Below are 121,896 nucleotides of genomic sequence, written 5' to 3'. Positions count from 1 at the left end.
CGAAATCACACATCATAAGGGAGGGAGGAAGAAATCAGGATTATATACAACACTGCTTTTGTCAACATTAGAAACATGTGGCTATTATGGTCAGAATACTGGACAAAGGTGCTCACAACAGTGTCCTAGAGAAGCAAAAACAAACAATGTGTCATTCTGACTCAGTTTTTTTGTTTGTTTGTTTTCATGTATCTGTCCCAGCTACCCCCATCCACTGTGGGATTTACAATTATGGAGCATTGTCATAATTAGATTTAGCATGTCACACTTCCTTGTAACACAGAAATCTAGATTTGCAAGTTGAATTTTGGTAAAGACTGCTTGGCCTGAACATAGAGCAAATTATGTGAGAGGCAAAAGTAACATGAAAGACTTCGCATGAAGGGAGTGCCTCCAAAGGTGCCACAAGAACCTGACTAATTTAGAAAACTGGATTGTTTTGATTAACTAAAGAAAACAATACATTTTTGTCCATTCAATCAATTTTTTGCACTTATTTGCATTAAATGAATGTATCCCTTATCATCACAGTATTTATAGCACACATGTAATGTTTTCAATATTTTCAAACTTGCCATTTTTTATGTTGCAATGTGGGCACATGCTGGCAATGTTGAAAGGAGTCAGACAAGACTGTAGATGAAAGAACCAATTTACATGAAAAGGTCAACAGCCTTGGAAACGCATTTCACTTTAATGAGGTAAACCTGACTGATATAAGACAAAACATTTTCGAATGCGATCGTGAGTGTATTGAAATGTTTTAACCTTTACATAACAAATAATTCCCAACATTTAAAAACCTCACTAATGGATTTAATTTGAGCAGGGTGGAGTTTATTGGATGTGATTGCTCCACAGCTCTCGCAACGGAGCCCGAAACGGATATTTTGATTGGTTGGTAGATATCTCGGAGTTCTCGTCCCGTCTCGCGATACTGAAAATCCTTCCCGGTGAGAAGCGGCTCCGGAGCTGCAGTCAGTCGCTGCTGAGGCTGAGACGGAACACGGTCAGCCGGTCTCTGTGGCTGAGCCGCGATTTAATCGGAGGCAGCAGAAGTCGTATTGTTTGAAACTAACCAACCAACCGAAGACAGTAACCACCGACGGCCCCGAGCAGACAGCCGCTCTGCCCGACACCTTTTCCGCCCAGGTAAGGCTGCTGATATTGCGTCTTGTTGGCACCCTCTCTGTCCAGACACTCATATGCGGTGCTAGCTGGCATTTACACACTTCACTCTCACAGCGGCAGACACATTTAAATCCCAGCAGTGCTCGTCTCCTCCTCTGCTACACCTTACCCCGGAGAAACTCTTCACCGCCGAGTCTAAACAATCCGACCTCCGGCTCGTCGGCTGCTGTGAGCTGCACCGGAGACGGAGTGCAGCAACTTCAGACCTGATTGTTGACTGTCTCCAAGCAGACCCCCGTTAGCTTGTATGCTAACGACATATCTGCTCAGGATAAAGTGGCAGCTCGCTGGCTCTCTAGCTAGGTCGCTCTGTCCCCACATGAATATCAGCCGTTTAGATCAAATCCCCGTCGGAGAGTTTAAGATGGAGAGACACAAACACGACAGGATGTGTTGTGTTGTTGTTTTAGGTTAGAGACCCAGGAAACTTGTTCCACGGGTCGTTTGTTAGTTTTAACACCAGTTTAGCCGCTGGTTTCCTCCTAAGTTGTGTCTTTACCCGAGTGTTAACAGCACTTTGAAAAAGTTGTTAGCAAAAATGTTAAAATGAAGATGACCTCAAGTATAATGCCAGAAATAGTTTTTACATTACACCGTGTAGTCATCAGGAACAGATTTGATGTGGCCACTCTTTCATCACCACTCCTCCATGGTGCACTTATCACTTATCAGTCATATTATTTGCAGTATATTAGGCAACTTACCATGATGATGCCGGACGTCATCTTGTTGCTCAAGATATTTGTTTTTTGTTTTGTTTTTTTTTTATCTGGCTGTATGTTTAGGGGTCGTTGTCATGCTGCAGAACAAATTTAGGACTGATAAGAAGCCTCCCTGATGGAAAAGAATCTAAAGGGCCTAAAACCTTTACACGGTTTAGTCCTGTTTATTCTGGGACTCCTGTGTGTCTAACAGCTAGTGTTTTGGCTTTAATGTCGCTATCCTCAACCCCCCCCCCCCCACACACACACACACCCATAATTTCTCAGCCCACACGTGACACACATTTTTGCAGCTGTCCTATTATTATAGACCAAAGGGAAATCGCTGCTTTTGTCCAAGTGTGCTCCTGGGACTACTGTAATCAGAGGCACAATAGCACTAACTTTACTTCTTTGTAGCCAACACTGTCCTTGACTACACAGCTCCAACCGTCAAATCCCTATTTATCTTAGTAACTACACAGCTGTTAACAGCATGGATTGTTAAAGATCTTCTTTTGTTGGTATTTGGCTATTTTGAGGCCACTGTAATGCCCATATCCTTCTAAATATAAAGAGAAGATGCTTAATGTTTTATTGTCCTTTTCTTGAGCCAGGTCTTTCTTCTGCAATGATCTGCTCTTTTGGGAACCTTAGCTTGGTCAACAAAAACAAGATAGGGGGTTATCATAAACATATACAAGAAGGTCATGACAGTTGTTGACCATGACCAGGCAAGAGCCACTTGCACTTACATTACTGCTGAAAACCAAACGGCCCCTCAGGGGCAATAAATACTTTCTTATCTTTAAGGTTTTGGGTCACAGGCTCAGTATTTATTCCAAAAGCTATACACTGCGTAAAAATGAGATGAAGTGGTGCTTTTTACCACAATATGAATATTTATTACTATGAAGTAAAAATGCATATCGCTATATATATATATATATATATATATATATATATATATATATAGTTCTATTTTTCAACCCAAATTTAAAATTGGGTTAAAAAGTGTCCATCACACTTCACATCCTATGATTTCATAGAAAAGATGTGTTAAGTAATAAATGCAAAAAGAAGACTAACAAAATTATTTTATATGTAAATTTCGACAGATAGGCATTATATACACAATTTTAATACTGAACTCTCTTTCCATGGTTTCAATTAGCTCAGCTCAAGTTATGCTTTTATGTACCATAATTTCTTGTTATATATCAACCCATTTATATTCTTTAACCAACGTATATGCAGTGCAAATACTGGCCGATTTGCTTTATTGATCTAGCTGGCGATCATACTTAATTAATCCATTCATTTGGATGAAAATGAGGATTTCCCCAAAGGAAATTAAAATCCACTAATATAAATGTAAAATAGGGCATAGGCCATGGAATGATTTCCCTGTATACTACATGTAGTTCCATACAAGTTTTTTGTAATTAAAAACAGTTAAACTGAAAAAAATCTGTCGGCAATAGATAGCAAATGAGAAGATAGTTGTTGTTGCTTTTTCTGGAGGTCTTATATCATTTATTTCTCTGCTGGTCTGTGCTTTGTATGATCTTTGAGCCTGTCAATTCCCTAAGAATGTCATACTGTAGGTTCCAGTTGGTGTTGGAACATAATGGATAACCTCATGTCAATGCTACCAAATAATTAGTGATTTAAAGGAAGTCATTTATATCGACTTGTTTGGAGGGTCATAATTCAAATAGTGATGATGTGTGTTGCAGACTTTCTGCAATTTGAATGTCGTATGTAAAAGCTGCAACACAATGTTTGTTTGTTGTTGTTGTTTTTTTTTATTTGATAGCTGACTCACATTTACCTCAAAAACTGTCATGAGTATGTCATAGTGTTTCTAAAATGTATGTCCTATTCTTTAGGCTTTAAAATAAAGCTGCAACTTGCAATCCTTAATGGTGTAAAAACAATCTGATTAACCCAGCTGGATTTTTGGTCAGTCACAGAGTTATACATTTTTTGTTCATCGAGGGGTCAAGAAAAACAGTTGAAGCTTCAGTTTACTGAAAATCAAAATGTGTTAAAACATTGGGGAACAAATTTCGGTACCCATGTCCAGCAGCATACAGAATGAAACAATGAATGAATTCCAATGATTAGTCCAAAGCCCTATAATAAATTAATGAAACACATCGTAAAGAGAAACCATGCTAAGAGAATAGTGCTTCATTAATCACAAGCATTCACAGCAGTAACTGATTTAAGTCAGGGAGTTCTTAACCCTCACACCACCTTCAAAAAACTTGTACTTTAGCCTCTTTTAATAAAAATTTTTTATGTAAAGAAAAATACTTAAACACACACAAATTAAAGTCTTCATGTTTAACTTGATATAATACTTGACAAGCAGAGCTAATAAAACACTAGGCAGCTGAAAAATCAAAAGTGGAAATTTCTACATCTAAGTAGGCACTAGACTGCACAACTAAAGTCTTCTTTAAAAACTTTCAGGGCATTTATTTAATCTTTCCTTTATTCATTCATCTTCTACCACTTATCCGTCACAGGGCCAACACAGGGCCAACACAGGGCCAACACAGGGCCAACACAGGGCCAACACAGGGCCAACACAGGGCCAACACAGGGCCAACACACAGAGACCAACAACCACTCACACTCGCAGTCAGACCTACAGACAATTTAGGGACACCAAATAACCCAAACATGATGTCTTTGGACGATGGGAGGAAACCCATGCAGGCACAGGGAGAACATGCAAACGCTATACAGAAAAAATCGAGTCATATAAGAAACGTGATTCTCATTTAATACGATTCAGAATTGATTTAAAGTGCCCCGAAATTGATTTCAAATAAATAATTAAATAAATAAAACAAATCCGCTGGCTGTCCCTCTCCATTTTGTATCCTGACATCCTGATGTGACCACAGAGCCGGCTCTGGAACATACACATTTGCAGCACCAAAACAAGGAGGAAACTACAATAATGGAGGAAAGAGAGCTTCAACCAGCCCCATCCTCGTTGAAGGCAAATATTTGGACTAATTTTGGTTTTTACCTGGAGTCCTATAAAATCTGTTTTATTTTTTCCCAAAATTCCTTTAAAAATTTTCCCATATCTGGTCTGATCTGGTCTGGTCTAGTCTCTGGTTTCTGGAAGGGTCCGGCCTTTGGTCTGGTCACTGAGACATGTTCATGCCCCCACTGGGAATCGAACCGCACTGGCGCATTGGCGGCAATTAATAGGAGTGAGTGTGTAGAGGAATGTGCTAACAGCAACTTTTTGAGTCTTTTTTTTTTTTTGGAATACATATACTGAGAGCTGTTGCCAGGCAGCTAATTAGGTACGCACCATCTGAGAAGACAGAATATGCTATATTTGACAAGAAAATACTATGTGTGTTGGTGAACAGTGTGAAGCAGAGAATCTTATAATGCTTCATTAGGAAGACAATTTCTTCTCAGTGATACTTAAAATACCAACAAGCAATTTAGACTCTAAGAAAGAGCTTTAAAAATCATAAATCTTAGAAACTGCCAAAATAATCCTTTCGTCACTGGTATTGATCCACAGCTTTATCCACCCCTCTTAGATGTGTTAAGGCCATTATCTGCCCTCTTGGGAAAAAAAGGCAGTATGAAGTGAATATCTGCTATCATACTACAGTTCTGTTACATATCCTTGTTATATTTTAGATTGCCTGTTTGAAAATGTATTTATTGTAACTCCAGGTTAGGTGGGAGACCTGAGGAGTAAATGGTATTCCTCTGAAATCATGACTTTGTGAGGAATTTTTTTTTACATACAAGTCTAATCTGCACTAATGGACACAGACATGGTCATGAAGACCTTTGCTGTTTTGTTCACAGCTTCTGGTGTCTTGGCAGGGTTTAGGGCTTATACAATTTTTACCAAATCCTCTTAACTCAATAGTGTTAAACGTGTCACAGTTGTAGTCTCCATCTCCCCAAATTCAGTTTGTCAGCTCCACTCAAAACATGTAAAAAACAGGACCTTATCTTGTGCTATCTGCTGTGCAGTTTTGTTTTACTGTTGATGTATACCCTTCCAAAACCATTTCAGTCTCTTCTTTGATGACTGCCCTTAATCAGTACATTTCACTAGACTTCGTGAACAATCGAGTGTCCTTGTGGCTGAAGTTCTTGTTTCAAATGGTAATATGTATTAAACTTTACTTCTTTATGCCCTTATTTGAGGTATCTGTGCTCCAGAGTGGGAGCAATGTAAAAACCAGATATGCAGCTTGTAACATGTCAAGGCCTCCACTCAGTTCATTGCAGTAATGGCATCATCAAATCCAAGAGCTTTGCTTGTTGCCTTTCATTTACCTACCTTGGGTTCTACACTTACCTATTAAGGAAAGTCATTACCTGTTATTACATTGTTATACCCAAGGTTTTTAACCAAGTCTAAACATGCCTGTCTCAAAAAGAATCTAAAATAGCCAAGTTTAGACCTGATTACAGTCTCATGTGCAGGACAGTCATCTGCCTGTGGCTTGACTTTCTTAAACAATAATCAATATGCGAACAGTGTTTAAAATCTTTGTCATCTAAGAAACACCTGGCGTTAGCCGATGGTACTAATTTAGTCAACCTTATCACATTTTGTTCTTGGCTTCAGCAACCATTCGTGTGATGAAGTGTCAACTGATATATTTGCCCAACTTATTTTCTACTGTCTTTATTTCAAATTGTGCCACAAACATATTAATATGAAAGTTTTCTGTTTGTTCATCTTACGTGATTCCAAATTTTGGATGATGCATTTTCATTTTCTCATTTGAAGATAGAAACAAGCATAACATTTATTTTCATCTGTTTACAAGTCCTGTTTTGAATGTCTATCATTGTAATTAAGCTTTAAAGGAAAGGGCTGTGTGAGCCAGAGTCTTTCCCCACACTCATGAGTCTTTCCCCACACTCATGAGTCTTTCCCCATCTGTCTCTCCACTGGCAGCCCAAAAAGCAATAATGTTGCCAAATTCTTGGCAGAGGGCATTCAAATACCAATATTCCTTATTTTATCAGTCTGTGGTGTCCTTGTCACTTAGTTTTAAGTCCATGAACTTTGGAATATGCTCATATATGTGACTGGCTAAATAATCATAATTTAACTAAGTAGCATCTTACTAGCTTTTTCTTTGATCCAGCATGCTGGGAGGGATTTAGTCAAGTAATGTGCAGGAAATGTGGTCTCATAGTAGGGGATCCTCATGATGAACTAACTTCATTTGTCAGGTACATCTTTTCACATGATTAGCCCAAAATGACCATCCTGCTAGTTTTTTTTTTTAAGTTTTTTTTTTCTGTTGAATTTTAAGAAAGCTGGCTTTAAATGAGCTGTTTTTTTTTCCATAATCCTCAAAATCCTCCAGCGGCATGGAATCAGTCAGACTGGCTGCCTTGTGCTAGCTCGGCTTTTGGGACTGGTTACAGTCCTGTCTCACTCATGCTCTTGTCTGCTCAGTGAATGTCAAATATTAGTAAAACTGAGCAGTTCTATTTCCATTTTACAGCTAGGATTTATGTGTTACCACTTTACCTCAGCGGGTGTCACTGACTCATCTGGGACTCTTTAGTCCTCCTGGTGACCTCCATTTTTGAGTTCCTAGTTGAGTGATTTTGAGGAGAGCTCAAAAATGCAGTAATAAAATGGGACAGTTTTTACTGTCCTTCAGAGTCCACCCATGTCATTTTCTGCAGCATCCCAATCCCCATAATTAGAAGTGCCGAATGTTTTCTCTCTGGGCACTTAAACACTCCCACTTTGGACTTTGTGTGTGAATGTCCACTTGCTCTCTTAACGTTGGGAAAGAAAGTGCTTTAAGTTAGTTTCGCCACATATACTATTTAATTCTGCATAAAAAAACTTTGGAAGACAACAGAGCCGCTGCTGTCAAAAGAAAAGAAGTATGTGGCTGAGTGTTGAGTTGCTTTCTATTAGAATAATACCTTGTCAAAAGAATAGCCATTAAGAGCTATTAAGAGCTGCTGGGAATGGCTTATGGTTGAAACCAAGCTATTGTATGATCTTCCTTCAGCTTCCCCAAATGATGTTGATTTGTGATAGTCGCTTTGTATCTGTCCCACTGCTGTAGCTGCTTGAGCTTGCTCATGCTGGGATTTGTCTTTAATACAGACAAAGCCAGGTTGCATCATAGTGTCTAATAATAGGCTTTTGGAAAAATGTCTGCATGCTTGACACTTCCCAAAGTCTTAACCCCTGTGGCCAAAATTTACCCCACTAACTATGATTAGCACAGTGCACCTCATAACCAGATAACTAAGCTTAGAGCTTGAAAGGTGGAAGAACAACATGAACTTTAAGATTGAACTAAATTGTTTGAGGACATTGTATTACACAGAGGACAGCCTTTCCAGATCCTCATCGTGTCACTATAAAATGGGCAAAAGGGGCTACAACTACAATTAGCATGCTGTACTTGCTTGATAGCAAAACCTGCTTAAATTTCTGACGACTCAAAGGTTCATTCACCTGGCCATTTTCTTGTTTGTCTAGCCTACATTATTTATTCATTTCTGGCAGTGGGTTGAGGGGGTGGATGAGTCCAGACCCTCTGTGGGATACCCTGCTCTTAACCCGAGCCCCGTGACCCTTCCCCCATCACCCCACAATGCTAAGCATCAACCAATCAGAACAACAGGCTTTCCAGCGAATTATAACACTGTCCAGGGAGCAACCTACTCTGGCTGGCTGGTTTATGATCACATCAGGACAACATGTGTCTTTTACCCACATGTGTGAGCCAACAATGTAGTCCTGGCCGCCTCAGCTAGAGCTGACTCTTGTAGCATTCTGACTTCCAAGCGTCTATTCCAAGGCAGTAAATAGATAGGCCACCATGTTGCCCCTCAGCTTACTGAAGGCAGAACCCCTCTCCAGTATTTTCTGACGCACTACATACTTGTCATCAGTCACTTGTCAGACAGTTGTTGTCCATTATACAGAGGTTATAACACGTTATAACAGAGGTTAAAAAAACTTGGCACAGGCTGAACCAACATGTTTGTCTATCCTGTCTTTGGCTGTCAGTGTTTGTGCCAAAGGGGTGTGTGTTTATTGGCTTTTGATTTTTTTTCTTTGTAGTTTTATGTTCAGAATCCTTTAAAATTATACATAATTGAACTTTATCAAATGAAATGCAAATAAATTCTGGTAGTTAATAATATTTTGACCAATTTTTAAAGCAATAATGCCAAACATCTAAATATGGCTTCTTAATCATTTATGTCATATTAAACAAATTTTTTTAGCAAAGTAACACACTATTTTGGACTGTGCTACACAAACTCTAAAATCAGAAGTAAAACGTTAGAGCAGTCAACCATGATCTCAATGCAGCACAGTGAAAGTGTCTTCACTGTACTTTGAATTATTAATATCATTTTAGTTTAACCCTTCTAAACTGAAGATGCCTACTGTCCGTCTGGACTTTTTGCTTAATTTAACTATTAACGGGCCAGAAAGCGTCCTGTCAGTAAGTGCTTTTTCCCATTTTTCCAGAACACTAAAACGTTCGCTATCGGGCGGATTCGAGTAGAATAACCATAATGACCCTATATTAGCAATGAAATGCAACTTCTCAGTTTTCAGAAACTGCTGGAATTTCTCCAACAGAGCAAACATTTGCAAATTTACGGTAATTGGAAGTGCAGTGGGTGCCGGTGACAGACTCGGCTTAGAAGGGTTAATCTGAGTCAAAAGCTGGAAAATGGCAGCTCTGAGAACTAAATTCAGTCCAAAAGTAATATGGTATTTATGAATGAGGTTTTGTTTTGTTTTGTTTTGTTTTTTAATTCAGCTTGCCAACTGAACTGCTCAGCACATGAAGCTTGTGTAGGAAAATGTCCCTGGACTGTAATTTTGCATTCACTCTCTTGAATGCCATTTGCTCTTGCTCTTGGCTAAAGTATGTCTTTGTTCATTGTTAGTAGCGATCTTTACAACTTGACAAACTCCAATGTTACAAATGTTGGGAGATTCAACTTCTATGAGCAAAATTAGCCTTCCTCAACCCTGCTTGGACAATGTCTCTGTGACATTCACACTTGACATTCAACTTCCAAATGAAGTTTTCCTTCTTTTGAGGTAGGAGGCGCAACCTTGGCTTTGGAGACCTGTTAAGGCTTTATTAGACTGACTGGCTGGACAAACTAAGCTCAGAAGATGTCCCATTAGAGTTTTGCTACAGTCAGTGCACCTGCTCCATCAGCACTTTGAGTTTTTCTTTGTGGATCCGTTGAACTATTATGTCTAGACACTTGGTCATATCTAAATACTTAAGATAAACTACCTGGGGTCAACAGAGCCTCCATTTTCAGTTGATTTATACTGAAGGTACCCAGTTTCTCAACCATTTATTATTAATGTACAATACCTTCACAAAGTACTTAGGCCCATCCCCCTTTTTTCCCCCATGTTTTCACTGCTGTCTAATGCACAATCACGTCACTTTGTTTTTCCTATCACACCCCATCCCCCAACAAAGGGAAAGCACAATTTTAGGCCTTCTTGCAGATTTATCCAAACAATGGCAGGGACAAAGACACTGGTCAGGATTTAAGGTTAGTAAAATGGAGCAAACAACAGAGATGCCTTTTAAATAAAACTTGTTTCAGAGTTGTCTGGACCTTAGACTGAGCAAACGGTTCAACTCCCCACAGAACAAGGACCCAGAGCATGCAGCCAAGCCAGATCACAGGAGTGGCTTAGGGAGAACCCTGTGAATGTCCTTGACTGGATCAGCCAGAGCGCTGACTTGAACCCAATCCAACATCTTTAGTGAGTCTTAAAAATGGCTGACCACTGAGCGTTCCCATCCAACCTGACAGACCTTGAGAGAATCTGTAGACAAGAATGGGAGAGAAAAAAAACCCACATTCAGCCAAGCGAAAGTTTTTTTGCTTTGTCATTGTGATGCAGTGAGCGTAGATTGTCGGGGGTTGGGATACTTTCCCAAAGCACTGTAGGTTACTGTAATTAAATGTAACAGAGCCATCATTAAAGATATGAAATTCAACACTGCCTGTGCTGGTATGATAAGTGTGCACAGCAAGAAAGGTCTATTTTTACACACTTAAACTAAGAGTTACAAAAAGACAGATATTGATCTAGTCGCCAGGGTGACTAACAGAATTTTGCATGATCTTTGATAATATACAGTGCCCAGTGCCATTTGTAATCACCGCAAAAAAAGTGTGCTCTTTTCATATGAACAATATGGAGTCATTTGAATGTGAGCAAGAAGTTGCCTCTTCCAGACGTTTTTTACAGTAATAATCTTCACTTGTCACAGTAGGAAAAGTGCAAGTGTTACTAATAACTTTAACAATGGATTTGGTGTCTGCCATTATAGTGCATCAGTGAGGACATGTATTACAGAGCCCAGGAACTGTCAGATTTACTTATTTACATTTTTCTTCTGAGACCAAAACATCTCATGGGGAAAAGGCCTGTTAGGCTTTGATTGTAATAATGCTCAGCTCAATATTTGACTTTTCCAGTGTTAAACTGATTATGTGCATGTTAACGAAGTTGTTGTGACGTTTTTAAAGGTCTCCAATTGTTTGGACAATGTTTATGATTTCTGCTAATGAACTTCCGCTTAAACTGGCAGGCCAAGGAGGATTTAAGTTGTTGACAGGTCAATTTCAGACAATGTTGCTCAAATATTACCTCATAATTAGAGCAACATTTTTAACATGACAGACAGTACAATAGCTCACTGGTGTACACTGTTGCGTCATACCAAGATGATTTAAATCTTCTGGCCTTTATGAATGGAGTTTGATCTTTCCTCATGGATGGGTTTTCCTCATCAGGTCTACAGACATGTAGCCTTTTGATGACCTCAACAAAAATTAAATATACAATGAATTATTAATGTGCAATTCTAATTGTAAGCTTTTAAACTTGTGAAAAGATTTTCTCAAATTTGAAGTTTAGTTCCGTTAAATGTTTGTTAAAAATCACTAAACTTTATTTATTAGTAATCTTTTGCCTGATCCTTTAAATAGAACAAGAGTTTAGTGTGTAAAATTTCTCATAAACACCCTGACCACTCGTGCTTGTCATGTCTGGAGACCGTATTAGCTATTTTACGTGTATTTATAATGTTTTGCAGGATTTACAGATTTACTTATTTATTTATTTATTTATTTTTAAATATGCCATATAATTATGTATCCTGCTGAAGGCAGCAAGCTTCTGCTGCTGCCTCAGAAACAGAACTGAATTTACCTTTTTATCTCCATTTTGCAGCTGAATAAATCGGCTTTGCTGTACCATCTAGGTACAGGCGTGTCTGCTCTGCTTCTTCACTGCCCATTACCTACTACATAACTGCACCAATGTCTGAGCAGCACATTTGCCATTCAGCTCAGCTCAGACACCAATGACAAAATTGATGGACTATGGCTATCTCAATGTCATATCTTCAACCCACTCTATTCATCTCCTTATAAAAGAGACCCTTTAATTGGTCAGTTAAAAGAAAAGCATGGTAGGGATGACAAATACTGCTTTTTTTTAGGGTTTTGTTTATTGAACCTTTTGACTCATTGTTTCTGTTTAGCATTGGTCCAGATTTTTGTCTTTAGATTGTGAAGTAGCAGTTATAAATGCTGTTACATTAAATGTTTGATTTATCTTCATCAATGTTTGTGTAACTAACTGAATTTGAGCTTCCATGACATGTTTTATCAGTGAGACCAAGAGCATGATATTCCTGAATCTCCAAACCTACAAGCAAATGCTCATGTAATAGCCTTAATACCCTTAACATATTTATCTTTGGCTACACACTTATTACATGCGGATAAAGTAGAAGGAAGGAAGTGGCCGAAGAGCTACAGAGAGAGGATGGAGATATTTATCAAAGAACAATTACAGGGAAGAGAGAAATCTCGAGATTGACAGGGCTCAGGCGGCGCAATAATTTGCTTGGAAAGGCATCTTTTTGGTTACTTTGCAGAATGTAGCAAAGACATGGTCTTCTTGAAAGAGCCATTTTTACATCACCTCAAGGCTTTTACCTTTCCCTCTGAACAAGCACATCTCTTGATTGCTAGACGTGTTCAGCCTTGTTGCTGGATGGCCTGCACACTCCTGACATTTCTGGCTAATTCTTAAGCTCAGTGAGACTTGATGCTTTGATGGAAAGTTTGAGATATTTTTTTTTTTATTTATTTACTGGTTGTCAACAGAAGCAAATTTTTCACTTCACCAATTCGTATATAGCCGTTGAAACATCACTATAACAACATCTTTCCTTTGCCAAATGAGTGACTCCTGATCAGACTTGAGCAGAGCTTGATTATGAGCTGATCATTTGAATCAGGTGTGTTGGAGCAGGAAACCTCTAAAACATGCAGGACAGTGGCCCTCCAGGACCGGAGCTGGAGACCTCTGCTGTAGGCTATATGTTGTATAGCGCAACACGCCCTCTGTAAAAGTCAACAAATGGTCATGCTCCATCAGACCATCCATAATGCCTCAGTGCCGGACAAAGAGGAAGTTGATCTTCTGCATGAACGCAAAGAATGGACCCCAGGTTTTCCAAAATGTATTATCTGAGCCACTAAGAGAGAGTCAGATTTTTTTCTAAAACAAGAAAATTAAGGACATCTCTCACCCAGTGTGTCTGAGATGGCGGGGCGGTTGACTTTCAGTTGACCAAAATCAGTCTTCTAGCCAGAAGGGTGACAAAGGCCAACCACTTTTTTTACTTTCAGGCATGTATTAAAGGCAAAATCCCAAACAACATTCTGAGGGCACACAATTCTTCATTGACCCCTGTTATCTCTGACAAAGATCCAGAAATTCCGGTATTCCTGAGTATTTAAGTTTTGACATATTTTAATCAAATATTTGATTAAAATGTCCATGAGGAAATTAGTGTTTTGTATTTTTTCCTGCAGATGAAAGGACAAACAGCAAAACTCACTATCAGGCTAACTCTAATCTCTTTGCAAAGTGGTTCTTAATTTTTTCACTGCAACAAAAGTGCCATTATTAAATCAACATGTTTGTCTCAGAGCCACTTTCACAACTTGAAAAGCTTTTCAGTGGGACCTTGTTTTTGTAATTACTTGTACAAAGACCTCTGGCAAGTCGAAACGTACATTTGGAACCTGACCCTAGATTTTCCAAGGAAAAATTTAATAAACACTTCCTTTTTCACAAAGAAATTCTCATTACTTCATACCCTCCTCCACCTCAAAACACAACAGTACCTTTCCATTGTCATACCCTCATTACAGTTCCCCACCCAGCAGAGCAAAGGGAGGAATTCGAGAATGAATCTCGAGTCTTCCAAAATCTCAGTACATTTTTACACAGAATAAAGAAGCATAACACCTTATGCATAGAACATGACACACGTAACTTATTAATGCAGTAGATGTAGTCTGCATTTGGCTATTACTGGAAGTGAGACAACTGAGTTTGGTTTACTTGAATGTGTCTGTTATGATCAATGACCTGAAACATTTTAGTGTCCTACTTTTGTGTCTTTGTTTTTTGTTTTTTCTATTTCTGCCTCTCTTGCACTCTGTTTTCTCTGCCAGGAGTTTTGTTATTTTATGAGCAAGACTCTCAGATTGAGGAATATTTATATATGCATATGCAGAATCCAGAGAGGAGTAGAAGCCCTCTCTCAGGAGCCCTTTGTTCCCCTTGCCTTTATTTTCTCATTCCATCATATCTGCTGGAGATCGGGCGATATATACCATCAAAGCCTTTTTGAAGCCTCCCACCCTCTTCCAAAATCCTTTTGATTTCCGATAGCATGATCTGTTTAATATTCCAAACTAGTCGGTGGCCTTTTCAGAGAACTAACAAGGTTCTGAAGATGCAAGTCTTGTCTTCATGTGAAAGGCAGCTGGGACACAGCCCTCATCTTTTTCAGAGCTCCCTGCAAGTTCAGAGCTGTTCATCAGATACACATGCCGATAAGACACGCTCTCGAGTCATTCGTCTTTCTGTGCTCGGTTGGCCCATCCCCTTTCCTGTCAAAGACGCCCTGTTTCCTTCATTCTGGGTGTGGTTCTCTTATTATTATTTCTGCCATTAAATATTAGTTTGTTATCACTGTGTGAAGGTTAAAATGTATTACAGTGAGTTTATATGGATCTGCCTCATTTTAGAGCTGAAATGATTGGTTGATGAAATGATCAACAGAAAATGAATTGGCAACCATTTTGGTGATTGATTAATATTTCATGAGAGAAGATGTGTCACATTCACTGGTTCCAGTTTCTGTTCTTTGGCTGTTTTCCCTCTGTTTTGTATTGTAAGTGATCCCTAGGTGCAGACTTGGCTCATTATAGAGAAATGAGATAAATCTGAACACAATGTGCTGACCTTCACCTTTGGGTTTTCAGCATATGGTGCTTTGCTACAGTGGTTGATGCTGCTTTGGTGGCTTTAAGTTTACTATTTCCTTTTTTTGCATACTTTGTGAAAAGCTGAATAATTCCTATGTACACAGCTTTGGTGCTGGTGTGTGTGTGTGTGCATTTATTTACGCAGTCTGTGGCTTATTACTAGAGTCTGATAGTATAGTCTTTCCATCAGCAGCGTTTGCTCACAAGCATGAAAGGGGAGTTCACTGCAGAGAGCACCACAGAGGCTTGACAGGCACCAGGGGTATTTACACAGCTTCCAAAAACTTCCAATCTCTTATTTACTTTTATCTTGGCTTCCTTTCACAAGCTTGCCTTTACTGCCTCCCACTCCAAGCCTTATTCTCTCATCCTGTATTCTTCACTTTAGAGTTGGAGTGCAGAGCAGGAATGGTTCTCAGACACACTTCAGATTTCAAGTGTCTCTGTTTTGCACTGCATTTGTGCACTGACTCCATCTGCCTCCCTAGACCCTGTTTGTTTTTAATGCCTCTGCCGTTAACTGTGTCAGTCTAGCACTGATCTAATAACTGCTTGGAAAAAGTAGATTGAAGTATATGTTTCTTGAAAAAAAAAAAAAAAAAAAAAAAAAAGCTTGACTAATTCCTAATGCCAGAGGTGGAGTGTGGAAGTATATCGTTTTTAGGGCATTCACAAAAGAATATTTTCTGCATTGGAAAGAAGAGAGCAAACAGTGGGTGAACAGCTGTGCACAATCTGGGTGTCGGTAGCTTCAACAGATCTGTTTTTTTTTTCACATGCACAAAAGGGAGCTACAGAGCCCCTAAATGGTATGCAAAGTACCACCAAATAGCATCAGAATTTACTGTCTATACACCTGAATGCTTGTGACAGCCACAACACGTCTCTGGTCATGTGACGCAGGCCCACTGAAACCCTCTTTGTTCCCTAAATCTAGTGTGAAAATTAGCCCAATGTTTTGAGTGTTGGGAGAGGTTGGCATGGGGCCAGTGCTTGGGAAGAATATTCTTAGGATTGTCAACTGGCTTGGGCGTGTGCATGAATTTAATTCTGCTAGAAGAATCTCATTGAAAGGTGCATAAAGCAATTATTGGGGTTTGGGTTTTTTGAACGAAAAGTGTTGTATTGTCAGTGTTTCGTTTGCTGGCCAATGCATATTCTTTTGATTTAATTAGCATTGACGTAGAGGAATTATATTATCTGGTTTGAGTCTATATTAAGTACCCCATGCCCAGACTAATTTTTTTATTGGTTTTGACAAGTCATTATCAATATGAGAATTAGCTAGAATTAAAAAAGTTTTCTGGAGTGCATTTTCTTTGTTTAACCTTTGGTGTAAAACATGCATAATGCAAATTAGTTATCAAGGAGACACCCTCTCTTTTTTTCTGAATCCTCTAAATTTAGCCTGTTTCTCTTCTTTACAGATACATAACAAAAGGGGGCCACATGAATATTGGTTCTGACTTGACAAACAGCTGTGTGCTGTCAAAGACACATCACTAACTCCTACAAACTTCAGCTCTATTTGAATTTGGACCACAAAACGGTCGAAGTTGATGAAATGTGTGACAGGAAGTTGTATGTGACATTTAAGCAGCTTGCTCCAACTCTGGTAGCAGAAATCTCAATCTACTCAAGCTCTTCACTTTGTAGAATTCTTGGACATTGCTCTAGGCATCAGATGGTCAGTAATAGCTGGCACCATGGTGGCATTAGTGGTGCAATCATTCAATGTTTGGCCAGACTGACTGCAGAGAAGATATATGTATTACGAATGTCCAACAGATGGGTCTCCATCCATTTTTTTTTTCACCCGTGTCCGCTTGTGTCAGGATGGCAGCAAATGCAGTATGAATAAAATAATTAATGACCTAATATCATTATATATATATCAAAGAAATCTCCTCAAGCTAATGTTCCAAATGTATTCACAGGAGTGGTCCATAAAGTTGATGTTCTTGATTCATATTCAAGGCGTCAGCCCCTTGCTTAAGAAAGGTCGATTGAATAGGACAGTATGTGAAGGCTTTGAGAATGGTGTCATTGCAGTGCTAAGCTTAGAGAGCTACATGCTAAGCCATCTTGAAGAGGTGCAGCAGAGTGCGGCTTGGCTTTCACCAGCCTTGATTACCCTCCTCTAGAGATTGTTTGCGTAACTCACACTTTGCCCTGCTGCAACCTCAGCTTTAGAAAAGCAACTTCTTTTAAAGCTTAAATGTAAACATTTGTCTGAAAAAAGTCACACTTCATCTTGCAGTTGGAAGCCAGTGCATTGTATTTTGTTGTATCTCAAATAAAACACCATGACTAGGGTGCTCATTTAAAATTAAACATTGAAATATAAAAAAAATTGTCATAATTTCTGGTACATAACAAAACACCACAAAAAGTCTCAGCTATTTTTTAAAGGTGTATTTTTTATTTATTTATTTATTTATTTTTTGGTTGTACTGCATTTCTCTGATAAACACATACAACAAGCTGACGAAAAATCCACAAGTGAGCTAATTAGTAAAATCTGTCATTTTCATTTTGTTTTAAAGACCTGTGACAATATTGTTTTGCACAGTTGGTCATCATTGCTCCACCAAACTAAATCAGAGAGTTCAGTCACTGCAGTTATCAGAATTTGGTCTTAGCATGTACAGTCACCTCACTGCTTATGTGACTTTGACTGTGTTTTGTTGTGCCAGTGCTCATTTCTCCCAAAGCTTAATGAGGTTAATGTTATATAATACAAAACTGCCACAATTTAATTTAATGAAAGGCATGGCTGAATTTTATTCAGACAAAATTGGGTGCATCAACTCTAAAACGCACAGAGAGCCAAATATATGTATTGTCCTGGAAACAAAACTGTGTTAAAAATCATACCAGGCTACCATCATTTTGAGACATTTTCAGATTATGCCAGAAGTTGATATTCTTCTTAATGATACTTTTTCATGAAGAGATTCATAATGGACAAGGCTAATGGCAAATCCACTCTCATGCCCTTTTCAGTATGTCGTGAAGAGGACCCAACTGCCTGTCCAATGCACCCTTTGATTCAACACACAAAAGTGCGAATTACCTCAAAATAAATAAATAAATAAAATAAAATAAAATAAAGCATCAGTCTGCCCACACAGTAGCCAGGGAATATTGATTAAGACTGCTGACATATCTACCTTTTACTTTAGCTGGGTACAACATGTGCCATATTTCAGGTAACACTAACACCTACATACTGCCTTTGCATTATCATAACAACATTAGAGACCTTATACCGTATGGATCATACATGAAGGCTATGGCTACATGTTTTGGACATAAATAAAATGTTTCTCTAATGTTTTTGTTTTGTTTTGTGGGTAGGGGGTACAGTAAATCTGCTAGAAGTCAGGCAGACTGGAAAGCTGGTGTCTGTCATCTTCGATAGCTATTTATTTGTTCTAGACAAGCTGTTGTATGCTAATGAGATACTTTCAGCTTAGCTGCGCATCGGAACTCTGTTCTTTTACTGTTATGATCTTTAGATCTATACTTTCACTGCATTTGATAGAGAGGACACTAAAAAGCATTACATTAGATGTACTTGGACTCATTTAACGTAACCCTGATTAGATTGATTGTCATTTAACATACCAATGTTGTTTTGGATTCCTTTTATTCCTGGGCTTTTCTTACAATTTGCTATTCCAGCAGTGTAAAACAGAAGTGAGCCCTGCAATGACAAACAGGAGCCAAGATGGATTCATTTTCAACAATATTTAATTTAAGTGCTTTGTCAATAAGCACAATTAATTTCAAGATCAATATGTTCTCTTTGATGTGGCGATTTAGCACCTTCTTTAGTTTAATAGGTTGTTTCAACAGAAGCTAGAAACACACTGGTGAGATTAATTGCAGAGAAAAGTATTCATGTCACTCTGCATATTTGTGCTGATAGATTGGTTGCACATTAATGACCCTGCTGTCAGAAAAGCCTCTAAATTCATTATAGATGCAATTACAAATATGAATTTCTTTCCTCATCTTCGATTATTGTGCATCAGTGTCAAAATCTATGGGCCATTGATTCAAGGTTATAATTAACCTCAGTGGTGGAAAAAAAAAAAAGTATTATTCTGCCCCTCAGAAAAAGTTTGTGTTGAACTGCTGCTTAGCATACAGGAGCAATCAGTCATGTGTCACCACCAGAAACATTTTGCCTGCCAAAAGATTTCACATGAAGGATGTAGAGCTTGTTCAAAACAAGATGCACATAGTACTGAGGTATTCATTCCTCAGTCTGATTATCAACTGCTCAGCAACTGTGACTGCTGCTTTAAACCAAGCCAGATATGCGAATACTTCCCTTGATTTAACTGTTGTGCGTGCTGCCTGTACAGCGTTTTTCAGTCAGTGCATTCTGAGATAGGCTCAACCCAAACCTCCACATGACTCTGAGTGAAACTCTGTGGGTATTAAGACATTTCAGCATCAGAGGAAGGGTGGAGTAATTTATGGCATCAACTCAGGCTCTTTCATGTAAGATGCTTGCCCTTGCATGTACCCTCATACATCAGTTTGGGCTGCTATAGTGAAAATCTCCTTTTTCCTCTTCCTCTTCCTCTTGCAGGTGCTGAAGAACCTCGAAGCAGAAAGAACCAGAAGGCTCAGCAGTGTCAAGGCATGGTGGTGAACATTGAGAGAATGTTGGGCATTTGGACTTTGTGAATGGATTAAAGGTCTGTATCAATGTTTTTTTTTTAAATCTTCTCTGTCGAGTTCCAATAAACCCACAAAGAGGAGGTTACTCCTCAAATGTCTTTTATTGCAGATTGTTTGTTCATGCACTCTTTGACTGTGACATAGTTGTGACATTGGCCAATTTATGAAATTTTATTAAATTAAAAAACAAACTGCAAGCGCTCCAATGCATGCAGATTTGCTCTTGACTTCATTACATGGACAAATTAAATCTTCTGTGTACTCATATCTACTGTGAAAAATGTCCTGGTCTTGCCTGCATGATGAAATGAATAACCATAGCTGTAACAAGTTCCCCTAAGCCCTGCATTCCTCCTCTTGTCATCAATGAATCATCTTTGATTGCATAAGGAACGGCAGAGCTTTTTGAACTAGCTCTGGATGCATTAGCTTGTACAACTGGAGTAATTGTGTCTGCATGAAGATACGCAGTTGGACTTGAGGCACTGACAACATGCTCCAATACAGCTCCATTATCATCACACACATTTTTAATGATATTTCAGACTATTATTCTTCAGAGTCATAGTGCTATGCTTTGTAATTAATTCTAAGGGAATTTCCCCAGTGGTGCTTTAATGTCGTCCAACAACACAATGTGCATTTATGTTTTGTTTTCCTGAAAATTACTAAATTTATTCCATTTTCTGTGCTCTATGAATAGGCTTTGTTATTGGGCTTGGTATTTTCCTCCTTTTAAAGATGACAGTTTTAAAACAAACGGAATCCTTGTTTGCTGCCCCCTGTTGACATATTATACTGTTTCCCCACAATCTGTCAGACGTTACACAATCCAGATTCTTTTTTCAGAACAGTGCAGCTTGTGCAGCAAATACTACTTTAGTTTGCTTTTTCAGCTTTTACATCGTCCTTCTTTACTTCGCTGTGCTTCACTGTATGCAACTTCACATTACTTAGGTCCAAGTTTGAGTCTGAGATGTTGTGAGGGACGCAGCTAGCATGACCTGCCTCTGAAATGATGCATACATTTTACTCTTATGCCTCCTCCATTTGATTAAGAGTTGGCTTAATCCCTCAGTGGACCACAGTTATAAGCTTTTTGGTAATGACCTGCTTAATCCTCCAACTAGAGATAAACCTCACAGGCACATTAACTTCAAAACAGTTTACTTACTTCTCATCTGTCTCTAAAACAAGTTGTATTTCTGAATAATGATGGCAAGTTATGCATTGGTCTGTTGGGTGTTGGGTTGCTGTTCCTTTGAGTAATGAAGGAACAAATGTAGAGGAGTCTCACCAAGGTTTTTTTTTTTTTTCTTTTTTTTTTTCTTTCCTCTCTCAAACTACTTTATGGTTTACTGATGATCACTTTTGAAATCAGTTTTATAAAAATATGAAACTGGGACACATTGAGTTGATCTGTCAGTTGAGAGAAAATTAATTTTAATCTATTTTCATAATTGGTTAATCATTTGAGGCAATTTTTCGAATTGCGGTTCGGTCAGCTTTCTTTAACTTGTGTTATTATAAACTGACTATTTTTGGAGAGGGGATTGTTGAGCGGCAAAACAATAATGTAATTATGTTTTCCTTTTTGCATTTCATACACAAGATTAATGAAGGTGTTGAGACCATATTTTAAACATTTTTTTATAATATAAGTAATTATCAGTTTAGCCTTGTCACTACATTTAATTACTTTTTTTTTTTTTTACCCTTTTGCAACTTTATTAAAAAAAATTGCTGAAATCGAGTGTTATTTGTTACAGGAGAGTGGGCAGACCTGATGAATATGCACACCTATCTGCTTAGTGCTTAGAGACTGCAGCTCTGGGGTGTCAGCTGCAGTCCATGAGAAGGAGAGCCTACAGACACACTGGTGAGGCTGAAACAGGTGACTGCAAATTCATAGCATTTTAGTGATAAAGTTGATCTGGTTCCTAACTTGCCTTTACAGACCGGACCAAAATAAACTGCCCTTTTTCTCACAACCATTGCGGATTGCCGTTTAAAAACATCAAAAGTGCAATCCACGTTCAAGTGGTTCACATGAATTCAGTGGGTTTTGATTTCTATGCATAGCTTTTCATTTATAGACCTAGATTCAGATCTTGTAGTCATGAGTGAAATGTCTCCTGCTGTTATCACCTCTGCAAAAGAAGACCTATGTGTTGAACATGATCAGGCTGTATCACACTTTACATTCTCTGCAGTAACTGTGTGGTTACATTCTTTTTTTCACTTTGTAATCCAGAGCAAAGGTGAGCTATACACACGCCACACAGGCACATACAGTGGAATGAAAAATCTGTAAGTACCAATGAAAAGGTTAAGACTCATCTTGAATGTGAAAGTTAGCAGCTCCATAACAGACATGCGATTAGTGTCAACTTTGATATCTTTGACATGAGTCTGTAATTTGCAGACCCTATGAAAGGTCTAAGGAATTTTACTTCCTTGTCATCTTAAAATTTAGTAATCACAAGGATTGCTAACAAATTTTGATTTGTGGTAATTGCAGACACTTTGACCAGTTCCTTTCACTAACTTGATATATCATTTTACTGGTGGTAAGTGGAGTAGGGACTAGGCTTGGCCTACACAGATGACCCCCACCCCAGTGATTTTTAATCCAACCTAGTATAACTCTAAATTGCATGCAAATATGGAGGCTTCAAGTTTGGATAATATGATTGGATTACACAATTTTCTTGGTTTTGGGACAGCAACCTTTCACGAGGCTAAAATAAGAATGAAGACAAATAAAATGTAAGTGAGTGAAGCTATATATATTTGACCACAAGGGTGTGAGGGTTCTCTACTGGATTTGAACAACATTTGAGTATTGCAACAGGTAGCAAGAGATTCATAGCAATTTAATTACAATTACATGACTGCGGGATTAAGAGATTTTTTCCCCTAGTCAGTTTGTTGCCTTGAATTCATCCTGATGCCTCTCCACTATCTGGATCAGAACAACATCAGGCATACAAAATATGTATGCACACACAACCCACACACCATCTCCACAGGAGTAAACATACTTTAGCATAAATTGATCATTTCCAGAAAACTCCGAGGTACTACATGTGTGGAGAGCAGTGAAAATTTCATGAGTTTAGTTAGGGCCACAACAGCACCTCACGCACACACCAGGTTTTTGCTCCAATGGCTCCCCAAGTGTGGCACACAAGCACTCAGCTTTCATTGCTGTGATGATGGCTTGACATTTCTACATTCAAGGACAGCAATAGAGGAAAAACTCCATTCACAAAACCCATGACAAGTGCTGCAGCTATTTTGCCAATGTTGTAGATGTTTTACGTTGTTTACTTTCCATGTACATCTACACCTGATAGTATTGGGTAGCTTGGATAAATTTTCTCTGCCTTATTATCAGGGATATAAAGATATCCAAGTGTTTGCATGCTTTATTAGTTCTTATCTATGTTCGGCGGAATTAATACTCCCAGTTTTAAGCCACGGGATCACTTTCTGCATTTGATGAAACAAGTGCCAAGGTGTCCACAATTGCAGCTCCACACGTTACTGTTTATGACATCTCAAAGGCATGCACTCACAATCAAAGCCTTAGCCTTTGATCTGAACAAGCAGCAACAACAACAAAAAAAAGCTGTTATTGGATATGCTAGCAGTAGGGGACCTCAGATTGTCAGGACTGTGAAGTTATTCTTCTTGTCTATTTGTCCACTCGTGCTATCTTGGTGTAGAGCTGTCAACAATATCATGTAGGATGTATCAGCCAGAGATCATAGCTTTAGTCGGATATGATTAATCAGCAATTTCATGAACACGTTATAGGTAAGACCATTTTTATATTTTGTTATCAGTAAATGTAATGTTTTTGGTCACAATAATGCTGATTAGTGCACTAAGACTGCAATTAGTTTTCATTATTATTTAACCCAATCAAAATAGCAATTCAGTGACACAGGTTTACCACATAAAGATGCATATTTTTTGCTTTCATTGCTCTCTTCCCCCTAGAGTTATCCATACGCAAGGTGTAGATTGGATCGTTCAGGTGTGCACAAAGAATAAGACCATCATATAAAAATCTGTACCTTTCTCCAAGTGACAACCTGCAATTTCTGGCACTTTTCAATTTCCTCAGGAAGGACACTGGGAGTGTGGGAGCTGAAAGGCTACTTTTGTTTCTGAGTGTCTTTTGCCTTTGTCTGTCAAGCATGGAGGATTTTTTTTATCCGTCGACAGGATTGCCTTTCACCTCCTGTCTAGTTGAATCTCTCTTTCTTTTCTCTTGGTATTCCCTCCAGATCAAAACAGTGTTATTACCAGTGGGATTCTAACTACGCAAACCTTCCTGAGAGCTGATACCCAGTGGATTACAGGCCTGTCCATATTATATAAACAAGTCTTCAAATGTAATGACAAAATAAAAAATAGTGCATGTGGCTCAAAAGATTGAAAGGAAAAGTTTTATAAGTGCTCTTCCACATTTTATGTCGGAGTAAATATATCTAAATCTTGTTTATTAATGGGTAGATAAAAATGGATTAAAGGTTAGGTAAAGATAGCCTTTATGGTAAAATAACCAATAAGAAAGAAGAATGACATCTGTAGGTGTTCATATGATTTATTTAACTGCTTTTAAGCGAGTGAGGAGTGTCTCAATTACATGACTTGAAAAGATGCTTGTCAGGAAAACCAAAATATGCAATTCCAAGCTTTTAAACAAACAAAAGATGCTGTTGTATTTCTACAGAGAGCTACAGGCTGCTAATAGATGTAAGTGAATCTGGGTCAAAATACACCAGAGACAATGCAGTTACTGTCTGCATAGCTAAGTGTTGTTTGTTTGCCATGTAATTAACTTGTGCAATAGCAAGTTATGTGATTAACATCACCAAGAACAGTGTTAAACTGAATTGTGCATATCAATTTAGATTACTGTCAGTGTGGATATTCTTCAGCTGAATTTACAGAAACTGGATGAGTACTAAACAGGGATTCAGTCTAATACCACCCCATGAATTGAAACAGCACATGGTCGTTAGTGGGGGGCTGTTCATGAAGTACAGGTCCAAACAAATGTGGTAAAAATTTATTTTTGCTCAGTACCCTTTCATTCATCCATGATCTGTATCAGTTATCCGTGGAGGAGGTGGAGCACATCCCTGCTTACATTGGGCCAAGATGGGATGCACCCTGGACAGGTAACTAAGCTCTTGTAGGGCTGATATCTAGGGATCAGAGAGAGATTAACAACTTTCTATGCTCACATTTAGGCCTAGGGAGTTGCTGATTAACCAAATGTGCATGTCTTCAGACTGTGTAAGGAAGCTGGAGTATCCCAAGGGAACTCATGAAGTTGCTGTTCACATTACAAAGAAGTTCAGCAGATTTGTATTTTGGTCCCTAGGAAATTGTGAAAAATGCATCGTACAGCTGTACAAAAATTCAACACAAATGAAATTAAAGTGTACTCTTGCCCCAAGCAGTAGGCTCCATGTGCTTAACAGACTCCTGTTCAAATTCAAAATGGCCTGAAAACAGGTGTCCATTATGTGGGAAGACAATCTTTAACTTTATCATCTTAAGTTTCAACTCAATCAGCACTGTGCCAACAAAATCAAAAAAGTGCTAAAAGTTGTTTTCAAGGAATCTGACTGAGCAGTTTTTAAAGTCAATGAGCTCTTATGACAGGTTTTCAATAGCGCTGTGTACAAACCCTAGTGTTAATAAAACACTTAGTATTTGAGTATTACAGAGTTTTATCTGCTGCAAAGTTTTATTTATTCCAGTGAAATATGTAACAAAAATTTGGTTCCTACTTCTTTGTTAATCTTTCTTGCACAGTTAGTATTTCTCTCTGTCTCTTTTTTAAGCTCTTGCTTGGACTTTGGCCTTTTTTTTTTTTTAATGACTAATTTCTATGTCTCCAGTTAGTTCTCAGTGTGTTTTAGCCCCAAAGCACGTGGGCAGATGCTTATTTGCGTGTGTCAAATGTGGTTAAAACAGATAAATCACCTGGATCAGAGCATTTGTGATTTTTGAGCCATAAACAAATTGCCTCTGTAATTTGCTTATTTTAACTCTGCTTCCATTGCCTACTGTTCTGTCGTCAGGGGTAGACTGTCTTTGTGAAATGGGACATGGTTTAAGGCAAATTGTCCTCTAGTCATTGGTGGTATTAGGAGCTTCTCCACCATGTAATGCCTAAGCCTATGTCTACCAGCCTTGAGCACAACACAGGCAACGAATCACTATAAAAAGAGCCAATTATTTATAGTTGGTTCTTTAACAGGGCTGGTCCTACTTATCTTTCAGGGTGCAGTCTCTAGGCTTTCGCCTCACATTTTTTAGCTTTGACAGAGCTCCTGTCAGCCAAATCTTTCATTACTGCACCAGGCTGAAATTTCTCGAGGTATCAGTGATAGTTTTTATATGTGGCAATCGTTTATCAGGCACTGAGATCCAACACAGCCTTTTTCCCAACCTCTGACTAGAAAACAACAGCAAAAAGTTTTAAACAAGATCTTATGAGAGAAAAATGTTATACTTTTCTTGTGGAGCAAAATAAATCTCTTATACAAAGGAAAGAAATATTTTATGTGCCTATTTTAGTAGGCACACATGAATCCTTTTATTACACATTTTACACTTATACTTAATATTCTGTACTTGCACTGCCTCAACATTTGCTTGTTAAGCACTCTGAATGTCCACTTTCCTGTGAAAGAGTCATCTATTAACTTAATTCAAGAGGCAGCTAGCACTATAATTTGTCTCTGCAATTCCATAGTGATTACCATTGTCCAATTAATGCACAATAATTGAGCTGACCTTTAGCAGTGGTTCCCTTGGTCCACTGTCATCAGAGGATTTGGCACCATCATCATTGCCAGAGTAAACTCTATGAGGTATAATTAGTGTGGATGAGACTTCAATATGTGTATTGATTTCTTGCTGGCTTGATGAAAACACTGGGGGCACGCAGAGGGCATGAATATGTGAACACACACTGAGTGAATGGACCATCAACCTGTCTGGAGCACTTTGTGTGTCATATGAGATCCAGTTGGACCAGAAAAAGGACTTTTAAAATGTTATTCAACCCAGTTATCCATACGATACAAAAGAAGCTGAAAGTATTTTTTTGCATTTGTCAAGTAGAAATTGATGGGAGGCCAGCATCAAACAGATATGGTTTGTCTAGCCTCCTCATCTTCAGGATTAAGTACTTAAAGAAATACTAATAATGGGATTTGGATTCTTGGCAAAAGCTAGATGGGAAGATCAATACCACAAGCAAACAAAATCTAAAATGTCAATTCTTGAGCTTTAGAGGTTCTGATTGGTAGATTTTGTTACGCTTGGATAGTAATGGACCAGCTGTTTTTCCACGTTTCCAGTCTTGATGCTATGCTAACCTGCTATAGGCACCAGCGCTATATGTAAATTGTATATGTTTTTTAACCCCTTATCAATAAAGCATACAAACCTCTTCCCAAATGTTTATCTGAAATAGAGGTTTGTGAGTTTCAGTAAGGAGCAAAGGTAAACCGAACCCACATAATTTGAGGTAATTATACCCAAAAACAAGACTAGACTATACCTGTAGACCCAGTTGAGTGATTGTTGTTTTTGTTGGGAAGTTAATAAGACGTATGCTCATGGTGGCAATCAAACCACGGTACAAAGCATCTAACATGCAGTTTTGTATACACAGCCAAACTCAGTTTAATTTTGTTAGGCGTTTAGACCTAGTCAAGGCCTTGACTACCAATAGACTTGACATTCACCAACTCTCTGCCACTTCGGTATTTATGATTCATCCCCAGCTGGGCAGTCAGCTCATGAAACAACAGTGAGCATAATGTGATGGATATAAATTACAAATCATCACCTATTTTGGGAAAAAGATGATTTTCACTGATCTAGGAAACTGATCCTAGCGTAAAAGAGCAGAATTTGCATCTACAGAGGGCAGTCACCATCGGTTTTTACTTGAAATGCCGTGTATACCATAATTTGAGTTACAATAATCGGGTTAGATAATTGGAGATTTCCCCTGGCGAAAGCTGGTGTTTTGGATGTGTGTAACAATAAGTAAACAAGGACATTAAAAAGTTTCGAGATAGGACTGATGTACCAGATGTGCTGCAGGACTTGTGGAATGGAAAATGGAAAAGAACATTGACAGAGCAATGCATCCTCCTGTTGAAAGTTAAAAACTGGAACTGTAAGCAGTAAGCAGCCCCAAGACATCTAGATAAATCATGTCTCCTGCTAAATGGGACTTCTGTTAAACATTTAACTATTTGTAAAATTCAGACATGTTCTTGGTGAGAGGACAAGCGGCACGCACACAGCCCATATCCTCCCTTTCTTGTTGTCTTGTCTTCTTGGTTTCTTAAAGACATGTAAATATACTTATCACTGTCAATGTTGTGCCATTTGTTACAGATTGTATTAAGGTGATTCTGTTTAGGTATGCTCTTTACGCTTCATTGTTGTCTAAAAATAGTAATAATTCAGTAATGACTGAAATCAAGTGATCAATTCTACAGGCCTGTATCCCTTGTGTTTGTGTCTTGTAGGTGAGTTGTCACCATGCGTTGCCTGGCCGCTCGTGTGAACTACAAGACCCTCATTGTTATCTGTGTCGTCTTCACACTCATCACCGTGCTGCTGTGGAACCGATGCTCTAGTGACACAACTGTACGCTTCCTGCCTCGTGCCGCTTTGGTGGCCCCAAGTCCCAAGGTGGGGGGTGTAAGCATCAGCAGCCAACAACACCCACCACAACCACCGGAGCCCCCACCTGTTGTTGGTGTTGTTGGTGGGATCAAGTATGAAGAAATTGACTGCCTGATCAATGATGAAGCAACCATAAAAGGGCGGCGAGAGGGCAGCGAGATCTACCTGCCGTTCACTTGGCTGGAGAAGTACTTTGAGGTGTACGGCAAAGTAGTCCAGTACGATGGCTATGATCGCTTTGAGTTCCAGCACAGCTATTCAAAGGTTTACACCCAGCGAGAGCCCTACCATCCTGATGGAGTCTTCATGTCGTTTGAGGGATACAATGTGGAGGTCCGCGATCGCGTCAAATGTATAAGTGGAGTGGAAGGTAAGACTTTGATGAACGATGTTAACAGATGAGTACTTGGCCCTGTGCTCATGTGTGGCCAAGATCAATTTGTTCATTTCATAGGGAAAAATGCTCACAGACAGTCTGCAGGCATCTGTTCATGTGATACAAGATAGAAGAGCATAAAATATCAAACATACATACATAAACATGGAAACATTTTAAACAAACCACATCTTCTACCGCTTTTCCGTTTTTGGATGCTGGAGCCAATCCCAGCTCACTCTGGGTGAGGGCGGGGTACACCCTGTACCCCCTCGCACTCAGACCTACAGACAACCAGAGTACCCAGAGGAAATGGACACGCAATGAGAACATGCAATCTCTGCACAGAAAGGTCCCAGGCGAGGAACCAAACCCACGACCTTCTTATTGTGGGGCACCAGCGCTAACCACTAAACCGCCTCCATATTGATTCAGTAACATACGCATTCAACATAACTGAAATTTTCTTCATGGTGACCAATTTTATTATTTTATTTAATGATGAAATTTGATATGTTTTTAACAAACCCCATGTTACTCTATATATATTATTGAGGTCTAGTTGTGTTGTGTCTAGTGATGCATCATATCAAGGCAATGATTTTATTTTAAATGGGACATTTCAGATGTACAGTCTTTGCCACTCTTTTTTTTAATCTTGCCAAATTAAATTTTTTTTTTTTTTATTATAATTTTTTTTTTTTATCTCCACTAAATGAACGTGTCCTTCCCCTCTCCCATCATGCCTCCTGTCCATCTTCCAAGCTATTTTCTTTCCTTTTAAGGTTCCTTTTAAAATAATTGCCAGGGAGGATTAATAGCTCATTTTAAAAGGCTATTAGTTTAAACCACATTATCAGCAATATTTCCTCTGCCCTACTGGCTTGATGTAGTGTTCCGTCATACTTTCATGAAATTACAAAACAGATATTCATTTTCATTCCTTTGCTGTCAAATAGTTAAAACCACTACTAAAATAAAAAGAATATTATCACACAAGCTGTCTAGTGGTGAAACTGTACCTTAAAAATTCAAATATATTAGTGCCGTGAATGACAGTAGATGGTATGCAATATGCATTTCTTCGGCCAGAGTATTGAGTCTTTCTCCAGTCACTTGATGAGTAATGATAGCCAGAGTCTGTAAGAGCAATTTGCCAGCAGTGAATTGGTAGTTTTGCACAGATGGATGGTGCAATTTCCGACATGGGCATTTTCTTTTCAAATTATTGACAGGAATATTAATTTTTGTTTATCACATAAAAAGAACCACACACTATACTGTACATTAAAATGCAAAAATCCTGTACAGCATTATGTTATGTATGCAAAGTGTAACAATGAAATCGTCACACAGATACACAGAAAATTGTGACTGAGGTCAAATGACATTTTTATTAGTTAAATGGACTTTGTGTTCTTACTGAACCTCTCCTTTAATTAAGTTGTACCCAGCATATCTATGTTAGGGAACATATAGGGAGTGGAAAATGGGTCAGATAGGAAGAAAGCCAAACATTTTAGTACCTCTGGGCTGAGGAGCAAGAACCCAAGTTATTATTACCCTGTGGTTGCCTTTAGACAGTAGACACACACACACACACCTATCAAGGTCCATTAATTAAGCCTTAGGCTTTTTGTTCCTTAGTGCTAAAGACCCACAAGCATATACACCTCTCTTCAATTTAGCATATTTTTATCGGTGAAAATAGCAGTTCATTAATTAGCTTGTCACAGTCAGAGGCACCTGAGGCTTTAATCAAGGTCATGGGAACATTTTTCTTCCCATGCTACTCAACCGAAACTTCTTTTAGTACCCTAAGCAATATGCCAACACTCTAATAACATCACATCTGCATCGCTGTGACATTCTTGCATTGAATCCTAAATTGTATTGATATCTCAAGCTCCAGCAGTAAATAGTTTTTTTTTTATTGTAATGATACCTATGGGATGATACACTTTTTAACACTTTTATGTCTCTATACTTCACATTTCCTGGAGGACCTGCTGTTTTTATAGGAGCTGCGTACCTCACTCGAGCTTCCTTGAGACAAAGCGCACAAGCTGAGAAAAATTAAGCTCCAGCAGCCAGGGCACTGTCATTAGCGGAGGGAGATAATACTCTCTTACAACACTCTCTTAAATCACTATCTATCACCTACTTTCATCACCACTCACCATTCTATTGCAGACAACCAGAACCAGTGCCACAACAATGCAAAGGTGTGGCATATTTTCTGCTATAAGAACTTGAGTGTGTTTAGAACCAGCTTTAATTGGCAGAAGAAGACCTAGTTTTTTCAGACTTCAAGCTGATAATATGTGGAGGCTTAACAGCAAATTCCACATTGATTACAATGTGTTATTAAGTGAGTGGCACAGTGTTGCAGTGTGAGGATTTTGACAGTCATTGGACTTGAATTGTCAAGGGAGATGTGGGTAACAAGACGAGCCTGGAGAAAAGCTTGGCAGGGGATTTGAAGTATTGGATGTAAATGTTTTTTGTGGAGATGTATGGATGTGTGCATGTTTCTTCCCACTCTTTTAAAGTCAATCTTTTAATCAAATGTATTCAGAGTTTTTATGTGACTTAACTAATTTACTGTGGTATATTACTTTGCTCCATGCCATGGTCTTCTCCCATTAAATATAAACTAGCAACATGGGAGATAAAGGGCTATGCTTTATTTGACCTTGGATTTGTTTGCAATGAAACAGGCTGTGCTGTGATTGTTGCTAACCATTACAAGTACTTCAATCAAGCACACCCTTGAAGACTAACACTCTAATGGGTAATATTATAAATTCAACACAAAACACTGGCAATTAACATCTTCTAATTGATCTGAGAAAATACTTGAACACTTTGTCACTGTTTATGAAACAAATCCAATGGGGAGATAAAAAATAATCCTTTAACTCTGGGCCATTAATTGATGCAGCAAACGCAGTGGCTAAACATACAGAAGATGTCATTGGTCCTGCGCAGTCAATTGGTCTAAAATAATCACTTACAATATTCAGTACAATGGACAGTATGTTCGGTATACAAGTGTCCATTAATATGTAGTTACTGAGTACATATTAGCTATTTAAGTGCAGAGCCATTAGAGTAGGTCAGTGCAGACGGTGGACAAGTAAACACCATCCATGCACCACTTTAAAAACTTGGGTCCTCAGTGATTGCGCTGGTAGACAGGTGATTGAACAGAGTTTGTGGATGAGACATCAGGGAGGGATCATGTTCCTTACACTGTATTGACTTCTGCTTCAATGATTGTTGGCTAGAACTGAGCTGAGGATGGATTATGTTAAAGCTTCTCACTGACAGCGGTAAGTGAAGTCATATTCTAATGGTGCAAAGACCAAAGATAAATATTAGCCCTTTCAAAATCTGGGAGAAATTCTAGGAAACAGCTGAAGAGAACATCAAAGAAATGTATTTCTTATCACTGTCCAAAAATTTTCAATGCCTAAATCATTCAATAAATTCAATTTTTTGAATTTTTTCAATTCAGTTGAATTGTTTTTATGTGTGATGTTTTAGCTTTTATCATTATTTATTTCTGTTTGGGAACTGGCAACTAGATAAGTTTACCCTCCCGTCGAATAGTGAAATTGAGCCTTTTTGCTGTGCGTTTGTGAAGGAAAACATCAGAAATGGTAAAAAGGAAGGAGAACAGAAGGGATCAGGTGATTCGGTTGAGAGGAAGTGGCATATTATCACTAACTCTAATCTGAGCATATGATATTTTTCTCGGAAGGATTGGGTTTGGGTTTCACGTGTGTGTGCTCTCTCTGGCACAAGGTCTTTAAGTGAACTATCTGTTAATCAGAGTGATTCTCTTGCCTGAGCTATTTCTGGCTGTGTGAAGAGGAAAGCTCTCCTCTGGTGAAATGGTGTAGATTAACTTGAATTTCACCAGACCGTCCAAGAATGAGCCCCTTGTTAGAGTGGTTTTTATTTACTCTTTCTTTCTAACTCTTTTCTGCTTTTTATTATTCAGTTGTATGTTTCTGTGATTACAAAATTGGCACCTATTTGAATCTTTGTTGCTGCCATAGCTGGTCTGATCCAAGTAGTTCAAATGTGTGTGTTTGGAAGAAGGAATTGATTTTCTACCAGTTACATTGATATGACCATGGTTATAAGCTTGGTTGTAACAAAGCACTGAACAGGTTTAGTTTTTCCTCCACTTCAAGCTATTATTTCACCTGCCATATAAAAGCATGTTCCTGAAATAGACAGCCAAGAGTTTAAAAAGACAAACCTTAACAAAAGGATTGTCTAAGCACAGGATTTAAAGGCATTTCAAAACAATAAAAAAGAAACAACCAGTGAATTCAAGGTTATTTGAAGGGAGTCTATTTTCTGTAATGAATTTGACTCCATTCTTCTTCTCTACCTCCCTCTTTCCCACCAGGCGTACCTCTTTCCACTCAGTGGGGCCCCCAAGGCTACTTCTACGCCATCCAGATCGCCCAATATGGTTTGAGCCATTACAGCAAAAATCTGACTGAGCGTCCTCCGCATGTGGAGGTTTACGACACAGCTGAGGAGAGAGACAGCCGGGCCAGCACAGCACCCTGGAGTGTGGCAAAAGGATGTAGCATCAGCCGTGTCCACGACAAGACCAGGGCTACCTCCGTGCGTCAGTTCAGCGCTCTAGGTATGTAAGGCATCTGTGAGTCCAAATGGCCTCAGGGCAAGCAGCTTATCTCCCTTCACTGTGTCTGTCGAAGGATCGATATGCCACTGCGGCCTTGGGGAAAAAAGTGATAGTGCTGAGTCACCACAGCCGTGTGATAATACTGGCAGAATGGCAGAGAGGCAAGAAAAAACATTTCATAAATTAACCTTTTAAAGTGACCTGTTTGTAGATTGGTTGATCCTAACACAACACTGTGTTCCAGAGATAATAGCAACACAAAATTTAAATCTTATGTGTCTTTGACTGGTTAGACGCATTAAACATTACATAGATGAAATAAGTGGTTGAGCCTCCACTGGCACCGGAGACCTGGTGTCAGCAGCTCTCTTCAAGTCATTACACAGCATCTCTTTTGGACTACAGTCTTGGCTCGGACTGGGCTGCTTCAACAGGCAGGTTTCCTTACTGTGAAGGCATTCTGTAGTAATTTTACACTGATATCCATTTATATTGAATTCATCTCACCTCCCAAGGCTGTGGAGCAGCAAAGCTGATGCTCGCTTCACTTTACTTCATCTTAGTGATTATGTTTTCATGCTGGTTTGCTTTGGCTCTTTCAAACCGTTTGTATTGCTGCATATTCTTGCCCAGCAATTCAATCTTAGTTTATCAGTGTGCACAACATTTTCCCAGTGGTGTTGAAGACTGCGTCATATGTCAGGTGCTTCTTAGCGAATGTGAGGGATAAGAGTGATTAATTAATTATTATTATTTTTTTTTTTTAAAGAGCAACAGCTTCCACTCTGGTGAACAATGAACAATGACGTACAGAGATGTTAACCAGTTCCAATGTGTCCTTTCAGCCCTTTGTCACTGCTCTGAGATTGTTTGCTTCCTCACTGGTCATTCTGTGTTGCGTTTTTGGGGTCATCTCATCAGGGCACTCTTTTCCTGGAAGAGTGCCACCATTGTCAACAAGTCATTTCCAATTTCAGACAGCATATCAGAGTTTATGTGCACTGATCACTGATTAAAGCAGAAGCTTTCTCAGTTTAAATTCAGAGGTCCAGTTAAACCAAATTTCCTGAATCAAAAACCTGGATAGTGGTCCTGAGGGGGCAATGGGATTTTAAATAATAATTCCTGTAATAATAATTGAATGTCCTTCTCTCATGCTTTCCTCAGACCAGTAAAGGCTGTAATTAGTGAGTAATACACATTCGGTGGTTTTTGTTGCAATTTCAACACCATGACAGTGAAAGTGGGACTGACTCAAAATAAACTATCACAATGTTAAAGTCACTGATGTATCTTTTATGAAGCACTTGGGCATGTTTTCTTATTTTGATAATACTACTATTTATTACAAAAGCATAATACTGGCAGCATAGTAACAGCACACATTTAAGATATAATGGTCTCTGAGGCAGGCATCAAGTTGACACTACAAAGATGCTATTGGAAAACGCTTGTTTGTTTTTAGAGGGATTTGCTGAGATTTACAAACAGCTGAACAGTCTGCATTGGCTATAATCTCTTTATTACTCCATGAAATGGAGAGGTTTATCACATGTAATAAAGCTGACTGGCTTTGCAATGTTTCAGCACCAAGTAATCAGAGTTAATTCACATTGTGTCCAAGGCTCACATGGTGTTGAGGACACTTAACACTTGTCTGGTATTGTGTGCAGTGTTCCTGCTTATGCATCTAAAATGTATTTATAATATGAAGGTAAACAAACTGAGATTTATGATTTTCATTATTTTCCAAGCTTGTATTCTGCTTGCTTTGTATTCTGAGACATGCTGCATTATGTGTATGTGGTGGAAAGAAAACAGTCCAACTCAGACTATGGATTTTTGAGTTGGTAGGATTTAAATTCTTAACTGAATTAGAAGTTAAAGTCTCCTAACCCGCTGTAGCTAGTTACAGTTGGAGTTGCTCTTAATGCTCATTCTATGAGTCGGCCAAAAACTATAGATTTTGTATAAAATTGAAGGTAGATACAACGGCTGTAAAGTGAAGCCGATGCTGAAGAGCCTTAAAACTTCATCTAATGACTGTCCAGGGGCAACTCCACTGATTGTAAAAAGAATTCAGTTTGTCTACAAGTCAATGGCTAAATGGCCCTACTTGCCACTTGATTTATTGCCACAGTAGAAGTTTTCCGAATGACTCTATGCTCTCAGTCTCTAGTTTCAAGTCTTCTTTGATAGAGCACAATGTTCACTTTTAAAACATTGCCCCATTTAGAGGCGAATGGATGATGAAGCAGGGCGACGAAAATCTAAAAGTCAGTGTGCACAGAGTTAGAATTGTTCAAAGATAGCTGTGTGAAAGACTGCATTAAACTCACCAACCAAAAAATAAGGACTGTGATTTTTTTTTTTTTTTTTTTTTTTAAGCTGTTTAACAATGTTGATTTGATTGGCTCCCTCAATTTCAAGTAAGAAACGAACTAACAAGGATTTCAGCAATTAGTTTGTCAGATTTCTTGATTTAAAAAAAAAATTTAAGCTTATCTCATGGACAAATTTAAAAGTCCTATATCTCTACAGTCACAAGTAGGCAGGCCTAAGTCTGGGTATCACCCATGCTATTCTGTTTGGACCAAGTTAAGTTTCAGGTTCCTGAGCGCCAAGACTGAGGTCTGACTCAGGTCCACAATGGCTGTAAGCAGGGATGATTGTCAATTTGCCTCATGGTAATTCCATTGATGTGTTCTGTAGTGATTCTATGTGGGAAATGTGACGGTGCAAATGTCTGATTGTTTTAAATACCTAAACTAGCCATCTTAGTATCTAATATTAATCTCTTAGTTTTACAGCCATGAAATAACAAAGAATACAAGGTAGCTGGCAGGCTTATACGCTACCAGTCAAAAGATTGGACACACTTTCTCATTCAAATGAATAGGAAAGTGTGTCCAAACTATTGATTGGTAGTGTATGTGAAAGTAGTGGGAATCAGTCTTTTACCCCGTGCTGCTGTAGCACTGTCTTTATTCTCATCCGATCCCCTGCTGCTATTTTCAGGATATTTTCTCCTCTATTGAATGTCTGTCTCTACTGTAATTTCCCCTCCTCCTAATTTTTTAGCTTTCAGCTCATCACCACCAGCAATTTCTTGTCATTTCACTCCTCTGCACCTTTATTTCCCCCTCTCTTTTTCTCTGTTTTTCTCTGTGCTCACTGTGCCTTTCAGCATCAACTCACCATCACAGCTCTCTTTTCCTTCACATTATCATGGTTTCATCATAACTCAGCCCTCCCTGGGCAATCTTCATCTTCCATTAATCTTCCCTGCCTATCCCCAGATTTCAGTATGCTCCTTCTATTCACTTATTCCCGCCCTCTTATCACCCTTCAGCACCTCGTGTGCTCGCTAAACACTGCAATCATATTTGCCTGATTCATCCTAAAGCGTCATTCTGCTGTCTCATCCAAACTTTTCTTGTTTCATTTCTCTACTCTTTCTTCTCCTGACTTTGTCTCCCTCAACTTTTTTCCTCCTTACTGTATCTAGGGCACTAGTGCTGAAAAGCCTCCCAAAGCCTCTGACAAGTGGATCAATCATCTGTCCCCTGATAATATCCTACCATCTGCACATTGCTGCATGAACACTGACCCTCACTGAGCACCTATTTTCTGAAATTCATTGCAGACGGTCCATTGTAAAGAAATGTGGTTTGTTCAAACAACCGCCTGTTAGAATTAGCAGGATATTCGTTCTATGCCCATGCAGTGGAGCAACAGCTGACACCTGCTACTGTTCCATTGAAAAAATTTCACCACACTGTTTTGGGACATTTCATTTTCTTACACCAATAAGTCAGAGTAGATTTCATGTGGCCTTTTTGACACTGAAAAATAGATTTAAGTCGAGGTTTAGCTAAGTGAAATGACATCATCAGAAACATGTTAGCGTATGAAAATGACAACTGCAAGTTGATTTTACTCTGCTTGTGTCACAAGTAGTTTTCCAGGGAACATTAAAGTTAATACTACTGAGGATTTGGAGGTTTTCAACCCAAAACTATTATTATTTATTTATACCACTATCAGTAAAGGAAAATACTAGGGGTGGGAATCTTTTACTATCTCACGATTAAATTTGATTCTGTTTTTTGAGGCTATGATTTGATTCAAAATCGACTTTCAATTCAAAATGATTTGATTCATGATTTCTGCTTCAATCTGCAAACTTTGCACACTGTGAAGCTTATGTCAAGCCCGGTCTTCCTGGGCATTGGTTAAATAGGGCCCTATAAAATCTGCAATTATGAAAAAAACGGACTTCATTAGTGACGGGTGTCACTAATAATGCATGCCCCCTTACCCATGAATAAATAAACAAATGAGTGAATGGATGGGTGGATGGGTGAATAAATGAATGAGTGTGGTGACTTGAGACAGTGTGGTTCGATTCCTGGTGCGGGCACCTGAACATGTAATGGACTGGGCCACAGCAAGGAATAGCAACCCCACCAGTTCCTAGACCGGACCAGACCAGACAAGATCAGAGATAGGACCTCCCCAGAGACTGGAGACTAGACCAGACCAGAGACTAGAGACAAGATCAGAGACGGGACACAGGAGCCCCCCCTCCCCCAAAAACTAGAACAGACCCCTCCAGAGACTAGAGACTGGATCCCTCCACAGAAAAACTGGGGGGAAAAAAAAACTAATATGGGAAACATTTAAACGGAAAAAAGCTACTGACTCTCATTAACATCAAGAGTCATGAGGAAATCATTAATAAATCAGTGATTTAAAAAATAAAAAAATAAACTCTTAAACCATTCAAGCATCTTCAGGCAGGCACTGAATACTTTTTAGTCCAACTGTATCTGTTATAGGTATCAGGAGAACATGGCTAACTGATCACATGGGCATTGATTGTTGTCTTGTCATTTGGATGTCTTGTATCCACTCACACACGACTCTTGCTGTGTGTTCAAGTGTCTCATGCTCACGCTTGTGTACAAGCATGGCTGACACATTTCGAGCTGCCTGTCATCTCTACCCTGCCATCCTGCTAAGTAGCCACAGAGTAGAGCAAAGGAGGTGGAATCTTGTCTATATTTCCTTCCTATCCTTTATTGATGGTAGAGTAATCACAGGGCCAGGGTACAATTCCACTTACTCTCTGCATCGCCTTAAGTAATGGATTTATGAGTGCATTAAAGAGTTATAGTCATCCAGAGGCCCCAGTCAGACTGGCTCTCTCCTTAATTCTCCTCCTGATTGACTGTGTTTGTGTCTCAGCTGGCCGTCAACTTCTGCTCTCTCAGCTTATGTCATGTGAGATCTCTCTGTCTCTGATTCTCAATTGTCTTCTCACTAAGGCTCATTTTCACTCTCTCAACTCTCAGGCGTGGCTTTGAGAGCACTTGGGTGACCCTTTTATCCATTACCCTCCTTTTTCCTGACTCTTGCATCCTTTCCTGCCTTCATCCTTTGGAGAGTCCTGATTTAAGAAAAAAAAAAGGGGAGGTGGGGAGTCAAGGGGGGTGTCTCTTGCTCTTTAGACCAACTAACCAAAAGGAACGATCACTTCAGGAACTCAGGCCATTTAATTCAGAACACCAACTGAATACTGAAAGCTGATGTGCACGAGCAGCTGCAGTATGGAATTCGAATATTGTCAGGGTATCTGTCTTTTGAGGTTTAGAAAAGAGATGCAGTGCATCAACCTCTCCTTTCACGCTCATGCTGCTACTCTGTTCTACTCCTTAGAGTTCTCTCCTCTCTCTCCCTCCAGTCTGTCCTTCTAATTAAGCTCAGTGTGCAGTGACACATTGGTACTCGACCTCCCATGAGAACCTTGTCCCTTCACGTCTGCTCTCGCTCGCTTTCTCACACACACACACACACACACAGCCAGATGCTTCACATAGGTAATGATACTAGACCCCAGTACAAAGAAATTCTGGGGGGGAAGCTTTGTCAGCAGATCATTTCTACATTTGTCTGCCATCAATTGTTATTGATTGTTAAACATGTAATTGTTATTGATTTGAGAATGTGACTACGGAGTCACTGGGACATGAAGGAAAGGACAAGCTATCACAAAAACGTACCATCAGAGCAGTGTATTAGGCAAGACAGACACTGCAAAGAGCTTCCAGTCAGCTAAAAATAGGCCATTGTCATCCAGTAACCGTCAGAGGTTCTTAAATTCAGTCAAATAAGTTTAGTCATTTATTTCTGATGAAATGCACTTGAATGACATTTTCTTTTCTCCTGCCATTCTGGTACATCATGCATATTTTCTCTCTGCTGCACCCACCACATTCCTGTTCACCATACCACAGAGTCCTCAGAAGGCATATCCCTCCCTCTGGGCAACTCCAAAGACTTCATCCTCAGCTTGGACATCAAGTTCATCTCCAACAGCAGCGTATCCGTGGTCCTTGAAACCACAGAGAAGGGTCCACCCTTCACTATTCACTATGTGACCAGTACGCAGCTCATAGCCTTCAAAGATCATGAAATCACCTATGGAATCGGGCCAAGAACCACGTGGACCACTCTGACCCGAGACCTCCTCACCGACCTCAGGAAGGGTGTCGGCTTGTCCAACACCAAGGCTGTGAAGGCCACAAAGGTTGGTCTGCATCAAATGTGTGCTGCTGATGATGATGATGATTTTCTAAAAAATACTGTGTTGACTTGGTAATTTAACTTGACCAGAGCTGCAGATATATCTTTGATTAATTAATCAATACATAGAAAATGAATCAGCAGCTTGTGTAAATTGTTTTCTCGTTTAATCACTTCACAATGATAATTCACTGTTTTTCCTCCTCTAATGTTTGGTTCAACTGGATATTTTGGTGTTTTGAACAAATGAAGTAATTTGAAGTCATAAACTAGCTTTTTTCACATTCAAACAAGCAATCTATTTATCAGAAAATGAATATATCTTGAAAGAAATATAAGCTGCTCCTGGACACTGAAATTTATTCACATCTTAAAGTTGTAAAGTAGAATCAATAGCTCTAATGATAATGTTTATTGCATCAGTGTTGAAAAATCTTTGTAAAATTTTAAATGTAGATTATGTGTAGATTTTTTTAATAAAATAAAAATAATTCCATTTAGAGAAATCACTAACTGATTACTTTACTGCTTTTTGCGTCTGGTTTCCTTTTCAGATCATGCCCAGACGGGTGGTGCGGTTAGTCCTACACGGGCGTGGCTTTGTTGACAACGTCACCATCTCCACCACTGCCCACATGGCCGCATTCTTTGCTGCCAGCGACTGGCTGGTACGAAACCAGGACAAACGAGGCGGTTGGCCCATCATGGTCACTCGTAAACTGGGGGAAGGCTTCCGGCCCCTGGAGCCCGGCTGGTACTCGGCTATGGCTCAGGGTCAGGCCATGTCCACCCTGGTGAGAGCCTACCTCCTCACCAAGGACCAGGTTTACCTCAACGCTGCCCTCAAGGCAGTTGGACCTTACAAGGTGCCTTCAGCGCAGCACGGGGTCAAAGCTGTGTTCATGAACAAATACGACTGGTATGAAGAATACCCCACCACACCCAGTTCCTTTGTTCTCAACGGCTTCATCTACTCTCTGCTGGGACTTTATGACTTGACTGAGACGGCCGGAGAGAAACTTGGCAGGGAGGCAGGGCAGCTGTTCAGCCGTGGCATGGAGTCACTGAAGGCCATGCTGCCGCTCTTTGACACAGGGTCTGGGAGCATCTATGACCTGCGTCACTTTATGTTAGGCACCGCCCCAAATCTGGCACGCTGGGACTATCACACCACGCACATTAACCAGCTTCAGTTGCTGGCATCCATAGACAACTCTCCCATCTTCAAAGATGTGGTCAAGCGCTGGAAAAATTACTTAAAAGGGATTCGTGCCAAGCACAACTAGTTTAACTGCAAGCCACAAATAGCAAACAGCTGAGATGAGGAGTGAAAGGAAATAAACTCTATGTGTGAAAACTGAATGGGTAATTGAATGTGATTGTGGTTGGTGCTCGCATTGTGTGTCTGTGCGTGTCCCAGATTTGGATGAGGTTCATAATCTAAAAGATGAGTCTATTCAGCTGCAGCTCTTAACTCTAAAACTTTCTGGTGTGCTCTGTTGCAGGTATTACATTTTCTGCAGCACTGACTGTAGCTCCCCACCCCTGTGTTTTTTTTTTTTTTTTCATCTTTTCTTTCCCTTTGAGCTAGTGTTTGTAAATATGCACAGACCTAGTTTAACAGGGTGTGTGTGTGTGTGTGTGTGTGTGTGTGTCAGTGTGTCAGTCAATATATGATAATAGAGGAAGACAAAACTTGTCCAAGTTTAATCAGTTTAATCTTTGATGCATCCAGTCTCATGTTAAACTGTATTTTTTTTACCATTTCATCCCAGAGTCACAAAGTTTATTGAACCAGATAAACTGTAAATAACAGAAAATATATTATAAATTATTTGGAGATGAATGTTCTTAAAAAAAAAAAAAAAAAAAAAAAGGCTATTACTGGAAAACACTAATGGATTTAATTTGTCCACTACCACACTTCAAGTTTAAAATCAGGAAGGTTCACCGTGTTTAAGCTGCTGGATGAGACACATTTTAGATGAAGAGTCAGATGTTTTATGCTTCCGAATCAGTGACCGCCAGGTCTCTATGAAGCTTCTTTCCCTAAAATACATGATGAGTAATGACAAATTACTTTGGGGAGGTAATTTTTTTTGTTTTGTGCTTATCAGTGTCCTTCAAAATTTTTACTTTTGTTTTTGGTGTTATGTGCTTGAAATCAACTCTTAAGAAATACCATATCTGCATAATTCACCAAATTTGATGTCGTGAGGGTTGAACTACCCGGCTACCAGTCACTCTCCTCGGTTGTCCCCCATATATCCAGTTTGTTTAGCTGAGCTGTTTTTTCTGCGCATTTGCGACTCAGCTCATCTTGAGTTCAGTGAAAAATTCACACACCCTGGCTGTGAAGCTCAACTGAGTCAAGTTTGTAAAGATGAGGTGGGTTCAAAGAAAAAAGGTGATGGAGGAATTCTTAAAATATCTGACCAACAGTCACACGTCTGTTGTCTTGCCTTTGTACAGTTTGGTTAGTTAGGAGACATTCAGGATGTAGAGACACATATTTAACAACAGCACGAAGGCCTCGTGGACATGATGTGTCCACATCTTCAGATCTTTCCAGGATTTTTTTTTTACTATTCTGATGAGGAACTACAGATCAATCAATGATTAGTGTTTAGTTTTGTCATTGATAAATAAAATGGAAATGTCAACTAAACCCTCCAGTATCATCAGAAATGTACACAGGACATGTTCACTCTATTTAATGAGTTAACTTTAGCTTCAAATGAATTCCAGTGAGCCTATCTAAATTTAAAATATGGCTTTTCCTTGTTTTTCTCAGTTTGAAGATCAGCATCGTTGTGTTGTAGCTACATTTTCATACATTTTTTTTTGTAGCTGCCTGTTTGACCTTTCAAGGTTCTTGTGCTCTTAAAAAGCCCTATGAAAAGCTCCTCTCCTATAATCTAAACTCAAAGATGATAATTGCAGGATCCTTGCGTAGGCGGTCTGGATGTCCGTGTTGTGTATTGAAGTTGATAGAAATTTGGCCAGCAGAGGCATCAGTTTATCTCACAATCGTGTCAATTCATAGCATTTAAACAGACAAAGCTGGAGGTAAATTCTGGATAAACACAACTTGACCGTCAGTCCCAGCAGGATTTAATTTCTCCTCTCAGCTGTTGTGATTGCATGAACGCAGCGTTTTTTTTTAATCCGAGCACTGCCCTGTTGACCGCTGTCAGAGGAGAGATGGGCTTGCCAAGACTCGAACAATTCACCCGGCTAATAGGCTGGAGAGCCCACGCACACAGTGCAGTCGCAGTCAGGGATGAGTCAGCATTCACTGGCATCGCTCTCACAAACAAAACAAAAGCGGAGCTCTCCGCATCAATGAGCCTTTCATCGATCTGCTTTAAGGATTATTAATAAGGGTCACGAGAATTACGCTGGTTCATTTTTCTGAACATGGCAATGTTGACTTTTACCCTGGTCTTATGCAAAAAAAACCAAAAAAACCAAAACCTTGAGCTGAGTAGATTTTCCCAAACAGTCTGATTTCAGGTTGTCATAGTGTGATCTATTAAGTCTACATCAAAGAAGCTCGTGACTCATTTTGATATATCGCTGGGTGGAAAAGAGACACTCCAGTACAAACATCCTTCTGACCAGACAGCCTAAACTCCAGCTCACCTTCTTGCTTCCAGGACTAAGCGAGGATTTATGTATGCTATGGCCTCTGCTGAAGAGTGGGGGATTGCTCACAGATATTGTCACAATATTTCAGGAAAAAAGCTGCATTATGTCAAAAAAATAGTCCTGATATTTCTGAGAAAAAAGAAGCACCGTATTAGGAACACTAGAAGTCTCTTAAAGATAAGAAGTCTAGACTTTTATTCTACATTTACTCTCTTATTGTATTACACTTTTTTTTTCTCAAAATGTGGATGAAATATAGCTTTTTTGTAATACTATATCTTTTCCACAAGATTATAACTCATCAAAATCTTTCTTTTCTTTTCCTTCTTAGCAGTGGCCCTAATCCTCCACCATGGAGCTTTATATTGTATAATACTGAAGTTGTGTTTTTATTTTTTTATTTTTTTCATGGTCCGACAGAAGAGGTTTGAGTACATGTTGGTTTGACTGCTCGCTGATCCTTTTTCCTTGTGGCATTTTCTCTCCATGGACACTTGCATAATTCATACCATTTTGAGAGGACAGTAGATATATGTAGTTTAAAGGGAACATTCAGGAACTGAAGTATTGTGTGTTAATAACTGGCTCCATTTTGTTTATACCAAAGTCATTGATTCAAGTACATATGAATTTGTATACTGTTGTGTAAACCAATTTCCATGAAGCATTTAATGATAAGATTCCCTAGAGATGTCACAAAGAGACACTGCCTTTTGAGAAATTCTAGTTTTTCGTACGTAGGTTGAATAGATCTTAGCAAAAACAAGATGTGTAACTTGCTTATCATAAAAGGGGATGTGTGCAACTAGAGATTAGCATTTAGTCAAGGGAAATTAGTCAAAAGCTGCAAATTTTCCTTCAAAGTTCTTGCTCGGTTTGGTTTGTTGTGAGTGTTTTTGTTTTTTTTTCTTTTAATCATTTGTTGGATCAGTCATTGCATCAGATGGTTTTTCTTGATAGACAAAAGCACAACTGCCATTTATTATCACATGATATGGTTTTCATTTTGGATTTGTTTTGTTTTTTTCCATGACAATATGCAACGCCTTCATTAAGAAAGCTGCTATTATTCACTGTGTAACTGATAGAAGAACTTCCTTTTTCCTCACTTTAGTGGTATTTTTGTGTGTCTCTCCACAACACATTAAGACTCCGACATATGGCCGCTGAGGTCAAATGTAATTTATGCAATAAAATGTTTACTGGAGTCTTGACACCACAGCAGATCCAGAGTGGTTGTATAGACTTTGCTATCCAAGCACAATGTGCAAATGCTACCATTTTTTAGTCCAAGGAAGAGATGTGTTTATATACAGAGTAAATCTTTGTGCTTCAAAATTTAGCTTTTTAAAGGTGTTAAAAAATAAAAGCGTTTTCTTTTTTTTTTTAACTTGTGCTTCGATCTCTCTCTCTTATGTTGAACTTAATGGGGGTGGTTTTGCACCTCAACAGTGCATATCGGTTGATCTGAGCTTGTCCATGGTGGAGCTCTGCAGCAGAGGAACGCTTTTCTCACACCGAACCACAGAGAAGAAAAGCAATCCCAATAAATAATTTATCCTAATTAGTCTGTTCTGATCCAGTGAGACGCGCAGACACCTGAGAAGGGCTGTATCTCCTGCCACTCGCTTGCATTTTTCATTACCTTCTGGCATTTATACAATCAAACCATGATTACTGCCTCAGAGCTGCACACTTTACCCCTAGCATCTCATTCCTCCTCTTTCTCCGCCATCAATGATGTTACCGTCCCTCCTGACAGTGAGTCTGTCTCCCAGTCCTGTAATTAGCCTTAGATAGAGCCAACAAGCCTGCTCTCTGCCGCTGGCTTCTCCTGCTGCCGTTCATATGCCTTTGAGAAGGCCGTGATGACATTACAGTGAGTCATTGGTAAGCCAGTGTCTGGAGGCCACGGTCTGTACAGTGGCCATAAATTCAAGCTAACGTCCCATTGACGCCTGCATTGTTGGAACTGTTTTTGTGTGGCTCTGTGGACCCAGAGCACAATTATCCCAAGTGCAGTTTAAGTCCCTGAAAATGTTTGAGGTTTCACATTGTTGAGCAACTGGCAAATGTTTTTTTTTTCCCCTCCCGGTAAATGAAAGATGAGGAAAATCAATACCTCTCTCTCACCTGTCCATTAAATATACACCTAAGGCTACAGCCGGTGGCTATTTCAGCTGACGGGAGCAAAAGAAGCCTTTCCAGTGTTAAAAAACGCACCTGTCATTTATCGCAAAAGACAGTTTGTTGGACTGGCTGCTGCTTGCTTCATATATTTAACAGGCTAATAAGGAGTAATATAAATCCTTCATCTGTTTTTCCGTTATCAGCTTTCACCTGAGCAGTCTGCTGTGAAGCTTTTTCAAAATCATTAGAGAATCGGTGTCTCCCAAATTACTTCATGTCACATTCTGTATAATTTATCTTCTCTACTAAACCAACAACAGAGACAGAGAAATGGTGATTACACTAAAAAGTAATAAATCTCCTATATCTGTCTCCAAACCTGATAACTGCTGTGTTTTTGTTCATTCACATGCAGCTAGCACACTTTGGTAGGGAGTGCTGGAAGAGAACAATTAGGAGACCCAGCAGCAGTAAGAGCTAGAGTAAAGAGAAAAAATACACAGCCACGAACAGGTGAGATGGAAAGTCTGCGGCTGTGGGATTTATAGAAGGAAAACCAAAGTCGAAAATTCTGCCTGGAGTCTGACAACTATTAATAATGTATCAGTAGGGCGTCTGCCACACATGCTCCTCATTTGGAGACACAAACTACACTTCATCAGCCAAAACACCAGGGAGGCACCAACTCCTCGAGCAGCTGCAGTGCAGCCTAAAACCCATCTGTCCCTCGAACGCCACAGCAGCACAGTCGTTCCTTCAAAATGGCAAATGTAAAAGAAGGGAAACCATGGCTGAATGGAGTTATTCCAAGAAAATCTCGTCAAAATAAAACTGGGCACTTTCATTCTCAGCTCGAAAAATGTCATTGCAGTTTTACTGGGAACAGCATGCTGATAACTCGTACAGCTTCCCTCTGCTTTCTAAACAGCCTCCGGTCTTCATGGATTTCACAGTCCTCCAAGGTTCGGCTTTATGTTGACACAATTGCATCACATTGTTTGTGCAGATTTGTCAGATGCACATTTAATGCTGCCGATCTCCTGTTTTACCACATGCCTGTGGTGTTCTGCTGGATCCACACCTGCTGTGCATGGTCAACTCCAACACTCAGTGAAGCCGTACACTGTTACACCCCCACCACCGGCCTGGACTGTTGACTCAGTCAGGTTGTATCCAAGGGTTCATGGCACTGACTTCAAATTCAGACCAGACCATCTGTGAGCCTCATCAGGGATCCAGATTCCTCGGGCCAGGCTGCTGTCCTCCAGCCTTTAGTTGTCCAGTGCTGCCGCCCCAGATTTCTGCTCTGACAGGAGTGGAACCTGATGTGGTACTCTGCTGCTCCACCTCCTCTGACGATTCTGTTGCAAATACGTGCTCAGTGATGAAAAGTAAGTATAATTACTGCAACAAAGCCACAAATGTGATCTGATGTGCTTGGTAGTGCGGCTGTTATTCACAAGTGTAATGGCTCCTTCCTGCTCTCAGTGTCATTCAAAGGAGACATGAATCACATCTCTGCCTGCTTTTTCACAAAGACCTCATAGAAAGTGGGCATAAGCTTAATAATCATTTTTGTAAGTATTGGTCCTTATGAACTCAGATTTGTCCGTATTGCCAATCATTTCAAATGAAAAAAATCTAATTTTCTTCTTGATACTACACATTACATTACTACACTACTACATTTGTGATGCACATTTATTTTCCTCATATTTTCTATCCAGGACTTCACTTGTAATGTATGTAGTAATACAATGTATTTCAGCAGCATGCAAAAACAACACACATGTTGCATCAGTAGTAACATCTACACCTCAGTTGATTTTGTAAACTCATCTCACGTTTTGTCTGTAAAGGTAACACCAGTCAAATGACCTTGGGAACTTGGGAAATACACCTTTGAAGTCCTCAGTATTTTCCTCCACTGCACACAAAGTAAGATTAATATAATAATGTGTTATGAGACTTTGGACTTTCCTACAGTCAGCTGAGATAAACAAAATCAAAGTTAGCCCCGTATTAAGGAAAAAAACATTTGCATCAGCAACAACGACTCAATGAATGCTTAATATGAGAAGTAGTTGTGCTGATGTTACACAAACATTCCAGAGACACAACTTGGCTTGCATTGCAGAGGAGGCAAGCGGCGCTGCGTGATCTTTAATTCCCTGTGATGTCTCCAAAAATTGTAGCTCTGTGGCCAAAGGTCATTGAACAGTAAATTAACTAGCATAAAGGAAAATATATGGAATCTGAGAACCAAGTGTGAGGAGCCAGAGAGCCTAAAAGGAAAACATCGATATCTGATGCTTCAGATCAGTACCTGTCCAGCTTCTGTTTGAAAGCACTGACACCTGGTGGTGGTGAAACAGGACAGCACCAGGATCAATGCTGCAGTGATAGTGGCATCACTGCCACTCCCATTTTTATTCTTCATCTTTACAAAAGGATGAAAAAGAGGAAGGAAATTTAAAAACAAAGTGTCTTACGGGGGTGTTTGTCCGCTGTCTATAGGCGACTCTGGTTAATAAGGCACTACGATTTGTGGAGCATGCCTGCTCAGTTTTCAGAAGGCACAAGGGATCCTGGGTAAATAGGATGAGTTGTCAGGTGTGATGTTGAATCCCTCTCCACTGACAATCAGACAGAAACCGGTGCTTTTCCCTTTTTTTTCTGCTTCTTTTTCAAATGATTTCTGTCTGGAATCGACCTACATGCTGCGCCTTTTGTCACCCTTATCACATCTGTCAGCAAAGCATTCTTCCTGAAACCTGCAGCCAGACAGGGCAGTGAAACCCTTGTTGCTCTTTCACCTGCGTATTGAGTCATTTAAAGGAAGTGTTTTGATTAAATATGTCGCCAAAAATAAAAAAGAAACCATAAAGGTGATGCCAAGAGCTCTAATTATCTGTTCCTCTCCCCTCAGCAGAGACTTTTCCTCTCAGTGTGGTCAGTAATCCTACAGATAGATTTGTTTTCATTCCCTGGCCTTATTTTCTTTGCCCTGCTCAGCACTTCACTTTGTTTATACTGTTCCCATTAAAACTCTTGACTTACACATTAACTTGTCATGTGAACTGATTCCAAACAAAACCGGTTTTGCACTCAGGCTTGTATCTCCTGCTGGTTTATCTATTGATTAATATAATTTTTTTTGTTCTAAATCTGCGGTGATACTCTGGATCCTGCTCATCTGAGCTGAAGCTGAATGAGATCCCAAGGTGCTTCGCTGTAGCACGTGTTGGTTCATCGCTCTGAGCTGTTGTGATTGTAGCTAACAGCGCCACATTGTGCATTAGCAGACGTGGTTTGAGCAAAAGCCTGGCTGACAGAAGTCAAATATTTCACAGGAACATTCTAATAAAATGCACGTAATTAACACATTTGGAATAATTTGAATGGGTTTGTGGATTGAAGCCTCAGTCTGAGGTTTACTTATGTAAAGCCAGAATAAATTTAGTTTTCCATCAGCTGTTTTGAGATAAAGCATTAACTTATTGTTTGTGTTTAAACAATAGCAAGCTGCACATTTTTTGTTGAGCTTCAAGGAATACAGTGTATTCACCTCATATAGTGACCAAAGCAAAAAAACAAACAAACAAACGATCTACCTGTAAAACAACTGAATAAATCACAAATAAAATCTGTAGCCTGTTTATTTCCTAATCCTGCTCTGACCTTAGCGTGTGTTTTATCTCTGTAGTGTTTAAACAGCATAATCACCTCAGGGAGCTGCGGTTCAGTCACTCCTGGGTGTGACAGGTGCCGTCAGTCTGAGGGCAGACACTGACATGCAGTTGCACCACAAGACGAACAGGAAACGGGCCTGAAAGGAGGTCAGATGACTTTTTGTGACAGAGCCACTGAAACCATCCATTCGCTGGGCGAGCCCCATCTGGTTCCGGCTGACACTGAGTGCGGGGTCAGGGGTCAGGCCTGGTTCCGAGGTTCCTCACAGAAGCCTTGCTGAGCTCCTTGTGGCAAATCCATGAAAAAAACGTGAGGCTGACAAAGATGTCACTTATTCAGTAAAACCTGCTGTGCTGGCTTCTCCCTCATCTCTTTGTGACAGGAATACAAAGTCCTGAGTTTGGCAAACAACACCTTTCTTATGTTAACATGCAATTTGCGGTAGTAAGCACACTTTCTGCGAAAACATTGTCTTCCCTTTTACAAAAAACTATTGTTTTGTAGTGCCCAACAAGCTCTCATGTGTGTGAGCATACACCTGTGTGTACATATTCCCTCTCACTTCCTCAGAGAACACAGGAGGCGAGGGTTTGAAGAGGGAGGAGGTGAAGGGGAGGAACCATGTGAGAGCCGGCATGGCAACACAAACTTGATAAAAAAAACCCAGGCGCACCCAGCGGCAGCCTCAGTTCAGTTCGCCTCCCGTGCAGACAGCACCGGCAGCACCTTGATAACCATGCTCAGCCTCATCCGGTTACCGCGAGTCTTCACCATCAATCAAGTACCCAAAGTAAGTTCATGGATCTTTAGTGCACATTTCGTTCACTTTGGGACTGTGTGTGATTTTAGGAAAAGCTACCTGTTTGAGGACATAAATGGTCATTTCTTTTAATAACATCTTTAAATTGGTTTTCTACAAAAGCGCTCTCAAATCCGTGCTTCCTCACTGATTCCTTCCTGGCCGGTGATCAGGCAGAGAGCGGTTAGTCCTCCTGATCCCTGGTTCAGACAGACACTTGTCCACTGTTGGCTTCCGGGTCTTCTGGAGTTTGTCTCATCCTGTGGTTGAAAAACAACTTTCTCAAAGTATTTACTTCAGTCTAACCAATATGTTTTTTTTGTTTTTTGTTTTGTTGAGGTTTTCCATGAGGACAGCATCATCTCTGGGTACCGACACCCCTACAGCTCAGCCACAGACTGCGTCCTGAGCCTGTTCCAGCTGACCAACGAGACGCTCAACATCTGGACCCACTTTCTGCCCACCTGGTACAGCTGACACATGCTAAAATAAAAATGTAGGAAATACGATAGGATGTGTGATTCCTGTTTGCGTTCTCCAACTTTCGTGTGTTTTACTGAGGAGAAAGGGACTCCATATGTTTTAAGCTGAAGACAGGCTAAAAAGCCGAAGAAGAGAAAGGACAGACTCAAAAAGGGGAAAGACGCAGAGGTTCACTGTCCACATCCATCTATAGTACATCTCTGCACAGTATGGCCACTTTTTATCTGAGGCACAGAAAAGTGATATTGTGTCTTCTGTGTTTCCTCTTTTTGTTGTGTCAAACACTGAAACTTAATAGCATGGACGTCAAATCCATAGCTGCTGGTGGTTACTAGTCTTGCTGCAAATGTCAGATGCCAGTTGGTTTGACTGCATACAGTACTCCGCTGAGATAGCATGCATGTGTTTGTATATGTGTGTTGAGCGTATACTAAAGTCACTTGGGTGTTTGTGTCATGGGGCATAGTGTAGACCGACAGGACCGCCATTAATGAGCGGAGTGCGCCTCAGGCTTTCATATGAGATGCTGCGATTAGTTAACTGCTAAGTGACACGGAAAGGCACAAATAATGTAGATTTGTTAATGAGGTGCGCTGAGTCGTGGAAACAGTGGCTGCACTACACAAACTACAGCTCCTGATAAGATGATTCCTTTTGTGTTACAGTGTTAGCTTTTATGCAACCAACAGTCACTGACAAATGTGTGAGGCATCTGTGTGAAAATCTACATTCAGTTAATTCTGGATATCTTGGCTCTATTTAGTCTGACTTGGAATACGTTTATTGACATTTTATTTATATATGTCCGAGTCTGCTTGGAAAAGGAATTGGAAAACAGACAGGAGGTTCTTATATATTTTGGTACTTTTGTGGATTTGTTCACTTTCTTCTTTCTTTCTTCCTTTCTGTGAGCAGTCTAATGGTCTCAGTGTTTACTGTCACTTCGCAGCAAGGGGCTCGCTAATTCCAGTTTGTTTGGGCTGCTTTAAAAATCGGGAGGATTTTTGTTGTTGTTGTTGTTGTTGTTTATAAATACACTTTCCTGCTTAGCGACCACTCTCTGCATGAAATATAGAGGTAGAAGTAAATAGGAACTAGCTTATCTTATCCTAAAGGCTATTACTGTAGGAGCTCTCTCCACAGGGCAAAGAGGAGCCGACCAGCAGCGCCGAAGCTCAGCAATGAAAAGTAACACGTGTTGATTCTTGGACAATTGCAAATGTAAAACTCATTATTTGTGGGTTTGCTCACACCCACATTTGGTGCCTGACGTACAAATATCAGAAACCAAATGCTCAGTCACACACAGGTGCACTTTCCTCATCATGGTGGTCACTGCGCGGATAGTTATTCTGTTACAGTGGGACAGATGGTGGTTACCATGTCATGTTCAGTCAAGTCTATCCAGTCAGGTGTAGTTAACTCGATGCGATGTGCTCCTTCTCACAGGTACTTCCTGTGGAAGCTGGTGACGGTGGTGCTGATGCAGACGGTGTGGCGGGACTCCTTCACCTGGCCTCTGCTCATCTTCCTGCTCTCATGCTGTATTTATCCTCTGGCGTCAAGCTGTGCTCACACCTTCAGCACCATGTCAGCGCGGGCGCGCCACATTTGCTTCTTTTTTGACTACGGTGCCTTGAGTTTCTACAGCCTGGGTAAGTGCACGCTGATTCATTAGTAACCAGATGAGAAATGTCTTGGGCTTGGGTGCTGCTGCCTCACGCTCAAAACTCTCAAAGTGCGAAAAGCTGTGAGTGAACTGTTGTCATAAACTAATAGTTGTCAGTAACTAACCAGAGTATTTGTGTAAGAGGAGCCACTGTCTTAAAAAATGTAAATTGTTGACATTTTGTGATGCACGACACTTTCAGCGAAACATTTTCTGTTTTAGAGTAAATCGTACCGAATCAAGTGTGTTTGTGATTTAATGTTTTAGAGGAAACAAATGCCTGGTGCTCAATATGTTGACACTTTCATGCAGACTTTGGATGAACACATATAGTCATTACCTAGTCAATAAGACAGTCTGCGAAAATCTTGGTTTTTATCATGCTTTCATGTAGAGTGTGATGTGCCGACATCTGTCTCTCTTTTTGAGGCAGCAGTTACAGGATACGTTGTGTTGTGGTGTGTTGTGTGATGTGAAGTAAAAGCTAAATCAGAAGTGAAATCATACTATAAATGACAAAAGTGTAGAGAATTGTTTTTCGTTTCTGACTTTGCCCTGTCGGTGTGTCTGTGTGCTGGTGCTGCAGGGTCAGCAGTCATCTACTCAGCGTACGTCTTTCCGGACAAATGGGTGAACAGCTTGTTCCATCGGTGGTACGTTCCCATCGCTGTCCTCAACGCTGTCATCTGCACCAGCCTCGCCTGCTACTCCAGGTATGATGGGATTCATCTGATACACCTCAGCTCTCACTGAAGCTGTTCTGTAGCCTAAGCTCTTTCTGTTACGCAGGTAAACAAATCATAGTACTAAGCATCAATTTTCCCAATTCCTGGTGATTTTTAAGGAAAAACTGTTTTGTTTTGGTTGTGATTGTAGATCTGAAGTGTCCTCACTTATTTTATATACCACCTGCATAAACCCTTTATTGTGTATGTAAACAGAAAATAATGGTTATGGAATGATGCTACATGAAACTGTTTGTAAAACTTTTTAAATTTCAATACAAGATACACAAACAGCTATTTCTGGCCGACATTGATGTTTGGACAATGATGCAGAGTGGCAACGTGGAGAGCAATGACAACACTTTTAGTGTACAGTGGGTGTACAGTTTTTTTTTTGTTTTTTTTTTTTTTTAAATCTGGGTGATCTTTTACCATCTGGAAATATAACTGTGATGAAGCTTATATTTCAACAGAATCTGAATTATTCAGCAACAATTTCCTTTAAAGAAGAAATAGTGATGAGCCACCACTTGCATTTACAGCATTTACAGCATTTACCACTGTTAGCTTTGTTCTTTTCATCTTGTGGTAAATTAATGTTGGCTTCTTCTTCTTCTTCTTTTACTCGCCTCTCGCTGCTGCTAAGGCTTGGCTTGCCATTTCTACAATATAGTCACGACATCATAAAAAGGTAAAGACTGCGCACTTGCTTAAAAATCTGCTCTGCCAATCTCCCCTCAACTATTCTCTCCAGAATATGTGTTGTAAAATGACAGTCATAAAGACCTGCAGTTACCTCCTTTAAACATTTATGGTTATGATTGTAAATATTGGCATGCTTTCACACGGACTTCACTGGGCTGCCTGACTCACTAAACTCACAAAAAAAAAGGCATGGGTGTGACAGTGGAGCTCTGACAGTGGGTGACTCTCTGTAAATCCAGCTGGGCAGGTTAGGCGACCTGAGAGCACATGTTCACTAAGAAACTGACTAACTGGCTGAGAAAATAACAGTGTGTTATGCACAACATGCATAACAAAACCGTTTTCAATCTGCCTATATGAATGTTCTGTGAAGTAGACCAATTTTTGTTTCCACACACCCAGCTAAGACTCCACATGTATGTAACAAATCCTTATATAGTTCATTGCATTAGTGATTCAGGATGTTTCCACATAGCTCTCTGCAGTCATAAGGAAGATTTTGTGAATTGAAAAATTGCGTCTTTTATTTCAGATTCCAGGAGTCCCAGAGCCCAAAGTTCAGTAAATGTCTTCGTGCTGTTGCCTTTGCCTACCCCTGCCTGTTTGACAACATTCCTCTCTTCTATAGGGTACGGCCAGATACATGCATATCACGTCTGTTGCTTCAAGACACAGAGGAGTGACTGTTGTCATTTCCAGAGGTGACAAAAGTACTCATATTCTGTACTTAAGTAGAAGTGCAGATACATGTATAAAAAAAACTCTCTGGTAAAAGTAGAAGTACTGATTCAACTCTTTTACTCAAGTAAAAGTAAGAAAGTACAGGCTCTGAAATGTACTTTCAAATTAAAAGTAAAAAGTAAAAATGAATTTTTGCCGTTAATGAGACACAATACATCCTTTGATAATTTCTGCTCCAGTACAAGTTCTCAGTTCTCTCTCTGCCGTCCCCTCACTCACTACACTTCTTCCCGTGGTTAGGATGTATATATTTTTGTGTATACATGTAGGGAGTAGAAGTAAAAAGTCGTCACAAAAATAAATACTCAAGTAAAGTACAGATACCTGGAAAATCTACTTAAGTACACTACTTAAGTATTTGTACTTCGTTACTTGCCACCTCTGGTCATTTATAAGGTCCTGTGAACTGGAAAAGAGGACCGGGGTTTGGTACTAGAAAAACATTACCAAAAAATTCAAACAATGAAGTCCTTAGGTACTTGTCGACTCCTCCCAGTGGGCGTCAACAAATCGACTTTTCTGTTAATGCCCTAGTTAGTACTTTAAATAATACAAACGCCATTAAAAATTAATAGCCAAAATCCTTACAAAAATCAAAGCCATGTGATGTAAGTCACATTTTTTGAGCACACATTCTAAATTGTAAAAGTGTCATTGGATATAAAAGTGTGAACACTGGAGTGAAATATGTTCAGGAATTTGGATCTTTAGGTCACAAACCAAACAGCCAATGTTTCCAATGTAGTCTGTAACAAATCATTAAGCATGGTTAAAATTGAAGGTCCATGAAGGATGCGAGTTACAAAATAAAGCGTTAAGACCTGACTTGCTGCGTACAGGAGGATGAATAAAGGGTTTAGATAATCACTATGGGGATTGTGTGTTTCAGCTCTTCCTCTGTACATGGACTGTTCGTTCGTACCTTGTTGAAAAATCTGAATGTGAAAAAAGTGGTTTCCTACTTCCATTTTATGTGTTTCGCCTACATCTGTGTGTGTTCTGCGTTCACAGGTGTTCTTGTGTGTAGGGGAGGGATGCACAGACAATGATACAAACATTCTCCACTGCTATCACATCAGCTTGGCTTTCCTCACGGGCTTCCTGTTTGCCACACATCTGCCTGAGCGCCTGGCTCCTGGCAGCTTTGACTACATAGGTAAGAGTAATTTGAGGAGTGGATGTATGTGCGTTGTCAGCAGCAGTGATTGTTGCAGCCCGCAGGGCTTCCCCCCTGTCCCATGTTGTGTCTCCATGTCCTTAGCCTCATTGTTTTGGTTGTGCTGTTGGAGTTTACAGTTTAGCTTCACACCTGTTGCTTGCATCGGTGTCGTGCCTGCCAGCCTCAGGCCCCTGTTACAAAGCTCTAAAAACATCCTTTTATCATATGGGAAGCTGTATTTTTTTTTTAGTGCTGGTGAAAACACCAGTATGTCTACGTTTATGTTTTGTTTGTGCTGGCTTTCAGTTTTTGACAATCCATTTTTGGTTTTCTTTTTTCTGTTCCTTGGATAATTTCCCAATTTTTAATATGTAAGAAACAAAGTCTTTTGTGAAGCCCTTTATGTGTTTTAGTCTATTACTTACACTTACAAAGAAAGTAGATTTTTAGTCGTGCCAACATTTGTTTAACGTTTAACGCATTGTTAAATATTGAGCAAATGTGTAACCATTTTTAATTCTTGTGAAATCAGTAGGCACTGTGAATTATTTGCTCACTTGTAAAGCCCTGGGCTCACAATTTGTTCAGGTCAAACATGACTCGACTGCTCCCTCCACAGGTCACAGCCACCAACTCTTTCACGTGTGTGGCATCCTTGGCACACACTTCCAAATGAAGGCCATTGAACAGGACATGGTGACAAGACGACCCTGGCTCATTCAACACTCCATTCCGGTCACATTTTCCAACTCAGTGGGTGTAGCTCTGCTTTGTTTGGTGGTGAATTTGAGTATTATCATCCTCTACAGCCTACCGCTCCTCTCTTCAGCAGTCAGCCGAGAAAAGAAACGTGTTAAAAATCCAAAGAAAACCTTCTACTAAATACTCAAATCATAAGTAACGGCTGAGAGATTCCCAGTTGGTGCCACAGACGAATGTCAGGAGGTCATTATGGTTTATTTAAAAACCTTGTAAAAACCACTCCTGAGCCGAGCTGATGTAATGTTCAAACAAATGATAAATTGTTGTCTGCAGTAAACATTTGGTGGTATTTGTCTTTAAACACCATTGTGATGACAAATGTAGGGGAAAGTTGAAAATCAGGACATCATTTGCAGAAATACGCAACATCAACATAATGTTTTTTGTTTTTTACCTTAATATGTAATTCATCCTAATGTTTCTCAGGAAACTTGTTCCAATAAAAAGCTACTAATGTAGCTAAGCAGGTTAGCGACATCATGAACAAAACACCACACTACTATATTTAAACTATGTTAAATTAAAAATGAATGAATGTCTCTTAAAACTGCATTGCTGTAGTTAAACACTGTATTTTTCATATTTATACTGTTTGTGTTCCTGCAGCCTTATGACTTGTAGAGCCTAAAAGCTATGTGACAGTCACACACAGAACACAGCGACATAAAAGGGGCAGTAATGACAAAGGGAACATGATCGTGTAGCTTTGAGCTGCCAGCAATATAGTTACTGATAATGAATGATGTTAGACGGAATGGATGTTTTCAGTACTAGAGTCGTTTTCTTTTCCATGATTGATGTTTTTGCCTCACTGGATCATGTTGCATTTTCCTTTAAAAAAAAAAGTATTTAAGTATAATGCTACTCATTTATATATTTTTTTCAAATAAACCATACACCAAACTAATTGTGTCATTCTTACGCTCTCTCTTACACACAAAGAAAACAAAGAAAATTATTGGGTATGTTGAATTCACAAGGGGAGATCGATTTGGACCCTGTACTTTTGAATCAGCTTGGAAAAAAATATTTGAACAAGTGGATATGGATGAATCAAATTCCTGTAGAAGACAACGTCCCCTGACATTTAAGACTGTCCGTCATGTTTATTTAACAAATCTCAAAAAGAAGCATTTTCAAATGTAGATCCTGCTTGCGGCATATGTAAATTTTCTCCAGCAACTCTGACTCACATACTTTGATCACATACTAATCTGTATAATTTCTGAGGATTGAACTTTGAATCTTTGGCCACTTCTTACATCACAGAGACTGAACCAAATCATAATTTTGCAGCCTTGTCTATGCATGTTTACTATCCTGTACCATTCACTTGCTTACATCTTGTTTACTGTTGTTTATGTTGTAGAATATGTATGTTGTTTATCTTTAAAAAAGCACCCCACCAAAAAAATAACAAAACAAAAACCTGCTCATACCGGATGGTCAGATATATATTAAAATTGGTGAAAATCAAAAGAGACACTGATAAATAAAAGCCCGAGTGTGCTCTATCTGAGAGGTCAGGGAATAGCTCGTTATATTAGTCCCCAAAACATATCCGAAGAGTTTTCATCCGTTAAATCTCAATGATTGACAAATTGGATGAACAAAGACATGAATTTTTAAATGAGCATTTAATACCGCTGGGCAGCAGGCGGCAGTAAGGCGCTCTAACTATGGCTAATAACCGCCATTAAAATGAAAGGAGGAAGAAGAGAAAGCGGAAGTACAAGAGACGGAACATCCGCCTTTTGAGTATTCTGATTGGCTGTAATATGTGCGTGTCGGATGACGTTTCACCAGGGAATTTTTCAAATCGAGAAGAAGCGGACTGAGAGGCTGGAGAGAGACTTGCTCCACAACCATGCAGAGACCGGGGTGAGTACTGTCATGTGTTACTGAGCTCAATAAACGAACGTCAGTCTGCATCAAAATATTATCCAGAAAAAAAGAATATGGCCTTTTTACTCGTTACTCTCCAGTTAGTTAGCACAGTTCCGGTTATGTTAGCTCCGTGGCAGTTAGCTTTGGCGGCTAACTGAGCCCAGTGGACTGACCGCTCCGTCGGTGTTTGAACTTTTCAGTTAAACTCTCATCTCAGTCAAACCACGGGCTTAAAACACACACACACACACACACACACACACACACACACACACACACACACACAAAGGCGCCACAAACTCCACAGGACAGAGTTAATATAGTTCTTTGTTTGTTTTCTGTCTGTTGTCGTGTTTGTACTCTTTTGTATCTGCTAATTTGTTCGCCTCATGTTGCGATTGCTTTGTAGCGTTTTTGACTCCTTTTCACCTCATCTGTGTGTAGCTGTGCGTTTTGTAGTTTTTCCTATATGAGAGGTTTATCAGGCCCCTCGGGTGTCTGTAAGAGGCTTAATCTGGATGATTAACTACCAAAGCAACAACTTCCCTTCAGCATCTTTTGTGCTTGACATTGAGTCTGTATTGCTTCATCACTAACAGCAAAGGCAAGACTCCTCGGAGGCCTGGGCCAAAGAAGGCATCCAACATCGAGAAAGATCCTGTTGGGGTAAGTGAGCACCGCTGACTGGTTTAATCCAGTTAAAAACAGGCTCACATCAAAGTTGCAGTAAAAAAAAAAAAAAATGTAGCACCATTTTCCAAAAGCTCAATTTATGTTGCACTAATCTAGAGACTCTCCCAGATGCTCTATGAAATCAGAACATGATGCTTTTTGAAGTTTGTCTACTACAGAATTAGTGACTGACATTGTCGGCTTATAGAGCCTTAAAGATATGGCAAGAAAATTGGGTTCCTTTATCTGAATACCTGTATTTTGAGTGATTAAAAAAATTAGAGCTGGAATTTACTCAAGAATATATTTTTTCTTCTTAATTTAGGTATACTGTCGTATACGACCGCTTGGAGCAGAAGATGAAGACTGCTGTGTTGAGATGATTAGCAGCTCTACTATCCAGATCCATGCTCCTGATGGCCTTAAAGCCAACCGCAATGGGGAATACAAAGAGGTAAACTTTCTGTCTCCCTTGACGCTAACTTGTTTTAATTCATGATAACAATAGCTGCTGTTTTCCGTTTTCTGTTGAATGCCACTGTTTATTGACTCTTCTTTTTCTGGTACAACCATAGACACAGTACTCCTTTAAAAAAGTATTTGGTATTAATACCACCCAAATGGAGCTGTTTGAGGATGTTTCCAGGCCACTAGTAGATGACCTCATTCAGTGTAAGAATGGTAGGTTGATGTCTGTTATATTTGTGAAATAATTTCTAGACCAGATTAATCTCAGAATTCTATCAAAATCCCCATAAGTATTAAAAGTTGGCTTCTTTCAAGACGAATAACACAAAATAACAACCTTCTTTGGTTCAATGTACATAGGTCTGCTCTTTACATATGGTGTCACTGGAAGCGGGAAGACCTTCACAATGACTGGCTCACCTGGGGAAGGTGGTCTCCTTCCTCGTTCTTTAGGGATGCTCTTCAATAGCATTGGTCCCTTTCAGGCAAAAAGATATGTATGTGTTTCATTCACTTGTCGTTTGCAAAGTTGTTTTAAGAAGAGGGATTGTCCATTTAGATGAAATTGTTGAATTCTTCATCAGGTGTTTAAACCGGATGACAAAAATGGGATGGAGATTCAGAGTCAAGTTGACGCTCTCCTTGAGAGACAGAAGCGAGACAGTCAGCCATCAGTGCCAAAAACCCCATCCTCCAGGTAGGTTTTTTTTCCCACCCTCTCTTTCTCTTTTCCCCTCTTCACTTTGTGATAATTTATGGTGTTTAGGGAAACTGAATAAAGACTTGTTTTTAAATGCTGTTTTAATATGTTGTCTTCTTTGGGGGGTTTCTTTCTTTTAGACAGAAAGTAGCTGATCCAGAATTTGCAGACATGATCAGCGCAGAGGAGGCTTGTAAATCTGGGAATGTGGATGAAGATTGTTGTTATAGCGTCTTTGTTTCCTACATTGAGATCTACAACAACTATATTTATGATCTCCTTGAAGAAGCTCCATTTGATCCAATCAGACCAAAGTAAGAGACTCACAGATTTCACATCAGTGTATGTGTTTTTGGAGGGATTAAGTATAAACCAGAGGAAAAGCCCATTTCTCTCTGTTTAAACTAGTTAAAGGATCCAGGAATTTTGCATAACTTTACAAGATGGGCCACTTCCAGTTCCTAACTAAGCTATTTGTGTGACAATTTTATGCAGAGCCGTGTGTGTTTGGTGTACATAATTTTTTGCACTGTGGTTCTCTGTTGACAAGATTCACTTAAAACACCTGTGTTTTTTGTTAGGTGGCTTGGTGGAGGCCCGCTTATACGGAACAATGAGTTCATGTATGTGGCCAGTTAAAGAATGCTGCACTGAAACTTTGTTAATAATAGTCATAACCTGGCTGTTATCAGTGTGTTTCCATCCCATTAATCCCAGCGATAAATATAGCACAAGTGTAGCTTACTAGTGCTGTGTCATTTTAGTGGCTGTTGTCTTTAAGATTGATTCCCTGCTCTTCGTGTTAATGCTGAGACAAAAGCATCCCTGGATGGCTTAAGCTTGTGTGCTGAACCCCTATAGCTGTTTTAGGTGTCTGAGTTGTGATAATTTTTTTTTTTTTTTGTGTGTGTGCACTAACATGAAGTATTTTTTTCATTTTACTTTTGGCTGCTTGTCTAACTGAGGCAACACATCACATTGCTACGCAGTTGTTTGTATGTTGTTCATTCCTTTGATTAACTTGTTTCAGACCACCTCAATCCAAGATTCTCCGCGAAGATCAAAATCATAACATGTATGTTGCTGGCTGCACAGAGGTAGAAGTGAAATCCACAGAAGAGGCTTTTGAAGTTTTTTGGAGGGGTGAGTGGTAAAAATAACTTTCCCTCCAAGTTCCATTATAATATATTTAATGTGTTCCTCTAACATGCAGATCGGCCATTACATTACATGCTTTGGCACACAACAAGGTGTTTGACATTTTAAAATGTGCAGGAAATTTTGTGGAAGCCATCAAAATACTTAGAGAAAATAGTCATTGTAGTTTTACCAAACTTCTCTATCAGATATAAGGAGGCTGGCAGGATTTTCCTTTGTTACAATGTACATGCAGAGCTAACACATAAGAGTAATTTTGAGCTACATTTTATTAATTGTTCCAATTGGACAAACCTATTTGAACTCTGCTCTTACTGCTGTTGTTAATATCCGAAAATATTAATGATCCACTCTCCCAGGACAAAAGAAAAGGAGGATAGCCAACACTCAACTTAACCGGGAATCCAGTCGTTCCCACAGTGTTTTCACAGTAAAGCTGGCACAGGCACCACTAGATGCTGATGGTGATCACATTCTGCAGGTGACTTGCAGCTCTACATTTACATATTGAAAGGATCTTCACCTTTGTGGGAAATGTAAAAATAGTTTTACTATAAGCAACAATTTATTATTATTATTATTATTATTATTATGTTTTTGTCAGTTTTACACATGACGCTAATCACAGTGTAGCAAAGAATTGGCCAAATAACGAAAAGAACACGTCATCTGACCTTTCCTGATGCCAGCGGTGTGTTGTTGAAATACAGGACAAAAACCAGGTGAGCGTGAGCCAGCTGTGTCTGGTTGACCTGGCCGGCAGTGAGCGCACCAGCAGAACCAAAGCAGAGGGAAGTCGTCTTAGGGAAGCAGGTCAGTTGATTTCTTCCTGTGGGCTTTGCAGTTTTCCCTTTGCCCACAAACTTTGTGAAGCTACTTCATTGTATTTAGTTGTAGTGATTGACCCAAAACTTCTTTGATGGCTCATCTGCAGGTAATATTAACCAGTCTTTGATGACATTACGCACGTGTATGGAAGTCCTGCGTGAAAACCAGATGTGTGGAACCAATAAGGTTGATATATTATCATCTCTATCTATTCTATTCTATCTATCTATTTCTACGTGGAGAAAAATCCATCCTAATTTTTACTGCTGGTAATTTTACAGTAGTTTGTTTCACAGAGCCTTTTTTTTTTTTCTTCTTCTAGATGGTGCCATACAGGGACTCTAAAGTTACTCATCTGTTCAAAAACTACTTTGATGGAGAGGGGAAAGTCAGGATGATTGTATGTGTCAACCCAAAGGCTGATGATTATGAAGAAACAATGGTAAGACATTGGATTTCTTTTTCAGAATGATCTCAATGTAGAATGTTATCTCTTCAATCTCAACAGCATCCACATCTTGATAATTTGTATGTACTTGCAAATGCATCATGGCATCTGCTGGCTGGTTTGCCACTAACAGACGAAGATTTGAAATGTTGTTAAACATGCACTTCATGGTTGTGCTGCTTGTAGTGCCTCCCAAAATAATATTTTCTCAGCCTAGTTCCATAACATAAATAAATCACTTTCAAATACGGTTTCACCATCTGGCTGTAGTTGGTGATGCGTTTTGCTGAGATGACCCAGGAGGTGGAGGTTGCACGACCAGTTGACCGGCCAATTTGTGGCCTTGCTGCTGGACGTAGGCACAGAAACCAGGCCTTCAAAGAGGAGTTATCACGTCGCCTGGCAGAACGTGGGGGTCCCATTAATGCTGGTACATTTTCCTCAAGTTTTTACCAATGTCTTATTTAATGTTTTACTCTTGCATGTCTGCAGCTTTTATCTGTTCTATACATTTTGTTGCTATTTCCACACAAACTGAAAATAGTATCTGAAAAGGTGAAAATATTTTTGTGTGTCAAGCAGGAGATGACCCAGTTCTGGTCACACAGCTCACAGAAAGCCTCCCAGCCCTGCCTCCTTGTGAGCTGGTGGACCCAGCTGATGATCAGACACTCCCTCGTCTGATTGAGGCATTGGAACAGAGGCATCGTATCCGTCAGATGATGGTGGAGCAATTCCACAAAACTGGTACATGGCCCCTTTTAACATGACATAAAGGCTTCTTTGTTGATTTATTTAACTAATGAAGGATGAAGTTTGAAACATTTCAAATATTTAATGACTCTAACCTTATTCCTGTGCTTTTTTTCAACAGCCAGTACACTGAAGTCCATGTTTGAGCAGTTTGATGGGCAGCTCAATGCAAAGGAGACTCATCTGCATGATCAACAAAGCAAACTCAACCAGAAAGACAAAGTTATTATGAACCAGAGGGCAGAGATAGAACGATTAGAGAAAAAATCCAAAACGCTGGAATACAAGGTATGCTCTCCTTTGCTTACTCTTGTTCCCTATTCTTTGATTGGCTTGGAAGGTTTTAAGCAGATGCTTGAATAAAATATGTCACGTTTTCTGCTTCCAATATTCATCTTCAGGTCGATATCTTGCAAAAGACAACAGATATGTATGAGCAGGACAAACGTTCACTTCAGCAGGAACTGGAGACCCGTGAACAGAGGCTACAGAGAGAGCTTTCAGACAAGAGGCGCATGGAGCAGCGGATGCAGGGCATGGTGACAGACACCAAACTCAAGTGGGAGAAGGAGTGTGTAAGTGGCATGATTAACAGAAGGCTGGTGCCATTTGAGTGATACATCAAGGGCTTTCACACATACTCTGTAGCCTGTAGTCGCTTGCCATTTCAGATCAAAAAAGTAAATGCCATGATTTATTTTCCTCCCACCATTTTGTAAGAACGGTAATTAATGGCCTGTGCTTAAAGCAAATGCGATGACTGATGTTTTAAAATTCTGATCAACTTCAGTCTAAATAGTCACTCAAGCATGGTTTGGAAAATACTGGGTATAGCACATAACGGGTGATAATTGTGCCTTTTTCAATCAGCATAATTATCCATTTATCTTCTTAGCTATAGAGATGTTAACTAATGGTAAATTAGCAAAATTAAGATTTCAACTCAGAAAATGCTTTTGACAGATTTTTTGAAATTAATCTTTGAAAGAGCAAAAAAAAAGAGAAAAAACAATCCTTATCCTGTTCCTCAAGCCTCTTCCACCTGTTGGAGGCTTGAGGCACAAGACAAAGTACAGTTCAAATACTGGATCTGAAGGGCAGGCGCTATACTGGCTGAAATTCAACCTACCAGTCATTTACTGGGGCTTTTGTCATTAGGAGAGGCGAGTAAATGCCAAGCAACTGGAGATGCAAAACAAATTGTGGGTGAAGGATGAAAAGTTGAAGCAACTCAAGGCCATTGTGACAGAGAGCAGCACCGGTGGTGGCTGCATTACTGAGCACCTAGACAAGCCTGAGAGACCCTCTAGGGAGCGAGACCGCAACATGCCACAGAAGAGGTCTGCCTCACCTTCACCCATTCCTGTGAGTTATTTACCTCTTATCCCCTGTTTCATCTGTGTGTGCTTCATAATTCTTTTGTGAAACGGAATTTCATGTGGAAGTTTTGCATGGAACTAATTCAAGTGATTACTGCTAACAATCACAATGCTTGGCCCCATTCCCTCATCACTTTCAGGACTTGTGCCAAACTCCCTTTCACCAAAATCAGGTCAATGTTAGGGCTCTTCAGGACCTTTACCCCACCAATTCTTCCACCACCCCCTCTACCTCCTCCTCATCTTACCGTTCAGTGGCTTCCTGCATCTCTGATTGGGAGCAGAAATTCCCAGTAGACTCAAACAGCGAGGCTAGATACACTGGCACTCCCCAGTACAGGAGCAGGACTCCTGCCCCCTGTCACAGCACCAGCAGTGTGGGTCGCAGGAGAGGCCACCGCTTGGCTCCAGGCACTGAGGCTCCTACAACTCTTGCCAATGGGCTAGACCTAGAGGCAGGCACAAGGGTCAGTGTGTGTGTATGTGTGTGTTAGAAGATAGATGGTTTTAAGGATATGTTGCTGTTCTCTGTGAGCCTGTAGCTGTGCTGTAGAGTAGAACTTTGCCTTGTAAGTCTGTTTGTTTCAAAATGCATCAGGTAGAACTACTCCATCTGTTTTGGTCGGTGAGCTAGTAATCCTAGACTTGCATCTAAGCTTTGAGTGGTTGATATCATGCTTGTAGTTCTTTCTGCTGCCTATTGCCTTTTCCTTTTTCCTTTAACTGTACCATACATTTCAGTCATACATCTGAGGAAAGCATCCTTGCCACTAAAACAAACGCACAAAACCACTTTTACCGCATAGAAGCAATGCTACAGTTGCTGCTGCTCTTGAAAGAGTTGATGTGGAAAGTTCAATATTTATTTATTGAAGAATTCATAAAAAATTGAACAAAAACGTGCATACATCTGTCGTTGTATTGAGTGATTTGATGTAGTATTCTAATAGTTTTGGATCCGCTCTGCTTCAGAAAACATCTCAGTACACCTCTGGTGTCAAAATCCAAAATCACATTGAGGTGTTTTCGTGCATACTTGGATGTGAAATAGCATGACCACACACACAGATACCAACCGACTCAACTAAATATTAACATGTTTCAATTCTTTACAGAGATGTAAAGTAATTGCAAACCCTTCATTAAAAGTAGAAGTTTTTGCATGTGGCTTTGCATTTGTTGACCCATTTGGATTCTGTTTTTGTGCTGCTTTGCATGCCTACTGTTTTTGACTCCACTGGGCTTTTTTCAATGCAAAGTATTTTCATTGGATTGTGATTTGAGTTTCCATTATCTTTCAGTAATACAATCATTATCCTTTGCTAACAATAACACCCTCCATTTTCTCAATTTTCACTGCTTACCCTGACAAACTTGAAATTGTCACGTGATTAACTTTATGGTTTGTCTTTCTCACACTGGGAACACCAGACGGCCCCTCCAGTTCATCCAATGCACAGGCGCTCACAGTCTGCGGGTGGGGAGAAATGGGTAGACCACAAACCAACTTCTAATTTGGACCTAGACACTGTCATGCAGCCAATCATACCCAATGCAATCAAAGTTTCGACCCCTAACGAGAAAGCTCTGTCTAAATGCCACAAGTATGTACTTAGACATCAAGAGCTTGCCTCTGATGGGGAGATCGAGACAAAACTGATCAAGGTAAAACTACACAATTGCCTAATTTGTCGTTTCTGATTAATTTATATTTTGCATGAATTTGATTTGACTTTGAGTTAATTTCGCGCTATTCCCGTTGCTCGATAACAATGGGACACTGCTCCCATTTCTCATCGTTTATACACATTTCCTCTTTATTCTCTGTTCAACATTTGAGCTCTTTTTTAAAACCTACCCACAGGGTAATGTTTTTAAGACCAGAGGTGGAGGACAAGCTGTGCAGTTTACTGATATTGAGACACTAAAACAAGAATGCCCAACAGCTCCAAGGTACAGTATAACTTCAACTACCACAGGATGTTACCTCTGTGTGTACAGAGCAATGTGACATTCTGTCATTCAGTTGCCCAAAATAGCATCAGTATCATGTAATGATCAACTCTAAGTAAAAATGTAGTCAAAAGCAATGTACATTTACATTGTTGTGTTTACACAACTCATTCAGCAAAAATTTACTTAAATACAGAAAAGGAAAGTTTTTTTTTTTTCTCCCTTCTCTTAGAAAGCTAGACTTCTAAGTAGTAATCACTAAGTCTAGCTAGTGAGAGTCAAATTGAAGTAGATTTCAACATTTCAACAGATTATCATATAGATTCACTTAAACAGTACATAAATTTATAGTGTAATATTTGGATGTGCATGTGACGATAATTTTGAGGATTTATATGTTAAAGAATGATTTTTAAAGTAAATTCTTCAAAAAGGTGATCCAAATAAAGTATAGAGCTCCCTTCATATGTTTTTACAGCTGATGAAATGCCTTTTTGTTTCAGTCGCAAGAGGCGGTCAGGATCTGTAGAACGACCAGTTCAAGTGGAGGACATCGAAAACAGAGTAAGAGCTTAACTCCCCCCAATGTAAACATGCGATTGGCACATTTTTCGTTGTGTTTGTCTGTAGGTATTGAGCAGTTCGGTCAATGTGTGTAATATGAACTGGAAAATTTGAGGATGTTTGTGCAGTTGTCATAATTTGACAGATTTTTTCAACGTTTTCCTACTTTAGGCTCCAGTGACAAGTTCAAGCCACGGCCATCAAAAGTAAGTAAATAAAACTGTTTTATGGGTTTACCATGTTATAAAACTGTTCACTTGGATTTTACAATGACTGATCTGAATGGGTTTTTTTTTTTTATTATCATTTTGTTTCATTTCTTACAGACGCAGGAAGCCTTAAGTTGTACATATCAAGGAACTTTTTTCTACCTGGCAACGTGGAACTGGTTACACTACTATTGGACAAATGTATGCGACCACCATATGGAACTATGCATCTTTTAGGCAGATCATTTTTATCCTGTACATGATGAACAAATTATGGCCCAGTTATACTTTGAATCATAGCCACAAGCTGTTTATTACTGCAGAATATTTCAGTTGAATTTTGCTCAGTTATTTTGCTTTGTCCCTTTGGAATGCTAGAATTATTACTTCTTAAAGACATGGAGATATTAAATAGACCTATATAAATATTTTGTTTACATTGAAAGTTTTGTTATTTAATCTTTTCACTGCCTTATACTGCTTTCCAAAGATTAGTGCTTTAGATTAATGCTTTAGTGCCACAGCTTGGTGTTTGTTTTTTCATTCTCCTTCTTATTTTTTTAAGGATTATTAGATATAACACTGAGTTTACAGCTGATGGTAAGAAAACAGACACAAGATACAGTTGTCGTTGCGCTTCAGCTGTAAATGTAGAGAAATTTGGCAGATTTTACTGAGGCAATCTTAGAACGCCAATGAATATGTAATATGAAGCTTTTTACTTCTGTTTGTGGAAACAGCTCTGGAGATATGCTCTTTTTGGTGGCATTAAATTTATTTGAGCACCAATTGTTGTTATAATGATTTCTTAATCCAAACACGGAAGGATTTAATTAGTTTCAATCATTCTTAATTTTTAAACAGCTTTAGTTTTAATTGTGTTTTTGTAAGGTTCTCCACATATTTGAAGATGATCCAGTTTAAACAGCACAGCCCTTCACCAGAATCCCAAATCTGATGATATTTAAAAGTATGGAGAAATTCATTTCATAGGTCTTGTTGTAGTTTTTATATATGTAGTTTTATTTATATATATACACACACACACACACACACACACCTTCTTCTTCTTCCTATTTTCTTATTAACCAAATGGCAAGAGCCCTTTGACTGACTCAACAAGCAGCAATTGAGGAACGTTTCTTCCTACTTTTTGTCAAAGCTGCATTGGCCCACCCTACTATAGGGCAAAAACTCACTTCATTGACTCTACGCCTCTCAGCAGGTGAGAAATGTCAAACCAACCTTCATGATGTAGTCATACATTAGGTCTGTTCCTCGTCTCCAAAACAAAAACAAAAAAAAAAAAAACTGCACTGAGTTTGCCCTTGTTCTGGTTGTGTAAAATTCCTCAATGCATTAAGTGAAGTGCTATGAGAATTATGGTGTTTGATACAAAACTGAGATTATTCCTGTATTTACTTTTTAGATAACTGACTCTGTTTTGCGGGAATATTTGTTTGGAGCATTCACATTGCAGTGAATTGGCTTATTATTATAAAATGCCCAACACAGTAATTATTTGGTGGGTTTATTATCTGGTGAGGCAAATAGGATTGCCATGCTCAAAATGACAGCCAACTTGCAGTTTGTAATATGAACAGCAGGTGGAACTTGGAGAGCATATTTCTGCACTTCAGTCACTGAGAAATCAGCTCTGCTTCAAATGTAAACAGAAGTGCTGATAGGAAAAGCTTTAGTCTGTGTGCAAATTATTTTGAATATATAATTGACTGCCAATATGGTAATTGATACATTATTTACACTACCAGTCAAAAGTTTGGACACACTTCCCTATCCATTTAAAGTGTGTCCAAACTTTTGACGGGGAGTGTATGTTAATGTTAAATGTAAAATGAGAAATCCCAAACTAAACCGTTTGATTTTCATTCCCAGGTTGAAATTTCGGCTGACAAACAAACCTATCAATCTTTGGCTCACGAGCACGGTTCGCTTTAGAAATGCAGTACCACTGTACAAACTGTTTTTGAAGGTGGATTTATTTCACTTACTTTGTTTGACCAGCAAGCCTTTAAGCAGTGTCGGAGCAAATACCACAAGAGTGTTTCCTTTACTCAAACATTCACTAATGTCTTCTTAAACACCTTTCTCTTATCTCTCATGGACTTTTTGTTTGCTTTGGAGCACTGTATTTGATCCGTGACCTTTTTGTGTACTGCATGTAACCGAGTGTGAAAGTGAGCGATTTCAAAACACTGTATTTGAAGTTTGAAGTTTTTAATTTCAGGTTTAGTCTTTCCAGTTCACAGAAAAATGCTATGGATGCTTTGTGTGTGTTCTGGCTTTCGCACATGCACATAAAAGAAACAATGTACAAGTAAATGAAAAGGCGAAGGAACAAGCATGCTATTCAGCAACAGAGACATGAAAGGCTTTATGTGATTAAAAATACCTAGTTTAAGATCAACTTGACCAAATGAAATGGTATTTGCCATGGAATTAACGAGCTTGATTTTAAGAGCATAGGAGCTTCTGCTTGTTGGACTAACTGTATGACAGAAATGAATCAGCATGGACTCGATAAAACATACATGTGTTTTGCCATATTTTGCATTCTGTGTTTAAGCTCTTTGGTGTCGTGTCATCTGGAAATATTTTTTTATTTCCGTTTCAGTAACCCTGCCAAACATCCCATATTTTCTCTTTGGTTGTTGTGAAAGCGATATGTTACAGCTTTAATCAAAGACACTGAAGCAATCGGTCCAAAAGTCTGATTTGTGTTTATGGACCCTAATAATAATACTTCCTAAAGATGTGAAAATCCTTATAACAACTAGGACACACTCAGTTTGGCCCCATCAGCAATCCCTTCCAGATATTCCTCAGCTCATCAAACTACAATGACAAGGACAATCAGTTCTGTATATCTAAGTTTGATATGGCCACTGCATATAATGTATATCAGATGAGGGTAGTCGATCTGACTAAACTGCCACACAGGTGTAATTGTTTATGGGACTGAGTCTCTCAAGACTGAATTTGCAAAGGACACAGAAATCTGCCCTTTACCTTTTCCTCGTTATATAAACATTCATTATATCAGCAGCAGCATTGAAATTGTTATCATTTCCTTCCTTTTCGGTGGCTGTATTTTAATACAAATTGTGTCACAGTGGTGTGACTGGGCAGTGTCCTTTTGTAAATGTCTTCTCATGTGACCGACAAATGTCACATCTCTTCTTGGGTGACGAAGGATGCTCAGTTGTCTCTGAATTGGGACGCAGTCTACGTGCATGTTGCCTAGTTGTCAGTGCTACTCGGCGTGCTGGGTGCACTGTGCAGCTGTGTTAAGACCAACAGAAGCTGTCCAAAAATGCTGGGCTTGCTCATTCAAAGAGAGCGCTGCTCTACGGTGGCACCGCCGGGATGTTGTCTCCAACGGCATTCGCAAAAAAAGTTGATCCTGAATCAACAGAATCTGTCAGTAATGGGAAATGACGGCTAGTCAAGTACATGCAAGAGTGCATACCTGAGATATTGTTTTGTGTGTGCAGTATTGCTGTTTTCTTTGCGAGCATAGGAGGGTAAAGGATATCTGTGTAAAATCATACGCCTTATTATAATCTACTGTGCTATAGTTTTCATTATAACCACTGTGCACTGTTGTGTTATCTGATAAGACACACAAATGCCACTCTCAAACTAGACTTTCTGGATTGTATCTGATCACCGGTAAATGCAGCAACATGCCCATGTCCATGTATTTGGCAGGTTAGTTTTGATCTGAATGCTTGCTTAGGGAGTGAAATATGTTCTTTCATTCTGTATTGTGTGTTTCTTTTGTTTCCAATGAACACAGTGGTTGAAGTTGAATTGAGGAAGCTGTGACTGATAGATGTGTTATTGCTTTGTTTGATATGAGACCAGATTATTTTTCTCCTACCTTAGCTTTTTATACGCTGGTGTATTTACAGTAGATTTGACAATCTTTAGATCTGGTTGGTGTATGTTAGTATGACCGTTTCCAGTGCATGTGTGTTTGTAAGAAGCGGGATTACTGTTTAAAAAAAAAAAAAAAACGGCTTTTGGGTTAATATATTGATTTAACCCTCAAGTCTTTCTCAATTACGCTCTGTGCCACCATTGTCTCAAAAATTATAAAAATTATATGATAACAGCCAACCACCTCTACCCCCTCACGTACCTTCTGTGTCACCTCCCAAGTCAACAAACGGTGTTTGTACAGGTGTGGATGTGTGTTCATGTGTGGTTGCTCAGGGTAATAATGGCTTAAGGCAGTACTGGGTTCTCTTGTTTCCCATTTAACTTATGGTGGCACCTCAGTTGTCCATACCTATTGCATTAGACCGTACCTGGTTGTGTGAATGTCAACACAGGTTTATCACTCTGGTGATTTATTTAAAAAAAAAAAAAAAAGTGTAGCAGTTGTGACTAATGTTTCACTTAGCAGAGAGGGAGTTTAACCAGCGGGCTGCATTCATTGTGGGAGGAATAGAAGCACCATCTCAAAAATTCATCTGGTCTCCCCAAAAAAAATTACTTATGGACAACAAAATGATTTTGCTCCACATTTTGAAACAGTTGCTGTATGGGTTATATTAACTGGCAGGAAGAGAAATATTCTTGTCCTTTTAGACAGATTACACAGTGAGGAGAACCGGTGATAAGCTTCCTCACTTACTTAGTTGGACGCCCTCATTATACAACAAAAAAAACATGTGAAATACACATGAAATTACACAACAAAAGAGGGAGCCTACACCATGAACATGAAGGAAAACATCAGTTCAGTGCATTACATAGACAGGATGAACGAACAACTTCCTCTCTGTAAATCTGAATATAGCATGATTTATCTTATGTACTTTCAGCGCACTTCTTCATTTGATCTCCTTGTTCTTTTTTTTTTTTAAATAGATATAATACTTCATATTTCCGGTAAGATTTCCTCCTGTACTGAAGCATCCGGGATGTCCCTCCATGATGAGATGTGAAATGAAATAAAATTTGTAATATGCTAAATTAGTAATAGTCCATTTGAAATATAAAAATTGTGATTAAACCTTTAACTGCTGATGCCAAATGACAACACTATGGAGGACTATTGTAGTTTTATCTTACTTGCTAAAAATAATCATGACGTGTTGTTGAATGGCTGAAAATTTACTGACAAAGGTGAAGGCAGCATCAAATCCTGTTCATCCCCCGGCCATGATGTATTATGTCCAAATTTTAGAAATAGTCTGAGAGTGGTCGTAAGTGGCAGAACACAAGAATTGCTATAAACACATATTTTATGTCGGCAAGGCAAAAATCACTTTAGACAATTCATATTTGCAGTGAACTGAAGTTTCATTGTTCGCTCAATGTTAATGTAAAAATTTAGAACACTCCATCTTGTGGCTGAGAACATTTGTTGTGAATATAGCAGAGATGAGGTTTTCTGTGGGCTGCCAAAGTCTCTGCTCTCACGGTTTGATAGTTCAAGGCAAGGCTTGTGTGCAAGACGAAGCTATAACATTCTCCACATGCGATAGCTACTGTTGAGCCTGTTTACCTACTCTGCCTGTTGATCTTGCTAAAAGCCTTTCACACCCCCTTAATACATACACACTCTCTCTCTCTCTCTCACACACACACACACAGACAACATGAGTGTATGTACCTAGTTTAAACACACACATTAATAACCACTGTAATGCCATTCTTTGTTGAGTGCTTTTACAGGTTCAACATTGACCTTGGTGTTTAATCTTACTGCACAAACGACCGTCACTTGCTATGCAAACAAATCCTTTGTCACTGTCAGCCAACTCCCATGTTCTGCTGAAAAGGCCAATACAAGGACAAAGCTGAGGCTATTCTGTGTCCTGAGACAATTAACATGCAAATCTAAAAATATATTCTAAGTTACTGTGAATAAACTGATGGCATTATAAGTAAAGTAAAATTAAGTCAGTCCTGCCGCTGAGGTTTCATTTAAAAACAAATTTCTTTGGGGGGCGGGGGGGCAAATTTTGAGAAGACTCTATCCCTGTCATTGAGAAAAGGGATGCTGTTTTCACATAATGCTTAATAGGACTGGTTGTTAAATTCTCTGACATCAGCACATTACTTGAATTTCTTTGGAGTTGTCATCTTGGGTGTGGTTGAGTTGTGTGATGCTCACCACTAAGACACATCTTCAGTTGTGTATTCCGGCCTCATTGAGTGTTTTCGCCTGTTATCACAAGACATTATCTAATCGAGGCCGGCCCACCACAGGCTGATCAAACCTGGGGTTGTCGCATGGAGACTCCAGGTGGTCGTTTGGCTGCCCGTACTGTCTCCTTTCTCTTCAGCCACAGCCAGTGACCGTTTGTTTTTGCGACACTGGCGATCTCTTTGACCATCTTCTCTTGTGCCTGCCCTCTGATTCCCACCTCGTCCCCTAGCCTCGTGATGGAACTGTCTACAAAGCACCTGCAGCCCATGTCCACTGGACACACCTTTACATCCCAGCCCCGGTTCTGTGCCTCGGCTGCTAGGCTGGCATGTTGAAGCCTTTTCATTTCAAAAGCTTTGGCAATGGCTTCCTGCCAAGGGAATGTCAGCTCGACAAGGACCAGGTCTGGGTGCAGGTTGATCTATGCTGTTTCGGATGGTAAGGTGAGCCTCTGGAATTAGGTCTATATGCATTTCCCAGTCTCTGGCTTGGCTCAGTAGGCATAAGTTTGGTGGTGATGGATTGGTCTGCTGTCGCGCCCCCCCCCCCCCCCCCCCCCCACATGAAGGATTTAAATCCCGGGCAGGTAGTCTGGGTTTTTGGGGGCATGGCACTGGTGATTACCCTCTTGTTCTCAAGTTCCCGAATGATCAGTGGAGAGACTGAGAAGCAAAGAAGTTACTTGTTGTTTATCTTGTTGTTTAGTGTATGGTGTCACCTTTGAATTTACTTTCCATGTATTTTACGCATTAATTACGTTTCCATCTCTATTTCTGAAATAGTTACATCTGTCTCCCATTTCCTCATAATAATATCCTATTTAACCATCTAACGATCTCAAGGATCATACATGTCACTGATGAATTACTTAGTCAGTTTGCTCTTAACTGAAACTGACGTGTACGTTCATGCATCCATTCACTCTGTGTTTCCAGCAGCCGCCACAAGATGTCACTGTGGTCTGCTCGTTTTGCACTTCTCCTTCCATCCTTCCCCCTCCAAACTGTTGACTCTCCTTCCAATAGGAAACAGATGGGAGACCTTTGCTGCAGGCTGCAGCCAAATGGAGCAAATTCTCATTACAATGTCTGCAAGCTCTGTTTATTCTCTCCAAGCTTCACCTCCACCCCTTGCACCATTTTGCCATCTGATGTGTTCAACACTTGTTTCTGATGCAGACGTGTGATTTTAATATCCCTTGTTCTGCTGAAAACAGGATATTTTTCATCTTTCACATGAAATGGGGAACATACATATTTCTCTCGGGAATCTTTCAGAGTTCTCTGACTTTGCTAAACAAAGTCAAATGAAAACCATGTATCCTCATAACACCATGTTTTGATCAGATGGAAAAAAAAAACAAAAAACAGCTTTTAGCTTTACAATGTTATTGATTGGGTCATTTAGATTTGAAGCTAATATTTGTTTCTTTTCTAACCCATAAAAACAGGAACAGATGAAACAGTCCAGTCTGTCTTCAGTCACACTGCTCACATTAACATGTAACAAGGAGATTTTGTCTCATTCTAAGGAGTCAAGACCATTAAACGTCACGGCTGATCCTTAACTTAATGAGAAAAATGATCATTGCAACAATGCCTCTGATTTAGCATGCAATTTGCATTATTATTTACAAAGAGCCAGATTAATAACAGCCTAACAGAATAACAATCTGGCCACTTCATCGGTTAGCATCAGAGTATGAAACAGGGGATTCTTTGAACTGGCCGCTAGTTATCATGCCACTGACCGGTAATACTTGAATTTTATTGAAATGCTTCGAAAAAGCATGACAAATTTTCTCCCAGCCTCAGCGAATAACTGTGTGTCTCTGTGGGCTCAGAGCAAGAGAGGACAAAAATTCAGGGATCTTCAGAAATAAAGTATGCACATTTCCAAACCATTTTCCCATCACAATATTTTACCTGGTGAATGTTGTAAATAGACCTCTTGTATAAAGGTCATGTAGTGCGTGCACACCTGAGGCATTTAAAGTTAGACCTTCATATCGCAGATCTTTCTTTTTTCAATGGTAACACCGTCTGTTCATCTTTGTCTGTTTTCACACTCACTGTACCCACATACTTTTTCTGTCCCTCTTACTCTCTATCACAGACAAATCCCCAGGTCTGTTTGAGTCCCCTGTCTGAGAAGCTAACACTTCGAATGGAATATAAATTACATCATTACGTAATATTCAATCTGTTGCTGCAGCAATATTCTATTCCACAGATAGCCCCCTTCACCACCCAACCCATATGCTCTGGACTCGCTGGTTTCCTGTTCTTTTTCATGGAGAATATTAAAGAGTTATTAAATTAATCAGTGCTCGCTGGCGCATGTTATTGCAGTGCAGAGATTTGTAGGGCGAATGAAGCCATTAGGCTGTACCCTAAGCTGATTTATTAAGGGTGCTGGGGGGAATCACCAAATAGACCTGATAACCTGTTTTATTTTGCATAAATGAACACTTTGCCTCCAATCCGCTTATGTTGCTGTCCTGCCCCCACCCAACCTTTTTTTTTTTCACTCTAACTTTTTCTGTGACTCAAGGCCATGCAGCATTATCGCTACAGTTTCTTCTTTAATACCATTATGAGAGGTAATCATTTATGAAGGCATGAAAGGAACATGTGTTCGTGCTAAATGTTTCATGAGACGTAAAATTGTTCATATGATGGACATGCATGTTAGTGAGTCTTTGGCTTTACTTTCCTTTCAAATTGGTCATTTCTTACAGTGTGCTTTGTGAACCCTGTGGCCAATAGCTAGGGATTTATAGCGTGCTGACTTTATTCATAGAGTGCTGTCTTAACAACCTCTAATGTCTGTATTAGCAGTAATAGGAAAACAAGCTCTTAAGTCACAGTACATTTTCTGTCAAAGCATCGCTGCTTACATGGGCAGTGCTGCTTGGTGTTTCACTAGTAACATGGTGAGTGCTTTCTATTACACAACATAAAATAGAACCAAAAAAGGCAGAATATGTCAAGTCCCTTTGAATTAAAATGCATGAATATAAATTTCACGCAGGTGGTTTTGCATTCGGTCTTTACCCTTGCCTGTCTAACTTTATAACTAATCCGTGACTAACTTTTTGCATTTTACACAGTAACTCCAAAATGCCAGTGTAAAGTTGTAATTGTTAAAAATGTATGTATGTTTTATGTGCACAGCCAGGCATTTGTGTGTTCCCTCGGCCCGACAGAAACTGCAGTTCTAGCACGCATTGATTCCACCCCAGATTCTAAACCTCATTTATCAGAGTGTACGCCAGCAGTGTAAACATTTAATCCGGCGTGAGATTTTTGGGCTCCTTTGGGTCAACAGTTTAGCTGTTGCTTTTTTTTTTTTTTTTTTTTTTTCAAGCCTCAAGACAAAGTCTGCTTTCAATTATTTCTGCAAAATTGCTTTACATGGTCCATGCATGATTAAATATTCATTATGTTAAACTAAGCACTTTCTTTGTCTATAAATCCATATTAGATTTGGCTGGCAGGCAGCCTGAAGCCACATGAGAAGGATTTCTTGTGCAAAAAAGCCTTGGACCTCCTTAACAGCTCCTTTCTCCTGGGTTTGTTTGTTTTTGTTCTGATGTAAATGACGACTTGTTGATATTTTCCAACCTTTTTTGTTCTTCTGGGCAGGCACACACAGGCCTTTTCATTTTGGGGGGTGAGGTGTTGGAATTTAAAGTGGGCATGGGAAAAATAAACAAGTGTGTCAGTTGGTCTGGTGGCAAGGGAACAGCAATGATCAGTCCAAAAAACTGGATGGTGTCTCAAGAAAAGCTGCTTGTGTATGTATCAGTGTCTCCAGCACAGCGTTGTGTGTATGTATATGTTCAGTGGAGGTGTGTGTTTGTGTGTGTACATTATATGTGTTTGGAAATAGAGGACAGGGGGCGAAGAGGGAAGCCATTCCATCTCAAATATGAGAAGTTCCCCTTAAAATATTTACCTAATATTTTACTCTTTCCAAGGAAAATTGACATCTTTGATTGCAAAGATTGCTCTAAAGACCTCATGGAAAGGAAATTCAGGAGTATTTGAAATTCCTGAGTGGATTTGCCATGGCTGCCTACTGTGAGCCCATGTTTATTTGTTTTCCAACTGCAGGAGGGATCAGGGTTGTGTTGACTCAGAAGGTATTTGGTTTGTCTTCTGTTACAGAAATCATGAAGGGGCTCTTACTGCAGATGGTTAGAAATTGGACAAACCTGAAGCAGCTGTGTATTGCTGTTTGCTCTGAAAGATTAAAAAAAAAAAAAAATTACTTGACTCTTTGCCAAGTAATATGTCCTACAATTTGCTACTGTAGTATTGCATCCTATATGGCTTCTTAATTCATTATTTTAGCTAAACCATCCGTTAATGCAGCCACTTCACTGGCCTTCTTATTTTGGCACCCCACCAGTCCCTCCTTGGCTCTAAGCTGCTGGAGTGGGGCTAGTTGGAGGTGGCTGAGGTATGTATATCATTCCTGAATAAATTGGACGGGCACTGGCCACTGGTAAGAGAGCCCGGTGTTGTCTAGAATAACATCTGAAGAAAAGGAAAACTTAATAGCAGAAGTTTCGGTCCCACCCTCTGTGCTCCTTAACTTTCCAACATGATCTGTGCCAGGCCTTGAGAAGCAGTAGTTTACAAAGGTGTGGACTGAAAGAACTGCAATGCAAATGTTGTTTGTGGCCTAACACACATAGAAGAGGTGTGTGTGTGTTTGTGTGTTGTGCTTATAACTTCTCAGTGCAGCATCGAAATGTCTTGCTTCATTACTGTAAATCTTTCCACTGTTTCTCAAACCTCAAGGAATACATGGGGACATATTCTCACATTCGTCCATCATCAAATTCTCTTTGTCTTGCAAATCTTCTATATTCTTCTCTGATTTTTGGCAAACAACCTTTAAACTGCACAGCAATTTAGGTAAAAGGTGGTAGGGAAGGGAAAACTTTTTAAAGGGGGCCCTTGTCATAACAGTAATTTGATATTTTTGCCCGGATCACTTCAGAGGATGGTTTTCACTTTAGAAATAGTGCACGTTATCATTTTCAACCATGTGACGCAGATATAATGGGCAAGATTTGAGGGAGGTGTTTCTTGTATCTGTTAAATGTTATCGCACCTTTTTGCATATTTGTGGTGATTGCACTCATTGAAAGGTGTTGTTATTGTCGCTGAAAGCCTAATCTTTTACTATTTGACGGAACTCCAAAATGCTTGCTTGTATAAATATGTAAAAAGAAAAGGAAAGCACAAGCCAGTCATGCAGTTTTTGCTACGATATTATTAAAAACATAGTCATTTGTCAAACTAACAAACTTGGTCATTTCAAATGTTACAAAAGGCGCACTCTGTCCCTCTTCCTATTATATCTATCCACGCTGACTCTTCGGTCCCTCACTGTCATCGTGCTCCCAGTCCAGCATGAAATACTACTCATAGGATATGACTGGCACCTTGAATGAAGAGGACAAATGGGGAACAATGGAGGAACAAGGGCTTTTCCATTATGAGAATTAATCTAATCACAGCTCCGAGCTTCAAGCACGCTTTGTTAATGGGGCTTGTACGGTCAATTATCTTAATTGTTCGATTTACGGAACCTGCTGCATGTTTCAGGGGCAGGAAGTTGAAGGATGGGCTCAATCACTCTCCATAATTGTAATTGTCAATAGATTTACTTATGAACGTCAGGGCAGCCATAAAAGAGATGAGAGCAGCTGCAGGATGGTCAGGGTGGGAGGTTTACTGTTTGACCGTTCTGGACTGATAGTGACATAATAAGGTTGACATTCTCTGCGGTTGGCATTATGTATTATTTTCTTTGCCGTGTGCTAAATTATCACAGCAAACTGTCAAAATCGAGGTGTGCTCTTGAACATTTTCATTTCTCTGGTCCTCCTCCAAAGTCTATTATCCCTCTTAAATTGCTCCCAAGATGCTCCTGCAACTGGTGTCGAACCAGAGGAATTACATCCATAAATCACAAAGTGGAAGACAGATTATTTTCACCTGCTGCTTTGCTCTGATGGGCTGCCACTGTGAACATCAAAGCCCAATCTCCAGCACCACCCATGCCCTAAGCCTCAGTGCAGGAGCTCGCTACAGTTGATGGAGCCTTAAAAAAGAGAAGAGAGAAAAAAAAAATTAACGAGGTGGTCTGTAGTCCTGCTTATATCCACTGTGAAATACTCAGAGACACTGTCACAGCATCACCACTTTGGGACAGCCAGTCCTCACTCAGTCACTATACCAGGGACAGACTGAGGAAAGAGATCCAAAGGGAGGGAGCTGCAGAAATGTCTGTGCTTCCTCTCTCACTCTTGGTTTCTTTTTTTTCCCCCCACTCTCTCCATATTGCCAAGTTATTGTGGTTCTGTTTCAATTTGGAGTTGTCAGAGAATGACTAACACACAGGCACTGTGGAGAAGGTCAAGCACTGCCACCCATTAAACTCACTTGTCTATGATATCAAGAGCTCTGCTTTTCGACCATGTAGTGTTTGATGAGCTGCTTCATAATATAATCACTTGTTCTCTGCGCCACAATTGCCTTTCTGAGCACTGCTTTACAATGTTAGGTGTAAAAGTGCAAGATTTATAAAAGCACTGGTGGGTTGGAGATTGAGATATTGGTTAAAGACATGGAGAGGTTGAAAGCAAAGCTTTTATACAAGCCGTAGAACAGCAATAGCTATATGTTACAAATATTTGCTTATTTGGTTTATATAGCGTTTCTTTTTCTGCATCTAACTGACTGATTACCTGTGTTCAAGGTGACAGATTCATCAGTCCAAACTTTATTTTTGAAGTCCTTGATGACACACTGAGGTAGACAGTAGCAGACCTTATTTCTAACTGATGTGACTGCTCTTGCCAACATGAGCTCCACAAGCTGACATATTTTAAAACATGAACCTTGTTAAAAGGCTTTTTGAATCCCTACTTGAGTGGCACGTATAAAATATTTTAGTAGAAGGCAGAGGCCGAAGTTACACCTCTCAGGCAGAAAGTCAGAAGACAAATGTAATCCCAATTTATCTATGGTGGATGTAATTGTTGAAGTTCGAACCTTAAATAATACAAACTCGAGACTTTCCCCCTAAACTCTGGTCATGGCTTGGACCAGCATCCACTCATTAATTCACTCTTCCTCCCCCACCAATCCGTTTCCGGGTTGTGGGGGGTACTGGAGTCAATCCAAGCTCACATTGAGCAACCAGCATCTATATAATGGGGAAATGCTCATCACCACACAAACTAATTTAGTTCATTATGTATCATTAACTATAAAGCTAATGGTGTGTACATTGGCCCCGGAGCTAATGCTGATTTATTACTGTAGCTACTAAGCACTAGTAGGTTTTCTAAGCTATTCCATTCATGTTGTTTCAGTGCTTTTAGAAAGGTTACAAAACCAACACTGCTCTACAAACTCTTGAATGTAACAGTCCACAGCCTGGCCCCACAGCTATGCCCAGTTACAGAGCTATGATATCGACATTGAATGGGCTGCTCCATTCACTAAAGATGCATGATTTGACATTATTTAAATCTGTAAAACCTTTGTTTTGTGCATTAAGTTCCATTCACAGGATTGTAATATAGCTGTAAACCAAAAGTTTTGTCAAATCCACATGCATTTTTTGTTGCAGCCCCGGAGGACGTTCATTTACAGTCACCCTTCAAACTCATCAGCAAGCTTAAGCACACAACACAATTTGGCTGATATTCAGTCCAATCCAATAATCACATTACCTCAGAGTAGTACTGAAGACTTTTTTATAAATAAGCAATCAGCACAGTGGCAAATTTAATTCAGTGCTTCATAATTAACCTTGGGAAGAAAACTCATTCAAGACTAATAAATCATCAAATGAGCTCAGGTAAAGCTAAACTTGATTATGCCACGAAGAAGAAAAAAAAAAAAAAATCTAGTTATAGTCTTTGAGGTGAGGAAATACCGTCATTTATGAAAGCCAAAGCGGCTCTCTGTTTGAGCCGTTAAATTGTGGCTCACACATCAATGCAATTAAACTCGTCAGAGGAATACTGGCTTTCTGGTTGAATTCACAATGTTAATTAGCCAGTTGGGATTTTTGAAATAAGTTATTGCGTGGCTTTATCTTGTGCACTGGGTGAGTGATTCTCATAAAGACTAGAGCTTCTCTCTGTGTCTTCCTATCATAGGCAACATGTAGGGTGAACTTGCAAAGTAATTGCAAGGAAGTGTGCTGCTAATGATTTCTGCAAAGCTGCAGCACATAATGTGTGTTGCTGTTTAAAATGCAAATTTCTCCTTGTTTATTCAGAGAGCATACTCAAATCCCAATTTACAAACCTTTTACCATCTCTCATCTTGGATTTAGTTCAACCTGCACACATTCACTTGTCTCTGCAGAGATTTTATAGACGCTTTATAGATTTTCATTTGATTCGCTCAGTCACATATCTGCATTTCTCTTAATTGACTTTACATACACTATGCCTGGACTGATTATAGTAGCACTGAAATATTTCTTTGCGTGGTTCGTATGCATCTGGATTATCAACTAAATTATTTATAAATCAACCTACTGTTTTCCAAATTCCTAAAATAGCCAATTGCAGGTACAGCTCTTCTCGCATAACACTTTTTCATATCAAGCTGAACGCACAATCAATGATTTCTGCATTTAAAAACACAACTAAATTGTCGATAGTCGGGTTTTTTTTCTTTCTTAAACAGCTGAGGTTGTGGTGCTTGCCCCAGCTTTGCCCATGACCTTTGGAGCTACCACCAGTGACCAGCTGTAATCAATCAACATCTAAACTTTCCCCTGTGCTTGGTCAAACACATGTGGGGGAACAACCATTGGCATTAAAACTCGATTAGCGAGGCCACTTTCTAAATAATACATTAGCAAAGTGCATTAGTTGCACATCATCTGTTACCCAGAGCACAGTTCTTGCACTACATCTCAATATGTCAGAGCTGCAACTGTCTGGGAGCTAATGTGTTGGATGGGTGAGCAGTCAGAGAATTGTCATTGAATATGGAGGAGAAAGCTCTGGTTATTTTGGATGTTCAGTATTTGTTAGGGCCATCATTATGTCAAGATTTTTCCTTGTCCAATGTTTTGTTACTGAGCAAAGAAGTAAAGTGTGTTCAAAGTATTGTATAGTAATACAATGAGCTTTTTTCAACCATTAACAGGTTGCAATATCCAGTAAAAACCTAAATAACTGAATAGAGAAGTATTATGAATGAAAAAGCGCCCTCTGGAGCACACTGATACAGTTAAGTTGGTGATGTTCAATCAGACTGTGTGGCATGTGTAAAGATGCTGAGCAGACCCAGTTGATGCTGAATTTGTATAAGTATGCAACCTTTCTCGTCACCAGATCTCAAGATCTCTGGAAGATCTTTGAAAAATGCATTGGCTCTCCATCACTTTTTAAAAGAATGGGGTCCGCCCGAGTTATAGGTGCCCAAAAACACCTTACTAAGAGCTGGATTTTCCTTTAGTTTGTTATTCGTCTGTAAATATTTACCGAGAAGTAAAATGACTTGGTTCAGGATGTCAAAATAAATGCTTTAAATTACACTCCCTGCCTTAAGCCTTGGTGGAAAACAGTTGCAATCATCAGCTATAAAAGATAAATATATTTGTGAGTGAATGCCATGAAGCCAGTTCCTCTTCAGCACCGACCGGGATATGAGGATCCCTGCCAGGAACAATGAAAGCGCTAGGTTTTTGCTTCCACAAAAAATATTGGAAGGCATTGTTGAGGGATAAACACGTTCAGCCAAAGTGGGAGGGATGCTGTGTTCCTTCCTGGCAGAGCCTTTCGCTTCTGCAGCTCTCAGTGGTGTGGTTTTGTGAAGACAATGCAAATGGCAGGCTGACTTTTTACTGGTTGTGGTCTTTGTGATGACAGTGTTGAGACTGATCTCCATTCACCCAAACTCATTAAGTTCTATGATGCATGGATTTAGTGCTCTCCCTCTGCCATCCTTTTTTTTTTTTTTTTTCCAAATTTAAATCCTCACGCTCCATTTGCTTGTAGATTGTGATGTTTTAACTGCTGCTGTTGAGTCTATTCACCAAAATTTTAGAAGTCATGTCCTGATTTTTGTTTTTTGCATATGATGACATATCAATGCAAATGAACCATCTGCTTTGCAAGTGCGCACAGCCCCAGTTTCCCTCATCTCTACTTTAGTCATTCAATACTTGTAATGGCTTTTTGCACTTTGCACTCTGCATTAGGAGTCATTTTATGATCAGATGATATGATCAGTGTTTGTCTTGTACCATCTATATTGTATTGGAAATGATTGCGACACAAAGCCAAGAAAAGTTGCTTTGTTGAAATAAACAATATGAAGCTCTTACATCTCATGTTTCTGTTTGAAAAAGGGCTAATGTGCTAAATGTGCCAGGGCCCAAAAGTAGCTTTTAGAAATTGATGCCAGACTGGCAGCTAGCCACCAGCTTTCGGTTGTCAAAGCTAACAGAATGTTTGTTGTATTTTAATCATTTTTAATTGCTCTGATAATGGTGCTGGGTAATTACTCCGCATATTTGATTTGGTAAAAAACTGACGGTGGCTTTACATATGTGAGACACACACTCTTTCACAGTTTCAAAGTTGTCTGACACTTCAGGCGTGCAATCTACAAGTACAAGTCAGATTCAGCCTCTCAGGACTAAAAGTGAGAGGACCATCTTGGTTTTAAAGTTAGGCAAGTTTATTGTAGATGTGACTTTCATTGTCAAGAATTAGTTTATCTGCGAAGGCTAGTGATAGTGTTGCCAGATCTTAACACACACTGTCAGACAATCTTGTTTAATTGCTGCGTCATGCTGACGTTGCTGTGTTAGAGTGCATCACATCAGTCGAATCATATTGGCATTTCAACCATTTTTTCAGCATTTAATACGATATGGCAAATATCTTTGAAAAAGGCTAATAAAACATGCCAGCATTGTCGTAATCAGAATAATTCACACATTTATCATTTCACAAAGGCAAATTATGTACCCAGTTTTTGTAATGATAATAAAATCTTAGCTGATATGTACAAGGTCAGAATACTGTGAAGGACTTGACTTGGCAGCTTTCAAAAGAAATGAGTTAAGTGCTTGTGTGATATAATCAGAACTGCAGGAGCAGTATCAGTAGCTTTTTTTACTTTTAGCTTTCCCTCTCATTCATGTGCTTGGCATTTGTTTAATTAGTAATGTTCGATATTTTTTGAAACATCCTCATTAAATACCCTTATGTTGCTTATAACTGTCTTATCCCTTTTAAGGCTGGTCTATCTTGAAGTGTGGGACAGGACAATAAATGATTTGGCCAAGATAACACTGCGGTTGAGGTCTGGACCAAATAATGACAGGAGGGTGTATATGGCTGATATTAATGTTTAACTCTTGGAAACGGTTCCAAATAAAGGTTGCCTGCACCTTTGCCCTTATTAACTGTCAGTATCATTTACTGTAGGAAGGGGAAACAGTATCTGTCTGTGTACAGTGTGTTTCCTTGGAAAATGTGTTAATGTTTGATCAGCCAATCTACAGCTGTGCAAATACTCAAACTGACAAATCTATACCATCTGCTGTTCTAAACTTCACTTTCTAGTATCAGAGTAGCAATAGACAAGAGACGCTGTTGCCAGTTCAGCAGAAATGCTTGGGAATGGACCACAGTGAAAACTGGATGGTCTGTCATTTTGAGGTATTGTAAATTGAGTATATTTAAACCTGACTTGGCATCTACGTTGACAGTCTTAAAGGTTGTTGTTTTCAGTTCCTCCAAATTCTTGTTTCAAATCCTTCATAACTTATATCCTGGTACATAATTTTGTCAGTTTTACTCACCACTGAGAATTCATGTGTGGACTCAGGGACAAGTGCATTATTTTTTTATTTTACTTCATCATTTTTAAAAACTGGAAATTGAAAATAATACCAATATTGTAATATTGGAATTGGAACATTAAACTTCTGGTTCATGTTTCTTCTTCATCTTTCATTTGATGTGGCAGACATCACTCAGACTGAGATTTCCTTTAGTTTCGACATGGTTTGGTTGTTAGTGTTTCTGAATTGTTCTGTTGAAAGAAACTGGACTATTTCAAGATTGTAGAATAACAAAACTGGTGGTTATGAGGACCTGACCTCAGATGAGGGTCTGGATTCTAACTGCACCAAAAGTTGGCAGAAGCAGTGCGGTGTGGTGCATGTTCACTCACGGGATGAAAATGGGTAGGAATGAGTCGTTTATGAGTGGGGCAATTCACCGTTAACCACAAAAGCTTTCCAAGTGGCTTTTCAAAAGAGTCATAATTGCTTTCATTTTCAATGGATCTCTTTGTTCACTCGTTGCTATTCAGTAGTTGAATCTATAAACCATTTAATATGGCCAGTGACTTTCTTGGTCCTGATAAGCTATCATCTTTAATCTAAAAGTTATCTCACATTTTATTGTGAGACCCAGGTTGAAAACAGTATGGTGGCGCTGTGGCATTGTCTTACAAAAAGGATTCCGCCAACAATAAAATGTTAACTTTCACTCTGTGTGCCAACCTAGAGCAATCATTAATATGAATAACACTGAGCAGTGACGTCGTCACCAATCACGTTTTATGTGGCAGAATGATTCACAAACACCTTCAGGTTAATGCAGGATTTCAGCAAGTGGGGCTGTAAATATTTCATGGCGGGAATCATCTTTACATAGATGGATAGATAGATATTTCATTAACCCCAAAGGAATTTTAAGGCATCCAGTTTCTTACACGGAAACGTACATAGCACCCACTTACAACAGACACACAACCCCATACCAAACATACAACAACAGGCAGACAACCAGTAATCATCCGCATATGACAGATAAGCCACCCACATTAAAAATTATAGAGCAATAATATAACACAGGTTCATGATTCAAGATCCTTTATTTATCATTTCTCATGGTATTTATAAAAATAACAGTCTTTTAAAATAATCAAACTTCTGCATGTGTCTGTGCCGTAGCAGAAATCGGATGCGAACAGGGTTTACTACCAAAAAATCTCCAACTAAAGGAGTAATTAAAACTAACTGCTGACATGGTTTTACAAGTCCTTTTCAGCAGAACGTGTTAAAACTGGAAACTGGAAACAAATGCATGCAATGTTTAATTTTAAGATAGATAAGAGATGGGCAGGAGGAGGAGTGCTGAAGCCTGGTGGACAACTTTGTGGTCACTGATATACACTATCAGTGAACTAAATGTAAGGGAATATACTGTAATTAGCTGTTCTATATCAAAGCTGGGCTCCTAAAATCACGTTGCTTTAGTCTTACACCGGGAGAAACTTAGGACTCCTGTTAATTAGTATGTATAATCAACAACAAACATCCTCACCCGAGCAAAATCCCCGATATTTGTTTGCGAAAACTCCACAAATGCCAGCCTCAACGTTCTGTTGCAGTAAATCTCAAAATCCTCAATATTAACACACTGTGCTGCACTCTGTTAATTACTGAATATGTATCACCAGGAGATGGCAGCACTAACCATAACTGCCCGATGCTAACTTTGGTAGCTGACATTGAGTACCTGCCCTACCCCGCTCCCAGCCCTGCTGCTCTCACATCTACATTAAAACCACCGTGTCATATTCCTTTGATGCACTCGCATATCAGCTCCAGTTTTGTTTCTCCATCTCAGCTTTCATCATATAGTTTGAATGGAAGGTATTACAAACGAGCAGAATTCTGTTTTCGATCAAGGACATATCAGAGCCACGTTGTGTTGGCTTTGCACTTAAACAGTAGACACTGATTAACCTCTTTGTGAAGCTTTATGGCCTTCTCACTCTCCTCCTTCATTGCCTTCATTCTCTGTCAGTGAACTCTGCTTGCTGGCTATCGAAGACTGCAAACACTTAACCCAAGCTAATGCAAACTCAGGCTAATGTTTCACATAGTCAAAGCAATTCCTCTTAAATCACGTAGTTCCACCAAACCTCACTGTACCAGTCATGAGGAGGAGTGGCCAACTGGGTAATTGATTTGATAAGATTTTCTTTAAACCGATGAGCTGTTTTCCTCACAAATAAAAGAACTCGCAGTAGTTCTTTATATTTGCGTATTAGCGCTGACTAACACCTGAGATAACGTCTAAACTTGTTTGTTCTCAAGCCTTTGTTGTACTCATGACGACCATCAAATAAAGAAAATATTGGATACTATATCCACACAAGGCATTAGTCAATCCACACACCTCCGCACACATAAAAGGCCAGAACAAAGAAGAACCAACAATGCAGAAAAGCACTGACTCACTAAATGTTTAACCAGTGTGAAAAGAGAACCATCAGCCCACATCCTCAGCCTTCCCCTTTCTATCTGTCCCCTAACCTGAGGGGTAGTGGCCTTATTGCCCTGACAGTGTTCCCTCACTGTTGTTCTAATTCTACTCAAACATTATTTTGAATGGCCAAACTCAATAGTGGCAGCATTCAGCCTGGCAGTGCAAATATTAGCAGAGCACACAGAGAAGCAGGAGTTGCTATGTGTGTATCTGTGTGCTAAGTGTCATCGCTCCGTCAGGCCTGTCTACACAGTACACAGCAGCAACAATAAAGTTGGTAGAGACAAAGAGAAAAGGGAAGGAGAAACAAAGAGGAAGGAATTTGCGTTCATTCTGGCCGTGGATGCTGGTCGCAAATTCTTGCCTGTATCTCTGCTCTGTTTATTTGGCTTTTACGCTTCGTCGTGATAAATCAACACAGCTGCTTAGCATTTTGATCTCCTCAGTGCAACTTCCACTACTATGCCTAACACGAAAAGGCCAACGTCGACGCTTTTATTCTTTTGACAGTATGTTTCTAGAAATCACCTGATAGCCTGCAAGATCATGGGCTGCATTTTGCGAACAACAAAAAAAGTTATTGCAGGTTCTAACAGTTGAAGTTGATTTTGCAAAGCAAGTTCACTGACCATCAGTTTATCAGCTAAGTCAAGGGTATCTCTGATCGCTAATTCTACATACGTCATACATCTCTAGTAATTTGCCATGGCAAATGTAGGGGCTTTGTTTACTTATCCTCAAGGGAGAGTTTGTTTAGTGGCAAGTCAAACATCAGGAGTGTAAGGAAGTGGTCTACCTTGAATCATGGCTGTCAATATCCTGCCCTTCCATGAAAACGTGTCACTTTGAAAATCAGTGCATATTCCATTTTTGCAGTGGTGCAATTGTTTCATAGCTTATGTTTTTGACTGCTAGTGCTCATAAAAAAGTGACTTAGCCAGTCACTTGTATACACCTGTGTTGTACACAGTTTGGTCTGGAGAAGGTCATACTTTGGTGTTTTGGTCGGTTAGACGCAGACGCTGGTCGCCATGGATGACCCAGCCAGGTTGGTAGTGTGTATCAGGCAATCTCTTCTTGTCTTGTCACAGATATATCAGTATCAGCAAATGCTTCAGCTCATCAATAAAAAGGAATTCCATCATACATTATATAAAGATAATGTTCTGACTTGGCAGCTTTTTCTTCTTACCCACTAAATACATAACTTGACATTTCTTTTAAAAAAATGAGCGCTCTTATTAATATTATTACACTTATCGGAAAGAAATTATGTGAGCCAATGTAATGACTATTGGCCTCAAAAATCCAGTAGGCTATTAACGTGTCATATATCTTATTAGTGGTCTTACCTTGGCAGTGTTTCTAATCTCTTTATTTAGTGTTTGTTAATGCACGCTTAGGGTGAGTTGGTGGGTCATTCGAAATTTAATGGGTGCAAACAGCATTAATGTCTTCTTCTCCATGCTCTGTGTTAACAAACAGAACTAGAGTCAGATGTCTACCTTTCATTGTTTTGCTGGTTGACTTGCTGTTAAAGGATTTATTTATGTCGTATAAAGAATCAGTGTGCTGAAGAACTTTGCTTTTCGCCATCAGTTGGAAAAATAGAAAGAACAGCTGTGAAATGTTTGCTGTTTCATCTTAGGGGAAATGGGCAGGAAGTACAAGCGTCCTCAGCTGGTTGAAGAGTGTTCTCTTGAAATACTGTTTGTTCTGGGCACAGACACAAAACAGCAATGTAAGTGATGGGCGGGCAACCAAATAAACAGGCTAATATTGACTGTGGTTTTCTGTTTGTTTATATTTGCCATATGTGCCTGCTGTTCATGCCAAACAATCAAGATTTATCTCAATTTTAATGTATGCACATCAAATATAATCAAAAATTTGATGCGTGACTGATCATGACAACGTAGTAGCAGGGTTCATGTTGCTTAGAGGTCTGAGGTAGTCAGTTTGTTGAGGTGGTCCAACATGAGGAAGTTCAAAACTAAACAGTATTTATTAGGCCACTCTTAGTCCGTATCTCAAAACTTCTGTGATGCGAGTATTTTACTGTTATTTTACCCCAGGCTGCTACAGAAATGCCTACCTGGTGTTGCTCTTGGCCAATGGACCTTTCCTGTCAATATCTGTAGCTTCGGTTGTAGCCCCAGGCTCCCCATTTTAAACTTGTGCTGAAGGGCTCCATTTTTCATAGATTTAGCAGCTCCAGCAGATCAGTTTTGAGAAACTATAAAACTAGAGGACAGTAGTACGTTCCACCAGCCTCTGTCATTTTGCATGTGTGAGTCAGAGTGTGAATCAATCATTCTGTGTGCTGTATGTGCATCTGCATGTGTCTCCAAATGGAGAATGCCAGATGTGGAGGCATGGCCCCGGGCTCATTCTCATGCACACCCATGGTGTGGAGCTGAGGATAGGAGATAATTGCTGCTCTGAGGAGCGGAGGGCCTGGGAGCTTTCTTCATGTTTCAGTGCCAGCCACCAAGCTGTCCATCATGTGAGCCCGATGACTGACGTTCTCGGTGGAAAAACAAAAGCTATTAGCAGTGTATTTGCCCAGCTGATGCACGAGCATACAGAATTAACTTACACATAACTTGCTTGCATACAAAGTGAGACATTGGCACATACACCGTCAACACTATCCTTTCCTATTATCATCCTCCCTCCCTTTCCCCTATTTCAGTGCTTTCTAATCTCACTTCAAACCTGCCGTCTCTGACATACATGTTTCCCCCGAGAGAAGTGACTGAAGCTTGAACGAAGGGCTAAGGCTTAGTGTGGGAGGTGGAGAGGGGGAGACAGATTGAGCCTATTTTATACCAGACCTAGTTTGGGCTTCAAAGATGGGGTGTATCCACCCACAGGGCACCACTGGAGCAGGATAAAGTAAAACGGGTCATGATAATCAAAGTGGACATCACAGGACTGGGATTTCTTTCTTTTCCATAATACCCTTTCAAATACAGATACGAGAAAGGCTTTGAGATTCATTGTTATTCATTGTTGAATATTTTTTGAAATAGGCCGTTCATTTGGGAATTTACTCCATCATAGGCAATTACCAGTGTTTTCAAATGTTAATCTAAGATCAAGAGCAAATCTTTGCTTGTAAAACTGTTTCATTTTCAAATGACACATTCAACATAGATCCTATCAGATTGTGTTTAGTGTCAAAACGTCTGCGAGAGTTGTCCTCTTCCTGTTTGATAGGCATAACTTTGACACTGGTGTGTATTTCAGGGCCCTCCACAGGGTGTGGAGCTCTAATGAGGGGGAAATTTGTGCTTGCTAAGCATGGTCAGATTTATGAGGCAGCGAGGCTCTCCAGCACCACTCTGACAACAGATATAAATACAAGGACTCTTCAGGGGGACTGTATCTCATGGGGAAGTAAGACCATCCCAATATATTTATGTGTGGCGTGTGTGGGTGGGTGTTGGAGGGTGGCTTTTACAAGGAGAGAACAGAAATGAGGCATTTTCCAATTCATGGTGGATTACCTTTGGTTTCACTACTGGTTATATGCACTATATTTTGCCACAGCAGCTTTCATTGTGTCATGTGAACTGACTTGTGCTGCTCAACATTAAGAGTCACCCTCTTTGAATCAGTGTTGGAATTATTATTGTCATGCTTAAAAAAGTTTTGACTAAATGAGTAGTTTAACAAAAAAAAAACAAAAAACAAACAGATCATTTATCTGTGAACCACATATTGTCATGCACAGATGTAACTTAGCTATAGATGTTACAGTAAGGTCCTCAGTCGGAGCAAGTAGGTTCTATGTAGAGCCTGAAAATCAATTACCTATTGAGTCAAAGTTGAAACTTGAGAAGCTCGTTGCACAGTGAGTATTCCTGGCAATTTGGTCTATATTTCTTTGTTACATACCTTAATGTTTTGCATATTTATTTTCTTTATTTCTTGCTTAACAGACTGCATTTACGATTTGGTAAATGGAAAAATGATCCAAATAGCCTCCAATGACAAAGTATAAATACAGTACATACAAAATAATATTTGGTTTAGTGAGGCGGTGATGCCCCTTTAGAGCCATTATGACTATTACTCTCCCCCACAACTTTCATAATACTAAATATTCACATTCTTATGAGAATTTAAGCCTACTAGTAGACAGCGCATTGCTGCTTATGCCCCATATATAAGTTGCTAAGCAATTTCACTTAGGGTGTAGCGTTTCCCTCCTCCTTTAAGGAGAGCTGGGTGCGTTCCATACAGTGAATGTCTTAGATGTTATTAGTGGTTTCAACAGGAAAAGAGTGATTAAATGTGCTTGTATATCACTGTTACTGTGTTCTGGTTTTCAGTGAAGCTCTTTCCTGAAATGGTGATTTGCATACATGGTGTTACTCTCTCTGGGACTGTTCTTATCCATTTGTTTTCTTTGGCTCATGAGTCTGAAATTTAAGGTGAAATGTCACGGGGCCATATTTCCTTTAGAAATTAGGCGGTGTCATGAAGATGTCAGCGGTTTAGCTTGATGAAGTGTTGGGTTTTCCTTTTCAGTTGTTTTGACATACTGTCGACATTCTCCTGTTTTAAAGTATTTTAACATAAACACCAATTTTCCACTTGCTGTTGAATTAGCAGTTGTGTCTAGATTTAAACTTGAATTTAAGTCCTGACCCCTTTCTTACCTCCTGTCGAACAGTTTCACTCAGATTGCCGTTATTAGTCCAGTGCATCTTCAGCCAAAATTTTCATTCCCATTAAATGTTTCAATGCTGTTTTAATTCCATTTGGCTGTTGATTTATTTTGGTTTGACAAACCACTCAAAGTTAATGGTTTCTAAAATTACTTTGTCAATTCCCCCATGGACACATTTGATTAATTTAAGATGCATAATCAAGATGTATCATCTGGAGATGTTTTTATGCATCTAGCATATCCACATAATTCAAATCATCCCTGAACCAATGTTCAGTAATGAGGTTTAATGTAACGGGACGCCACTGATCCAGTGTTATTCTACCAATATTATCATTATAAGTTTTCTTGCAAGAAGGAATCTTAATAGCTATGTGGTTTATATTTTATCAAATTGAGTTAATATCCTACTTAGATTCTCCAGCGTAATGTTGGTAGATAAACACTGAAATGAGGATTTTTTTTTTTAGCAGGCAACTGTTTATTGACATTCATCATAATGTTATTTATGCTGACACTAGGTAAAGTCTATAAATGATTCTTTTAATGTGAGATCTTCATTAATAAACCCTATCAAAGATTCATTCATGAATCCATCTTCCACAGGTTATCTGTTTCCGGGTGGCGGGGGGTTTTGGAGCCAATCCCAGTTCACACTGGGCCAAGGTGGGGTCACCCTGGACAGGTCACCAGTGCATCACAGGGCCCCTATCGAATATTTTATACATTAAACAGCATGTGAGGGTTCAGAGCCAACAGTTTTTCAGCTCTTTGAGATCAATATCCTGGAGGGCTTTGTTACTGAGGTCTGTGGGCAACAGGTGCACACTCAAGGCCCTGTGTCTTAGAAACAGACACTCGTGTCAATCTGAGCAGGAAGTTCCAACTATACAACAGCCCTTCTATTTTTATTCTGCCCTCTTTTTCCAGGACAGAGACATTAAGGAGCACTGCGCCTGTCAGTTGGATGAAGTTTTCTTCCCTGCATCTCTTTGACAGGCGAAGATTTGTTCTCTTGCTGAGAGAATTGGTGTGAGCCTCATATATCTATTGTCCCCAAGATGACAGTTCTCCTAACAGCTGTGCTTTAGTTCACACATTGGACACCCACTGTCATCAAAAACACAACACTGCGGCCCAGGAGCTGCCAAATGTTCACTGCACACAGTATTGCCCACCCTAAATCTACCTTATACAAAAAACAATGGTGACTGCTGTGTACTAAACTGCTGCTTTTTTTTTTTATTATGCAGATGAAGTACCTCACTAAATAACCTGATCTTTTTTTTTTTTCTTTCGATGTTTAATTCAAACACAAGTCAGATAGCAGTACCATTTGCATAAGGTACTTCAAAGTGAGTTTTTATGGATTACCCTTTAGGATTACTAGTTTATCTGATTATCATTAAGCAACTAACAGGGATTGGAATGTTTTTTTCTGATTATCGTTCAGGACCATAGGAACTTGGAGGATGAGGAGACTCCTTGATATCTGTGGATTATAGGAAATCCCTCGTAGTAAAACCGAGGCGTGTTTGGAGGAGAGATCTGACAGGGAGTGGAAGAAACTGATTTGTCACTGTATAATTATCCAGTCCCTGGGTGAAATGGTACAAATTGCTGTTAGCATGGAGCAGGCCAGGTTAATGCAGGAGCAAAGTGTATCTGAGGCTGTAAATGCTTTGTTTGATGATTTCCAGTGTTCTTTGTATACAGTTTGCCGCAGTGGCACATTTTAGTGGCACGCATTGTTTTGGCCGCTCTCATAAGAGCACACTCCTTGCCACAGCAAAGAGCTGTGATTAGCAAAAGGAAGTTCTAACAAAGCGCTGAACATTTCCTGCCCAGCATCAACCAGCAGACAGATGGAATATTGGCCAGATGTTTCGTAGTTCAACCTGGACATTTACATCTAGATTTTTTTTGCTTTTTGCATCCATGATCACTGAGGGAGAATAAAGTTATTTCAATGAATGCAATGTGCCAGTATGGATAATACACACATGTGGTAGGACTATCAGTCATAGGATGTGATTGCAGAACAACAATATTCTGACAAAATCATGATAGTGTCTCAAAGTTTTTTACATTTAAGAGAGTGATCTGCCTTCAAAATAGGAGGTCACTAGGAGGATTGTTATTTTAGGTTTGTCGTTAGTTAAGCTGTGCATATGTGGGGGAAATCAAAAGGGTTCGGTGAGACATTCTTTAAGGTGTACATTTTAAATAACACAACTTTAATTCAAGCGCTGAAATGCCTGTTAATGTGGTCAAATTTTATGTTAAAGTGATTGCACAACGTAATTTTCTTCTGTGTTTGAAGTAGTCACGGGAATAATCTTGATTAAAGACACATTATACCATTCTTTAACAAACTCCACATCTCCCATTTTGGTTTGTAAATTCCTCTCACTTGTTATGTCTCTGCCACCCACAGTACATTGCCCTTGGGATCTCAAGCCTAGACTTGTCACTGGATATTGGTTTTAAGAACAGGGTGGGAATCTAAGTTGGAACCAGTTCTATATTTATCGGTCATTTGTTGAACAGCATGGATTTTGGTTCTGCTTGTTGAGTCCCCAAGTTCTTGTGCTTGCATGTACCTAAAACAATTGACTTTCCCTTCTTCATGCAGGAACACAAGCGCTATGCTCTCTCTATTGTTAAAGCTAGTCTGTCAACATGACTGAGGATTTACTGCTCACTCGTGTCCAATGTGTTTGCCTTTCCTTGGTTGCTGTCACTAATGGCACAGCGCAGATCTGTTACATCGTTTCATTATTTTCAAAATGCTTTTTGGCATGAGAATGACTAAGTTGTTATGGCTGTGTTTCAATTGATGAACACAGCAGATGAAAATAATCTAAGTCTCTTTTCGAATCTTGATGGTGTAATTTTATCCTTTTGAATAGGTAATACATACGTTCTCTGAGGATAACAGATAGGTATCAGAAGGTTTTGGATTTGACCAACAAGCTGACAAAACCTAAGAGGACAAAACCCTGAACGCTGGACAATTTTCAACAACAATCCAAGTTTCACTCAGAAAGTATTCATTCAAGTGATTCTTTGGAACAGTGGCTCCCAACCCTGCTGCTGGAGGGCTACTGCCCTGCATGCTTTCGATGTTTCCCTGATTCAGAAGATCAGTTCGTCATCAAGCTCTGCAGATAACAAGCCATTCCTTTGACTCAGCTTTGAAACATCTAAAACTCCATTAACATGCATCATGTATGATCATGTGGTGTGGTGCACAAACACAGTGAATTTGGTGGGAATACACATATTGTTCTTAATGTAACCAAAAGTGATGAATTGATTTTTCTTATTGTGGAGAAAAAGTTTTCTGGACTCTCTGAAGTCTTAAAACACTACCTGCTGCTGATTTGCCATCTCCTGAGTAGAGTGACCTCATCAGCATTTTTTGGCACTGGAAACTGCTAATAATAACTAATTCAGCTAACCAGTTTAGCTATAAATGTCCCGAGCCTACCCAACATGTTGTAAAAATAGTTTTTTGTTTTTTTTTTTTGTTTTTTTAATCTTATCTCAAGGAAGTAAAAAGGTATTTGTCGAATGCATCACAAAAGAGTACAAGGACATCTGGAATGCGTCTTTTTGTTGGCAAATTCCAGGCTTGGCCGTAAATGAATGGTTGCCATGGGTTTCTCTCTGATACACAGATAATCATCAGCAGTCACTCCCTTTCCCTCATGTTTTGTTTTCTTTGGTTAATAGGGGTTGTTTTGCCTCTTGTAAGCGGATGATACCAAAATAGTGGCTGCATTTATCTGTTGGCTGATCGTTTGACCCAGAAAGAAGCTGACCACACACCCTCCTTTGACTGTCAAACACACACATATGAAATGCTCAACTTATGATGGATAGCTTTGTCCTAATGAATGATTAGATAATTGAAGGTGTAGTATGCAGCAAAAATATGTCCATATGAGCAGGCCATCAATGTTACAGGATTATAGCTGATGCTTTTCTCTTAAGTGTCTCACAGCTGAGTGAACGTGTTTAGCGTGCTTTTCAAGGACATTTGGCTGCTGCTGGTATTATCAATTGTTTTATTATGTCTTAATGTCAGTGTTATAAAATTCTGTACTATGGTGGAGTTCAGTAACAGCTTCCCTTGTCAGTGGCAAAACAGTAGTTTCGTTTCATAAATCATCTTTTATCGTATTAAAAAGCATTGTCTTCTCTTTTTTGTTGTTGTTTTGGTTTTTTTGTTAGTATTTTTCAAAATTAGATATATAAGTATTTGCTTTTACCTGGAAAGAGATGTCAAATGGCCTTGTAGACTAAGTCTGTTATTAGAAAATCCTGTAAAAAGGAAGCGTGGCTGCTGTTCATTTTATGAATGAATACATTAATGACAGTCTAATGGAACAACAATAAAGAAAACATAGATTTTAGATGGTAATATAAAATGTCATTATGTTTAGTTGGAGGACTTTTGGGTTATGTACACAGTGAAGATGTGTACGGGTTTTTGAGGAAAGCCTCAGAGGCTTTATTCTCATGGTTGTATGGCAAATCTGAGAACAGGGATAAGATCCTGAATATACTGTTCACATCAAAATAACTGTTAAATAATGAAGGTTGTAGGCAACAAGGATGTTGCACGGCATGTATATTGTTGGCAGTTAAACCTTGAATGCGATTCGAATCACTCTGTTTGTATCTTCTCGACCGTATTTGTCTGTGCGTGAGCCTGAGCCACACACTGTGCTGCTTTCTGCATGCTTGACAGCATGCTACCCATATAGGCATGTTTGTGTGTACTCTGCTCAACCCTTCATAGATAAGAACATCGTTATTGATGTTTAGGGGCATGCACTCATGGGGGCCCACTCTGACAATAACCTGAAAATATTTAGAGAACATGCCATCAGACAAACAAAGAAGATAGAAGCTACAATGGAATTTAAATCAAGGGCATGCTGTTGAAAAACAGGCATATGCGATGAAATGCAAATAGATCGCATCATAGCTCTGTGAAAAAAATGAAGCTTGCATACTGTACCAATTCCACTCATTTCATAGCCCGACTAAAATACCTAAGATAAAGATAAAACAAAAAGCAGCATTGTGTTGTAAAACTGACTGAACCAGTGAAAAAAGAGCCCAATGCTTCTAAACCTGATCTGTGGTTTCGAGTAGACAAATGTCACATAAGGTTTTTCAAAGTTCAGGGATATCTCATCTCCACTGGCTTCAAAACTATCACTCAACATAACATTGATTGAAATAATGACTACCTGCCATAGACTGGGAAGGAAATCCACACTACCCCCTCTTTCCTAATGTTACATCACCACTTCAGGGGTGTGTTTACGTATCTACAGTGTACATACCACGTTTTAAATCATGCCAAATAATCACTGTTCCAAGCTGTCATCTTGTTTTACAGGACAATCTTTCCCCTCAGATTTTCTGACTGTCAGCAGTATTGAAGTAAATTCATCAAGTTATAATACATAAACGATCTTAAAGTAAATTTTGGATGAGTCGAAATTATGAAATCACAACACATATGTAGAGATTCAACATGATTTCTGCAATCCTCATTATTGGTCTTTAAAGAAGCTTTAACAGAGAGGCAGCCTAAAGATGGGAAACACAAAGGAGAAGACAATCCAGTAATGCATGTTTTCATTCATAATATCTAAACAAAAATAAATGTGAAATGTAGTTTCACATTTAACATCATATATAATGAGCATATCATCATTGTTCACAAAAATGAAAAAAAAAAAAATAATAATAATAAATCGCCGTCTGCTGCATTCCGAGTTTGATTTTGTCCCCTCACTTTTTCAACCCCCATCTAATCCTTTCCTCTACTCCTTTGGCATAAAGCTCCCCCACGGAAGCTCATCGCAGCTTGTCACATCATTTTGGGGTCACTTCATTCGGGGGCCTGCAGCAGGAGACCTCCACAGGTTCTAAAAACAGATGTGACAGGCCTATTAAAATGAGTGATCTCTGCTGCTGTAGCCAGAACGGGTACTAAGCCGTCTTCCCCAGGGCATGAACAGGAGCAGCGGGGCGCAAAGGGCCTGGAAGATAAGGTGACAGTGGCACATAGCTGGCATTGTGGCAGCTCCCAGAATTATCTCCTGATGAGCTTTTCAATTTTTGGGGAGGGCAGGGGAACCTGAGCTCTCATGCCTGAGGGCTATGAGGCACACAGTGAGAGATAAACATAGTCTAGAAGGAGCTGGTGTACACACACGCACACACACACACACACACACACATATATATATATATAACCACACTGAAACTGCTTCTTTACTTTAAAATGCAGTTTCTGTGCATTAGCATCTATACAAACCTTTAGAGCAACCTTAAGAAAACAAATTAAAGAGCAATCAAATATTATAAAACTTGATCAAATATTAAGTAAAATATATTAAAGTAATATTTCCATGAACACTTTTGTACCATTTAATGGTTTTTAGGTTGTGTGTTCAAAATGTGTGGAAAGGCAATCTGCTTGTGTATCTCCAACAACACAGAGAGTATCATTCTCTTTTATGCTTGTCACCCTGGAACAACTGCAGGTTTAAGTCCCAGTATTAAATTATTTCCAGCTTCTGGAACAAAATTAATCCTTTCTGAAAACACAATGGACAGAGGGCATCAGATAATTCATGTGCAATAAGTTATTATGCCCAATAGTCTAATCGTGTAGGTTATGTTTGACTGTGAATGTCTTTTATCCTAATGTTTTTCAGCCACGAGCTGTGTTTTTTGTTGAAATCACACTTGCTCAACTCATGGACAATTCAGGTATCCACTATTCAACTTTAATGATTTCCAGGGTTAGAAAAAAAGATACTGCAACATTGATAAGCGTGAGGGAGAAAGGAATTGGCCCATTAATATTTTCCATGATAAGCTTCGTACTGTTAGTGGCTTAATTAAAATGGCAGTATCTTGACTGTTAAGGATATAAAATGATAGAAAATGTGGTGTTCATTCAGCTGTGCTGAAATGTTTTAAACTTTTATTGTAGCGCTTAATAATAAATGTACATCAACACAAAAACAAGGAAAGCAGACAACAGGAGAGTAAAAGAAGAAATGAGAAAAACTATTTTTAATTCTTTTCACAAGCCTGACTGTGGGGACTTCTGTGCGACCTCTGTTAAATTTCTTATGAAAACAAATCAAAGTGTAACGTTCCTCTTCAACACATTGGCCCATGTTTGAATTGTAAATTTGTTGGCACGATGTGGACAGGGAGCTGCTGCTCCAGAATTACCTATTCTGTTGGAAGGGCTGCCAGGATCTGTGAGAGGGTTTTCCTCTCAGGGCTGCAGTCCTGAGCCGCTGTCTCCGGCAATCCACCCTGATCAATGGCTCGCTCTGTGATGAGCCAGCTCCCTCGGTGGTGAAATCAGGAAAAGGTGAACACTTTTTCCTCAGCAGCATTAAAATAAGATCAAAGCAAATGGATTCACATGTCAGTTGTTCGTAACTCAGCTTTGCGGGTCCTGTTGTGTTAAGACTTAGGAGTGTGCATTTATCCTTATTCCCATTTTATATAAGCACCTGCACCACAACCCATTCAATATTACTGAAGTGCTTGAGTAACCAAACCATGGCTTCTTTGCTTGGTTAGCTTTAGAGGTTATGTTTTATGGTACAGTTAAATCAAAATGTACACGACTGTGTCTGGAGTCTGACAAAATACATAATTTATCATCACTAGGAAACTTCTTGAGGGAAACAAAATATTCATTCCACTATTTGTTCTAACTTCATATCCATGGAGTTGGACTGATCAAAAACTCCATAAAATTTGCCAATATCAAAGAAAAGGGTTAGGGGTAGAGTCAAATGAAAAAAACAAAGGATACAATGGGAATATGCATAAATGGCACTGCAGATAGATGGCCCATGCAGTTTCTCAGCAGAGGGACAAAGAGAAGGGGGAGAGGAGAGCATGTACCAAAGAAAAGCACTTGTGTCAGTTGGGCGATGAAAGGAGCGAAGGTAATGATGGGGGCTAAACTAGCATGAAACTGCCTTCCGTCACGGATTACCAAGGCAGCGCTTTTCATTACCTGCCTTTCATAACAACATATTTATGGCAACTGGAGGTGTCGGAGACCGTGAGACACATGCAAGCCATTTGCCTCAGAGATCCAATGCCTCTGTGTGTAGGCCTATGCGTTTGTATGTGCGTGTGTGTGATGGCAAATGGTGCAAAAAGAATGTGAATTGTGTAGGGAAATGGCTGCTGCAATATGCTAAATTATTGTCTATTTCACAGTTGTCTGAATTTGCTGACTGGATTGTTTGCGGGTGTCTTTAACAGGAAAGGTCCAACTTTAATTAGTCAGAGGCTTGATCAGTCAGAGTTTTACATTTTAAGACTGATAATGTAAACAGTCCAAGATTTATTTCAGCAAACGCTGATGCTCCGTACTACCTAGGTTTAATCTGACTGTCAGATTGTAGGCAGCGGACATGACCCAGATAAGATATGTTTATTTCTGAGATGGTCAGTCTTCATCTACAAGAGCAGCAAAAGTCAAGATGCCTGACGCCTCCAAGATCAGAACAACCATGTCCTCCAAACTCACACTCCCTTGTAATAGGCCACCACTCTGTGTGCGTGGGCGTCAGAGGTGTTCGGTGTGCATGGACTTCCAATCAGCGGAGGCCATGGAGGGCCTGGCGCCCTGTGCTTGGAGGCAGCCATCTGTCAGCTGACGTTTGGTCGCTACGGCAATCAGAACGCTCTGTGGCGGGTCCAATCTGTTCCACCACAGGTAGAGCTGCAGGAGGGCTGCCATCACTCAATACACACACACTTCCCTCCTCTCCTCTTCATCCTTTTGAAACGCCGCTGCTCGATCCTATCCATCTTTTCTTCTTACCACCTAAATCATTATCTCTTTATTTCTTGTTCTATCCCTCCTCTGTCTTCAAGCTGTTGAATTGCTTTTTTTGACCCCCCCCCCCCAAACAGCTGAGAGGAACTCAGATGTTGTCCACCGGCTTGCATTAATGGTCATTTTCAATCAAATATTCACAGTGGAATCCAAAAGAGACAAATTTTTGACCCCTGCTGTCCATTGGCATAGTTCATTTGCATCTCCTATTTAAAAAAAATCCACAAAAAGAAATAACAATTAAAAGTCAGAGGGATTGTGACTTTTAATGTGAAGACGTGGCCAAGTAAGCTCTTCATGAGCCACTTGCACTGCTTTCCTGTCCTGGCACAGGTATTACCCCACTTGTGTCATAATGATGGCAGTGTGCTAAATGTGTCATGCTACATCTAACCCATGCCAGGCAGGACTCTCCCTCTTCATTCTTTCCTGTTGGCGACCAGCCTGGCTGTTAATGTGATCAGAGCCATGCTAATGGCAGAAGGCCACCCTCCTAACCAAACCGGGGCAGGCCCAGAAGCCTGCAGCAGTAGTACATCCTGAGCTCTGCACTCCAGATTAATTACTAAATGGGACCCAGAGCAGATTTTTAGGAGACTAGTTTGGCTGGGCCATCTCATTTAAGATGAAACAGATGTGAAAATCTGCTCTCTGTCATATTTTGAAGTTTGATATAAAGAGTAAATATCTAAATATATAAATGTAGAGAAGGTATTCAGTTACAATTACAATGTACTCTGCCTGCAAATCTGAAAGAGGTTCTGCATCTGCTCCCAGGAGTGCAGTGCCATAGAACTGGAAGTTGAACTCAGTTCTAAACTGTCAAAAGGACAGATGGCCCTCAGGTTTTTCCGTCAGCGTGACACAGTAGTCAGTTAACTTGACCCCTGCTCTTCTCTTGCTTGCCTCCACCAGGTTGCCTATCACAAAGCGAAAAGCAAGGCGGATGATTTACTTTTCACAACTGCAGAATCATAGTTTTTGAGCTGATTTTTAAGGGTATTTAGTGTAAAATCATGCTTCTTTCTCTGCAGTCATACATGGCAACATTTCACCTCTTCACCTACTTCTATCTTGTTAACTTAATGTCGCCTCAGCTAATAACATTAATATAGTAGTTACAGTATTGGTGTACTGAATCCAAATGATGTTGATGTACAGTCATCAGTTTTAACATAAGCTGAAAGTTATGCATGTAGCTAGCCAGAAGTCAACCTGGGAAGAGCAGGTAATGTCCTACTCGGGCTCCTCTCAGCATTGATGTATATATAACACATGCATTTCACCACTTCACCTGCTGTAATGTCCCTCAGAGCGCAGGCACGCTCGTTTGTCCAGCATGGTTGTAAAACCCACTTAGCTGCAGTGCTTTTATACGTTTTAAAAAGACACATTCACCCATCGCAGATGAGGGCTTGTCCTGTTATGTAAGACTAAAATAAGATTAGATACTTCACAGATTCATATGGCAGGTGTTGTCACAAAGCAGTGCTACAATGGGCACAAACTGGTTCGTTTTGAACTTTCAGTTTATATCTCTTATATCTTCAGTTTGTATCTGGTGTACTTCATGTTATTTTATTTTATTTTTTGCTCTACATTTGTCCTCATACCACAGGGTGTGTCAACCTTTTATGAGTTAGATGAGAGTTATAGTCTTGCAGCTAAGTATTTTATGTTATATGGTACTTACTTTATTTTCATTGTCATTTGTGTTGATGGCGTTAGTTCATTTTACACATTTTAAAATAAATTTCTGTCCGAATCTTACACAAACATTGAAACTTTTGGGAATCCAGCTTCTATTTCGATAATTACATGTTTTATCAAATTATCAGGCATTGTTGCTACACCTACAGCAAGGTATCTTCCATCTACGAGAGGGCCTTCACGGAAACACCTAGAGCCAGACTACAGCAAGTCACGTAGATGGAGCTTTACAGGAAAATTTTTATTGGTCTAGAACGGTATAGAACCATATTATTTCAGTGGAAAATTCTGATCGATACTTTTGATATTCATTGGTTTTGTTTTGTACTTCTAAATCCTGAAACTCCTAAGTTGCCCACATACTGTTGCCACACCCACATCTTGGTGATTCATTTCACCCTATCTGAATGATGCCAAAATCACCCACTTCCAATTAAAATATAAAGATCGTGTTTGTAAAGTTAGGTCAATCAAATCCTTCTTTTTGGACTTAGTTCTTTAGAATTCTCTGCCAGTTCTCTCCTCTCTGCTGGCACAGTGCTAAAACAAAGTGAGCAGAAAGAACTGGCAGAGCAAGAGCAACACAACTCAGCAACATCCCTGTTACTTACTGAATGTAGGTTAGTAAAATTAATGTTGGCTAATAAATGGGCTGATTTTATATTTTTGTGCAATTCTTTCAACAAGCACGCCTGAAATTGAAATGAATCTAATGAAAACTAGAGCGGATTTATTAGTCCTGACCATAGTTATGACAAGACCGTGTGAGTTCATATGCTGCTGCTTCAGCAATCAAAGACTTTCCCAGCACTTACATGACAGGACCATGAGCACGTCTGGTATCCACAGTTAGGTCCGGCCTCCCACTGAAGCGAGGTTTACTGCATCTGTTCAAGTTAGGTTCAACCAAAATAGTGGAGACATGGAGTTTAATATGCTCAGCATCGAGCGCCAAACCACTGTTATTTAAAACCCAACCACAATACATGCTTGTTCTGTGGACACTGGAACACAGACAGGGTCTCTTTCCTCTGAGAGGTTGTTAGAAATCATGTCTCTGTCTGTTTTCTAAAACTCGAGGTTTGACAGGCATTTCCAGGATCAGCATTTATTCCTATTGCGCCAAAATGAGTTCACCATAACACAAGACATTTTCTCCCACTCGAAATGTATGATCTTTTTGAAAAGAGATGTGAATTGAGGGTTATTCAAGCCATAAGGCAGACAAAATGTTCCTGCATCGTCTGTAAGCGTACACATCACATTACTTTAGCGGCTGCCACAGCAACTCTATTTTTGATGTTTATTATTAGACTGCATCTTTAAGAATTACGCTTAGTATTCGCTGAATTGAAGGTCCACAATGCTAAGGTTTGCACACGCTCATGGAGTTCACTATCATTTTAAGTGATGAATATTTTCCACGTATACAATAAAAAAAAAAAAAGTCTTGTTAATCAGGGGTAACGTATCTGAACATGCTCAGCCTGCTGTGCTCAGGAAACTGGTGACTGTGTTGTTGTTACAAGCTGGTGTGTTTGAGGCGGTTCAAGATACATCCAGCTTTTGCTGATGTACTATAAAAGATGTCATCTTTCAGATTGTTGCCACAACAAAAGCCTTATCCTCACGCTATTAGATAGATCGACTCCCGATCACTTCATTCTTTTAACACGCCAGTTTGTTCCTACACATCTCAACTTGTATTTTGTCAGATAGCTCAGTCGTAACAGAGGCAAGCTGTCGTTCAGAGTTATCATTAAAGAATTTAAGCCATCGTAACATAAATGCAAGCTTCACACCTTCCTTTGACACTTTGGAAAATGCTTGTAGCTGATTCCCAGCTGATGACAGATGAACGGTGTGTTTACAGGAAGAAGAGAAAAGTCAAAAGGAGGAGGGCTAGGCAGGTTTGTGCACCTCTTGTGGTTTGTTGAATTAGGAAATGCCTGTCTGTTTACTCCTGGCTCACATGTCGAAAAGATGACAATTATCCTTTGTTAAGTTGGTCAAACCTACAGACGCAGCTCTCTGTCAGTCATGAAGCTGACTCACTGTGACAAATGGATCATAAAGCTTTGAAAACATGAAAACATTAAAAGCTCATGTTCGAGTTGTTAGGTGTAATTTTTCCACTGTAAATGAGAACGTGACATACTGCGTGTATTACTGAGTTTATTTCTTCAGCCATGACCCTGATACATCAATATGGGCATTAATCAGTACCTGATATTAGCCTTTAATTCGTGTTCACCCAACCAGAAAGAGTGCTTAACACATGACAGTTTCTGGTTGTGTTTTTTTTTTTTTATGTGGCAATATCACTGGCAAGTTTAATTTCAGAAAAAAAAATGTCTTGTTTAATTTGTTTGTGACCCTGAACATGCTAATCTTCCTCACGTTCTGCAACCATAAGTGTCATGTTCATTTTGCATTGGATAATGACTACTCTGCCACATACAGTTATTTGCTGAACAAACTGCCAATTATTCCATACACCTCTTTCAACACCTTTTCACTTGTTTGGAGTGCATGTCACAGATTGCATTTCAAAAGTACAATTGCTGTCTATCAGATTTATTGTTATCCTAACAGGATATGCCAAGATTTCAATTCAAAATATTTAGTTCATGATACATATGCCTAGAGTAGTTCTAACTGGACTCTAAATGTGCAAGAAATGAAGATTATTCCAAAGTTTAAGTTTTGAAAAGGTTCGTTTTGTGTGAGTGTTAAAGTGGATTAATTAGCTGACGTATGAGATATACCTCCGTTCCCTTTCAGTGCTAAGTTTTATCTCTCAGCGCTCTTCCTCACCCAGCAGCTGTTTCCCTACCACTCCAAGCTATAGCTGTCACAAGGCGGGACCACAGGGAGCCCACCGATTGTATTTATAGCACAACAGCCCTCTAAGTGATAGATGTCACCTTCACGCCACCGCCTCTGGGGCACTGCACCAAGCATCCTGCCCCACTAACAAGCTGCAAAGTAGCGTGGATGTGTGGGGAATGGATGGGAGGAAGCATGGGGAGGTGGAGTGCAATTGTTTCTAGCTTGTTTACAGAGAAAGCAGGGAGCTAATACAAACAACCAAACCGCAGTGTTTATCAAATGGATTTAAATTCTTCCCACCTGCCACGCATGTTCCTTAGTTTCCTGCCTTTCAATTAAAACAGCCCTTTGGATTGTTTCCTGATGACAAGTTTGTTTTTAGTTGAAGCAGTATGTGTTTGCGACAGTGCTTTGTTCCTTTCTTAAAGCAGCAGTTGGATGATGGATTAGGGAGAGGGTGATGAAGACAAGCTTGACAACAGGGTGTGACTTAACACCTGAATCACTTGGCTTAGCTCCTGTAAGTGGAGCTTTATAGGTCTTATGGACAGTTCACTCTAGAACCAACTAGTGTGTGTACAAAGTGATATAAAATACATAAAAACAATTTGACACTTGAATGATGATCAAAACACAAATACATGCAGAGACCACCCACAAACAAACACACATTCTATCTGACAAAAAGCACTGGCTTTGTTGCACCAGAGAAATATAAATACCCCTATAGCTACTGTCATTGTCAGCAGTCGTCATCCTCTGACATTCTCAACCATCTCTTTTGACAGAGATATTTTTGGTCCAAATGGTAGAGTTGTGCTTTGAAGCCATCTGTAACACAGAATATAATTCAGGTCTGTCTGACAAGTGGAATGAGCTTATCAGAAAGCTGAGGCTTGAGGAAAGGAGCTTTTGGCTGAGAACTCAATTTGGCCTTGCCGAAGTATCCAAACTCCTACTTCTACAAACCCAGTAAATGTTTGTCATGTGTCAAATTTCACATCATCACTGACCCAACAAAAAAAAAAAAAAAAAAAAACTGAAATACTTAACTACTGTCCTCTTTTAAACCTGGAGTTGTTATATCATAGATGTGTACACTAAACATTGCAGTCCATAACCCACAGCTCAGCAGCCAGCATACAATACAAACTGCAGCATAATGTTTATCTCTACCCTTTACGGAAATCAGGCCCATTGTTTTCACATCATACAAATACATTTGCCATCCACAGAATCATTAATTCATTCATTCATCTTCAACCACTTATCTGTTTCCGGCTCCCGGGGGCTGCTGGAGCCAATCCCACCTCCCACTGAGCGAGGGTGGGGTACACCCTGGACAGGTCACAGTCCATCACAGGGCCGACACACAGAGACAGACAGAGACCAACAACCACTCACAGTTTAGAGTCGCCAGTTAACCCAAACATGTCTTTGGACGGTGGGGGAAACCTGGAGTACCAGGAGGAGAACATGCAAACAGAAGAAATAAGTTTTTCAATTGCAAAAGATAAACATTTTGTATGAGGCCATAAAAACCAAGAAACATGTCTGTCATGACCATGTTTAATCCAACATTCAACTCTGAAAGGAGAAAAATAGCTAAATGAAAACTCGCAACAAACCCACTGTCGTTACAGAAGCAGTTTTTCATGAATAAAAGGCAGGGTTGCATTTGAAGGCAAAAACTGTATTCTGATGACATTGTGTTTCTTTGCAGCTGTTGATTTTCTGCACTAAAGGAAATAAATCACTGCTTCTGAGTGGCAAGAATTTTTATAAAAAATTATTTGTTGTGAGTGTTGGTCTCATTTTGTCGTTAAAAAAATTTAAATACACTACCAGTCAAATGAATAGGAAAATGTGTCCAAACTTTTGACTGGGAGTGTATCCTTTGTGTCCAATGTCAGTCTCAGTGTTGGCTGTAGTGTGAGGTGCCTTGGTGTGTGTATGGGGGGGTATAGTATGTGCAGGCACTTCCTTGACAGTGATAAAATGGTCCGTGAGTTGCTGAAATTCATCCCTGCCATTGTGACTGTGTTGACATTGCTTTAATTCAGCTTGCCATATGACACTATGCCTGGTCCTCTTCTCTGAGAGAGCAGGGTGGACATGGAGAACAGCCGTCAAGCTCGATCAGTATGTTGAAACACGATATACTTGCCATGTGAAATGGTAGGCGATAGATCTGAAGAAGCACCACACTCTTCCAACTCTGCACCATTCCTCCATTTGACTCCCTGTCTCTTTGTTGTCGTCCCAAGCCTACAAAAGATAGTTGAAAAATAATGGTAGTCACTAAACAGTCCATGCATCTCTTTTTTTTTTTTTTGTCTTTCAGCACAAAAGCTATGATAAATGCCCTCACAGCTGACACGGTGTTGAGGCTGTTTGGCCCTCGCAGTACATATGAGTAGAACTTAGGTAGACATAATTACAAAAAAATTGAAGAGTTCATGGAGGCAACAGCTCTAGGGTAGAAACTGTTTCTTAGTCAGTTTTCGTTTGTCCTTTTTGTTTCGAACAACTCACCGGATGGCAGAGCTTCAAACACTGAGTGATCAGGGTATGTGCTGCCTCTGAATATGTGGTCCGCTTTCATCTGTGTTCTGTTGAGGTATACCGAGTCCAGTTGTGGGAGTTCTGTTCCCACAGTGCGCTATGCAGCTTACACTCCTCAGTTCAGTTCTTTTTTCTCTGCAGCTGGCATACCATACAGTTATAGAGGTTAGCATGGACTCGACTGCACTCCTGTAGAAGTTAAACAGTAGCCTTTGGGGAAATTTTGCCGGTTTCAGCTTCCTCAGGAAAAAGAGCCTTTGTTGGGCACTCTTGACCAGCCTGGAGATGTTGTACATCCATGGCAGATGCTTAGAGATGGTGACCACCACCAAAAAAAAAAAAAACTTCATGGTTTCCAGCATCTTTCGTTTCCCCCTGTACGCTGAGGTTCACTGACCTTTGACCTCCTGAAGTCGGTGACCATCTCCTCAGTTTTGGATGTGTTGAGAACCAGGTCACTGTTCCTGCACCATGTAATCACAGTTGGTCTAGTTATAGCCTTTAGGCAGCCTCATCCCCAGAGATCAAGCCAATGACTATGGCATATGTTTGCTAGGTTGAGTTGCAGTTGTGCGTGCATGGGACCTCAGTACGCAGCCTAAGAGGTGTAAGTCCATGTCTGGTCAACACTATTCAGTTATCATGCAGTTGTACACACCTGACAGCTCACTTTGGTTCTTTCAACACGATATAAAGGGGTGTATCACTTTCTCTTGATGAGACGTGGTTTTGCAGTTAGCAGAATTTTTTGTTAGTACGGCCTGTTTGTCTATGTCTGTAAAACCATTCAACGGCCCGTGAGTATATTTGTCAGAGTTCATCAGCTCTGTGGTTGTTTCCTCTTACACGTGTGGCACTCCTAGAATAATCAGCCGACATGTACTGTCAGTAAGTGTCAAGAAACCTGCATGTTTGTGTGTGCTGGTCTGTGTGAGAGTGTGTGTGTGTGTGTGTGTGTGTGTGAACATGGGTATGCACATGTATAAACCTTATAAATGTGTGTGCGTGAGTCAGAGAGAGAGCCTGGTCTAGAGTCAGACGCAGTTGACACACTATCTATCTGCTGACAAGTGTCATCAACTCCAGCTGCTTAAGGGTCTCTGCAGTCTTGCGGGTGAGAGGGGGCAGACAGGAGTGCTCGTGCTGCTGTAGGGCAGGGAATGGGGAGAGGGACGTTGGGAGTCAAATGGCTGGGGGAAGGTGACAACATGGCCATTTTGAAAGCAACCAGCAGGGTCACATTGGCAATCCAAGTTTCAGCACCCAAGTATCCACCTGTCATTTCCTCTTAACCCACATTCAGCTCCCTTTAATTTGCCTTTGGAGAACAGCAGGAGAAAGGTTTCTGACGTGGAGTGCAGCCAGCCCAGTCACCGGTACAAAGCTAAAATGAGGCGTGACATAACTGTAGTATGTTTCCGATGTAATATGTTTGCTTAGATTAGATTTGCATTTTCAGATGTTTGGAGTCAGAACGACACAAGGCATTTACACCTCTATATATACACACAAAGGCAGCATGCAGTCTCCACAAGTCTCAGACAGATGCATTTTGTTTCATCCGCTTTCATGGCAACCATGTGCAACTAAAATGTGCCACACTGTGTACCTCCCCTGTATAACATTGCTGTCAAAGAGGGATCTAGTTTTGTGCAGTCTCTTTGGGTGGTGTTGGGGATATTAATAATCTCATTTTCACTACTCTGACTAAGTCAGCAGTCAGGGCCCTGCACAGCACGGCTGACAGCTGCCATGTTTTCTCCTGGTAATTAATGGATGGCTAATTGCGGCCTTCCTCGATAAATAATACTGATGTGCTCTCTTTGGCCTTTTCCAAATGACTACCTACACTAAGCAAGTTGACAATAAATCTTGTCTGACCGCACAACCTTTATTTTGACAGAAACAAGATGCAATGGCGTAGCAGTTAAACCTAGTTGCAGTCGTAAGATCCATCTGGCCTCCCATAAATCTGCTTGTGTCCATCAACAGGGAAAAGCAGCTGACGCACACTAACCCCCCACCCCCATAGCACACACTCACACACACACACACACACACACACACACACACTAGGAGTCAGGTTTGCTCAGAGTGTGAAAATAAGATCCTCGAGCTCCACTAAATGCCTCTCAGCAGTACGATCAGTCTGTGGCTTTCCAGCTATGTGTGGCCTCCTCTGGCTAAACCGTCTCATTAGCAACAGGGGACCTCATATTTGCAGCGCAGTTTAACACCGTTTAGATTTACACTCAGAAGGTTTAGAAAGCCAGATCAGAACCCCAGGTCACTTGTCTTATTTTTTTTTTTAAATTATTATTATTTGTGCCATTCATGTGGTATTAAGCAAGTAACGACCTGTTTCCTAGCTCCCGATAGAGCAGGGTCATTTTTAAGCAAAATTAGGCCACATGTGTGAGCCGCTGAATAAAAACTAAGCTCTTGTACTGATGATGTGTAATGAGGCATGATGTGTAATGAACTCAGACACATGATCTCAGGCAACCGTGGTGTCACTGTACATGTCCATTCAAGAATGCTGAAGCATTCTGGGAAAACCTCCAGCAGCTTCTGGGAGCCCTCAGACACTTTTAAAAGGGTCCATTGTGAATCTGTCCTTCGTGTCTCTTGAATTTGATTGGATTTGAACTATACAAGGCAGCAAATTCCTTTTTTATGTCCAGACTAGTGATAATATCAAATTATATCTTTGGATCTCTTTATTAGAATCACATGACAAGTGACAAGTGTGATGTTTTTGCATCAAGCAAACAGCACATTTCTCTGTAAATGTAAATAAAGAATGACTGCCAGAAAGCTCTGATACATTTCTGCAAAGTAATATCACCATTTTTTCTGCCATTTGAGAAGGCATCAAGTTTTGTCAGAAAAAAAAAATTCACAGTTTAACTTTACTGCTTGGATCTGGTTTCAAGCAGTAACCCTAGCCATTGTATGTTTTTGCACTTAACTTACTTCACTTATACTGAGCTATGCATTTTGTCTTCGGTAAATGCTGGTCACTGACACATGACTGTACCTTTCCTGTTGACTCTGTTTTGACTTGATTGCCTATCTTTTGTTTATTTAGCAACAAACTTGCTTGTAGCATTATTTACATAGCCAAGAATTGTGAGATATTGAGGCATTGGAAAAACAGGCACGTCAGAAAGTGGAGTAATATATGCAATATTATGCACAGACTAACAGAGACATATGGCGTTGGATTGAAGAGCTGGAAATTTCCAGGATAACACCAGCAGTTATCTCCAATGAGGACTGTGATGAGCACAGGCACGCAGCACTGGCCAGGTGGCTCTTTGGAAGATAGTGCCAAAAGATGAAACCACCTCAGTGTCAGCATTTTAATTTGATCTGCCATGTGCACATATGTCTTTAAAGTCTGCAGGGAGTCTCTTAGCCATTGATGTGTTTCGCCAAAGGTCTGCAGTCGTACAGGTTAGCGCTGCAGGCTAATCTGCAGTGGTCCTGAAATTCGCCGCCAAGTTGATGGCAGGATGAGTGATCTCGTCTCCTCTTATCCCTGGCCCTCAGATGTCCACTGTGTGCCAACTATTCAGCTCCTTTGTAGTGGGCGCCAACTTGCCCAGACGGGTAGAGGAGGAGCACTGAGACCCAAACAGGGACTGAGAAGCAGCAGTCCTCCACTGTTAGATATAAGAGGGAAAGGCACAGCCATACCAGAGCTGGCAAAATGATACTGAGGCAACCGCCATCCTTTGGTTTTAAAGGGGGAGTTTGGGTGGGGGGTTAATGGCACATTGGCAGATCAAATGAGCTTTCATTACTTCCAAAAATCACTGGCATAGCGCTCTACATGAATGATGGAGATAAATTGAGGTCTGTATTAGTAAAGTATGGTGATGATAATGATGAATATATATATATATATTTGGAGAGGCGAGTGAATATCTGCATCGCATTTCTTACTCTGCAAAGCTGTACAACAGGATGCTACAGGAGAATCCATTCACACTTTCAAGTGATTGTATATAATAACTACGCTACTTGCAAAATTGAAGCACTGTGTTGTATAATCTATCAAGACAAGCACAGCATCCTTCACTCCACGAGTTCCTACCACCTGGAAGCACCACCTGCTTCCCTTCCCCTGTCCATCCTTCTACATCTTGTCTGTCATTTGTTCCCCCCTGCTGTGGTGTAGCGCTGCCCTCCCTGCCACACAAATTCCATTGCACTCAATAAAGATCCACAAACTAGCCTCCAGGCAGGGCCGGTGATGGTCACACACACACATTGAAATAATAAGTGTATCAGTTTCATCACAAATGCACAAATGCAGACATATAACAAAAAAAGAAAAAAGAATCTATCAAGACAAAAATCATGCTCACTTAGTGTCATGTCAGGGTCTGGTTGTTTCTGTTGAAAGTTAATGAAATAATTAGAGCTGCTTTTCCAAGACACAAAGAAACATTTTGATGAACTTTTTTTCAGAGACACTGTGGAGGTGATGCTGATGAATACGCATTAACTAACTCAATGCATCCGTTCTCAGTTGCTGCCATTTAGTGGCGACCAGTAGCTGCACAGAGGACCTATGATTTCAAGGAAACAGCATAGAACAGCAGATGAATAACCTCCTCATTAACACCAAGGGGTTCCCTGTATTTCTGAGTGCATGCATCATAGTTTAAACAACCTGAAGGAAAACATTTCTTTCTTCTGACATAAAAAAAATAATACAACAACTTTGCCTTTCTTAAAAATGACCCTCACTGTGTTTAGAGTGAGTCATGCCCGTGAAACACAACTCTTCACGTATCCATTCAATGTCAGAACAATTCCACCATTAGAGCCGTTTGAAGAGCCCTCGAGAGCGCTACATTGACGATTGAGTTCTCGCTCCTCCTTTCTCCTCTACTCCACAGCCTGCCCACATTAACTCTCCAGCCCATTCAGCTGTGATTAGAAAAGCCTCTTGGCTTCCAGAGTTTGCAATCATTTGACCATAATGAATTCCAATCACTCCCTCCTCCTACCCTCTGCTCCCACTTGTACTTGAGAAGTTATGAGGAGGAGAGTGTAGAATGGAGAGACAAAGAGCGCTAGGCAGTCATATAGGGAGGAGAGTTCGCCAACAAAATCACACAGAGGATTAAGGCTGAAAAAAGATTCGGTGTAGAAGCTAAGGATGAAATATAGAATTCATAACAACAAAATCATGCCATGTCTTTCCAGTTTATGAAACGTTTAACATGCGACACAAATATGATCAGCACAAATAAGCAAACAGAATGTTCAAGGACTATAAAGTTTCATTCAAAAGCAAAGCCACTTAAGTCAAAATAATGTGTGGAAAATCATTTTGTTGATGCAGTTTTATTTTTGAATACATACTATAGCTATTTAAGCGAGTGGTCTGGAGTTAGTTTCAGTGCTTAGCCTATGCTCCACTGACTGAGGAGTGAAAATGTATAGACCCATCTGAAATCAGGCTAAACGTTGATTTAGGATGAAATACTTATTGCTATGATAATGTTTCATCCTCAGAGACACTGAGAAATATTGTTACTTAAAACTTAAAATTTAATGGCTACAAGAAAGCTCAATTTCAGATGCAGTGAAGTCATAACGTTTTCTAACACTTACACAATACAGGTACAGGCACTTCCCCTTTATGGCATTTTATATACCGTTATTATAACATTATTCACACATGCAACGTAGCAGTCTGGTTTTTTGTGCCTCTTAAAACAAATTAAAATTCCTAAACTAGGTGATTGGAGCACTAAATATAACCCCAGAGGTTAAGTTAAGTCATTTGACTACCAACATTAATAGAGCATGTTAACTTTAATAATAACATATTTAAATTTGATGTTAATAGGATTTTTTAGAAGAATGTTATAGCGACTTGTGTTGCTACTCGAAAACAAGGTGTGTGAGTGTACTCCATTCTCCTTGTTGTTCTCCGCAGCTCTTTCATTCCCGTGTCACATTGATGATGCTGACAGTGTTGTTGCAGTGACCTTTCCTCACTGCCATGCCAACATTTCCAGGTCCCTCTGGCCAGCAGTGTCCCTGTCACCAATAATCAGCTCCACAGCCTGGCCGCCAAGCTGCCGTCTGAGTATGACCACTCCAGACATAAAGACAAGTCTACAGAGCCAGGGAGTTTGTCCACGAACACGAGCAGACATGCTGTGAATAGCCCTTCAACACTGGATTAATACGTTAGCTAGTGAAGATTAGCCATGTAACTCAATTCTCTTGATATAAGATTACAAATGCACGCGGTATTGGCTGCCAGAAAAACTGATCCCATGGTAATGTGGAGAATGTCTGGGATGAGGGCTATGTTTAGTTTTTTTTTTTTTTTTGAAACCTTGATATTGGCCATACACTGATGTTGTCAGGTCTTTAGAGAGACTAGAGAGAACTAGATGACAAGGACTTGGTGGGCAGGAAATTATACCATTTTTGTTTCTCATCGTTTCATTGTCAAAAAAATGCATAGCTAATTCTGCAATCTGTTCCATTGTTCCGGAGGCAGGTTATATAAAGTGTTGATATACCTAAATGTCATCATTCAGAGTCATCATTAGTAGGTGCCCTCTGTGTGCTGGGCACTATTGTTGCTGTTACGTGCTGAAATACTCACCAAATGAAAGACTTTTTGTTCTCTTGACTTACTGTGTCACAGTGCTGATACGGCCATGACTCTTTCAGTCTGACAATTATTTATTTCTGTAGTGGACACAATAGAAGCAAATTGTGTGCCCGCATGAGAAAAAGTGAGGGAGTGAGTCAGAGGAAACAAGTTCACCAATGCCACTCGGTTTATTCACTGCAATACGAAAATGAAATTCAATACTATAGGAAGCCTAGTGACACAGCCGTAACTGACAAGAGCCTGAGCTGGATCCTCTGTGGAAGATTACGGTGGTGTCGAACCATATATGTGGTTGCCTCATTCCTCATGAGAAGGTGACAGACATCGAAGTGTGTTTCAACGGGTATGCATGTGTGTATGCAATGTCTGACTGGGGCTGGCGGTCCAACATACATCCTCAGGGGCCGCTTTGTTGATGACTATTGCTGACACGTAAACCCACAGTCACACACAAGCACAGTTGTTTGCTTACGCAGAAACAGAGGACTTACATCTGCTAGACAGATCTGAAGTTATCGTGTGGCCACCAGTGCATGTGGATGTGATTATCAAATTTTTGTGATCAGAGGCACAGACACAAACCCAGCATCCAAACAAGACAAGTGTTTGTCCCGCAATGAAGAAAGTATGTTGTAATCAGTCCTGAGAGATTTGTTTCTTTTTAGAAACACATTAAAAGGCTGTCAAAACAGAATTAAAAGTTAGGAAGCTGACATGGCCATGAAGTGTTTGTATATTCGCGTTTAATACTTGTCCCGCTTTGCTTTATGTCTTCGCTTTAAAGAGACATGTTCCTTAACCTCTGCCCAGAGGTAACTAATTAAATAGATGCTTCAAGGTCAAAGTAACCCTTATTGTCTACCATAAAATATATAAGCGTACAGTGGATAAATACATATTGGACATAAGGAGGGAGACCACAATACAATACACAGTGAACAGAAGTTTCATTTAACCTTTTACAATGGGTCCTATTTCATTGCATCATTTAGCTGCTTAATAGACTCTGGTACAAAGGACTTTTTAAATCTAATATAATTATACTTGGTTGTCCTGTACTTCCTACCAGAGGGCATCAGTTCATAGTCATCATATAAGACAAGGGTTTAATCTCTGACCATTTCTTTTAGCTTGTTTGAATATAGCCTGGTCATAAATAGACTGCAAAGAGGGGAGATGTCTTACCCTGATGATCTTCCCAACAGTCTGAATCAATTGGGACAGTTTGGACTTCAGTAGCACTGAGAAGTACACAGAAGTATCATATATGTAAACAGGAGCCCAAGGCAAACATAATCAGGATTATCTTTTAAGGTTTGTTTTGGTTTCGTAAGGTCTTCCAAAAGTATAAAGCTGTGTAGCAATATGGCAAAAGCCCAGGCACAAACACAAGAGAAAGAGGGGTGTAGGTAAATGTGCAGGCCAATGGCGTATAAATATATATCTATATATCTATATCCCTATAGCTATATATATATTTTATTTATGTAGCACACATCTCTGTATATAAACACTGTAATTGGGAGGATTGTCTGATAATGAATGAGTAGCAGAAACAGAGGTGGGGTACTTGAAAAATTTTCCAGATTTTCTATTTTCTGAGTGTTTATCTTGTATGGTGGGTGCATATGGTGTGTGTGTGTGTGTGTGTGTGTGTGTGTGTGTGCGCGCGAGTGTGTCTGAGTGAGTCATTGGTTGCTTGGCAGCAGTGGTGCTAGGTTCATTACCCTCCTAACGACAGGCTGATGGAGGTGCCTTAAGAAGCTCTCCTTTCTCTTGCTCTCCTTCTGTGTCTCTTTCCCTGCTTTCATCTTCAAGACACATCTCCTGCTGATTGCCATCTCTGAGTGACTTCGCAGTACCAATAATGAGAGAGAAAGAGGAGCAAGACACTGCTGGCGACCAGTGCTTCAGTCAGTCCTACCTTATTTTTCATTCCCATTCTGCCCGCCTAAGCTGCTGTGTGTTTGTGATTGGAACATCCCATTTCCACTGTGAAGCCACATGTTGTGTATCAAACCTGAAAGCAGTCCTTTCTTAAACAATGTGTAAGAACACAGGAAAATAAACCAGGACAAACAAAGCCATGCACATGCATATCCGCATTCAGTATATGCACTTTAATAAACACACGTATGCATATGCAGGCATGCACAAAAGTGTGCCAGTATCAATGTCAATAACCATTTCAAACCAAGAGCTCTGTCTGCTTTTGTGTGTTCTGTCATTTACATGAAAAGAAGTGGTGCAGTAACAAAAAGACTTGGCAGGGCACCCTGCTCTGCTACGAACAGATAACATTCAACTATTAATTTGTTCCCATCATAAGACAGCCAGATTGCACATTTAAAGCCCACGTCAGTTAATGTCAAATGCTTCAATTCATTTCTCTGAGAAATGAGGGGGCTGAAATGCCAACCGCTTGGAGAATTCACCAGAGAATTTAACTGTGATGGTCGCAGAGAAAAGCGAAATGAGAAAAAAATACACATTTTCTAAGTGTGCACTCAGAGCTTTTTATTTCTGAATAACCATCTGGCCTCTATTTCTCAGAATGCAGTCCAAAATTTTAAGGGGTAGGGATAAAGACAGTGATTAAAAGAAGGCGGTTGTCATGTGCTACTTTATGCCTTAGTGCTTTTTTTCAGTTCTGTAGGATCTGTTGTTTGACTGGTTCTGTGAAGAATCAGGCTGATTGAAAAAACGCAGTTATGCCATTAACAACAGCAGCGATTAATAATAATGCTGATAAAACATAAAAAAACGCCTGTACATCACAGAGCCTGGTTCTGTCCACCAGATCTTAGTAAGATGTGTCATGGCACCTGCTACTCCAATGTTTGGATCCACTGATCAGCAAAAAAAGTCATCTCCAAAGTGAGGCTGGTAGCAGGAATTAAAACATACTGAATGGGCACAATAAACACATCTTTTAAATGCAACAAAATGGACGGAGATGAGTGTCTGTGCGAAGTTGTAACCACTGAACCGGATCAAACGTGCACGAGAGTGTTGCCAGTTATGCTACAGGCATAATAATATTTCTGAAACTGCTCGTAATGATGTTTCTGCTCCATTAGTTTCAACCCATTTTTGTTCTCACATGAACACACACACGGCCACAACGCATTGTCTTCGTAACTGTTCGCCCACACTTCCTTCCCCTTCCACACCCTTGCTATCTTTTTCTGCCTTCCCTCGTTCTATAAGTCAGGGATTTTCAGGGCCCTGGCAGCAAAAGCCCATTTTCTTCATTTTCCCCCGGCAGCCTCATCATCACGATTCAGCCGCACAGCCTCAAGCTAATGTTTTTAATTCAATCTCAGCAATCCATATCCAAGCACCCGTTTCTTTCTCTTCTTCCTCTTTTAGGCAGGGAGGAGGGAAGCCTGTTAAGGACCATGGACATGTTTTTATATACATGTGACTGTATTTGCGTGTGTGTTTGTGTGCATGTGGTAGCCCTCTTTAACCTCAGGGCCCACATCTGCTAACCCTTGATAACAGCAGTCAAGCATCACAGCCGTGCCCTGCTGAAAGAGAATTTAACCTGCATGCATGCACTTACATGCGCATGAAAATCACACTTTTTTTCTTCACTTTCTTTTTTTTTTCCCACTCTGGATGCACTTACACCCACAATAATGGATGTTTTAAAATATGAAAAATTGAACATCCTGACCATGGAAAGAAAAAGTGAAAAAGGTAAAACACTGTTATGTTAGTTTCCCGTATACCCTTTTTGGCCTCAGGCAAGCTGAGGTGCTGAGTATTTTATACATAACAAAACACAAATGGGTTCGATCTTTGGTAAATGCCCGCTGTGGCAGAGAGCTCTCTGGAGAAGACAGACAGTGGGAAGGGGAGGTGTGAGAGAAGCAACAGGCAACAGTGTGCATTCGCTAAGTTTGTGTTAATGTGTGTGTGCAGGGGGGATTGGCTCATGCTCCAGTGCCTATGGAACTCAATCATGTGTGCAATGTGTTTTTATGAATTAATAACGGCGACTTTTGGAGCAAAGCAAGGAGGGATGATGGGAGACAGGAAAGAGGACGTAGCATCAGCGAGAGGAGATGAGAGGCAGAGGAAAGACAGAATAACAAGAAGAAAATGAGCAGGGAAGAAGGAGAACAGAAGAGACTGTTGTTTTCGCCAGCAAATAAATCAGCAGACTGCCCCCTCGGCCGGCCAGCCAGCCAGCCAGCCAGCCAGCCAGCCAGCCAAACACATCCGCCGCTGCACTACACGTGTGCACCGCATAAGCACACATGCATACAGTACGTACACACCTACACACATGCCCTGTCGGTCCAGATGACTATCATTACCAAGGTAAATACATCTGGCCTTGGAGCCAGCCACACTCTCATCACTTCTCTCTCTGGTGATGTGATTTTTCTCCCTAACCTTTTTCACGCTCCACCTCCTGCCCATTACTTTGCTCCCCCACCCTGTATGCAGACGCACACTTTGCACAAACTCACAGCTGGGAGAGAGAAAAGATATGGAGCGATGGGGGTCGGCCCTGCTGCAGACATTCACCTGCCTCATCAAATGGGCAATTATTTCAGCACAGTCATTTTTGAATTGTACTTAAAAAAAAAAAAAAAAAAAAAAAAAAATAAGCACACAGCTAGGTCAACACTTCTGGATAATTGTGTAATGTTTTATGAACATACATACTTCCAGACTCTGTTTAATAACCTCCACTTTCACTCACTCAGTCCGTTTTTTGCCGCCCTCTATCTCTGTCACTTCCAGCTCTGTGTATTTTGTTTTATCTCTTTCTCCTGGTCCCTATCTTCCCCCTCCCTCTGTTTGCCAACCTTTTTCTCTCTCGTGCTCTGTCTCCCAGGGGTCTGCTTCACAGATGAGTCCCCTAGTTACAACATCAGTCATTGATTTAAGATCTGCCACAGGCACTGATCTGAAACAGCCATGCTCCTAGATGCAGAAAAAGTCATTTCTGCTCACGAGACTACGAACAGAGTGATGAAATGCACCTTGCTGCCTCTGTACAATCACAGATTCATTAAATGAATCACTTGTGTACAGTACTTCTCAAATGTTTCAGCCTCACTGATTGCATTAACCAGTCGAGGTGCTCAATAATAAACTGATTGCGATGTAAATCAACTGCAAACAACAGTGGAGTGTTGAAGATTGGGCTTAATGGAGAGTATTTCACTGTACCACGGTCTATGTTGAGCAGGGAAATTATGAGTAGGTGGTGTTTGTTTTTGTGTTTGGGCTTTTGAAAGCCAGAAAGTGAGTGTGAAACACTCAGTGGCTCATTAGCAGTGATAGACCACTGTTTCAGCCTTTCAGTTGGCAAAGACATCTAATTTGTAACTCTAGCTTTTTGGTTTCAAACTCATGCCGTTGTCTTACAGAAAGCAAAAAACACTACTGCAGAATGTACAATAAGGCTGATTTTGAAAAATATAGACATATGTCAGTATTGTGGCAATCTGGAATCTACACACCGGGGTCAGGAAGACAAGACAGAGCTTGTATCCAGATTTCTCAATGGTCTGCTTCAGTTGTTTGTGGATTGAAGACAGGTAGAATATGTGTGGAAGGTTTGAAGAGCCTAATGTTTGTCATTCAAAATCTGTATTTCTCCTCTAAACACTTTGAGACATTGCATGTAACTGTCTGGCATTACCTGTGTTATTGCAACTTCAGGTCAATAACACGCTGCATGGTCTCCTTACATAGGGTTTGCACCCATAAAGACATGCAGAAGCGCTCTGTGAAACCATGAACGTCTTGTCTTGGAGATAAGGAAAATGTTTTATCGGAGGAGAGTGTTGTGTAAATGCAAGGTCGTCGAAAGAGATATCCATTAGTTGAGGGTGATAACCGTGGCAAACCAATATCCCAATGCTGGTTTCCCGAAACCACAAAAGAGAGAAACGTTTGACACAAAGGTGCGTACACAGACCTACATTCAGACACGTGCATGCACTTGTTCAGCAGATTGTAATCTTCAGGACGGCTTGATAAAGTCTGTTAGTTTGGGAAATAAAGGCTCCATGAAAGGCAGATGAGACTACAT

At 39.9% G+C, this 121,896-nt stretch overlaps 3 protein-coding genes across 11 annotated transcripts; all 3 read left to right on the top strand.

Moving 5' to 3' along the window:
- Positions 1–1,000: 1,000 nt before the first annotated feature.
- Positions 1,001–43,863, top strand: glceb (glucuronic acid epimerase b). Of its 3 annotated transcripts, none has more exons than XM_029498121.1 (7): positions 1,001–1,152; positions 19,921–20,029; positions 21,782–21,891; positions 28,598–29,127; positions 33,560–33,805; positions 40,105–40,397; positions 40,948–43,863. In XM_029498121.1, exons 4-7 carry the CDS (start codon positions 28,611–28,613, stop codon positions 41,677–41,679), a joined length of 1,788 nt encoding a protein of 595 aa, XP_029353981.1. In that variant the 5' UTR covers positions 1,001–1,152; positions 19,921–20,029; positions 21,782–21,891; positions 28,598–28,610; the 3' UTR covers positions 41,680–43,863. The 3 variants fall into 3 exon arrangements, with proteins under 3 accessions (XP_029353981.1, XP_029353982.1, XP_029353983.1); XM_029498122.1 differs by having other exon boundaries at positions 21,782–21,906; XM_029498123.1 differs by lacking the exon at positions 21,782–21,891.
- A 6,694-nt stretch (positions 43,864–50,557) lies between these two features.
- Positions 50,558–57,807, top strand: paqr5b (progestin and adipoQ receptor family member Vb). 3 transcript variants are annotated; one of them, XM_029497902.1, is made up of 8 exons: positions 50,558–50,657; positions 51,006–51,133; positions 52,599–52,804; positions 53,405–53,531; positions 54,190–54,234; positions 54,781–54,877; positions 56,001–56,145; positions 56,768–57,807. In XM_029497902.1, the coding sequence occupies exons 1-8, from the start codon at positions 50,604–50,606 to the stop codon at positions 57,028–57,030; spliced, it is 1,065 nt and encodes a 354-aa protein (XP_029353762.1). In that variant the 5' UTR covers positions 50,558–50,603; the 3' UTR covers positions 57,031–57,807. The 3 variants fall into 3 exon arrangements, with proteins under 3 accessions (XP_029353762.1, XP_029353764.1, XP_029353765.1); XM_029497904.1 differs by lacking the exon at positions 54,190–54,234; XM_029497905.1 differs by lacking the exon at positions 50,558–50,657 and having other exon boundaries at positions 51,035–51,162.
- Positions 57,808–58,739: 932 nt separating this feature from the next.
- Positions 58,740–68,709, top strand: LOC115040868 (kinesin-like protein KIF23). Of its 5 annotated transcripts, none has more exons than XM_029497964.1 (24): positions 58,740–58,791; positions 59,397–59,463; positions 59,795–59,923; positions 60,045–60,150; positions 60,298–60,434; positions 60,522–60,634; positions 60,778–60,951; positions 61,219–61,260; positions 61,668–61,780; positions 62,155–62,276; positions 62,506–62,608; positions 62,730–62,809; positions 62,946–63,065; positions 63,342–63,501; positions 63,657–63,818; positions 63,946–64,112; positions 64,226–64,399; positions 64,983–65,189; positions 65,344–65,670; positions 66,635–66,868; positions 67,068–67,156; positions 67,660–67,720; positions 67,892–67,926; positions 68,047–68,709. In XM_029497964.1, exons 1-24 carry the CDS (start codon positions 58,778–58,780, stop codon positions 68,060–68,062), a joined length of 2,952 nt encoding a protein of 983 aa, XP_029353824.1. In that variant the 5' UTR covers positions 58,740–58,777; the 3' UTR covers positions 68,063–68,709. The 5 variants fall into 5 exon arrangements, with proteins under 5 accessions (XP_029353824.1, XP_029353823.1, XP_029353825.1 ...); XM_029497963.1 differs by having other exon boundaries at positions 63,654–63,818; XM_029497965.1 differs by lacking the exon at positions 61,219–61,260 and having other exon boundaries at positions 63,654–63,818.
- Positions 68,710–121,896: the final 53,187 nt, after the last annotated feature.

Source organism: Echeneis naucrates, chromosome 3 (genome assembly GCF_900963305.1).
Source record: "Echeneis naucrates chromosome 3, fEcheNa1.1, whole genome shotgun sequence".
Lineage (NCBI taxonomy): Eukaryota > Metazoa > Chordata > Actinopteri > Carangiformes > Echeneidae > Echeneis > Echeneis naucrates.
Note: the sequence above shows the minus strand (reverse complement) of the source record. Positions and strands in the feature narration are given on the sequence as shown.

Excerpts from the sequence above, each read along its gene's own strand:
- glceb (XM_029498123.1), top strand. The coding sequence starts at position 28,611 with ATGCGTTGCCTGGCCGCTCGTGTGAACTACAAGACCCTCATTGTTATC. Across the intron at positions 29,128-33,559 it reads ATGTATAAGTGGAGTGGAAG|GCGTACCTCTTTCCACTCAG; the intron begins GTAAGACTTTGA and ends CTTTCCCACCAG. Across the intron at positions 40,398-40,947 it reads AGGCTGTGAAGGCCACAAAG|ATCATGCCCAGACGGGTGGT; the intron begins GTTGGTCTGCAT and ends TTTCCTTTTCAG.
- paqr5b (XM_029497902.1), top strand. The coding sequence starts at position 50,604 with ATGCTCAGCCTCATCCGGTTACCGCGAGTCTTCACCATCAATCAAGTA. Across the intron at positions 53,532-54,189 it reads AGCCTCGCCTGCTACTCCAG|GCTTGGCTTGCCATTTCTAC; the intron begins GTATGATGGGAT and ends GCTGCTGCTAAG. Across the intron at positions 54,235-54,780 it reads AGTCACGACATCATAAAAAG|ATTCCAGGAGTCCCAGAGCC; the intron begins GTAAAGACTGCG and ends CTTTTATTTCAG.
- LOC115040868 (XM_029497963.1), top strand. Across the intron at positions 60,635-60,777 it reads CCAAAAACCCCATCCTCCAG|ACAGAAAGTAGCTGATCCAG; the intron begins GTAGGTTTTTTT and ends TCTTTCTTTTAG. Across the intron at positions 64,400-64,982 it reads TCAAGTGGGAGAAGGAGTGT|GAGAGGCGAGTAAATGCCAA; the intron begins GTAAGTGGCATG and ends TTTTGTCATTAG.